The following is a 144,179-nucleotide window of genomic DNA, read 5'->3' on the forward strand; positions in this document are numbered from 1 at the left end:
CTATGCATGATCTCATCTTTGATCATCTGTCTTTACTGATTGCACTTACAATAACACAACCCAACCTCTAAACCGTATCTTGCATTTATTGTTGTCAGGTCAAAGTAGGGGGTCAGTGACCTTTTTTGTGTGAGATTGCCAAAACAAAAACAGCAGGGCGCCACTCACATTGTACTGTGCATCATAATCACTGATATTTAGTTTTCAACTACAGTCGGCTGAACATGCAAAGATTTAAAAAACGGTTGCTAACAATATCAAGTCCTGTTTAAACACAGAAAAAGGATCGCAACAAAAAATGACAAATGCCAGCCTGCAAAGTTCATTTTGCTTACCTAATGTATATAATTATTTGACCCTTTGGCAAGCTACTCAGAAATTAGCTACCTAGCTACCTTTTGGAGACCCCTGGTCCAACTCAGGGTTTGATGGCTGTATAAGAATACACGTTTAAAATACAATTGAATTAGTTGTAGTAGTAAAAAGTAAAAGTCTCTAAACAATGGTGAAATTACCTTATGGCAGAGGTAGGGAACCTATGGCTCAGGAGCCAGGTAGGGCTCTTTTGGTGACACTATCTGGCTCTCGAGCATTTCTTACCATCACAGAAATCACTGTTAAAAATAATATTAAAAATCAAAACTTTCTTATGCATTTTAATTCGTCCATCTATTTTCTACTGCAATACGGCCGACCATATCCATCTTTCCTGATGATATTTTCCAGGTCAAACACCAAAACTTGATTATTACTGGATAATGCAGTAGTCTACCTCGGTCATTGAGATGTAAACATGTAAATGTAAACTTTCCTCCTTTAGTCAAATAGCTAAAGCTGCAGAAGCAAGCCTTCTGACAAAGATGGCCAAAAGAATTAAATATACGGAGTACGGTGCAAAACCATGCAGCAGCAGAAGTTGTATTAATGGCAACAAGTATTTGATTTATTATTAGACACTGCGCTGCTCACGAAAGTGTGCTGGCCAGACCCCATTGGCGTGCGGTAGTGTGCCTGGTCTACACAATTAGAGCCCATTATATCTAAAACTGTTGGTCTTACATAAAAATGCACACATTTTATTGCATTCAATGTTTAAAAAATGTATATGGCTCTCACAGATACACATTTTAAAATATCTGGCCTTCATGGTTCTCTTCGCCAAATAGGTTCCCGACCCCTGCCTTATGGTTTCATTTTGAAAATGCATTTGGTGCATTTAGGTTGCAGCCTTCCAATACTAAATGATAGTTTGTAATGTTGCAGTGCAGTATATTATTGTAGTAATGCTTTAGTAACATATCTAGCAAAATAAAGATAAAGAAGTGAATACTTTATATCCTGGCGTTAAGGACTCCTACTCCCTAAGGCTCCTGTTTAGGTTTTCTCCCCCACCAACCTCCTGTTAATGAGCGCCCTTAGTAAAGATGGCGATCGAGCAGCATTGAATCTGTCCTCCCTCAGTGGCGCGTTATCACTTTTGCTGTCTTTTAGCGACATTTCCGCTGACCCAGGTCAAATAGTTATAGGAGCGAAATGTAGTTAGTCCGGGACAAAATTATTTTAGCCGGGAGTATAGCCACCGCAAGCCGACAGCCCCGCGTTTAAGTGCTGGTTGTGCCTCGCCGCTGTGCTAAGCTAGCTATTGTCATTGTAAAATGGCTCCAGTGCAGATTGGCGCTGACGGGCAGCTGGTGCCACTCGGGGGCCCGGTCGTGTCGGGCCCCCAGCCACCGCAACCTGGAGCCCTGGCCACACATGGTATTCGACTGAGTCTGCTGATCGACTTTCTTCTGCAGAGAACTTACCATGAAATCACCCTCCTGGCAGAGCTGTGAGTATTACTAGTAGTAGTACTGGTGGTTGTGATGATGTAGGCCTTAAATGCTAGGCTAGGCTAATTGGGACGGTAAACCCAGTGTAGGCTACTCCTCTTCCGGTCGTCAAGCGTGTCGTATTTGGGCTCACCTTTGCAGTTTTATTTTCTCATAGCAGGGGATGCATCTTCATTTTGAACTGAGGAAAAGCTATTTATGTGGAATGCGACAAATGTATTAGCCCGGTAAGGGGGCGTAGCCGGCCAGCGTCGTCATAACTACGAGACAAGTGTACTCACAGGCGTATCTAAGTAAATGAGAATATCGTGCAAAGTGTATTTTATTTCTGTTGTTCAGTTAAAACAAAGACCAATTCAAAGTTTTTTTTTTATCCCAGATCATTTTTTATTACAGGGTGAAACAGTAGTTTACAATATTAAACCTTTTTGATCGTTTTTAACATTTTAATAGATGCTAGACTTGGCATTTTGACACGATGTAAAGTACTAAAAGTGTCAAAATTATGAAGAAGTACATCCTTGAAATAGTTCTTAGTATAGGGAATCTATAGCATACAGGCATATAAGAGTTTCGCTTTTAAAAATATTGTAATACATTGTACTGCACCTGTATGCCTGGATAATGATGTACATATAAGATAACCCTGAATATAAGGCCGACCTCTCTTTTTCAGGACCAACCATGTTTGCAATATCAGTTAAATCATGATTCGGTTTATTTTATCAATTATTTCTTAGCAACCAGCCACAAATGGATTTACCTGTTTATCCTTGCTCAGAAACGCATAATATTGCACCTGGTTTGCCAGTGAATAAGAGGACTAAGCAGGAGGGGTCAGTGTTAGAAACCTGGTGATTCTGTTGCTGTATTTAGCGAGTAGTCGGACCCCTGTAGATATTTTCTTATTGTTTTAAAGGGGACCAATTATGCTCATTTTTCAACCCTTTGTATTGCGCTGTGGTCTCCTATAGAGCGGCTACACACAATAACACTCAATAACACAACACCAGTAGGGTAAAACTAACCTGTGTCACAACAGCATCTAATATGATCACATGACCACAAAACATAGCACAACATCTAGCAGGAGTGTTGATGCAACTCTTCTATTGGATCTGATGAGACTGTGGTGTGCCTAATGTTATAGCCAAAGTGTGTGGTACATTGCTACAATAAGAGAGTGGACATAATACAATGCCCATCTTCTTTTTTTAGGCTTCCAAGGAAAACAGACATGGAGAGGTTTGTATAAATATAATTGTTTTAACCCTCATATTTGGCAGTGTGTATAAACCTTTAATTCACGCTCCCATTTAAAGGAAAATCGAGATTGTTCAGTTTGCCAGTCGTACCAGGCAGCTCTTTGTGCGCCTCTTGGCCCTAGTGAAGTGGGCGAGCAATGCTGGCAAAGTGGAGAAATGTGCGGTAAGTGTGCAGCTAAATAATTAAAGCCTGTATGTCAGCGGAATTGCACTTTTTTTAACTTGTGTGATATTCATGGTGACAGATGATCTCCAGCTTTTTGGATCAGCAGACCATTTTGTTTGTGGACACGGCCGACAGGCTTGCGTCACTCGCCCGAGACGCCCTGGTGCATGCGCGGCTGCCCAGCTTCGCCATTCCCTTTGCCATTGATGTCCTCACAACAGGCTCCTATCCACGCTTGCCCACCTGTATACGAGTAAGTCTCGTTTGTTGTGGTTTATTTGTTCCATACCCAACCATTATATTTGTATCATGGTACAATTACTGTTGCAACGACACATCATCAATAGGGTACCTAACCTTTATCACGACGGACATGATATTTGTATCATGGTTGGCAGGATTCCTTATTTATAAATTAAATATTTACGTAGTTGGAGCATGGAAAACATGTTTATGACCTTCTGAATACATTTTTTTAACATTATTAGAGCGCTCTAGACATGAAATAATACCCTATAGTAATACCCAACATAGTGGACATAAGAGTAAATAAACCATTTAAGACATGAGGGTGCAATAAATAAGGAACTTGGAATGGGCCACCGCAGTATAAAATACTACATACAGTAGCAGAGGTGTGGAGTCGAGGCACGCGAGGGTTCAATTTTGTTGACTTTGGACTCGACAATATCATTACTTGCAGGTTGACTTGGACTTTGACCTCAACGACTCCCAACTTGAGTCAGACTTTAGTCTGATGGCTTGAAAATTCTTGAGATTTTGAATGAGTATGTTGAGTAAAATATGTCCCCATACCAAGTATTCAACTAACGTGATTATTATTGTCATTTCCAGCAAAACAGCAATTTTTCCGACAGAATCTAACATGACTAAATCCTGATCTTTTTTTAAATCCAGAAATCTTTTTGTGTGTCTAAATCTTGTCACACTGGTCTTACTTTGGTCTTACTAAAACAAAAAAAAAAACAAATCAAAGTGCCTTCATTTTATTTGTCAAATAGCTCCATTTTTAGGAAGCCATTTTATTTGATAAACACTTAACAGTGCTCATGATCTGTACTGACACAAGAATTTCAAGCTTGTGACTTGATTCTATTCAAAGACCTGACTTTGACTGGAGACTTGCAAAGCACCTACTTTCTCCCACTTCTGCTACATATTATATTATGGTCAATATTTGTTGTGAGCACCACTGTTATGCAGTTTTGTCACAATCCTTCAAGAAAATGCTGCACAAGATTGACAGACAGCATGAAGTGAAAGACCTTAACGGGATGAGCGCATTGCTTATATTACTATATATTTTGTAATAACATTAGCGGTTCATTTTGTCACAAAATAATGTGGACAGTAATAACGTTTATCATGAATAATATGTGGAACAATAAACATTTGCAAATATACTTGCATTGTTTTGTGTCACAGTTAAATTTAGAAAAACCTGTTTATCCAGTCATACAGTTTTTTCAATTTACTTTGGTTTCATTTTACTTTTCAACATGCATACACGTCACATTGGAATTACGTATTACAGTTCATAATTTGACTTTTCTTCGAAGTAATGTTAAAATGTCGTTCTCAAATCTTGTGTATTGTGTCACTTTGTGAGTGACAAATCACAAAACACATCATTGCGATACAAGCTGTACACTGACTACTTTATTGTCCAACAATCACGGCACTGGAATCTCATTAAATAACTGGAATTGGGTTACTTTGACCATGTCGTGTAAATGGGGCAGTAGTCGTGCATTGATGATGTGAAAAACACAAAACTCAGATGTTAACCAAACATGTTCATCCGTGAAGGACAAAATCATTCCGCCAGACCCCATCACTAAAACGGAGAAGCAGACCACCCTCAACCAGCTCAATCAAATCCTGCGGCACCGCCTTGTCACCACAGACTTGCCTCCCCAGTTAGCTAACCTCACAGTCGGTAAGTAGCCAGCCACGGTTCAAGTCGCTACATGGTGTGTTTAACTCCTCTCCCTGTCGATGATGCTCAGATTATTTTTTTTGTGTTTGCAGCTAATGGCCGTGTAAAATTTAGAGTGGAAGGAGAGTTTGAGGCCACATTGACAGTGATGGGTGATGACCCGGATATTCCCTGGAGGCTGTTGAAGTTGGAGATTCTTGTGGAGGACAATGAGACTGGCGGTAAGACTTGCACTGTTCATGCTAGGCATGCTGTTTTGCTTATGTCCCGTTCTTAAGTGGCTTTTTTCCTTTACCATAGATGGCCGAGCCTTAGTGCACAGTCTGCAGGTGAATTACATTCACGAGCTGGTGCAAGCACGCCTGTGTGCAGATGAGAAGCCTCTCCAGGACATGTACAACTGCTTGCGTATCCTTCCTATACATGTTTGCTTTTTTTGGGGAGGGGGGATTTGCATAATTAGCTATGACATACAGTATTTGCAAAAGGTGAGTAAAAAAACATGAAAAAACAAACTAATTCATTCAGAACTCCAAACGAGCTTTCTACATCTTGTTTCTTTTTTTTTTTTTTTTGGCCAATAACAAAATGGAGCGGTCCGTGAGTGGTTTGCTCGTTGAGGAAAGCAGAAAGTACAGTATGTTGTATTGTGTGTATGTCAAACAAAGATGGCGGTAATTATTTTTGACAGTTTAAATTTATTTGCGGAGGGGAAACACTGCTTACCAAAAATTTGTAAATGCATCCGCTAAACCAGAGGTAGGGAACCTATGGCTCAGGAGCCAGGTAGGGCTCTTCTGATGACTGTATCTGGCTCTCAAGCATTTCTTACCACAATAAAAATGTATTTTTGCTAACATTTTAAAGTAAACCATCACAGAAATGACTGTTAAAAATAATATTCAAAATCAACAACTTTCTTATGCCTTTTAATTTGTCCATCTATATTCTGCTGCAATACGGCCAACCATATCTATCTTTCCTGATGATATTTTCCAGGTCAAACACCAAAACTTGATTATTACTGGGTAATGCTGTAGTCTACCTCGGTCATTGAGATGTCAAAAAAACATGTAAATGTAAACTTTCCTCCTTTAGTCAAATAGCTAAAGCTGCAGAACCAAGCCTTCTGACGAAGATGGCCAAAAGAATGAAATATGTCTACGGAGTACGGTGCAAAACTATGCAGCAGCAGAAGTTGTATTAATGGCAACAAGTATTTGATTTATTATTAGACACTGCGCTGCTCACGAAAGTGTGCTGGCCACACCCCATTGGCGTGGGGTAGTGTGCCTGGTCTACGTAATTAGAGCCCATTATATCTAAAACTGTTGGTCTTACATAAAAATGCACACATTTTATTGTATTCAATATTTAAAAAAATGTATATGGCTCTCACAGATACACATTTTAAAATATCTGGCCTTCATGGCTCTCTTAGCCAAAAAGGTTCCCGACCCCTGCGCTAAACCGCAGAGAGGACAATGAATGAATTGGAAGCAGGTGATAATTGCAGAGAGGCTGTAATGATACACTTTATAATGTTTATTTAATAATGTGGAGTGGATGGGCAAACATTTTTTTAAAGTCTCTTTGACACATTGTCACATTGATACATTAAGTATATGGCACAATATAGAACCGATGTTGTAAAAGTCATAAGCGGCAAACCGCTCAGTAGCATCAATACTGCTGATGAGCTCATTGTAAACGACACACATGAGTTTCACACAAACAGCTGAGTAGCGCAACAAACATGTTCAAGTGCATGTAGATAAAGTTGCTGGATGCTGCACACCCTCATCAGCTAGCAACATCTTCTTAAATTACATCATAATTGGCTTTTTTAGACCACACATCAGGCGACTATAGGAGACGAAGGTTATTTAAATTTTCATAATTATGCATTTTTGCACAACAACTTACTTTTTTGTCTCAGACTTAAAAAAAATGTACCAAGCAACCTTAATTTCATCATCAGGTATCTAGTTTTGGCAATTGACTAAATTGTAATGGATGAGATGCATAAGAAAAAGCCTTTATTTAGTTCAAATGAGTATAAACACCATCCAGTACTAATCGGGGCTAATCAGTCTCTTCCCTGGCTTTCCTCCACCAGCACTTGCAGTGCATCCCCTCACATCAAAGAGATTAGCTGTCGGGCACAAATGCCTCCTTTTTTATTTTTATTTTTTTAAACCAATGCAGTAACGTCCATCCATCAATTTTCTATACCGCTTATCCTCACGAGGTTCACAGGAATGCTGGAGCCTATCCCAGCTGTCTTTGCCAGCCAATCACAGCAGTAATGCACATGAACGCTAATATGAGAAAGTGTGCGTGAGGTACGCCATCTTTGTCCTCCAATGCCTTTGTCATTTTCTCCTTAACTGTCTTGTATCCAGACTCCTTCTGTCTGTCACTGCAGCTCGAGGTGCTCCACTCGCAGACCCTAATGCTCATCAGAGAGCGATGGGGGGACCTGGTGCAGGAGGAGAGATACATGCCCGCAAAATACCTCACCCTCACTGTCTGGAAGTAAGCCTCCATAGCCAATAGCCTCGACATGCATTTTACTGTACACAAGGGTAACCAGGTGTCCATTTTTAAAAAATCTGTATGGTATTTGATTTCATTTTGAAAATTGCTTTAAAAATTAGTCCACCGAGTCAAGATGTGCGCTTCCACTGCACTGTGGCTTCCTTCTCTGAGTGCACTCAGTGTCAACTAGTTGATAGTGTGAAAAATACAACTCAATGCTACATTCTTTACAGCCAACAGGTGCTGGGCAGGAAAACAGGTACAGCTTCTGTGCATAAAGTCACCATTAAGATCGACGAATCGGATGGTTCAAAGCCACTGCAGATCTTCCACGATCCCCCTCTCCCTGCATGTGACTCTACATTAATGGAGAGAGCGATGAAGGTAAATTTCAGTTTTGTCTGTGGGGGGGGGGGAGTAGAATTTATCATCATTGCCTTCCTTCATTTTTAGATTGACCACCTGTCGGTGGAGAAGCTTTTGATCGACAGTGTTCACGCCCGTTCCCACCAGAAGTTACAGGAATTGAAGGCCATTCTGAAGGGAAACAATCCTAGCGACAGCTGTATGTATTCACTCTGGTGTTTTATCATAAAGACAGTAAGATATATTTGTTTTGTCTAAGGCAGGGGTGTCAAACTCAATTTACCTGGGGGCCACTGGAGCTAGGGTCTGGGCAAGGCTGGGCCGCATCAGGTTTTCCAAAAAAAAACAACGCATTTATTAAAAACAGAAAAATATACAAACTTTTTCAGTGCTTTGGTTCCGATTTTCTACAATAAAAGCTCTGACAAAACATTAATCAAACGTAATAATTTTTTCTGGGTACATGATACCATACAGCATCCATATCAAACTTGCGCGGGCCGCACTAACATTAAACTTTCATATCAAGGCGGGGGCCTCAAACTAGTGTCCTGCGGGCCACAACCGTTAATCCTGATTGGTTTCCAAAATTGGGTGTGTGAAGGGAGAGCAACAGCTGCGTCATCAGTGTCTTTCAAAATGGTTGCGTCAGGTTTGTAACAGTTGATTCTGCATTTATGCGTCTGTGCCTTTTAAACAATAGTGGAATATTGTCGCAAATGTGTGTGTGCTTTCACACAGTGAATCGAAATCCTGCGATCAAACAATTAGATACATGACATAAAATACCTGTCAGACAACCAGAGCTGCTTTGATACAGAGAACAACAAAATAGAGTAAATGTGGAGGAAATATACTTTACCGGCAACGCAATACTGTTATACACTATAACCCTGTAGGTGCATCTCCATTTATAGGACTATTCTGGTGGAAAGTGGGCAAGAAGCCCTTTGAGGCTCTTTTGTGATTAAGGGCTGTATAAATAAACTTGACTTAAGAGAAAGGAATATTTTATTTACCTTTTATATTTTACCTTTATTCACATGTGCCAAAATTCAATAGGATTTTGCTCTGCACCCAAACTCACATGGAAAATCACGAGAGGAAACATACCATTAAAAGACATACCATTAACTTTAAGAAAAGTACAATGAAAAAAAAATACAACAAACTTTATTTAACCGAGTCACAAAACAATGCAGGTAAACTGGGTTGGGTAATTATGTTTGAGGTAAGTCTGTCAGTCCGTCCGTGTTGATGGGCTTACCTTTCTCACTCGGTTTGAAGCTGAAATATTCCCACACGGGGAAAAAATATTATATCCAAACCATTATCTGGATTCTTGATGAAAATTAATGGGATCTCACTCGGCACCCACGCTACCCCTTCACAAAGTTTAACTGTTTCTAGCCCTGTCCTATTTGGTACCGCACGACCACATCTGGTAACCTTATTAAGGATGCCAAAAAGTGATTGCACAAAAAATTAGAAACTCATACATGAATGAAAAAGCGATTTATGTTGTTGACATGATGAAAGATATACTCCACTAAAGCCTCTTTCTGTATCTCAACTTCAGCATTCATCGAAACGGCTCTACCCACACTCGTCATCCCCATACTGGAGCCGTGTGGTCGCTCTGAGTGCCTACATATATTTGTCGACCTCCATTCCGGCATGCTCCAGCCTATGCTGTATGGATTAGGTGAGTGGAGACCACCTAGATGAGCTTGCATGTGTGTTTTTATGTTTCTAAAATTCCTCTCATTGTAGATCAGTCAATGCTGGACGACATCGAGAAGACTGTCAACGACGACATGAAGCGCATTGTGTCTTGGCTTCAACAACTCAAGTAAGTAACTGCTTAGTGTAGATGCTAATGAGTATAGCTGCTAAGAGAGCAGTGGCACTGCAGTGAGTATGATGTTTGTTGAAACTGACAATTCTAGGTGTCAAAGCAGCTGTTGAGACAATGTCTTACTACGAGTCCTTTCCTTATCCCCACCATGGACAGATTCTGGTTGGGCGAGCAGCGTTGCCGACAGTCGGTGAAGCACCTTCCCACCGTGTGCACAGACGTCCTCCACTTGTCCAACACGGCCATACACCCAGTGGGCAGCTTGTCCAAGCACAAACTCTTCATCAAACTCACAAGACTCCCACAGTACTACATTGTGAGTTCATTGACAAAGTCAAGGCTTGACCGCTTCACTTACGTCATCCCATCCTTTGTGACTTTAGGTAGTGGAAATGCTGGATGTGCCGAGCAACCCCACAGCGTTGCAGTACAAGTACTCCTTCCTGTTTGTGACGCAGCTGGAAGGCGATGACGGGCCCATGTGTGCGCAGCTCCTGCAGCATTTCAAGCCCAACCTGGAGCACCTTGTCCAGGACACCACGTCTCCACGAGGGCACCGGACTGTGGCTAAAAGAAAGGTCAGTCACAGCTTTTTTTTTTGTTGTTGTACAAAATACTTGGATAATTGGCTCCTTTACACTCGTATTACCCAATATAGTAGACACGAATAAATAAGCCATCCCAATGTGGGAGAAAACTGTAGTACCCAGAACCCCCCCCCCCCCCCCCCCACACACACACACACACACACACACACATGGGGAGAACATGCAAATTCCACACAGACATGCCCAAATGGAAATTTTAACCCAGGTCTTCCCGATCTTCTGACGGTGTGGCCAACATGCTGACCACTATGCATAAATAAGCCATTTAAAATGTCAATAAAACTTATGGTAAATGTGTTCCCTCGGCAACCTTGGTGCCTGTGTCCCCGAACAATTACTGACGTCTAGTCAGTAAACACCATATGCTGTATGTACGTATACTCAACTTGCACGTCTCTAGTTTATTAATCCTTTGTCATTCAACACAAGATGCATTCGGGGATACTACCAACTTGACAAAAACGGCTTTATTATGTGTGTGCGCCCATGTAAATCAACAGGAAGGTAAAGAAAAAAAATTATAATTTAATTAAATTATCACTCACTTCATAACTCTTAATTCTGATGTCCATTTTGCTGCATTGACGTATGCTGGAAAATACACCGAAAACAAGTAAATGTCCATTAAATTACACAATGTCTTTGAACGCAACCCCTTATTGCTCATAATGACATGATTTAAAGTGTGATTCAAATGTTATTACTCTATTAAAGAGACTTGTGTTAGAAAACTAAATTTGTGTCACCAAAAAGCTGAAGTGAATGCAAAACAGAGTTAGTTTTTGATACTTGTTGACATGAGAAGCATTCTTTTGCCCATTTTTTGGTCAAATTTTAATACAACTTTAGGGCCATTGTGGTCTAATAGGTTCTGCTGTCTAGTTTAGATGAGAAGAAAACAATTACAAAGAATTGTTTTTCAAACCACAGTAATTCTCTTGGGAATTGCCAACAGTCATCAGCCGCTTCATAACTAAAGCATCAAGCATCATGTTGACAAGCTACAAAATGAACCCTTTCATTGTGGTGTTTAGCTTTATTAAGTGTGGAATGATGTCTCTGTCTAGATGACTGGCGAGCAGACAGAATCTGAGCCAAAGAAGCCAAAGCGCTCAGGGGAGATGAGTGCCTTCAACAAGGAGCTGGCACACCTCGTCGCCATGTGTGACACCAACATGCCTTTTGTTGGACTGAGAACTGAGGTGAGTCAAGTCACAGTGACTTGACAGTTTTAATGCTCCTTCATTCCATTCGTGCTAGCATAAAACTCACTTATGACACTAGTCTTTGCTGACGTCTGCTGTGGTGGTTGTTGTTGTTGTTGTTGTAGCTGTCCAACATGGAGATTCCAAACCAAGGTGCTCAAGTGGAAGGAGATGGCAGCAGTCATGCCATCCGCCTGCTTAAGTAAGACAAGAAAAGTACACGTGTGTATGTATGTAAAAGTGTTTGCATGTTTCTCACACTTAGATGTTTCAGATCATCAATCAAATTTAAATATTTGTAATTGACAACACATACGTTTTTTAAATGAAAGTGAGGGAAAAAATCCATACCAACATGGCCCTGTGGGATTGATGCCCCTTAAATTGGGGAAAAATGGCATCTTCAACCATGATAAATGCCAACATGAACAGTCCTAGAACTTTTCTGACACACTTTATATTATAAAAGGCCTTGTGTGTAATCATTATGCATATACGTAATTGTCATCCTCTTGCAGGATCCCTCCCTGCAAAGGCGTCGGAGAGGAGACGAGGAGAGCTTTAGAGCGTTCCCTCCTGGACTGCACATTCCGCCTGCAGGGCAGGAACAACCGCACATGGGTGGCAGAGCTGGTGCTGGCCAATTGCCCCCTCAACAGCACCCACAGCAAGGAGCAAGGTACCCCCACTACCTCATCATTCCTCTCAGATCCCAGTATTTAGTACACGGTGCACTAACGTAATTAAAATCTGTGATAGCCTCCATGCGGCATGTGTACCTGACCTATGAGAACCCCTTGTCGGAGCCGGTGGGTGGTCGCAAAGTGGTGGAGATGTTCCTTAATGACTGGAGCGCCATCAGTCAGCTGTACCAGTGTGTGCTCCACTTCTCTCGGGCACTACCAGGTATGAATGCATCACCCTTTTGCCAATTTGAATTTCCCCGTACCCTTTGAGCCTCTGAGGTTGATGAGACACTGGTCAATGATCTCCTTGGAAGTAATACTACAAATAGAAATAATCTGTTCCAGAGTCAATCTGTTGCTGTAGTATAACCTTTATTAAAGGTGTTGTCCCTCTTTGGCCCCAAATTAATAATAATAATAATAATAATACATTTTATTTGTATAGCGCTTTTCAAAATACTCAAAGACACTTTACAGAAGAATGAAGTTGAATAAAAGCAAGTAAACAGAGTAGAAGACACACAAAATACAACATTCATTCGTGAATACACAGTTAAAACATGAGAAAAATTACACTTTTTTTTCCCCCAACCCAAAAATATAAGAACACCACCACCGACAAACAGATGTGGTGGCAAAACTTTGCCAAATCGCTGTTATTTGCTAACAATAAACATGGCTAGTGTGCCTGCATAGGTGTTGCCTGGGGCCTGCAGCGTTGGAACAAGAAGTGGGCAGAAGATACAGTTTTAGCATTTAGGTTAGCGCCCCCATGCTGTACCTGACTAACGCAGACAACACCTTTTTAAGATCTTTTTAAATCGGGGGGGAAACTGATCTTTAGTCGTACAATCATAATAGTAAAACTAATAAGGGCATCATTGTAAGTGAATTACTCTTTCAGGGCTCGACAATAACGATGTACCGATGGCCCGGGGCAAGTTAAAACAAAATTTGGGCAAGTAAATCCAATCAGCGATATTCCTGTCGGACAAGTGCACTTTGGCATGCCATACTGACAAGAGTTTTTTTTAAAGCGTATTTTTCTCTCCTTTGCTTCACAAATTATTGTTTGACCATTGAGCATTTTTTTCTGGATTAAAAACACTTTACTAGTACACAAATGTGTCTATTCAATAATGTTTCATTGTGGTGCACAACTTATAAATATCACTGCTTACTACGACTATGATGTGTAAGGTAGTATGGCATGCCATGTTAACATACGTTTCAGACATTCCTCCAAATACAATGCATCAGTACGATTATCTGATGAATTATCAGCATGTTCGGACAAGTAGTCCTCACCTTAAGGATTCCCCACAGGCAAGTAATTTTTGTTTTTAATGTAGAGCCCTGCTCTTTAAATGTGTAAAAAAGTTAATCACTGTAAATACCAAACACTTGTAACTATGATAAGGAATCACAGTGCATACAGCATCGTCTTATATCCCTGAATGGGAGTCTCAAGTTAAATACACTGTACCACCTTAGAAAATGCCATTGTTGTGTCCTCCCAGAGTTGCCATCCTACCTTGGCCTGTTCTTAGAGGTTCGCCTGTACAACTTCCGCAAGCTGGTGCTGTGCTATGGTTCAACCAAGGGCAGCTCCGTAACCATTCAGTGGAACTCCAACAGCCAGCGGTTCCACCTAGCCCTCGGTACTGTGGGGCCAAACTCGGGCTGTTCCAACTGCCACAACATCATCCTCCACCAGCTGCAGGAGATGTTCAACAAGAACCCCAATGTCGTTCAACTCCTTCAGGTTAAAACAGGACCATTTGTTCAGGCATCTTTAATCAATGACTTGATAACTCTGACAATTCAGATGCTAATAGAGAAGGGTTTGTTTTCTCCAGGTGCTTTACGACACACAGGCCCCTCTGAACGCCATCAACAAGCTACCGACTGTGCCCATGCTGGGCCTGACCCAGCGCACCAACACCGCCTACCAGTGCTTCTCCATCCTTCCCCAATCACCCACGCATATCCGTCTGGCCTTCCGCAACATGTACTGCATCGATATCTACTGCCGTAGTCGAGGCGTGGTGGCCATTCGGGATGGAGCGTACAGTCTCTTCGACAACACCAAGATCGTGGAGGGCTTTTACCCAGCTCCTGGACTCAAGGTAAACCAGACAAAGACCAGATTAAAGTGGCTTTTTTTGTAGTTACTTCGCTTATAATGCCTCATAGGATTTGTCCAGAGGATTTTTTGAAGCTGTGGTGGTAGGCTGCATGGGAGGCAGACTGCTGTGTTGTGCCGCTGCTGCAGCAATTTTTATTTTAATATTTATATTTACTGTAGGTGATAATGTCAACATTATGGTCCTTTTCGCAGGCTTGAACATTAAATGCAGTAATTAACTTTAAATACCTTAAATTTCCTTTCCTTATCTATCAAGTGCCAACAGAGCAGACAGGCAAGACCGGTGCACATATTTCAAAAATAAGCCTAGTGAAGCATTTTTGTGATTTTTTTAAAAATATTGTTGTCAATATGTAAAAAATAGGCTATACTATATGTATATAGCAGAGGGGTGCTCACACTCTTTCAACCTGTGGGCCACTGAAGGAAATCAGGAGGGGGCTTAGTGTCAGCTGCCTGATGTCATTTTACATAAAGTGACGTTTTATGATGTAGGTGACGCACAACCCACACTAATGGGCATGATATAGCATATAGCATGTCCATTCATACTCTGTACACTCATACACTTACATCACCCTTTAAACGTCAAAGTCGCAAAATTGCGACAATCATTCATTCATTTTCTACCTCACAAGTGTCGTGGGGGGGTTTGGTCAGCAACATATCAGACAATGAAAATGTTGATCAAAAATCTGACAATAATGCTACTATGCTCTATTTTTCTCTTTCCACCCCATTTAGACATTCCTCAACATGTTTGTGGACAGCAACCAGGATGCCCGCAGGCGCTCGGTCAATGAAGATGACAACCCACCATCGCCGGTGGGCGTGGACATGATGGACACGCCCATAAACCAGCTGCAGCCTCAGCCGCAGACAATGAGGGCTGCCAGTGGAGGCGTATACCCACCGCTCACCTCGCCGCCTCCAAATTACCATGCCAACGTCACTCCCTCGCCGTCCATGATGCCTACGCAATCGCCAGGTATTGACTTAATATTTCACAGTAAGCGAGTGGATAATATCCTGTGCTCTTTGATTTCATGCAAGCTTCCTCGACCGTCTGTGTATAGTCGCCGCCATGCTGACCTTGAGGAAAACTGTGCCCATTTCACTAAGAGCGAGCAACCATGTGTCCAATTTTTAATTTGGTTTTATGCACGATCTTCAAGTCCCGCCCCCTTCCATGTTGCGAACTCTCAGCCCACCAAACCTGCTGCCCAGCTTTAGCATGTGCAGCGTGAGCGTGTGTGTGTGTGAGTGTACCTGCTCAGTCTTGACGAGATGTGTGTGTATGTGCAGGGAACATCCATGCCTCTGGCTCCCCTAGCGGAGCGCTGAGGGCACCCTCTCCTTTCGGCCCTACCCCGTCTCCATCTTCTCTGGGCATAGCCATGGGTCAGACCAGCTTTGCCAGCCCCCACGGTAAGACGGGCGTACTTCTCGTCTGCTTGGCGAGGGCTCGTCGAAGCCTGAACATCCCTTGCCGAGCTGTCACTTCGGTTGCGTATCAATGTGGCGTGCGGGTACTTAGTGGTGTGTTTGTTTTGTGTTATTTTATGTGATGTGTATCTCAAGGCTCTGTCTCTTCCCCATAACAGGCGCTCTGGACCCCAGCTCTCCCTATGCCATGGTGTCTCCAAGCCACAGGGGCCAGTGGCCAGGCTCTCCTCAGGTTTCAGGTCCTTCTCCTGGAGCGAGAATCCACGGCATGTCCCCTGGTAACCCTTCGCTACACTCGCCAATTCCTGACCCTCACTCACCACGTGCTGGACCCAGTAAGTGCCTTTCGAACTAAAGAAATACTATTGGAACTTCCTATGACAGGGTTTGCTTAGGGTTTTTTGAAAGTCTGTTAGTAGGCTACATGGGGTTGCTGCTCCTGTGTTGTGCTGCTGCTCCATTTGCATTTTTCAAAATTATTATGACAACCATTTTTATGAGTTATTTATTAAGCTGATCAAAAGACCATAGCTCAAAAAAACTGACCCCCCCCCTAAAATAGTAATAAAATATTCAAAAAAGGACTCGGTAATGAGTAGCTGCACCATTCTTGTTAATCCCCTCTGAAGTTGGTTTTGGCATGCTTGATGCCAGTGTTGCTCCAGGTTGTAAAGATGGCTGGAAATTATGAATGACCATTTCTGTTCTTTTATGTAGGCTCCCAAGTCCTGCCCACCAGTATGCCTCCACCCCGCAAGCTACCTCAACGGCCCTGGGCTGCCTCCATTCCCACTATCCTCACCCATAATGCCCTGCACGTTCTTCTGCTGCCCTCGCCCACCCCCTGCCTGGTGCCAGGCCTGGCAGGAAGCTACCTCTGCTCGCCATTGGAGCGCTTCCTGGGTTCGGTCATTATGAGGCGTCACCTGCAGCGGATCATTCAGCAGGAAGCCAACGTGAGCCACTTGGGAGAAGTAGAAGAAAAAAAAAACCACTTTGTTCTGTGCTCCTGCTTACGTCTTACTTCTTGTGCAGCTTTCTATCGTGAACTCTAACGAGCCCGGGGTCATCATGTTCAAGACGGATGTGCTCAAGTGCCGTGTGGCTCTCAACCCAAAGAACTACCAGACGCTGCAGCTCAAAGTCACACCAGAGAATGCGGGCCCATGGTCCCAGGAAGAGCTTCAGGTGCTGGAGAAGTTCTTTGAAACTCGGGTATGTATCTCATAAAGCTTCTTTGAAAGACTTTAACATGAACATAGCGTAATATGCAACTCATTCAGCATCTATGAAGAAGTGGCTTTTAATGCTACATAGTACACTGTACTACACGGTATGATTTTTTTCTTGTTCTTTTTTTCAAGGTCGCTGGCCCTCCTTTCAAATACAACACACTGAATGCTTTCACTAAGCTGCTGGGAGCGCACACACACATCCTCAGGGACTGTGTGCGTATCATGAAACTGGAACTGGTTAGTTTTTGTTTATGCTTACCTGTATTCCTATGCTATTGTGATTAAATATTGCTGCTTTTTCGGTAGTTTGATATATCATAAGCTTGGTAACATTGCCACAATTGCAAAGAAAGGCCCCATCAACAACACAAGAGATTTGCAAACACCTCTAAAAAAATTGTCCATTGTAAATTTTTTTAATGCATATTTAAGCAATGTTATATATTGTTGTCCTAAATTAAGCATTTTAAAGCATAAAAATGTTCTAAATGAGCTAAAATTCAAATATGTTTCTAATTTTCCAATGTTTTGCCATAAATGGATTCCACTTGTGGCCGAGTGGTTAGAATGTAGGCCACACAGTCAGGAGATCAGGAAGACCTGGGTTCGAATCTGTCCATAGTGATTGGCTGGCAATCAGTCCAGAGTGTAGCTGGGATAGGCTCCAGCATACCCCCACAACCCTAGTGAGGATAAGTGGCATAGAAAATGAATGAATGGATTCCACTTCTATTATCAACATGTTGTCTTCCCATTTGTTGCAGTTCCCAGACCAAGCTGCACAGCTCAAATGGAACGTCCAGTTCTGCCTCACCATCCCTCCCAGCGCTCCCCCCATAGCGCCGCCTGGAACCATTGCTGTGGTGTTGAAGTCCAAGATGCTTTTCTTTGTGAGCATCCAACACGATTGCTTAACCAACATTGTTTAAAACCGCCTTATAATTGTGTTTTGGGCTCCTCCCCACAGCTACAGCTTACCCAGCGCGTCCCGGTGCCGCAGGAGCCCATGAGCATCATCGTGCCCATCGTGTATGACATGGCGTCGGGTCTTACACAGCAGGCCGACATCCCCAGGCAGCACAGCTCCTCCGGGGCAGCAGCGCTCATGGTGTCCAACATCCTGAAGAGGTTCAATGAGCTGCACCCTGCTAGACAGGGTGAGACGTTAAGATTGGTTGTTTTTTCTACAGATGATCACACAGAGCCAGCTCTACATGCTCTCATTTCTTTTACTGTTGATGTTTGACATTAGCTTATGTAAGGGAGTTAACGGAGAATGCATGTTATTTATTTTTTAAATGTGTGAATTTATTATTATTTAGTAATTGTTTCAATTTTATCTCAGTGATTTATTTATTTTTCTTATCTTGTTTACTCTATTTTCATTGCTTTTTTATTTGTATGTGTGTTTATTTTATCCTTTCACTTCTGCTCCTCCCGGGCTTCCGTAGTTGCCCCCAGTTCTGGTAGCACTTCCTCTCTTTGCCACACAACGTGGTTGGCATTGACGAGGGGGGCAGGAGTGGAGGAAAAAGAACTTTTATTTTCATTCTTTTGTCCATCAGAAACCTAACAAAGGCCGTTACACTTACACTGTGGTGGGCCTCGGCTCCAGATACAGCAGTGTCATACTCTGGTCTTAATTTTGCTATGCTCCAGTTTTCCTGATGCCCTGAGTCTCCTTTTGGATAAATAACATTGGCTTCCCCTTTAGCTGCTCTTTAGCTCTGGATGCTGCAGTCATATACCACTTAATGCAGCGCCCTCAGTCTCCACTGGATATAATTTAAAGACACATGCTAGGGATTGTGAAAAGACCAGCATGTTGTGAGCACAGGTTTCTGGACAGAGCATAGAGTACAACTATTGTCAACCAAATAGGAAGGTGTCAACCCATGGTAACAGAAACTTAAAGTTGCATCTTAAGTAAACTGGGAGCCACGCCAGTACTGGAGAATTATGGTTGAATTTACGCGTCCTTATAAGGAGTCGTGCTGTAGAATTTTGTACTAACTGTAGAATTTTAAAACTACTACTAAGACTAAGACCAGAATGGAGCACATTAGAGCAGGGGTCTCAAACTCAATTTACCTAGGGGCCACTGGAGCTAGGGTCTGGGCAAGGCTGGGCCGCATCAAGTTTTCCAAAAAAAAAAACAAAAACGCATTTATTAAAAACAGAAAAATATACAAACTTTTTCAGTGCTTTGGTTCCGATTTTCTACAATAAAAGCTCTGATAAAACATTCCACTGTTCTCAAATATCTTAATTTTTATTTTTCTGCACAAAATAAGATGAAAATAAACAAATCAAGAATAAAGAAAATCAATCAGTAATAAATAAATATAATAATAATAATAATAAAACGGCAAATAATAAAAACTTAAGAAACTACAAATAGTTGGTGGGTAGACAAATTATTAAAATTAACAAAGCATTAGTAGAGCCCTGTAGACATGACAAAACACAACTATAGTCACATTTATACTCTTTTTATTTACAACATATTGCGCAATTGCAGGGTCTTGAGACACATGCTAACTCGCAAACTATAGAGCTAGCGACCTAAATGGTAGCCTTCAAGTTATTTCCTTTTGCCAAAAACTTACCACTTCCACACGGATAGGGAGGATAACTATTAACAGTTATTTAACCTTTAACATGAACATTAATCAAACGTAATAATTTTTTCTGGGTACATGATACCATACAGCATCCATATCAAACTTGCGCGGGCCACACTAACATTAAACTTTCATATCAAACTAGTGTCACATTTGGCCCGCAGGCCGTGTGTTTGAGACCCCTGCATTAGATTTTTTTTTTTGCTGTTTGCTCACATTGCTCTGTCCCTTCTTGTCAGGTGAATGCACGATATTCGTGTCTGTCCACGAACTGATGGCCAACCTCTCCCTGCCTCCCGGCACACGTCAGTAGAAGAACCATCAACCAATGACTCCATCGCAACCCTTACAGGAAAAGGAAGAACGATGGCTGTGGTGTCTGGACGTTGCCGTTGCCATCAAGGAGCCTGGTTAAAAACATTATGTTGTTTTTTGTTACAGGCTAAAGCTGAGCAGAGGAAGTATATTTTGCATATCAATTATATTTTTTACCCCTCCTGGGTGCACTTGTAAACAGAAATATTATCTATTGAAATGAAGTTTGTTTACAAAAATATGTCAATTTTTGTATATTTCAGTGTTTCTTTTAAAATAGCCTTATATTTTGTTGTTGGTTTTCCGCTGTATTTGCATTGTATCGGGAGATATTATCCCTTACTTGTCTTCTGACTTTTGTCGAGAGCTCTGTCTTTCATTTTTACTTTCACTACGGACTACTGTGACAAACTTTATAAAGCCGGGTGTCTTTGTCAAGATAAATTTTGAAGCTCGATAGGATTTGATATGATCTGTCTGAACTTTCTGCTATTTAATAAATGAAGTAAGCAGGAGAGGGGTCTTCCACGAGCAGAGCCCAGTTTATTGCAGCAACAACAACAAAAAACAATATGGAGATTTTAAATATGTTCTGTACATCTATCTTAAACTGTTATGCATTTATTCTATGTACAAATTTCTAAGTAGGTTCATTCATTCATTTTCTACCGCTTTTTCCTCATGAGGGTCGCGGGGGTGCTGGAGTCTATCCCAGCTGTCTTTGGGCGAGAGGCGGGGTACACCCTGGACTGGTCGCCAGCCAATCACAGGGCACATATAGACAAACAACCATTCACACTCACATTCATACCTATGGACAATTTTGGAGTCGCCAATTAACCTAGCATGTTTTTGGAATGTGGGAGGAAACCGGAGTACCCGGAGAAAACCCATGCATGCGCGCTAACCACTAGACTGCCGTGCCGCCCTTAAGTAGGTTCTTCTAAATAAATGTAATTACTTTTTGAAAAGTTAATTTATTTCAGTTTAAAATAGCTCAATTTAAAAAGTGAAACTACTATACATTATTATATCTTAATTTCTTATACTATAGTTTACCGGTAATCAAATAAACAAATTCAGTATCCTAACAATTGAAACTTTCTCAAATATTGTTACATGAATGCAAAAACATTGTGAGCCTTTAATTGTTCTTAGTCTGAAATTACCTCCTAAAATCAAATACTTTTTGTACAATAGTTTCCATTTGAGTTGTGTGTTATCTGTCTACAATTGAAAACCGGCTGTCACCGATATCGCTTTCTTCAAAACATGACGTCATTGTTAGCGAGGAGGGGCGTTCACGGCCTCCGTTGACAGACTGCGGTGCGCGACTGGAGCTCCACCGGGCGTGAGGTGGAGTGGGGAGATTCTTCTACTCAACCAGACCGGCGTGTCTCACGTAGAATACCCGATTATCGCCCCCTCAAATGCCGGGAATAGACATTTTTACGAAGAATATTCATGGCGTCGCGGTGTTGAACATCACGTCCTCGAACGCACCATTCATTTGTTTGCCATACAATGATGCCGGCTTATTTTTTCTCCTGGCGATATTTGTAAATTTCTCATTTATATAGATGTGTTGTCATATTGTTTGAAAGTTTTTTTCCCGTTGAAACATGGCAGGGTGTGTTTCAGAGCCGCTTTGTCAGCCGTGCGTTTACGATGAGAAGGCTTTTAAAGGTGAGTCAACGCTTTGTTATTTGTTAGTGCTACTACAGTATATATAAATGTACATTGTTCAGCGTTTTTACTAAACGAAACGCTGCTCAGTGGAGCTGCAGGTGAAGAGACCCCTGGTGCCGCTCCACCTGAGTCCTGAACAGGTGGCTCTGGAGATGCTGTGTCTCTGTGGACAGCTGGACCTTCTCATTAGGGCGCAGATGCAGGAGGTAGGCTGCACCTTTGTTGACACACAGGAACAATATGTTAGTTATTGTAGTTGTGTGTGCATAATACTAAGATCAGTTTCTAATATTTTGGTTATTGAGTAATGAAAATGATTTGAAAACAGCTTTCAGTATGATGCAGTGTAGTACTACTGTAATGCTAAACATACAGTAGAACCTCCAACTCCAGCTTTAATCACTATAAGAGCTATAAAGCTTTCCCCCCTCATAGGAATACTTAAAAAATACAAACAATCCATCCATTAAAATGAACAAAGCATTATTAGAGCCCTGTAGACATGACAAAACACGACTATAGTCACATTTATACTCTTTATTTACAACATATTGCGCAACTGCAGGGTCTTGAGACACATGCTAACTCGCAAACTAGAGAGCTAGCGACCTAAACGGTAGCCTTCAAGTTATTTCCTTTTAACTTAAATAGCCAAAAACTTACCACTTCCACACGGATAGGGAGGATAACTATTAACAGTTATTTAACCTTTAACATGAACATTAATCAAACGTAATAATTTTTTCTGGGTACATGATACCATACAGCATCCATATCAAACTTGCGCGGGTCGCACTAACATTAAACTTTCATATCAAGGCGGGGGCCTCAAACTGGTGTCCTGCGGGCCACATTTGGCCCACGGACCGCGTGTTTGAGAGCCCTGTTGTAAAGTGTTTATTTGTGCCTTTGTTGCCAGTCCCACACTGTACTCCCCCATAGGAGCTTACTTAGTTTGGAATTTTTTCACTTTTTGTTACCTTTCCTTTCCCCTTCTTTATGGCCCAGTCATCCTGTCCTTTCAACTCCGTTGTGTCTGTATAAATGACAAGTATAGGCCATTCTGATGACGCCTTCTTATCTGTAATTCTTATCCGATACTGTTTCTTGAAGAATTTCTCTATTTGACAGTTTCAGGAGCAATTAGGACTAGACTGTAGCCCCGAGGAGTCAGACACTTTCCAGCCTCAAGGTCAGTGTTCAAGTTATTTATTGGGCTCCAGCTTCTCCTTTAAATAGTTTTAATGTATCTGCCATCATCCCACAGGATCGGACATTCTGGACCAGATGCTGCAGTGCCTTGAACATCTGCCAAAGCCTATGCCACAGCTGGAGGTATAACATCTCAAAAAGAATATTACTGTTGATGTCGGAAATAACTGCTCGATATGTCTTCCCCTTTAGGATTATTTGGACATGGTGGGTTTGTCAGCCATGTTTCCACGTGTAGAGGTGTTCCTCATTCAAGGCAGCCCTGTGGACATGCTGGAGAGGCCGCCAATGGACGGTAAGAGGGGACAAAAATAATGGCAATAATTAATGGCTTTTTTCCCCATCATTCAATCTATGTTAGCACAAGGATCAATATTGTCCTGCAGAACTTCAACATTTACATGCACAACATAAAGGCTGCTTAAAACACATTATACATTTTCCCATTGGAAAATACAGGTGGTCCTTGGTTTTAATGTGCTAACACAAAAGTAATGAAATTGACCATAAAAACAGGACCCATGTTTTTCCTGACTGTTATTCATTCATTCATTTTCCACCTCTTTTTCCTCACGAGGGTCGCGGGGGGTGCTGGAGCCTATCCCAGCTGTCTTCGGGCGAGAGGCGGGGTACACCCTGGACTGGTCGCCAGCCAATCACAGGGCACATATAGACAAACAACCATTCACACTCACATTCATACCTATGGACAATTTGGAGTCGCCAATTAACCTAGCATGTTTTTGGAATGTGGGAGGAAACCCACGCATGCACGAGGAGAACATGCAAACTCCACATAGAGATGGCAGAGGGTGGAATTGAACCCTGGTCTCCTAGCTGTGAGGTCTGCGCGCTAACCACACGACCGCCGTGCTGCCCTCCTGACTGTTAAATTCTGTTATATATTCCCTTATATACAGGAAGTGTCCTGCCTCTGTTTTGGCTCTGATACTACCTCCTGTCCATCAATTTGTACAAATCACATCAAGGACAATATAGCGGAAAATGTGTAACATGTTGCTGCAAGCCGATGGTTCTCTTGCAGACTATTTCTCCCACATTGCCAAATTGAATCAGCTCCTGGTGCTGAGTCAGCAGCTTGAGGAGGACATCCGCCACCTGGGAAGTCATAAGTACATCGCCCACCAGCTCTCTGTTCTATATGTAAGGAGACTCGCTTGCACCGTCGTGCATCACGAGCTATTAGAATATGACTTCACTGCCTTTTTTTTTTTTTTGCAGCAAGTAGTCAGCTCGTTCCGAGGAGTCCAAGTCTTCACAGAGACAAAGAAGGACATTGAGGCCAACTTCAAGCACATGAAGCAGTCTCTGGTGGTGGAGGAAGGCTCCAGGCATGAGCCTCAGCTGGCTGCTCATTACATCAACTGGTGAGTTCAAGTGTTTATGTATCACTATGGATTCATTCTCATAAAACACACAGATAGGTTATATAATATTGTTATGATTCTCTCCATGTAGGATACTAGAAGTCACTCACAACTTGACGTCGGCTGTGTTGTCGCTACCGGATGAGCTGACAGACGACATTCACCAAGCCGTGACCTTCATGTCCCAGTTTGTGTCTTGATGTTGTGGACCAAGACCCTCCCAAGGCCTACCAATGGACTCAATTTTTAATAATTATAATAAAGACAATGACACGGTGCTACGCCATTCAACAATGGGATGAGAGATGCCACTTACAATAAATTAATTTTCACTGCTTTGACCTCAGTTATGAATTATCTTTTTATGCCTCATGTGTTACAATGCATTTAAATGCAATAGATAACGTGTGTCTGTTTTTGTAGTTAATCTGAAACTGGAACGCAGAAAATAACATTTAAAAAATGGAAGCAATTATGTCAAAGTAAAAAAGTTAAATACTTTATAAGTTTCCAAGAGAAATTCTCATTACCAGCAGCTCTATAATGTTGATGGCATACGTTCAAAACAAACAAAATTATACGAAAATAAAGTGACTGCGCTTTTTCCAGCGTTACCTGAATGCAGCACAACTCAGCCACAGCCAGTCAGCGTGCGAGGGGAGGACTTAAATATGATTGACTCAAGTAAACGTCCAATCACATAATTGAATGTTAGTCTTGCACCCAATCAAGAACTGTTTGAGCGTCCGGTATACTTGACTGTGAGAGCGAAGGAAATGCAAAAGAAAACCCTCAAAACAGTTGCACTGTTTTTGGTCTTGGTGCTTGTAAATTGTAAAATAATACACGGAAGAATGTTCGCCGACGATATAGTCTTGACGGTAAGTATGAACATTTTTTTATAATGGCTGACACTTCTTACTGTAAATAATACCGGGTAACATTATGAACATTGCGTTTCATGTTTGTGTTCTTGGAGGCTGATATGTGTTAGCTAATTGGGTTCTTAGCTAGCTAGCTAACAGGTCTCTATACCATAGTTTAATTCCCTTGGGAACAATCATTCACTCTGCCCAAGTGTGCCTCAGCAAAGGGCTTCTTCCTTGTCGAACCAGTTTTTGTACTAAGATACTACACCAAGTACACTAAGATGTGTAGACATAAACTAAGTCATATACTGACAATACAATAATACTGAGTCAGCCACAGTTGAAGCACCGGCACCATTTCAAAAGCACTAATATCACATAATATGTAAATGACACCCAACTGTAATCATTTTTTTTGCCATTTGTGAGAGGTATTGGAATGCCCGTAACCCTAGGAAGTTGACAAGCTGTGCATGTTTATTTTAGACCAAAGTAGCCTTCCATATGAAGCAAGTCACCTGAATGCTGCTGTGTGAAGCGGGACATGATATCTGACCCCACGTCTGCAGCTGCACCCGGACCCTCCGAGCAGCAGAGGTTGTTTTTTTCCCCACCTTTCCTCCACTGGGTCACTTATTTATGCTGTCATACTGTATGTGTGTTTTTGTCTCTGCAGTAAGAGCTCACATAATGAGGATGAGGCCAACCCTTCTGCAGCCGTCACCAATTCAGAGGAAGAGTCTGGCAATGAGAACAGACGCAAGAGGGGGGTAATTGTGTTTTCTTCTTTCTTTTTATTGCAGGTCTAACATTAGAGTATTTTTTATTGTAATGTACATATACTACATACATCTGTTGGTTTGACCCACAGTGGCGTAGGAAGAGACCTTGCAAGGAATCAGAGAACGCCACAAAGAGCAAAATTGCCAAAAGCCGACGCAGATGCAGCAGCGTTAGAAAAGACAGGCTCTGCCAGCGTAAACGTCCTCATCTGGAGGCTGTCACCCTGTTTGATGTCATCACCATGGGCAGGAGCGCCATTCGGGTAAGATATCATACTAAACACAAACGACACTAAATTGAAGTCCTAACTGATGTGTGAGCAGGCGGTGATTGACGGCTGGATGGAGTCATATTTGGCAGACAGAGACGCGTCCCTCCTTGACCTTATCACCTTCTTCATTCAGTGCTGCGGGTGCAAAGGTGAGGAGTCAGCACACTACCTCCCTGCATGCGGTTAAAATCTTCTTTTTTTGCAGGTGTGGTCACAGCTGAAATGTGTCACACCAAAAGTGACAGTGACACCATGAACAAGATGGTGGAGGAGCTGGTTGAAGACTCGGATGAGGTAATGAGGGCCATGTTACATTGTGTTCTTGTATGACTGTTGTTTGACAAGACGTTAAGACTGTGGTGTGTTTAGGTTGCTGGTCTGCAGTACAAGAAGTTTCTGGCTTTTCCGTGGATCCTTACCGTCACCTGGCCCATGGATGCAGTCAGTATTCTTATTTTTGCAGCGCTTGTACAGTGTGCTCACTAGTAACGAGCATTCAATTGAAAAAAAAAACCTGGAAAATGACCCATTAATTGACAATTAAAACAATAAATCTGAAAATATTTTAAAAAATATTACGAATATATATACATACAACAATTATCCCCAATTCCATAGTAATAACAATGGCACAAAATAATAATACATTCTGTTTGTATAGTGTTAATTTATACTCCTACATTCATTCATTCATTTTCTACCGCTTATCCTCACAAGGGTCGCGGGGGGTGCTGGAGCCTATCCCAGCTGTCTTTGGGCATAGCGTGGACTGCTGGCCAGCCAATCACAGGGCACATATAGACAAACAACCATTCACACTCACATTCATACCTATGGACAATTTGGAGTCACCAATTAACCTAGCATGTTTTTGGAATGTGGGAGGAAACCGGAGTACCCGGAGAAAACCCACGCATGCACGGGCAGAACATGCATGCTCCACCTAGGGATGGCCGAGGGTGGAATCGAACTTGGGTCTCCTAGATATGGGACGTGTGCGCTAACCACTCGGTCCGCCGTGCAACCTGGCATAATGCAGTGCTTCTCAAATAGTAAATGGCAATATATAATTATACGTATTTATATGATTGTATTATTTTATATAATAATCCAAGTTCCCTCGGGCATCTCTGTGTGGAGTTTGCATGTTCTCCCCGTGCATGCGTGGGTTTTCTCCGGGTACTCCGGTTTCCTCCCACATTCCAAAAACATGCTAGGTTAATTGACGACTCCAAATTGTCCATAGGTATGAATGTGAGTGTGAATGGTTGTTTGTCTATATGTGAGGTGTGTACCCCGCCTCTCACGAAGACAGCTGGGATAGGCTCCAGCACCCCCGCGACCCTCGTGAGGAAAAAGCGGTAGAAAATGAATGAATGAATGAAGTTCTAAATAGCTTTGATATACAGTATTTACATTAAAGTCACTAAATAATGAGAACACATGTTATAACATAGAGAAATAAATAATATTATTTAGCATTGTACCAGACTTAGCAGACTGTTTATTTCAAATTAGTGTTACTACCACTGAACATGTATTTATACCTGTTTTTCAGTGTCCTATGCAGCTCATTAAGCTACGAAACAAGTCGGGCCTGAATGACATGTGCCCTCTACTGGGTTGATTATTAGATCCATCAACGCTTCAACAACACATCCAACTCATAAACAACAAACATGAAATCTTTCCGCACGATTGACAAAACTGTCCACAATTTTCATCAGGACAGCATGGAGTATCCTCTGATCCAGCCCGGACCGCACAGCCGGTGGTTTCACTCGGATTTGAGCGACTTTGTGTCTGTGCTGGTCTCTCAGTGTCAGCACAGCATCCTCTTCGACAACTACCTGATGACCACGGTTGTCTCGCTGCTCTCCGAGCTCTCCGACTCCCATATACGAGCTTTCAGACACACATGCACGCTAGCAGGTAACTATGACAACAGCCAGTGATGCACTGTTACAGTAGACATCATACTAGTAGAAGTCATACTTTCTGCTTTATTAGCAGTCAAACTGTTGAGCTCCTTGATTGAGGTGGCTCTGAATCTGAGCGTGGGAGTCGAAAACAGTCAGAAGCTGCAGCGGGTGCAGAGGCCCAGCAGACAGAAGAACCAGGGGCAGCAGAAAGTGACCCAGGTACAGCCAGAGCAACGATATTAAAAGCGTCTTGCAATGATGTGACTCATAACCTTGTGCTTTTTTTTCAAGCTGCAGGAGAAGAAGGTGGAGATAGAGAGCATGATGGATGTCATCTTCAAGGCCGTTTTTCTCAAGAGACATCGGTAAAATGTCTTCATTGAATTATCTTGATGTCAAATTCATTCTATGAGCGAGAATGACAAATAGTACAAGCATGGTATTATATGGAGGAAGCAAAATGATCCTGATGATCCTCAAATAGTCTGATATCATTTATTCTCAATTCATTCATTCACTATTATTTGATGGAAATCATGTTGTCTTATATCATTTGTCCTGAATACCTGAATTTATTATCAAATGAAAGCCACAATAGTGTCTGATGTCCTTTGTACTGAATTAGTTCTCATGATCGTATGTGTTTGCATGTTTCCTACGGCAGTGATGTGCTTCCAGAAATTCGTTCCATCTGCATGGAGGAGTTGGGCTTGTGGATGAGGCTCTACAGCTCTGTTTTCCTCAATGACAGTTACCTCAAATACATGGACTGGATGTCGTACGACAAGGTGACTATAGTTCAATACATATCTTGGGTTTGTTTAAAAAAAAAAAAAAAAAACCCCAACAGGATCTGCTTTTGCATTAACTTGGCTATCTTATGTCTTCTAGATACCAGATGTGCGCCTCAAGTGCGTCTTGGCCTTGCAGAGTTTATACGGAGATCCTGTGCTTTTGCCTCAACTGGACTTTTTCACCACCCGCTTTAAAGTAACCACATTTCAACTAAATTTAGTCTGAAGTGAACTCCTTAAAACTACTTTTTTGGGGGGGACAAAAAAAGTACCTGAAAGTCATTTTCAGGTTTTAGCGCTAGCCTGTTAGCAACAGGCGACCCAATCATTCATTCATTCATTCATTCATTTTCTACCGCTTTTCCTCACAAGGGTCTTGGGGGTGCTGGAGCCTATTCCAGCTGTCTTCGGGCGAGAGGCAGGGTGGCGACCCAATCCTGATACCTAAATAAAATAATATTGAGTAATGGTATAAACACATTTTAATATTTTCCTGCAACAAATAAATAATGTTAATATATTATGACACGCTGATTAAAATATTTAAAATAAAGATACACAGTATATTAATAGTTATATAACAGTATAAGGGGTTCCACGGTGGACCGAGTGGTTAGCGCGCAGGCCACACAGCTAGGAGACCCGAGTTCGATTCCACCCTCGGGCATCTCTGTGTGGAGTTTGCATGTTCTCCCCGTGCATGTGTGGGTTCTCTCCTGGTTTCCTCCCACATTCCAAAAACATGCTAGGTTAATTGGTGACTCCAAATTGTCCATAGGTATGAATGTGAGTGTGAATGGTTGTTTGTCTATATGTGCCCTGTGATTGGCTGGCGACCAGTCCAGAGTGTACCCTGCCTCTCACCCAAAGAAAATGAATGAATGAGTATATTATATGAGGCATTAATTTCAGGTTTGATAATACCATGCTGAAATAGTGAGGCTTCACTCCCGCCCATGTGTTCCAGGACCGCATGATCTCCATGACTCTGGATAAAGACAATGAAGTGGCTTTGCAGACCCTGAAACTGCTGCTACTCATCTCCAAGTTAGCCTCCACTTTTCAACATCAACAATTGTCATAAATATGATGCCTTCACTAACCATGATATCTCTACCACCTGTAGAACATCCAAAGATGTGCTGAGTCCAGATGACTACAAGCGACTTCTCCAGCTTGTTTTTTCATCTCAGCGCCCCCTAGCAGCCACTGCGGGGGAGCTGCTCTTCTTTAGGTGCATACGCTTACCTGCTTATAAGAAAATAAAGTGTTTAGTTTTTAAAAACGTACCCTGTTTCTCTCAGGCTTCTCCATGCAGCGAATAATCAGGAGGGAGTAAATCAAGAGGACGCTCACAGACAAGAAACACTTATACGACTCAAGGCTCTGCTGCAGTTCTACCAGAACTCTAAGGTTAAACTCTTTTCATGAAATGTAGTTAAATTAGAATGACATTGACTGAGTGCACCTGCAGCTTCACAACCATGTGGTCTACCTCGTGGACAGCCTGTGGGATTGTGGCGGAACCCTGTTGAAGGACTGGTCCACACTCACGTCTATACTGCTGCAAGACCCTCACAGTCCTTCACTGGGTACAGTATAGTATAAGTAAACTATTAAATGCATTATTGTGGATAGTTACAGTTACATCTTAATAATCTTATTGGTCACAGTACATCCTTTTTTGTGTTTTGCAGCCCTCACTCAGGCAGAAGAAGTGGTGCTTGTGGAGATTCTGGTGGCATCTGTGCGTCAGGCGTCAGAAGGACCAGTGCTGGCTGGGAGGAGCGGTGCAAAGAAGGTTGTTTTTTTATTTTTTTTTATAGTGCACTAGGACTATGCACTGTAAGATTATAGAATTTGCATATAAATACTATACAGTGCAGCAGAACTTTCTGTAATGTATTTATAGAGTAAATTTTAGAGGGTTTAAAATTGATCCCTGAGGCACTCATCATCATCAGTATTGGAATTTGACTTAGTTTTTAGTTAGTATCCTTTAGTATCATCAAAAAAAGAAAACAATTAAGTGAATTATATTGTGGTGACCCAGTTAAAGGTCTCCAAAGAAGGGAAATAGTAAAAATAAAAGTGTTGTTGGTTAAAAATACAAAAAATAAAATCAATAATTTAAATAGAAAAAACATATAAATACTAAATGATTGGTAACTGACAAGACAGACCAGTCTTATTTAATAGATACTGTATAATAATTATACCTAACAATACAATGCTGTATAAGTGGAGCATAGTTCCTTGTGTATTTTCCCACCAGGTAATGAGTGGCAGAGAGAAGAAAGTTCAGGTTGAAGACTGCACAAAGCTCACACAGCATTTTCTCATGGTGCTTCCAGAGTTACTGTCCAAGGTACCACTGTCTGATATGCTGATCATTCAACACTAGACATTATGTTTGAGTGATGGCTGTCATACATCGCATGTTCATGCAGTATTCAGGTCGCTGGGACATTATTGCATCCTTGATGAGGATTCCTCAGTACTTCCTGCCAGAGACCCCCCTCGCAGACAAGACACAGGTCAGCATTAAATGTTTAACAGCATTAATAGTTAAAGGTACATGTTTTGTTTACACCTGCATTGATTACACATTTAGTTTCTACTGCATCAATCATTTTCGCTCTCATTCTCCTCCTCAGTTGGTCTCTAGGTTGTTAGCAGAGATGGTAGCCAATCTAGAGGTCCACTCGGGTACCACTGTTTTGGAGGAGGGTTCCCGTACGTTCCTCAGACTATGTGGAGAGGAGACCATGTGGTGTTCCACGGCCCGATCTGCTAGGGATTCCATGGTCCAATGTTGGGTGGATCACATCAAAGAGCTGCTGAGTGAATCCCTTACGGTAGTGTTTGAAACCGTAATCCTAATTTGAAACCCCAGCCCTAATCTGGTAACCTAACCTCAGTGTGGAACCCCTAACCTTAGTATGAAACGTACTCGTTTCTAGGCAGCATCTTACCAGCAATGTTCAACCTTGAGGGACTTCTGTCCTGTTAGCAGTGCAAGAACCCTAATGATTTTGATGACACCTGATCCAAGATGCTTGATTATCCACAGGGCACCACTTTCTCTGCTGACGAGGAGAAAACTGGGGACATTTTAGCTACGCTGAAGAAACTCAGCGCTTTCCACAAGTAAGTTGCAGAAAATAAATAAAATACTTTCCTTAGTGTTACCGTTGATGTTGCTTAAAAATATCATTTGGAAGCTGCCACGATCTGTCTCGATGGAATCTGTTTGACCTGCTGTCACCTCTCCTGGCGGTGGAGAGCTTCCAGGAGGGGGCGTCACCTGAGGTACCCCCTTCTGCTACGTAGAATCCATTTAAAATAATCTTGTTTTGTTTGCACTTATCAGTACATCTCAGCTAACTTCTTTCATAGGTGCTAAAGGAAGTGTTTAAGTGTCTGAGCTACTGTGTTCTCTGGTCTCTGAGCACCAGCAGTGAAACTCTGACATGCAGGGTAAGTTACATGTATGTAATTATATTTATGTGTATATGTATTTATGTATTTATACAGGGTTACTATTTATACTATTTATTTTACAAAACTTTGGACACACTCTTTCATTCTATGTGATCGTTGTGTTTTAGGACAAGGCCGTGACCCAGAGACTCCAGTTGCGTGTCCTCAGTGAGACAAGTCATCGTTGTCTCTCCCACTCAGACCACAGCGTGAGGCAGCAGGTCAGACAGGAAGCGACGCCTTTTTTTATTGTGTTAATATCCTACTACTACTACTTTTACTTTATCCTTCCTTGTTTTTTTTTTGTACCTCTTAGGCTTTCATGGGTGTCTGCGACATTCTCACAGCCCACTCCTACCAGCAACATGTATGGAACCCCACATCCTGGGCCCCCCTACCCTACACGCCCACCCCCAAGCTGCAGATGGCGCTGTTGAGCTTTGTGTGCAAGAACGTCTTTGTAGGAAGAGACTGTGACGAGAGCAAAGGTGAATAGTTAACATTCATTCATTTTCTACCGCTTATCCTCACAAGGGTCACGGGGGGTGTTGGAGCCTATCCCAGCTGTCTTCGGGCAAGAGGCGCCAGCCAATCACAGGGCACGTATAGACAAACAACCATTCACACTCACATTCATACCTATGGACAATTTGGAGTCGCCAATTAACCTAGCATGTTTTTGGAATGTGGGAGGAAACCGGAGTAGCCGGAGAAAACCCACGCATGCACGGGGAGAACATGCAAACTCCACACAGAGATGGCTGAGGGTGGAATTGAACTCCGGTCTCCTTGCTCTGAGGTCTGGGCGCTAACCACTCGTCCAAATAGTTAACACTGAATAGTTTTTAGAGCTTAACAGCAATTTGTTCATTGCTAAAACGTTTCTAAATTCATTCATATTGGATGTAAACGCATATTGACCACCACCGTGTTTCTAGTAAAACATTAAACATAGTGGAAATTTGGTGAAAAAAAATTAAAAGTCAAATCAAAGTTTTTTTGGTGTGATGCTCAGGCTGCACAGCAGATGGCGCCCTAACTCTGTGGGTTTTATTGCAGGCACACTAGCCCATGCAATGGGAGGTGTTCATACACTGAGTGAACATCCAAATATGGTCGTTAGAACAGAGGCCAATAAGTACTCCTGTGGAAAGTTTTGAAATGTTGAAAGAGTGGATTATTCCTGCTAACACTTTGTCTTTTATGGATGCTTGTTCTTGGCCCAGAGGTCAGCCACAGGTTAATGCATCAAATCACCACAATGTCTTCTTTTTCCATGAGAAAAAAAAAATCCCTCAATTTTCGTTCACTTCTTAGAAGACACACTGTCGCTATGACATTTTTACACCTCCTAAGGAGTTGCTCATGTTGCTCACAGTGCAATTGGTCTTTGTTCTTTTCTCCACGTGGGCCCACTCAGCCTGCCAGCACTCTGAGGAGGACAGGATGGAGGACCTTCACACCAGACGAAGCACACTAGCCGCCTACTGCAAGCTCATCTTACACAGAGTGTTGGAGATCAGCATGGCTGCAGACATCTTTGCATACTATGTGAAGGTATCTCCACTTGCACTGCATTAAGTTCAATACTATATATCATAACCGGCCTGCATGGTGGGTGAGTGGTTAGCGCACAGGCCACACAGTTAGGAGACCCAAGTTCAATTCGGGGACTTTTCCGGGTACTCCGGTTTCCAAAAACATGCTAGGTTAATTGGTGACTTCAAATTGTCCATAGGTATGAATGTGAGTGTGAATGGTTGTTTGTCTATACGTATGTGCCCTGTGATTGGCTGGCCACCAGTCCAGGGTGTACCCCGCCTCTCGCCCGAAGACAGCTGGAATAGGCTCCAACACGCTCGCGACCCTTGTGAGTATAAGCAGAAAATGAATGAATGAATGAATCAGGTCCCAAGTTCACAAGTTCGATTCCACCGTCGACATGTTTGCATGTTCTCCCCGTGCATGCATGGATTTCCCCGGGTACTCCGGTTTCCTCCCACATTCCAAAAACATGCTAGGTTAATTGGCGACTCCAAATTGTCCATAGGTATGAATGTGAGTGTGAATAGTTGTTTGTCTATATGTGCCCTGTGATTGGCTGGTGACCTGTCCAGCCTGAAGACAGCTGGGATAGGCTCCAGCACCCCCTGCAAGAATAAGCTGTAGAAAATGAATGAATGAATGAATATCATAACCCTAAAGGCACTGTGATCTTTGGCATAGCAAGAATTCTACTGATTTTGACAAATACACTTGAGCCAAGAGGTATGAAGTAGCCAAGGTTAAAGGTCAAAGCAATGGTGGCTTATCAGCGCTCTCTACCAGTCCCAATACGTTCATATGAGCTTGCATCACAAAAATAACAATTGATTTAGTCGGAAGCCAAAGCTTGGATGAAAGGCTTTCCCTTGTCCCATTCTTCTCCAGTACTACAACGACTTTGGGGACATCATCAAGGAGACGATGTACAGGAGCAGACAGATGGACAAGATAGAGAGCTCTCGTACTTTAGTGCTTTCTTTGCAGCAGGTAAGCGTCACAATGATCCAAGTCAGGGTCAACAAAAGGCTGATTGTTACCTTTTTTGTCCTTTCTAGTTGTTTGTGCGTCTTCACCGGATGCAGGACGGCGAACAGACGCCACGCCTTCATCAGGGAGTTCAGACCTTCACCAGCATCAAGGAACTAGCTAGACGCTTCGCCCTCAGCTTCGGAGACCTTCTTAGGTTCCGGGAGTGTGTGGTCCTCATTCACAGGTCAGCGTGGATTTAATTTATGTTGTGACTTTTGGTGGTTAATGTGTGCTCTACTTTGTGCAGGACCGGCATCGACTTCGTGTTTCAGGACTTCGTCCAGACCCCAGAATATTCCACACCAGCGTACCTGTCCTATTTGAGCATTCTGGCCGAGTTCTCCAGCAAGCTGCTGAAACCAGACAAGAAGACAGTGTGAGTACCGCAGGGCTACACAAGTAGACATCAATGCTGACATAAAGTGGACATGTTGACGTTCGTCTGCAGCTTGTCCTACTTGCAGAAGGAAACCTCACACCACATGGTGGACCTCAGGGAAGACTGCTGGCAGCCGCTCCTCTACTATCAAGCGTCCTTATTGGCTGTTGCTGAAGTGGAGGAGGTTGCGTCCCACGGCAGCTCGGACAGGAAGCAGACGGGCCGCTCGGCGTTGACCAAGAACAAACACGGTACCACGCATGGTGGTTAACATGTAACCTGATTAAACTTCTTATAGCGCTGACGAAGCTACAATGCAAATCAGCAACACTTGTATATGTTCACGTACGGTATATTCACATCATGTGTGTACATCACATCATGTGTGTACTATACGTGAATGGACAGACAATTGTGTGTGTTTACATGTGAACGACCCGATATTTGTTTACATTGCATGTGTGGGAATGGATAAACAATGACATTTAATAGATGAAAAAAGTGTGTACGATATGTGAATGGACAGACAATTGTGTGTGTTTACATGTGAATGACCCGATATTTGTTTATCCATTCCCACACACGCAATGTAAACAAATATCGGGTCATTCACATATAAACACACACAATTGTCTGTTTGTCTGTCCATTCACGTATAGTACACACTTTTTTCATCTATTAAATGTCATTGTTTATCCATTCCCACACATGCAATGTAAACAAATATCAGGTCATTCACATGTAAACACACACAATTGTCTGTCCATTCACGTATAGTCCACACTTTTTTCATCTATTAAATGTCATTGTGTATCCATTCCCACACACGCAATGTAAACAATGACATTTAATAGATGAAAAAAGTGTGTACTATACATGAATGGACAGACAATTGTGTGTTTACATTGTGTGTGTTTACATGTGAATGACTCGATATTTGTTTACATTACGTGTGTGGGAATGGATAAACAATGACATTACATGTACGTATGTGCATGGAGTGATGCTTACACAAGGTGTGTATGTGAATGGACAAACATTTACATGGTGTATTTAGAGAAACCTTGGCACCACGGGTGTACGTGAATGGAGAGGTAAACACTACACTGCTGCTTCTAGCTTGCAGTACAGTATTAGACTGTGTTCCATCCTCCAATGTGTGTTCCAGGAAGTCAAGCTGCAGGACCTCTGAGCCCTTCTGAAGCTCACGTTGTCAAAGTCCACCGGTTGGGTCGTCCCAGGTACGGACTTTCACTTTCTATAGACTAGTCTTTCTCACAGAGTCCACTTGAAGTGTAAAGTGTGTTTGGTCCTCAGCCACAAGACCACCCACATGCTGGAAGACCTCATGAGACGACCCCAGACTCAAGAACCCGTCCTCCAGGACTCTGATCATCATCATGATGATGATGACGACAATGATGATGCTGTGGATGTTGAACATTGAGGAAGTGGAACTCAAAGGAGCAAGGTAGCACTTTGTCTTCATGCAGACTAGCAGTATACTACGCTATACTATGTGTACATTATATACTTACTTGTGTATATTTACACCTACTTGTACAACATGGGCGCTTTATGAACATACTGTAAATGCACTAAGGAGGGTTGGGGTCACACTGACAACAATTGGAGGACAAAAAAAACCCCAAAATTATGAGAAAATATTTTAATAATTTTTGGGGAAAAAAATACATTTTATTCTCGTATTATGCATTTTTTTCTTGTAATTTAAAAATGTATTATAGTTTCAGATTCATTATTTATTCTTGATTTTATTCTATATAGCTAAGTGGATCCCCTCACATTTGCCATTCAGCATTCAAAGCCCTGAAATTTGCTGATTTTTGGTCACATTTACTGCATTGTCTTAGTATTCTTCTAAGACTTTTTTTTCTTGAAAAATATTCTTAAAAGAGAATTAATAAAATTCCGGACTTTATTCTTTTATTATAAGTTTTTTGTTGTAAAATTCTGTAAATTTCCATTCATCCTCATATTATTCCAATTGTTTGTTGTTTTCTTACAACAATACAACGTAATTTTTGTAACCATCAGAAAATATTTTCATAGGTCTGACCACCCCCCTTCATTTTTGTAATATATCATCATAAAATGTCTTTTTAATAGTGTCTTTTCTGATAATATTGGTACTTTTTTCTCCTATTTGGTGTTTCTTTCCAGTGTGGCCCTGATACTCATTGGTAGTAAATAAGCTAAAGGGTGGTGCTTTAGGTGGTGCTAAAGGATGGTGCCTTGGTTTCTTTTTTTTAATGACAGTTGTCAGTTTGTTACAAATATATAGTGGTGTACCACAGGGCACAGTTCTCTGCACTTTTATTTATATAAATGTAGAATATGAATCCAATTTGTATTAGGATGCCAAATAATATTGTAATCGAGTTGAATGTTTTACCACCTCACTGAGCCCCCCCCCAAAAAAAACATGTAATTGTACGTGCAACTTTGTGTCTTGTTTTTGTACTGCACGTGTATGATGGCACTTTATTATTGGTCTTTTAAAAGAAGGGGTATTATATATGAAACTAATATTCACTAAAAATCATGTGCTCAGGCCATAACATTAGGTACATCAGATTTACTGTACCTAACAGGTGTCACGAGACACTCAACTCACGGGGTGAGACGATGCTTAAGATCGGGTCCATGAGAATGAAATGAGACTAATATTAATTTTAAGAAAAATACAGTGAAAATATGACTTGAATGTTGACTAAGCTTGAAATGTTTAGTTTCCCACAAATGGATTATTATAATCATTATAATGCTACAGTCCACTGTTTTTCTCGTCTTTGTCTATTTATGTCAGGGCTGTACTTTGATAATTACAATAAAAAACATACATATTACAGACAAATCCGTGTTTATTAATTATGTATATTTTAGATTTTTAAATTACATTATGACTTTTTGCTCTTTTTTTTCTCCACATTTACTGGATTTGTATTTTATTTCTGCAATGAGCCACTTGTAGCCCCTGGGCCACACTTTGGACACCCATGCATGCTATGCCAGGAAAGCCAGAGTGTCCAAGCTCTGCCTTCTTGGCGCTGTTACGGTTAGCCAAGGGCTGCTTTGCATTTTGTGGAGTATTTTCACAGTGTTGTTGATGGCTTGTACTTAATGCCTGAATAAATGTATTATGCAACAAACAAATACAGCGACCATGTTGTCGTTGCCATGCCATAGTTCATACTGATTGGCTTATGGCTGGCCTTGTCACATTTTCAAGAGAGCTGGCGACACCCCAGTACCTAATGAAGTGTCCAGTGTCATGCTATGAATGGTGTCTTCTAGTAGCAGTCATTAACTAGAAGGCTTTATTAAGTTGACATATAAAATGTTATTTCAAGCAATTCATTTACATCACAGCAAAAATATTTACAGTCTATAGATATATTTATAAATTAAAACAACCTCTCTCCCACACACACACACATTGTATGAAAGCAGGTGACTGTTTTTACATATTGTACAGAAGCTTCTGGTACGACCACCGGAATGTCAAGTTAGCCAAAGATGGGACAGAGGCGTAGTCTGTCAGAGTCCAATTTTCAGGCCACTTCATTGTATCAGATGGGGAAAAAAAGTGGCAAAAAGAAGAGGCAGCAGCAGCAGTAGCAGCAGTAGCATCAGGCTGCACTGAACAGAAGCGTAGCCGAGGTTACCTGGAGCTTTGTCATTCAAAGTCATCCTCATACTCGTACTTGTCCAGGTCCAAGTTGCAGTGAGGACTGGGGATCTCAAAGAGGTGTCTCTTAGTCAGAACCAGGTCAGCTGAGATGTGAGGTTCTAAGGGACTCAGCGGGTTCTCGTACCTGAAAATACACACAATAGCCAACATGGGTCACTAAAAACTTTTCTTTCTTTCCTTTATTTTTTAAACAAAACAAAAAAAATATTTTTTTTCATAAATGATGGTCGTTTTAGGGGAGACTATGGTCTTATTAGTCATAACATATTGAAATACAAGTGATATGCAGTATTCTGGTCACTAGGTGGCAGTAATGACAAAAGAGACATTACATGAACTCATTCAATCCCAGCCATTTTTCAAAAGCCCTCCCCTCTTGGTATCAGCCATTTTTGATGATTTTGACTGATTTTTCAAGGGTGTTTTGGGGCTATATAGACATGGTATAGCAAAATATCAGTTCTCAACAAAAAAAGGGACAAAAAATTGTTTTGTGAAAAGATACATACATGGAAATATTTATTTTTAAATATATAATGCCATCAACTACTTAAAATTTACACATTTCCAACTGAACTGTGTGTGCATGCGTTAAAATGTCCCTTCAATGTTTAACCTTCTCACAAGACGACAAAATGCCATTTCACTTCCTGTCTGCTGGGTAGAATGTATGTATTTCAATGGGAAAGATACAGGCCTTAAAATGCACTTCTGCCACATTATAGCTGTTTTTTTAGGGCTTAAAAGTGCACCAAACGTGCAAAAACAAGCAAAAGACGTCTATACGTAAATACGTCTTTGGTAGTGAATGAGTTCATTTAATGAATACTTTAAAGAGGTGCCCACTATCCACAATCCTTATGTGACACATGACATATCTTTCCATTTTCTGTGTGTTAACATATGAGTGCTAACAATGCACTTAAAAGGGCCACACCTACTTAGACTATTAAAAACCTCTAAGAAAACCAACAACCTTTCATGGTTTCCTATCCATGCTGTGACCATGCAGTAACAGGTACATTCACGATAACTCGTAATACTGGAAGTAAAATGTGGGTGGAGAGGCCAAAGGAGAAGCACAGGAAGGCTAAGCGGCAGTGATGCAGGAGATCAGACCATCGGAAAAACACAATATGCAAATGAGGGTGTTGTTTCTTGGTAGAGGACTGGTCCAGAAAGCAGGAAGAGGAGAACGTTTGGTTGTTTGGTACTGTGGTGGTCTCTTACCTTCTGTGGTAGGTGGTGGCCCACCTTCAGAGGTTGGTGGTGGTCCTAAAGTTCCACACAATAAACTCATCAACTATGAGCAGTCAGACTGTGATGGACTTCCATTTCTTGCAATTTCTTCCCATGAGGTGAAATATGTGTTGGTAATCATCAATCACGGTGTGTTTGATGTCATGTGATGGTGGCGCTGCACCTAGTCAGGGGTGCAGTGAGTGTGGTGTAGTAAAGACATCTTACACGTCATTGCAGTGATCGGCGGCGGCCTCCTCGGCCACCAGGATGTCGTACTCCTCTGCGGCATATCTCTCCCAGTCTGACATTTCCTGGCCGTCCGTCTCCACTTCCTGTCAAACACGGCCACAGAGGTTACATCATGCTAACAAACAGCTAAAGCAGGGGTCTCAAACACGCGGCCGCGTGCCAAGTGTGGCCCGCAGGACACTAGTTTGAGGCCCCCGCCTTGATATGAAAGTTTAATGTTAGTGCGGCCCGCGCAAGTTTGATATGGATGCTGTATGGTATCATGTACCCAGAAAAAATTATTACGTTTGATTAATGTTCATGTTAAAGGTTACTTTAATAGTTAAATAGTTAACCTCCCTATCCGTGTGGAAGTGGTAAGTTTTTGGCTAAGTTTAAAGGAAATAACTTGAAGGCTACCGTTTAGGTCGCTAGCTCTCTAGTTTGCGAGTTAGCATGTGTCTCAAGACCCTGCAGTTGCGCAATATGTTGTAAATAAAGAGTATAAATGTGACTATAGTCGTGTTTTGTCATGTCTACAGGGCTCTAATAATGCTTTGTTCATTTTAATCTGAAAAAAATAATTTGTCTACCCACCAACTATATGTGGTTTCTTCAGTTTTTATCATTTGCCGTTTTATTATTATTATTATTATATTTATTTATTTTTTACTGATTGATTTTCTTTATTCTTGATTTGTTTATTTTCCATCTTATTTTGTGTAGAAAAATAAAAAGTAAGATATTTGAGAACAGTGTAATGTTTTATCAGAGCTTTTATTGTAGAAAATTGGAACCAAAGCGAAGTTTTTAATTTTTGTTTTTTTTTTTAAAAATGCGTTTTTTTGTTTTTTTTTTGAAAACCTGATGCGGCCAAGTCTCACCCAGACCCGAGCTCCAGTGGCCCCCCAAGTAGTAAATTGAGTTTGAGACCCCTGATCTAAAGGGTGGTGTGGTGATGCTGAGCTCACCCTGATGACAGAGAAGGGGTCCCTCTGCTCGTGGTCCAGGTACTTCTCGATGTTGAAGAAGGTGTCGAAGAAGATGTGGGACAGCTTGCACCTCTTCAGGTCTCGCAGGGCGATTTGACCTGCAGCAAACATCAATCATCATGAGAGGCAACATAACAGTAGACACTCAGCACTGAGATTTACGTCATGCACTCGAAAGCCTCCTGTGAACAGCTACAGCCAGTAGTACAACCACTTTATACGTGTGTTACTTATTTTTGCGCAAATTTTATTTTATTCTCTTAATATTCTGACTGATCACTTGTTTTTTTAAATAATTTTTTAAATATTTTTTTTATTCTCAGTAGTTTCTTCCACACTCATTTTCAACTTAATTCTTGTGAAGCATCAATTATTTTCCAGTAACATCACAAATATTGTGATACACTCATTTTTTGACTTCCCATTCTAAATGGTAAATGGTCTTTCACTTGTATAGTGCTTTTTCAACTCCAAGGGCTTTGATACTGTTAGCACTTTTACCCGCTGATGACCTAGCATCAGGAGCAACTGGGGGTTTAGTATCTTGGCCAAAGATACGTCAACATAATGAGGGGAAAAAATATGAATCAAATTTCAGGTTAGGAGACGACCACTTTACATGCCCTTAATATGGATAATAAAAAAAACCTAAAACTCATGTAAATGTCCTGTTCTTGCATTGTCATCTCCTAGTAAGCCTATGGGGCTCAAGTTGATTGTGCTACAGGAATCCTGCCTAGCAACAAGTGGCTGTACTAAGAAATGACCAAGGATATTTTTTGTGTTCCTCCATATGTTATGTAGCAAAACCTGCTTGAGTTGGCATGCATTTAGAATGAGTTATGCATACCTGAGCTTTTGTAGTTGTGTAGTATTCTTGTAAGACTCTTGTAACTTTTTTTTCTTGAAAAATATTCTTAAAAGAGAACTACTTAGTAATATTCCGGACTTTATTCTTATATTCTACGTTTTTTGTTGTAAAATTCTGTAAATTTCCATTTATCCTCATATTATTCAAATTGTTTGTTGTTTTCTTACAACAATACAACTTCATTTTTGTAACCATCAGAAAATATTTTCATAGGTCTGACCACCCGCCTTCATTTTTGTAATATATCATCATAAAGTGTCTTTTTTCTGATAATATTGGTACTTTCTTGTACTCTCCGATTTGGCGTTTCTTTCCAGTGTGGCCCTAATACTCATTGGTAGTAAATAAGCTAAAGGATGGTGCCTTGGTTTCTTTTTTTTATGACAGTTGTCAGTTTGTTACAAATATATAGTGGTGTACCACAGGGCTCAGTTCTCTGCACTCTTATTTATATAAATGTAGAATATCAATCCAATTTGTATTAGGATGCCAAATAATATTGTAATTGCGTTGAATGTTTTGTTTTAGATAAAAACATAATTACATGTATACACTGTATATACATCATATCAAATATTATCATTTAAAGTTGAAAGAAATTCATGTTGAAGACCAAAAACACTTGCGTCGGGTTACTGTGTTAAATGACTCAGCACACCCCCACTGGCCGAGGGGTCACATTAGGGGCTAAGGTGAAGTTAACCAACCATATGACACCAGCAGCTGCAGACCCGTTTGTCAGTCGTTTGGCAGGTTCAACATGAGAATGTTAGAAAATGTGGAGTCGGTCTGATTTGAGAGACCAAAAAAAAACTAATGCTGACCTTTGACCTCTGGCTTGACAATGTCAAGCATTTGGCAAAGGCAGTCCTCAAAGGGCAGCGGCTCAATGGCCATGCTCTCCAGCTTCTGGCACTGCTCCTCGTAGAAGTACTCTAGCTCGTACATGCTCAGCACGCCGTCCCCATCCAGGTCCATGCAGCGGAACCAGTACTCGATACTGGGAGCAGCAGGGTCAGAGGGGACAGGTCAAGTTGTTTTCTTTTCAAGCATAATTCCATGTACATCTACATACCTGGTGTCTGTCTTCTTGTCCTCCTCTGAGATGAGGAACCAAACAAAATCGGCATAACTCAAGCGGCCCTCCTTGAAGACACGCCTGTCCCTGATGGACCAAAAAAAAAAAAAAAACACACATTCCACCACTTGTCATCTCTGTACCTTAAATTACCAAAAAAAGGAAGCAGTACTTACCTTGTTACTGTTCCTGAGAATATTCTCTCAATCATCTTTTGGGAGATGGCTGTAAGAAAAATGAGCAGATGTTAGTACTGCTACATGAATAAAGAATAGAGAAGTGTGTGCAGCACCTTGGTCGTTGTGCTGTGTCAGGTCCTTCTGGTTGATGTAAAGGTCATGGTCGGTGTCCAGCTCCCAGAATTTGCAGTAGATGACGTAGAAGTGTTCATAAGAGAAAAACTCTGTAAGCTGGTTAACGTCTTCTTCTTGCTCCAGCAGTGCCACGTTCTGACACAACATATTAAAAACATTACATACAGAATTACATTGAGGAAAAAAAGTACGGTTAGTTAGGTAGATTTTTAGTTATTCACCTGAAGAAAGTTACTTTTCCGCAGCTCTGAACACGTTATTTTGCCAGTCCAGGAGCGGTTCACGTTGTAAAATATCCTCTGGATCACCTGTGACAATGGAAGTGGTCAACAATCACAAACACACATGCAAATAAACAATAAAAGTGTGTATATGTATCAATATTTGTATTTGAAAAAATGTGACATTTGGGAGAAAAACTGGACATTATGGGGGAAAAATAGGCAACACTGCCACTGGACTGCACCCATGTCCTCGCAGATTGCCACTGCTCAAGTGTGGTCGTGGGAAAAACGGGAGCGTTGACAGGTATGAAAGTGCCTGTGGTGTGTTACTGTACCGTGGTGATGTATCTTGAGTGAAAGTCTAGTGCTTCCTTCAGGAAGGACAAGCCTGCATGAGAGTTCACCACATCCTGAAACGGAACATCCACAATAAAATAGTTTAAGAGGACAGCAACATGACTTGACCTGAAGCTTCTGATTGGATTGCGGAGTCAGGGCAAAAGTGCTGATTTTCAACGATATGTTATTCTTTTCTTCCCCCCCATGTGTTGACATAAATGCTAAGGCAGCACAGGAATTAAAAAGACCTTATTTTGGGTGCCTGTTTGACTCCTACGGTGAGAAATTAAATCACGAGAAACACATAAATCACAGAACTAGGGGAGGGGGGGGGGGTAGGCAGGGACAGTCGGCAACTACTGGACTGCAATTCCCTTACATTTATCAAAACAGTCTAAAGCTGTTCCCCCGAGCAGAAAGCCCACAAATTAAAGCCAGTGTGCCACGAGAATGAATTCAGTCACCTACAGATGTGAGTCCCACAACATTAGGTACATCTGCACAATACAGTGTGCTTTAATCCACAAAAGCTGTATCGGAATGGCATTCATTTAACTATAATAAACTAAAATATATATGTTGTAATTAGAATTTTTACGCCCCCAGGCATCAGTTTGGATACCCTGCTTTTATAGGTCTTTGTCAGACGTGAGAGAACAACGGCCAGTAAATAGTTATTGGAAGTGGAACTAAGCAATGTGTTAAATCAGTCACCATTATTGGAAATGTTGATAAAAAAAATCGCAGGACAAAGCAGTCGCAAAGGTACGCTGTATGCCCTCTGCACAAGTCGTATAGACACGGGAAATAATGTAGTACAAGCCAATCGAGCCCAGCCTTTCCAGTCTGTGTCACCGCAGCTCATGGTTAGGTTATTTTGGTGAACATCACAAGGTTAAGTTAGGAAGGAGTGAGTCTGTGTAGCGTACACACATACACACATCACTGCAACTGACGACTACAATAACAAACATATTTCTAAATGCATACAGTACCTCTCCGACAGTGTCAATCACAACTTAAGACTGTGCAAATGTGCCTAATAAAGTGGATGCTGAGCTTATAGTAACATTTGTGAATTAGTCCTCAGTGGCTCGGCCCAGCCAAGAAAAAGTGGCGAGCGTGTGGGGCTGCCCAGTACCTGCAGGAAGGGAATAAAGTCGTCTTGTTCCAGGTAATTGCAGCCAGGCTTGGCCAGGAGGTGCACAAATTTGGCCGCGTCGTCGTGGCAGGTCTGCAGCGTTCTGCAGGGAAAGGAAAAGAGAGAAGTGATGGAAGCAAGGTTACTCCTTCCTTCTTTGATGCTTTTGTCTTTAATGGGAGGAGAACAGCTCTCAACACATTTAGAAATTAGGTTTCCGAATGGTTTCTGGATAATTAGCAGTGTGACCTTGAGGTCAAAGGTTGGGCCTGTGCAGCTTTTTGGAGGCTTGCACATGAATACAAGAACATGCAATAGTACTGTATGTTGCACCAACATTAGCTTTGTTCATTGTTGTTCTGATGACCTTTTTCACACACTAATTCACGTAGCAGGATTGCAGAAATATCCACACAATTTTTAAAGAACGTTGCTGCGTCAACAAAAGAATAAGGTATTCAATTTTGTCAAGGATCTGGATGAATGTGCAACATATATATTCTACTAGGAATACATTGCCTCTTCCTGTGGGCATATCAATGTAATCTGCACAGGGCCTTCAGGGTCAGGAGTGCTAGCCCATGTCACATACTGTAAACACCATTAGCAATGGGGCCGTTTTTTATTTTAGCCAAACAGACTTCAGAAGAAATCAGGAAAGGGGCAAACACTTTTTCTAAGCAATGTATATAGTTATCATATCATTTTAAAAAACAACAAATGTAATGGTGGCCTCAAGATTTTAGCACAGTACTAGTACTGTACACACGAGTAAGCAAAAGACTTGTTTTTCTATCCTATTTTTATTCGTAACGCAAATGTTTGCAAGGCCTTGGTGACCAATAATTTGTGTTTACTGATGGCAGTCCTAACAGGGACGTGGCGAGCTTGTGCTCGAGCAGCCCAGCTGAGAAGAACAACAAAAGGGGCTGTTGTCTTACTTTCTCCACATCGCCACAAACTTGTGAACAGACACGAAGCCCGTCCTGTCGCCTCCGGCCGCGCAGAACAATGGCACCTTCCAGTAGAGGGGACACTCGCAGGCCTGAGGAGACACTTGTTGTTATTGCGGATGCGTTAAAAGTTATAATCACAGCATAATGGCGCTAGTGAACCATTGCATCACTTGATGACTTCCCTGAGGAAACACTTCAGGCTTCCCTCAAACCATGGCAAACACTTCTCAGGGAAAGCGAGTACATATTTAAAATGTATGAAAAGGAGCAAACATTGAAAATGTTAGAATAACCTCTCATGGTGGCATGTTGCAAATCACTCTCTCACCTTGGCAACCTGCCCCATGTCCTCAATGGTGGCCCTTTCATTGGGGAATTGGCAAAACGTCGCCTCAACTTTGGAAATGAGGCCGTCGATGTTGAGGTTGGCTTGCGGCCGACCCAGCGGGAAGTAGAACTTTGGAATGCTTTCGCTCAGTGGGTTGGTGACGGGTTCCTCTGTCCTCACCTGTGCCTGAACATCCAACAAAACACACAGTGGTGAGGTGTTAGCCACAGGTGCTATCATATGCTAACAGCACTCTTTGCACAGAGGTTATCCACACTTATCCAGACCATTAAATACAATATTTCCTCATATAGTGAGCATAGTCGCTTACTCAACTGCAGAGAGTATTAGGTGTTTAAGGGTGAGTCTTTGATTTCAATTAAATAGTTTATAAATATATTATTAAATAACTTAATTTTAAAAATACAATAGAATATCAACTATATTAATTATATCTATCTATATTATAAATATTACAATATCATATTGTAATAACAATACATGAATAAGTCACCATTACTATGATCTATTAGGATGTAAATATTTATAAAACATTTTTTCCTCAAATAAATGAGTAATTATGATAATTACTTTATATTTGTAAACATAAATATTACAATAACTATAATAATAAAAAAACATGTACAGTATTTTCCTTATGGCCATCATCACACACTGAAAGGTCACTTTATTTCTAATTGTTTGGCTTTACAACTTTAAACCTCAGCTTTACAGATGCCATGTCTACTGCAAACATTGTGTTTTGTAGTAAACATGTCTACTCTGACACATGATCAGTCATAGTGGTATGAAAGTGTTTTCATTTGCCTGAGGGGGAAAATATAATTTGTTTATTTGGGGAGAGGTGTTTACTTATTCAAGTGGATGATGGGCAGGGGCCACACTATACTGTATGAACACTCTTCTCCTGAAAACAACATCAGCTGTTTTGGTCTGTGCAATAATGTCTTGACCCACTCACACTTCAAGCCCTCTCTTGTTTTTGTAGAGCAAATAACTCCCACCTACTGGTGGTCTGTTTTGATGTCTTCATTGGCAGAGGGGATTGAGTAACTAACATCATCATCATCTAAGGCACAGCAACAAGGTTTCGCAACATTAAGTGACCGTGCACAATCAATTGAGCTACAGCAAAACTGTCACTGAAGCTCTCAGTATGATGGACCAATTATGTACAGAGATCTTCAATTCAACATTTGTAAAGAGAGAATACAGAAATCAACACAAAAATGGGTTGATGCATTCAAGGCTTTCATACAAGCAGCAGGACCTAACTGTAAGTAGGTCATGCTTCTTGTAATATGTAGTAGCATTCAGATTTATAAAGTACATAAACTGTCTTTTCATATGCCAAGGTTTTTTTGCAGACACAGTAGGAAAAACCACATGCCACAGTAATATATAATATGACACAGACCCTTTCTTTACAAAGTTCCAGTTGGGTTGAGGTTAGAGTTAGTTTGAGGCCTGATCAGTAGCCACACAAAGCAGCAGATGTGTTTCCACCTACATCTGATGATAGCAGTGGCTGCTAATGAAGAGACTCTGTAAATGGGACGTATTGTATACAAATATCTTGACTCTTTTGCCAAGTCATTGCCAAACTCCAATGGATGTCACTGCCACTTGTGATCACAACTGAACCACAATTGAGCATGGGTCTTGAAACTAACATGCATGACACTAGAACGTACGGCAAAGTTAAACATGGTCTCCAAAATGAATATTATTTTTTTATTTAAGGGGATGACATTGTGATGCTGTAAGGGATATGCTGTTAGGCCTGGGAGCAGCAGGGTAGCTTTCATCTTTTATACCCAAAAACTTTTAAAAAGATCCAACCCTACATATCTTTGTGTAAAAAAACTATTCTGATCCTTGCAATAACTTGCAATGAGTCTCCTACAGTGCTGTGGAGGAATTTTGGCTCACTCATCTTTGCAGAATTACTGTAATTCAACCACATTGCAGAGTTTTTCCAGCATAAACCACCTTTTTAAAGGTCATGCCACAGCATCTTAATAGGATCCATGTCAGGACTTTGATGAGGCTACTCCAAAGATATTCTCCTTCAGGTTTTTTTCCAGCAAAATTCATGATTCCATTCATCAGAGCGAGTCTTCCAGGTCCTGAAGCAGCAAAACAGTCCTAGACCATCACACCACCACCATATTTTACTATTTGCATTGATGTTCATATGATATTCTTTTTCTGAAATACTAGTAATAGGACACATTTTCCAATTAGGGATGTTCTGATCAGGGTTTTATGCTTCAGATACCGATCCCGATCCCCCATGAGTGAAATCGTCCGATACCCATAGCAATACCGATCACATACATGGATCATTTTGACTTGTAATGAGATGGATAATGTATATAAATACTGATATTTATAAATATACTAAATATATACATTCTATTTATAGTATCAGGTAGAACTTTGGGACTGTAAACCTGCTCTAAACCCTAAAATGTACCCCCCACACTAATTTGGTTTACACAATTACAGTACTGTACTTTCAAAATGTCCTTCTAGTGGAACTTACTGGGTGAATGGATTTGTGAGAGCACCCTCGGCTGGATTCATAACTGCAGCACTCTTTTTCCTGTGTAGATATCTCCATCAGAACCACTTTCTACTTATAGTAAACTACCATTAAAATATATATATTTTTCAATTCATAACTATATAAAACTGTATGTGTATATAACTGCTGTTACACGTACAATAATACTGAATTCATGGAAAGAAAAGGCAAGGAAACTATGTTTGGAAGTTAAATACTAGGCGCACATGACAGAAAATTACAATGGGATATCTAAAATGAGATACGAGTGAGTCAACAGTTTTGTGCTGTGGCAGAAGTTATGTCTGAATGCCATTCTAGTGCCATTTTAGTTCAAGTACGTTTCTGGCCTGCTAATTCATGTACCACCTGACGACATGGCCAGAACTGTAAACACTGGCGAGGGTACACACCGTGAAAATGATGAATGCGCTTGAGCCTCTGCTCTGGGTCGGTGTCAGCGATGGCTATAAAAGGACAAACCTCCGTGCAGGCTGTCCCCCCACCCCACCCCCAACCACTAGATGAGTGCCTGGAGCTTGGACTCTCTAAGCCCTATGACATTTTACACATTCCCAGTGATGTGGCCTGAAGCGAGGACAGCAGAACGGACAAGACGAATGCCGCCGAGTGAATGTGCAAAAGGCCTTGGGAACAACTGTGCTATTGGCCAACTAATAATCACAGAGTTTCCCCCACCATAACAGGTGCCCCCGCGCGTGACATAAATTATATTTTCTATATAGTGCCATAGCACAACAGAAGTCATTTAAGGATACATAACAGAGCAAAATATACTTCTTCACCTGACGACATGTCATTTCTGTCTTGTCACAGTTGTGCATTATATTATTAAAGACGTGTGGTGGGAGGAGCCATCATATTCATAACATGAGATGGCTTTATTACACCAAGAGTGCTGCAGTGTTTGACTTTCTGGTTTAGTTTGAAGTCTGATTTATCCTAGAAAAATGTACAGTATGGCGAGAAAGTGTTCCCTTCCTGATTTCTTTTTTTGCATGTTTGTCACATTTAAATGTTTCAGATCATCCAACAAATGTAAATATTAGTCAATGGCAACATAACTGAAAACAAAATGCTAGTTTTTAAATGTTTTTTAAAACTTATTAAGGAAGGAAAAAAAAAACCTACAGCGTTGGTTCCATCTCTCTAGCCACAACCAGGCTGGATTATTGCCACACCTGTTCTCAATTCAAAAAAACAAAACACTTAAATAGGACCTAGCTGACAAAGTGGAGTAGACCAAAAGATACTCAAAATTCAGGGACAAATGAGAAAGAAATTAATTGAAATCCATCAGTCATTGTTGTGTGTCATTGTCATTAAATTTGTTTGCTGATCTGAAACATTTAAGTGTGACAAACATGCAAACCAATGAGAAATCAGGAATATATTATATATTGGCGAGAGCATATTCTGAAAACAAAATTTACTTAAGATAATACACCAGTTTGCTACGTCACACAATGTACGTTAATGTATGCAAGTTGTAAATGTTAAGTTATCTGAACAAAAGATCGATAATTTCATTTTAGCAATAATCCGTTTTTTGTATGCGGCCCTTGATTGCTAAAGTTTGGATGCCCCTGCTGTAAACCTAGTGGTTACACTTATCCATATGATGATAGTAACTATAGTAAGTAAAAATTTGCAGGACTATTTCAGTGCCACTACGCTCATACTAACCCCGGCCTGTCCTTGCTGGAAGGCTTTAAGCCTCTTCTTGAAGCGTGAGGGCAGCACAAAGTCACAGCCTCGCGCCAGCAGAGCTAGTTCCTTCCTCAGGTCAGGGTCCTGGCGCAGACACAGCTCCCTCATCCTCATCCTCGCCACACACACCACCACGGGGAACACATAAACAAATCCGCAGTGGTCCAAACAAGTCAGGCTTTGCTGCTGTTTGGTAGTACAAAATTGTATGTATCCCTGCGATTGTCCTCAGTCAAGACTCAAGACAGCAGCTTAATGCAAGGGAGCAGCTGCTACTGTGACTCCCTCTCCCATTCCAGATCGGGTCGCATAGTCTCAACTCTACTACACAACACACACACACACACACACACACAGAGCAGGCACAGGTTCAAAAGGGAGTGCTCTCCTCAAAGCTGTCGGGGAGATAAGGAGTGACAGGGAGTCTCACTCCCTGTATGTATGGGGATGGGAGGGGTGTGTGCGCCCAGAAGAGCTGCCCTTTCCAGTTTGCATTCCTGCATGCTTGTGGAAGGTTACTCAAAGAGACCTCGCCACCGTGGCCAATTGAAGGATGCTCCTTCACACCATCATGACATAGTGCTTTGGTCTGGCTAGTTTACATCAATTGCTTCATCACACCTCATCCAAGGTCAATTTCAAGCACTTTCATGATTAGTTAATTCCCATCTTTCCTGCTACTTTATACAGCTTTGGCAAATCCCTCGCCATACTGCGATTCAAATGTTGCAGCTTCAATCTCATGTTTTTTCAAAAATATATTGATTAACTCATTGACTGCCAGCCATCTTCAGAAAAGAGAGCTCCATACTGTTTTGGGGCATTTTTGCAGAACCCTAACCCTTTCAAGACCAACAGAATATTGAGGTTTAGGATGACAAACATTGAAATTATGTAGAGAAACTTTAGACCACTTTCATCAGAAAAAAAATTGTTTCTTGCTTTGTTGGGGCTTTAGAAATCAGCAGGCAAGAGCCAGAATAGTTGTGGAGTTGCACTGGCTGCATTGAAGTGTGAAGTGCGTCTTGCTGCATGGTATACAATGGTGTTTTGCAGACGCCAATAAAAGCCTGTGATGTGTACGGTCATCCTGCCTCATGGTCATTTCTCTGACATTAAAATATTTTATACTCTTGACTAGAGATGCTGTGGTAATTTTGTTAAAGCTTACATACGATAAAGCTTACAAACATGCGGTAATCCTTCTTCCAGTGGCTAAAAATCTGAAACAAATGTAATAGATGTAAAATCTAGGTTAATACGTTGATGCTTATATTTTGAAGCTTATTTTGCACTGAACCGGAAGTTACTGTGTGCATGTTTTAATGTTGTGTAACTAGAGAATACCATGTTTGTTAGTGGTAATTAGGAAGTTGACAATACAATGACACATGTCAACAAACAGGCCAAGTTTTCATAGAAATAACCCACAAATCTTATGTCAAGAAAAGCAACTTAAAGGGGACCTATTACGCTAATTTTCAGCCCTTTGTATTGAGTTGTGGACTCCTATAGAGCAGCCACACACAATAACCAGCACCGAAAGCGTTGTCGTACTTCCAGAAATTCCACCTATTCAGCCATATTTCTTTGGATTTCATGCTTTGGTGAAAACAGTCTTTTTTTAATGTATTCCACCCTTGCCCTACCTCCAGGCACGCTCACTCTGCTGTGGTTGGTCACACTGCCAAAGTGCATAGAAAGAGTTGCAGTTTGTGCCGCTAACTTTATAGGAGTTGATAATTAATGCAGATTCATCTTTTTAAAATTTCCACTTGTGTTGGATCCCGAATTACCCGTGTAATGTGTTTTGGGGGGGATGATAAGTGTGTAAACAATTCGGGTAGAGCCAGTAATTGTGGAGGGAAAAGGCTATTAGATGCTGCGCTCCATGTATGCTTATTTGAGTTTCCATTTCAGAAAAGGCTACTTATAAACAAAAAATATCACAATGGCCCCTGCATCCTGTGATGTTTAAGTATGTGGCCCTTAGTGGAAAAGGTTTTGAACACCCATGCCTTATAGTGAAGTGTGCAATGTTATTAATGCAGCCGTATTATTTTCAACATTCTTGTACAAGTGTCAAGAACAAGAGACAAAAACTCTCTGCGACAGCCGAGCGATCAGAATGTAGGTTTCCCAAGGCCAAATTAGCGCACAATACGTTCAGCAGACATACATCATGCATTCATCTAACTACTATGCTTCCATATTATGCTGCTCTTTGTTTTGCCTTCCCTGTGCGAGTTCCGGCTGCCAGCAATTCCACATCTTATTATAGTTGATGGCCGACAGCGGAGGCAGGAACGAGGGGGACAGACCCATCAAATTCAAAGAATAATGTCCGAACCAGTCTACGCCTGTTACAAGCATCAGGAGAGTGTTGTTTGGGGCAGTCCAAGAAGCGTGTGTTGTCATACAAAAACATTCCCTTTGGCTCACTATTGTCCCAAAAGTGACGGCAATTACATCAATTCTTTGCAAAGTTGCTGATCTGACAAACGCTGCCTTCCAACATGCAGGGGAAAGGCCGCAAAAGGCTGCACACAATAGCCACGTAAACAAAAGCAATATTTACTTAATGACCAGCACTGTGCAATAAACTCACATTATTTTTAGATGACAGGATGACAAAGAGCATATTTTCCTCCACTGGTTTCTGCACTTCCTGTTATCCCTCACGCAGGACACTGCTAGAGCTTGATAAGCTGTTTGCATGACGGCTTTTCACGCAAGCCTTCTTTTTAATGCTAATCAATTCCAGCCATACGTGGAGAGGACGGCACGAAAAACAACACAAGCAGATCACATGAAACTGTCAACTCGTGTGTGTTTGTTTTGGCGCAAACTAAATCTGAAGCATGCACTGTAAACACAGATAGCTAGCAGACATAATGATGTTGCTTCACATTAGTGTAACAGTACTTTTACTGTTAAATGCGCCGAATACAAGGAATGAATACAATAAAAACCTCCCCAGACACTTCATTATTTAATACCCACACAATATAATGAGGTCCTGTTAATATTGAGACATAAAAACAATGTTTATGCTCAATGTTAACTTTAATGTTTGAATGAAGGCATAATTCAGTGCTTATGCATGAATCATGTTTTATGGCTTTTTTTCCTTGTCACACAAGCGTACAAATGAGATCAACTTTGTTAATATTAAAACATAAAACACTAAGCATGAACATTTTTCGCACAAGTGTGAAAAGAAGTCAACCACTGTCAATGTTAAAATGTAAAAACAATAAACAAAGGATAACGATATAAATTTGATTCTATAGCATTATTTTAAGTGTAAAAAAAAGTTGATTACTCTTAATATGACATAAGACAAAAACAATAAAGCACTCTTTGGAAACTGAAATGCCCAAATTAGGAAGGCATAATGCAGTGCTTATGCCATATAAATAACATTTTCATTCTTAGTGACACTTCTAAATGTGATTTACACCAAAACTCAATTCCAGTCATGGAATTAGAGACTTTAAAGGTAGTAGGAAATACTTGCACTTATGTTTGTTTTTTAAACCTCCACGACATGCAAAACGTGCAATGAAGACATGAGCAAAAGAGAGTATCCAATAACCCATAACCCCGCCTACAAGGGCTTCCAGAATCTGTCAATACTAGCATATGCAGCAGAGGTCTAAAACATGTTAATGAGCTTCCAAATTTAGGTCTCAACAGGGGTTTCAGGGAAGGCCGATGACAGGAACATGACGTGAGCAGGTCAGCTGCTTCGCATTGGTGTTCCCGGCAACTGTCATGTTGGCTTGGCCAAACAATGTTTGCGGTCACCAGCGGAACGACAACAGAGACGAGTTGCTACAATTATCTCAACCAGAGAAAAAACAGCTTCGGAAATGATACATTGTCAAAGACTGCCATGCAGTGAAGTACGATGGGATGAGCAACTGATTAATCGACTGATTTTTCTTGTTAAGTTGAACAATGAACAACTAGCTTGCTAAATGTTGCAGGTATTTACCAATAAATCAGAGTTCTTGCGGCAAAGATAAGCCTCAAACACAAGCACAATAACCCCCTCAGCCTATATCAAGCATCTTCAGTGGGTGAGTAACATTACTGCATTTTTGTTTTATTTAGTCTCGTCACACAGTAGCCTGGAACAAATAAATTTAGATTATATCCTATGGAAAAAGTAAAGTTTTAGTCATTCATCAAATCACTGAACAGTCTCACTCATATTTCTTACAACACCTACATCATGTGATTTCATTTATGCATTCACAAGCCACTAAAATAACAACACTTGCAGGACATCTATTAGCGCCTGAGTCTCTGGCAACCCCTGACCCCCCCCCCTTCTTAAAATAGCTTCAATAGCAGAAGCACATTGTAAGGAAATACAACATAGTAAGCTATACATGTGTCCATACACAAGCAAATGTCTTACAGCGCACTCATGTGCCAAATGTCAATCAAACATCTTCACTTAGCACCTGATGGAGCGTGTGAGCGCCCTCTACACTTCTTCCTGACAGGGAAATTCTGGGTATTTAGTGGCAACATGGGAGGGGGAGCGCGAGGCTATCTCGGGGGGTGTCCGATGTCAAAGTCACACCAGCTGTTACAGGCTGCATCACCGCGACATAAACCAAATTTTTTCCACTAATCTGCAGAAGAATGCATCAGTAGCAGGAATCCGTTTTGTTGTCTTTAAATAGAAGCGCTCCTCACTCCTCTAATAACCTCACAGCCGTTTTAATATTGAGTGACATGTAGCGGCCACCTGACATGCAGCATTAGATTAGATCGCATATATTGTCCTAGGTCTTCTCAAACTAGGAGTATGACATGCTTGGACATAAACACAGTCTGTAGCTGTTGAACTACAATGAAAAACAAAAACTTACCTGTAGAGAATAGGGTTGGGCATTGTTTGAATTTGAACAATTCCGGTTACAATTGAGCACAGACCTAAAACCTTGCTTCCTAATGCACAAGACTAGATACACACAAACTAATAAACACGTCTAAAAACCTCAGGTAGGGTTTAACAAAAAGATACTGATGTTTGGGTTGGTCACTTGTCCAGACACAGTCTCAAGTTCTTGTTTTTTAATACAATCACAGCTAGGAGACCAGGGTTCAATTCCACCCTCGGGCATCTCTGTGTGGAGTTTGCATGTTTTCCCCGTGCATGTGTGGGTTTTCTCCGGGTACTCCGGTTTCCTCCCACATTCCAAAAACATGCTAGGTTAATTGACGATTCCAAATTGTCCATAGGTATGAATGTGAGTGTGAATGGTTGTTTGTCTATATGTGCCCTGTGATCGGCTGGTGACCAGTCCAGGGTGTACCCTGCCTCTCGCCCGAAGACAGCTGGGATAGGCTCCAGCACCCCCGCGACCCTCGTGAGGAAAAAGCGGTAAAAAATGAATGAATGAATGAATGAATGAATGAAGATTAGACACATGCAATCCAGAAAATAAGTATGTCGCAAAAAAGTGGGCTAATAAATTGACACACAAAGACTGCGGATTTCAGAAAATAACAGATGAAATGATACAGCACTCTACAAGAAGCAATGAAGTCTGTAAAATTAAATAATTAAAAATAAAAAATAAAAAAATCACAAAATTTTTAACTATAATGATGAAAATGGTAATATTAATGATGATTATAATGGTGGTAATAATGTTAAAGATTATAACAATAATGCTAATGATAATAATAATAATAATAATATTACAATGATAAGGGGAAACAAGACAGTGGCATGAACATGATTATATCTTGCAAAAAGGGGTAAGCATTTATAAGCTTTTGCTTCAGCCTACTCCTTTTAGGCTTGGGATCAGATAGTTGAATACAAATGTAAATAATGGAAAGTTATATTTTGATTGATGTAAGAAATGCACTGTAATGATTCATATATTTGCCCAAATAAAGGAAAAAAAAAATTCTGATTCCTCGCTTCAATCCTGGTTCTTAACAATTCTCAATTCAGTTGCTTTTAAAATACAGGATCATAAAGGTTTGCATGGTTTAAATGGTGGTGCTAACCAGAGTTCTTTTCGAATGAAATGTCTGAACTTCTCCATGAATCGTTTAATGATGTGGACTTTTTATATTTGATACAAATTTCTTACAGGGCTATTTTCAGCCAGTATATAAATCTGAAATGATCCAACTTGAATATATGTGTTATGAAGTTTCTTTTTTTTGAGTACATTTTCACAAAAGATGTAACTTTGAAAAGTAATATACTTTGCCTGGTGCCTTAGTGTTGGTGTAAACTATATTTTTATAACACCCGTTAACACAAAAAAATAACACTTGTTAACATAAGTAAATGAGAGTGCTCTTATTTTGAAGGTGGGAAGTTTGTTGTGTGATTTGTGAAGGTCCCTTAACTGTCAGTAACTGCTGTGGACTGTGCAAATGATAAACTTGTCAGTTTGAATGTAAAATAGGTGAAACATGCATTGTTAGCTGCCAATATTTTGCTATCTGGAATGCACAAAAAAGGGAAAGAAGTGTCCTCACACAGTCGAGAGTCAGCCGTTTTATAATAACTTTAATCTGACGTGCACAACTACCTCTGTAAGGAAATTATGATGACCACTAAAGACCCATGTGATTTAATTAAAACTGAAATAAAGAGACAATTCAATGAGATGGCATACCTTTTTGGAAGTGACAGACCTCCGTAGCATCCTGCCATGGGGGCCCGTCACTCTGGTACCGCCACTGCATCCCGAGGGCAAGGTGGCGGCCGATGATGGGTGGTTCAAGGGGGTGTTGAAGGCATTGGGCTTCTTCTCCGCCACCCAGTTATTTTGGGACGTCACATTGTTGTTCTCTTTGAAGGTCAGCGTATTTTTCGTCGTGGCGGCCACATCTTTTAGATCGCACTGGTCTCCAATCTTGATGAGATCCAAGTAGTCCTTCAAGACAGCCTGGGTTTTGGTGTTGCTCAGCCAGGTGAGGAAGAGCTCATCCACCTTCATTTTGAGAACTGGCTGCAAGATCTGGCTTGATGGCATTTTGAAGGAAGGCCTCTCCTAGGTTGCACAAGTGTAAGTACTCATGGGAAAATAAACGTATTTGCAAAAATACAGTATAACGTATTCATGACTGTGGCTGTAGTTTGTGAGGGCGTAGAACTGCACTACATCTTCAAAGAAATTAGTTTTAAATCTTATAATCGCTTAAAAATATATTTTAAACAACAATAATGCAGATCCGCATATGGGCGGTATGCAAGCATTCGACCTTGTTTCTAGTAACACTAAACACACCAGTCACTAACATTATTGAATTTCAGCGGGCGTCTGTCAATGCTTTAAGCCCGTAGGCAAGAATGAGCGAAACCACATAAATATTGGCCATTTTAAACCACCGCAGTGCAACACATTATCATTTAAAACCATAACATTAACATCAACAGTCCCGTAACATTAAAAAAAAAGAGGAGGCGGTTGTGAGAGCACCTAGCAAAGTTAGCATTAGCTAATTAGCTGTATCATGCTAGCTAAGATACTAACCTTGTGTTTAAAGCACGTAGACTCCAACCACGATGTTAAGACGCTACCTTATTCCCGTCATAGGAGACGCTAGTTGACATATATTTTCGGTTTTAAGGGAAATACAACGGTAATATCTTTGTTGCTCATCCCAAAAAACAGTGCCTGCGACTCAGTTAGCTACAACTTACAGAAAATCGCGTTCCCCTGGTAACCACTCCACGGAATTTATCGCGAGACCTTGCACCGGTATAAGACGTTCAGTGTCTTTCCCCGGGCATTGGGGTGTGTTGCTTCCAAACATGTCCTCTCCAACATTAGAGGTATCCATCGATACTTAGTTTATATTATTCACGATATGGACATTATTCGATGTTAAATACACAGTCAGATTCATGGGCAGTTTTTTTTATTACACTTTTTAAAATTATATTTATTTTTATTTTTGGCCACTTTAACTGTCACATACACGAGATTATTTTCATTGTGTTTTGACTCTATGAATAAAAACACACACAACCAGATAGCAAAATTAATTTATCTATTTACAAGGCTCTTGTCAGTCAAGGACCCTTGGAATTGTATTAATGCGACCCACCGCCCACCCTCCCCCCTCTTATTGGCCCTGCATTACACCAACAGTCATCCCTGCAAACGTCCTCAGTTTAGACGCTGAGAGCAAGATCTTGAATGCATTTGCATAAATATCAATGCTACATCTGTGCCTCATTTAACTCTCTTTTCCCTTAACCTCACTTTTCAAAGCAAGGGGTCGAGCACATCCTTATATTGATTACTGTAGGAAGAGGAGGATGGAAGGGGGTCGGCCCCAGACATTGTGGCTCTCCCGTGACCTCCTCGAGAGTTTAGAAGTCACGCAACGGAAGAGAAAATGGTCTCAAATTGTTTTCAACAGGATCTTTTCCATCGCGGCATCAGAATCCATAAAAAAAAACAAAACACATTAACTATCAACATCTCCTTTGCTGCAATTAAGTAACATGTGGATTTATAAAAAATCTGCTTAATAAAGGTCAGGTAGGAGTTATTTTCACATAAACTGTATATGACAACAATCCAGTGCAGCTGCAGTGCATGTTGGATTACTATTTTCTTCTGACATGACATTTGTTTTGGAAATGGTAGAAAAAGAAAGTATTTCCAAAGGTTTTCCTGGTAGCTTTATGACGTAAAGGTACAGTACATTGGGAATTTAAGTAAATTAAGAGTCCAAATGAATGTCACATCCTATCAGTGAAGAATACAGAAAAAAACATTCTCATTAAATAATATAAAAATTAAATAAAATTATAAAATACTGTTATTTTATTATTATAAATAAAATTGCAGTATATAATTGAAAAAAAATCCAGTTCCATGGTTGTGGCCCAAAGTTCATAACCTCTAATTAAGATGTGACATGTAAAATGTGAATTATTGGCAGTATATCCCATATCAAACAAAGAAACAAACTTATGAAAGAAGACTGAAGCTTAAGCATTTGGATCGAGCGTCTCTAATCTTGATGTGTGTAGACGATGGGTATAATAAATAGTAGCAAATAAGCCAAAATCATTCTCATTAAATAATGTAAAAGCGAAATAAAATTATAAAATACTGGTATTTTATTATAATAAATACAATTGCAGTATATAATTGAAAAAAATCGAGTTCCATGGTTGTGGCCCAAAGAGTTCATAATGACCCCTAATTAAGATGTGACATGTAAAATGTGAATTATTGACAGTATATCCCACATCAAACAAAGAAACAAACCTATGAAAGAAGACTGAAGCTTAAGCATTTGGATGGAGCGTCTCCAATCTTGATGTGTGTAGACGATGGGTATAATAAATAGTAGCAAATAAGCCAAATCCCTCGCCACTGCACAATACTTTCAAGTTGTATCTGCGCTCCTTATTAGAGCAGATTGCTGTTGGCCCACTTCACAGAGCGTGCATGCAGCATTGGCTGACAGCAGCAGAACACATGAACTCCTCGCTAACACGTTGCTACGCTAAGCAGCAGTACCCCTGTGGTTTCAGACTCGGACGAACCTTTGAAATGTCCTTCAAGGCATGAAAAATAAAACAAGAAAATAAAACACATGCGCTACAGTGCTTTTGGGTAAGAAAAATCTTATTTGTACACTGTAATTAAACTTTGAAAAGTTGCAAAGTTTCAACTTTAAAGACTTTTCACTTTTTATCTTCCCATTGCTGATATCGATTAGGTTCTCGCTCACGTGTAAACCCCACCAAAAAAACAAAAACAAACAAAAAACAGCTTGAAGGAGAACAAAACACAACTTTGAATGTTTCACATGTGATTTAAGATGGAAAAAAAGTAGTCGATAATCTTCCCTTCTGTTATTTTTTTTTAGACATGTAGGCAATTTCCAGGTGAGTGGTCATAATGAGATGGCTCCCCTCGACAGTTAATGATAGCTGCCACCTTGAATAACAATCTGGGAGTTAGACCGCTTGACAGTTTGGTTGGTTTCCCTTTTTATGCCTCAGTTCCTGTATCCATGCCATTTGTAGTCACTTCCTGTGTTGTTCCAGTCAGTTTGCTCCATTCTTTACATTCTTAGTTACGTGAATTTGTCTGTAATTTTAATTTAATTTCTCATCGTGATGGAGCATTGTCTTTGGTAAGATTCCTGCCACTGCATAGCAGCCAGAATAATACAAAAAATGACTTTTGCCTGCACTTTTGGTCTCCATCTCTGCCTCCCCAGTGTCAAACAACAATGCCTGGATGTGACAAAAAGACTTGAAATAATCCACATGATTCAAATCCATGAATCGGATGCTAGCATATTGAATTTACATAAAATTATTCTGATCACTCTTCCCAGACACTAATGATAACAGGTACTGTGTGATAGAACTGAATAAAACAATTCAAAATAATCCACAATGCATGCACAAAAATATGTGAGCACACAATGTAGACATGTCCTAAAATTAATGTGATAGCTCCTCCTGACAGTTATTAATGAAAACTGCCACCTCATGTAGTAGAAACACATACACACTACGTACATTAATTCAGAACAGTCGCTCATGTGCAAGGACAAAGGTGTGCAAAAACATAGGCATGTCATATAATTAATGCAATTGACAATTATTAACATTAATTACAAAGACTTAAAATAATCCACAAAGTCAAAGCCTGTAGTATCCTAACCGCAAAGATGTGTCATCCTACCACCAGTTTAATTAAGTGCTTTGAACTTTTTTTTTTTTCCGCAGTAATGCAAAATTCTACTTTGCTAAATTCACTTATCACGTCCCTGTTTGGAACCAGTGATTACTGTATACAGTATATGGCCCGGCCACTACAGCATTACGTAATGAAATAACATAATAGTAATGCTAATGGTTTTATTTCATTTGAACATGCATCAGATTACAATTGAATGCATCACATAATCAGTTCACAGTTAGTAACAGTCAGTAACTGTTACATTTGTTCACTTCCTACCTACCTTCTAATATAATTTAAGTTTTTTTAATAGCTGAGTAATTAATGTGAGCGCAGTGTTTATTTGTAACCAGCAAAGGCAATGTTGTCTCATTCTCCATTTGTTTGATGTCAACTATGCACGTAACTACTGTTTCATTGTTAAAACTATTGTCTTCATTAAGCAGACACATACTTTTGATCTACATTTATTGTAGACAATGTATGTGGACGTTGCAGGGATACATACGTATTATTTTATGTATTTATTTTTGCGTTTGGGAAATCACAAACGTCAAATTTGAAAAGTAACTCAGAACACGTTTTTATTTAGCTGCTCTACTCAGTCTGATTTGAACATGTTGTACTCCTGCAGCAATGTGAGCCTTTATGATGGTCTTCAAATGCCCCCCCCACCCTCGTTTCTAACTGTGCACCACTTTAAAGTCATAGATTTCTACAGTACTTAGATCCGATTTCCAATAATAGCCCCACATTGTTGAAATAAGTGCTTGCTTCAAACTATTTTACAACGACGAAGACACTTTTGGCGATATTTAGGACTGGGGAGTGACTTTGATCCCCCATGTTTTGATATGAGTCGTAGTTACGATTTAGCCAACGAAAGAGTAAAGAAAGACGAGCCTTGTCTTTTCCAAGGCTACAATGCAAACACTTTTATTCCTTAAGAGAACCACAAGCACCACAATCAAACTGTCTTGAGTCAATATTTAAAGTAGTAATATGCAAAAAAAAAAAAAAATAAAAGAGGGGGCTCCTTTCATTTAAAGACTCTTCGCTGTGAGAAGACTTTAAAAGGGGAAACAATGCCTCCTCCGCTTTTTGAGGCCTTTGGAGATTTTGCTCTCTCATCATGTATTCATGAAAGCTTGGCAATGGAGAAACCTACACTGGAATAACACGATGGTAACAAAAAAAAGCCAGAAAAAGAGCCCATTTTGATATAAATACTCTCTTGGGCCACTTGCACAATGTAATGTAATGTAATGTCATGTACTTAGCTACGTGGCAGGGCCAAATATAACTATTGGATTACTGCACAATAATAAGCATATTGATCAATTAAAATTGGCTTAAAACCAGGCTGCATACCGACAAATTGAAGGATGCAGGGAACCACTTGGATAGCTTCTGTACAAGATGCTAAAATCCATCCAGTGTAGTCAACAAAATGTCCACATCTAATAACAATGAAAACACAGTTGCGGTCTCGACAATAGCTCCCAGGCCACACTTTGGACACCACCGCATTAGGTTATGCAGGTATATGTAATGAAGTGTCCTTGAAGGATTTGGCCTATATAATAAGCGTGCAAGTTCACAGTTCTCGTGAAGTAGGTCAAAGTTCAGTTCACACAGTATTGTGTAATATGAATCATTTATTTTCATTTTGAACTAGATCAAAGCTCAGTTCATTTACTTTTTTTTGTTGAAACATGACAATGAAAAACTGACCTTGTCTTTAAAAGAAAACTATGACACCCATCAAAACAGTTTACAATTATGTATTGTTCTGGTGGAATTGTAGAACAATATTGAATATAAAGTGGTTTTCTTTATTTATACTTTTTAGCCTGTGCAAGTTTATTTCTTCAGGCCCTGCAAACAAAAACCACAACAAATAATAGTGTGGTTTTATTCAAGGAAATCAATTAGTAAATGCAGAGCTACATCTGGAAGTCCTCAGGAGCAATTGGAAATGTGACCAATCATGGAGTGGTTGTACCTAGAGGAGGACCAGGGTGGAATAAATTAACAGTCTGGGTCGGAAGCAGGAAGTCTAATGAAATACTGCAGAAAGAGGTGCAGAATCTGGAAGATCTAGAAAGCTTCCTGTGTGGGTTATTGTGTGTAGCTGCTCTATAGGAGTCCACAGCTCAATACAAAGCGTCAAAAATGAGCATAATAGGTCCCCTTTAACAATTGCTGGATTGTTTTGTACGTAATGCAGTGTAAAGCAAGTGGAGTACTCGATGTCTCGCTCCGTCCGCTGGTAAAATGTGGGCAGTGACAGTCAAAAAGAAGTATATATACATATACTGCATCTTTCGTCAGGTAATAACTGGACCTAAACAGTGGTGCTGATTTTCACATAATCTGAATGAACGAGTTCACATTCAAATTCTTTATTTTGGCTTCGGTTTAATGTTTTTAGAAAAATAAACCTGTTCAATGAACACATTCAATCTAATATAAGCACTGGAAGACAAAAAAACCCAAAACAAAACATAAATATATTAAATAGTTGTCAGAAAGCTACACATAAACAACCCCCCAATTTTTTAGAAATCATGCAATATAAATAAAAGTAATAATATAATACAGATATATCCTTAACTACCCATCTTTATCTGTCTATGGCTACATAGCACATATTGTTGTCTATACCTGTAGGGGGCACCCTTGGCTAAAAAGAACATTAAAAGCTGTTGTGTTGATGATGATGTCTTACTCTGCCCTTCATGAATACACATAGGGAAGCAGTGCCACAGCTTTGTAATATCCATGGGAAGACGCCGACACTAACGCTCATAATTCATCATGCAAATCAAGCAAGGATGGATCACAGCAATTAGCAGCTGTAGCTTTATTTTTGTTTACAGTCTCATTCTATTTTGGAAGGTCACACACGACTTTTTTTTTTTTTAAAGCGTTGCATTTGCTTTCAAGATGAACAAACGTTACATCACAGGAAATTACACAGAAATTGGTCACCTTTAAGAGGATGTGCCAGAATCTGCTTTCATAAACATTTAAAGTCAAATAATGTAAAGTCAATTGATCTGTTCCAGTGTCAAATTGTTACCAGTATCAAACCTTTATCAACTGTAAGTAACATTCCTAACTGTCACTCGAGTATAAAGACGAGTTAATCACTGTACAGTCTCCCCTCCTTTATATTGGCTCATTGGTTTTAAACCTGAATGTTAAATTAATTTCTGCATCATATGGGATTCAATATGGAATAATTTCATAGTTAGAGCATAAAAAATATAATTCTAAATATGATTTTTAACATTAGAGCACTGTAGAAGTGAAATAACATCCATATAGTCACATTTACACTCCTATTATTCTTTATTTACAACACATGGCTATTCTTATGCTAGCTAGCAAGTTTACCGGTTAGCCACAAATGTATTTTTTCTGAACTCACAATGCCCAAAACTTACCACTTCCGCATGGAATGGGAGGAAAACTTTTTTCACTCTGACCTCATGACTTTATGTAGTGTTAAAGTAATGTAATGTAATGTAATGACTCAATGTTTTGTGTCATTACTGCTGCCTAGTGACCAGAATATTACATATCACTTATATTTCAGTATGTTTTGACTAATAATAGACAACAGTATACCACAAAACAGTGAGTATTATAAATTAATTAATATCTTTAAAAAAATTGACTCAATTATTACTTTGATGGAGAGGGCAAAATACAATAGTTTACCAGTAAATGCGTACAAGAGGATTGACAGTATGTGATAGCGTCTGTTGCAGTTCACACCAATTTCTGGTTCTATGGTTATCTTCACGCTTTTCAAATTTGTCACTACTGACACAAAATTTAACAGATAACATAAAAATGACAAAGAAAAGGCAAATCACATAGTTTCTTTAACTTTTATGACATTGAGTGGTCCCTTGTGAGTTCACGCAAAGTATGATTCAACATTAATAAATTAATAAAGGATAACTGCAGGGAAACAAGAGACAGCCGCCGCTAGCATAGCATGCTGCCGAGCTCACTAGTTAGCCTCTCCAATTTACTTCTTCTATACTTAAAATGTTTCAAACAGAGTTGGGAGGAAGGACAAAATAATAAGAAAAAAGTACCACTTCCACACTTTTTGCCACTCTATTATGTCACACATGCGATAGCTGACTGCATGCAGTGTGAAGGTAATGCAATATAATGCCATGTATCATCAATGTAACATTACTGATGCCTCTTGACCAGATTACTACATATGACTTCAATCCATCCATTTTCTATGCTATCCTCATTAGGGTCACGGGTATGCTGGAACCTATCCCAACTGACTTCTGGGGGTACACCCTGGACTGGTCACCAGCCATTCGCAAACAGGGCACATATAGAGAAACAATCATTCACCTAACATGTATGTTTTTGGAATGTGGGAGGAAACCGGAGTACCGGAGAACATGCAAATTCCACACAGAGATGCCCAAGCAACAAATCGAACCCAGGTCTTCCTGATCTCATGCTAAGCACTCGGTCATATTGTTTTTTTTGTTTTTTTTTAATACTAATAATAGGCTATAGTCAACCACGAAACAGCATTCATCACCAAATTAGGGGCGACAATTCAGATAATTCTGCCTTCTCCTCAGTGCAACAATGAGTTTATGGCATGAAAGTACGAAAAAGATGGAAATAAGCGAGGGTTTCATTATGCCAAGGTCGTTAGGACTGGCTTTTTATTCTACTCTGCATTTATTTGAGGGTTAGGGAACCCATCACCCAAGGCCTCACCTTTGAACACACACACGCGCACACACACACATGCACACAGGTATCTCTTTCATTTGGCCTTCTTGAATTTCATCATTCACTTTTACATCACATTAGTGCGAGGTGGGCGTGTCGGCGTGTCGCGGTCTGCTGTTACTCCAGAAAAAGACGTGAATAATGCACAGGGACCGAGGCAGGCTTCAAGTGAGGCGGAGACGCGGTGCATTGTCGGCGTAGAAACATACCCATGGAAGAAAATTCAAGGACTTATTTGCATAAATGAGTGCGGGGGGACTACATGAGATAAAGAGTGATGGCGTCATGAAAGGGACGTGAATCAGTCAGCATGTATCAAAGTACTGCAACTAGCTTCTTCAATTGGATTAACACCCTTAGCAAAAAGACATTTTATTAAGTATAGAAAGTATACTACTGACTATGTACTTTTATCCTTCATTCATTCATTAATTTTCTACCGCTTATCATCACGAGGGTTGTGGGCATGCTGGAGCCTATCCCAGCTGTCTTCGAGTACCCCCTAGACTGGTCGCCAGCCAATCACAGGGCACATATAGACAAACAACCATTCACACTCACATTCATACCTATGGACAATTTGGAGTCACCAATTAACCTAGCATGTTTTTGGAATGTGGGAGGAAACCGGAGTATCCACGCATGCACAGGAAGAACATGCAAACTCTACACAGAGATGGCCATGGGTGGAATTGAACCCAGGTCTCCTAGCTGTGAGGCCTGCGCGCTAACCACTCGGGCCACTGTGCAGCCTGTGTACTTTTAGTGTACTAGAATATACTATTCATTCATTCATTTTCTACCGCTTTTTCCTCACGAGGGTCGCAGGGGGTGCTGGAGCCTATCCCAGCTGTCTTCGGGCCAGAGGCGGGGTACACCCTGGACTGGTCGCCAGCCAATCACAGGGCACATATAGACAAACAACCATTCACACTCACATTCATACCTATGGACAATTTGGAATGGCCAATTAACCTAGCATGTTTTTGGAATGTGGGAGGAAACCGGAGTACCCGGAGAAAACCCACGCATGCACGGGGAGAACATGCAAACTCCACACAGAGATGGCCGAGGGTGGAATTGAACCCTGGTCTCCTAGCTGTGAGGTCTGCGTGCTAACCACACGACCGCCGTGCCGCCCTTGGAATATACTAATTCAATATTTTTTGTACTATACACACTGTCCACACTGGGGCTCGAACACAGGATCTTTGAGGGTATATGTATCACATGTTTGCTGACATGTCTTCCAAATCATCTTTACCGCAACCCATAGTGGGCGCCACAAATGCCCTTTTAACCCATAATTGTAAGTGTCCACTGGTACCCTACCATTGTTTTTTTCTCTGTATAATAAGGGTGTTGTCTAAGATTTAAAGCAGCAGTGACGGATAAAGATGAAGGTCCAGCACCTGACGAGGCACAATCAATGAAAAGCAATTGAAAGGACTTTGTGGTGGGCGGAGCATGAGGAGCATGGGTGCAGGACCATGTGTGGGCTGTGACCTTTAACAGAGGGCTACTAATGCACAGAGACTGATAGGATAAACTTTGGAACCGAATAGGAGGTGTTGCTTTTCGAGTCTCGTTGTGCGATTTGCACCTATTGTTGTAATGATGTGTATTTATTAATAGAGCACCTGAACATGCAGCAGATACATATTTATGTCCCCAGATATACGCACAAGATTGCACAATTTACATGCAATCTTAGCACACTGTGTGTGCAATATCGTTTTTGTCGTGTCTACAAACAACCTGCTAGCGTAGCTTGAGGAGGAAGTTAATTGTGTTGAAATGACTTCCTGTTTGCTGATGGTTTTTTTTTGTTGGCTATCGAGCATTCATTCATTCATTCATTCATTTTCTACTGCTTATCCTCATAAGGGTCACAGGCGTGCTGGAGCCTATCCCAGCTGTCTTAGGGCGAGAGGCAGGGTACCCCCTAGACTGGTCGCCAGCCAATCACAGGGCACATACAGACAAACAACCATTCACACTCACATTCATACCTATGGATAATTTGAAGTCGCCAATTCCAAAAAGTTGCTAGGTTAATTGGCGACTCCAAATTGTCCATAGGTATGAATGTGAGTGTGAATGGTTGTTTGTCTATATGTGCCCTGTGATTGGCTGGCGACCAGTCCAGGGTGTACGCTGCCTCTTGCCCGAAGACAGCTGAGATAGGCTCCAGCACGCCTGCGACCTTTGTGAGGATAAGCGGTAGAAAATGAATGGGTCCACTTAAGAACTACAACAGTACCTTAAAATTCCAAATGACACAAAGTTGGGACAAAATCGCGTCTTATTAAAAAGCACAGAAAAACATGACTTGGTTGGTTTAACTAAAAAAAGTATTGTTTTTATTGTGAAATGAAAATGACATGCGAATATGACTGTTTGTATGTCCTACTGATTTGTAATGTTAACAGCATTTTATTCCTTTAATGTAGTGTAATACTGCAGGGGTTAACTTATTCTTACACTTGCATATGTGTATAAATTAGAGCAAATGTCCGCTCTAAAACCCTAATGCAAGCTTAACATTGCCGTTCTGTTCTTTATTGATATGGAACCTTATGTAGGGTGTAGAAATAAGTACAAAAATGTAATATGCATAATTTCAATATTGTGAATTTGGATAATGCATCAATTTAAGAACAAAATTCAAGATTTTGATGTAATAATATTAACTGGCCTTGGTGGAGTCCTGCGCTGTACTGAGTGATAGTCTGTACTCGTTTTCTTGTCATATTGCTTTTCTTGTGCTCCCACTTCAATATAACCTTCCTCTATAGATGCAGTGCTCCATCTGACCACTGGATGGCAGTGTGTGCCGTGTGCACCCAGCATCAAGCAGTGCCTGCTCAGCATCATTGTATTTCCTCCTAATGCCTTCTGACATTTTGGGTTATAAAAGCACACACACACACAAACACACACAAAGCACCTCACTTCAAGTTTTGATGTTTGAATGTGGCAACCTTTAATTCTTCTTTGTTATTTATTATTATTATAAAGTCAAGAAAGAACGCATCAAATGGACTGTCAGCTCCTTGCTTGAGGTGAAAGTGCAGCGGCATTTTAAAAATACTCACTTCTAAATCTATGCAATGTCAAACGCGATATACATGCCAACACATCTGCCGGTTTGTTTAGAGGCTTCAACTCCAGTGACACATTTCAAAACAAACAGTAACACGTCAACATTCATCACAGTCATTGTGTAATTACAGCGAAGCCCCTCATTAAAGAGGCTTTTCCACTGTCCTTTCATGCATTAAAATGTGACCACAAAGAGCACTTAGAAGGACGGTCTTTTCTTCTTTAGCCCCGGGGCACTCGGTTTGTGTCGGCCTTTTATTACAATGTCAGCACTCGGCCTAAAAGAGGGTTCGATATGTGGAAGAAGAGCATCGGCTGGTGGTGGTAGTGGTGGTTTTGTAACATCAATAGAATAGTTCATTTGCTCATTGATTTATTGTGTGTGTGTGGCCAGCAGTGTCATGAAACGATGGCGTACAAACACACAAGCATGTGAAGTGTATGTTTAACTGCACTACAATGTCCCATTTCTGTCATTTGTCAGTCCATGAGACTGATCACAACTCCAAATAACACTGCAAGACAAGACACAATATCAATGCAGTGCAATATTTATAGCGTATCAATATACACTTATCAATATTTTCACTAAATATCCAGTACTTCCAAAAGGTAATGTGGAAAACTGAGTTTCAATGAATGCATCTCGTCAGCATGAAACTCTTGATGACAGATAACAAGAATTTTTCTTATCCAACAGGAGACTGGGAAAATGGGAGCGCTGCAGCAAAGTAGAGACTGTGGAGTATAATACAGTGTCCAGAACTAATTAATAACAGCATCGTAAGCCAACGTTGCCATGTGTCCCCAAAAAAACAGCTTCAGCTAACATTGACATGCATCCTCACATTCTATCCCAGAGGAGACTGAGCGCTGCAAGGAACCAGAGCGCTGCAGCAAAGTGGAGACTGTGGAGTATAATACAGTGTCCAGAACTAATTCATAGCAGCATCGTAAGCCAACGTTGCCATGTGTCCCCCAAAAAACAGCTTCAGCTAACATTGACATGCATCCTCACATTTTATCCCAGAGGAGACTGAGGGCTGCAAGGAACCAGAGCGCTGCAGCAAAGTGGAGACTATGGAGTATAATACAGTGTCCAGAACTAATTCATAGCAGCATCGTAAGCCAACGTTGCCATGTGTCCCCAAAAAACAGCTTCAACTAACATTGACATGCATCCTCACATTTTATCCCAGAGGAGACTGAGGGCTGCAAGGAACCAGAGCGCTGCAGCAAAGTGTAGACTGTGGAGTATAATACAGTGTCCAGAACTAATTCATAGCAGCATCGTAAGCCAACGTTGCCATGTGTTCCCAAAAACAGCTTCAGCTAACATTGACATGCATCCTCACATTTTATCCCAGAGGAGACTGAGGGCTGCAAGGAACCAGAGCGCTGCAGCAAAGTGGAGACTATGGAGTATGACACCGCAAAGTCGAAAACTGCAGCACAGCACGGGTGAGCGAATGCTGCCGTGTTGCTCAAATTGTATCCCAGAAGAGAATGAGGGCAGCACAAAAACAGGGATGTTGCAGCAGTGTTGAGACTATGGATACCCTACAACAACAGGGTATGCTAATGTTTGCATGTGTCCACAATTTGGATGGATGCTTAGGAAACAATGTCAAGTGAATTGCTTTCAGGGTAATAGTGCCAATAGTGTGTTAACTTTGTATGTTGTACATGTTATATGTTGTACAAGTGTAAAAAGAAGCTAACCACTGTACAACAAAAGTGCATAAAGTAACTTGCATTCTTACAGAGGTAAAATGGCAGGTCTTATATGTACTGCTGGAATCAATGCACGAGTGCATTTTTACATTATAACATCCTTGTATTGGTGGTTCTATGGTTATCATCACCATTGGTACACGTCTATGTTGTCATCACAAACAAAAATCACACAATTTCCTGATGTCACACATGCTATTCGCTTGAATTATTATTATTATTATTTTTTACATTTGAGTCACGTTTTAGATTGAATTCCAAATTTTGACCACTCTTTTTGCTGATAGGCTGGTGGAGATCACATGACTCTGCTGCCTAACAGTGAGGTGTCCGATAAGTGATATTCCTACATTTTTAACATCTCGTATCATTACATATTTTTACAATTTTAAGAATTTCTTGCTGCAGTTATTTGCCTCCCGCACTCCTCGTTGTAATGCATGCATGCATGCAAAAAAAAGGAAAAAATATGCAGATTTTCTTTATGCAAAGCAGCGTTACCTATGGTGCGCGGGCCGCCTTTGATCAGCCTCCCTGACACTCTCTAACTAGTGAGAAGAAAAGAATTTAAAAATGGTAAAGGCTCTTAATTGAATTGAACATAAAAGAAGAGACATGGTGTTAATTGGTAGACGCTAAGAATAATCCAGACCTTGGAGACTACTGTCCCTTACCGGCAAACCCCTTCCCTACATTCCCTCCTGCCAAAGTGTCAGGATTTACATCTTTAATTCAAGATTTCCCCCACTTTAATTACCATGTCTTCATTTTAAAGTATAATAAACACACAAATATTCACCCATTCACTTCACTATCTTCTTTAGTTTAACTCTTCTGCAGAAAGAGTATTTGAGGAATCGATGGGAGCACTAAATCCAAACTTATCATATTTGATTCAATAATTCAAAAAGGTGGATCAAAGCCTGGCAAAGATGATAATTAAAAAAAAAAAAAGGATCATTGTGAGGTCGTTGAAACATGCTGTGTTTTCTATTTTTACACAAAGGTGATGCAGTGTTAAACCACTCTGTGTTTGTATTCATGCAGAAGGAAGACATTTTAAGTATATAGTCTCAAGGGACAATACTATATAAAGATAGATGTACTTGTGAGTAGTCAGTGTACAGCTCATAGAGGTACGATCCAATGAAAATGAGTCAATACATAGGCGTTGCTTGTTGAAATAGCTAGCAACATGAGTGAGTTGAACAGAAGAAGGGGTCGGCTCCATCTGCGGTTCAGAAGGCAGCGGATGCGGCTGGAGGGACCCAGTAGAGACGGGCAAATTTGCTTTTCATTCAGGTTTTCAGTTGATAATGTGAGAAGACAGAAATAAATCAAATGTGAAATACAAATTTTGTTCATCCATCCATCCATTTTCTGTACCGCTTATTCTCACGAGGGTTGTGGGCATGCTGGAGCCTATTCCAGCTGTCTTCGGGTAAGAGGCAGGGTACACCCTGGACTGGTTTCCAGCCAATCACAGGGCACATACTATAGACAAACAACCATTCACACTCACATTCATACCTATGGACAATTTGGAGTCACCAATTAACCTAGCATGTTCATGTTCTGGTAAAACAAGAATATTGACTTTGGCTTGAAATAAGCTATGACAATTAATGTTAAAAAATGAGTAGCTCTTGGCCATTTTCATTTTGTAAAAGTAATTCTCACAAGAAAAAACCTTGGTGACCCCTAATATAGCCAGTAGTCCACCCTCGGCCTTCTCTGTGTGGAGTTTGCATGTTCTCCCCATGCATGCGTGGGTTTTCTCCGGGTACTCCGGTTTCCTCCCACATTCCAAAAACATGCTAGGTTAATTGGCGACTCCAAATTGTCCATAGGTATGAATGTGAGTGTGAATGGTTGTTTGTCTATATGTGCCCTGTGATTGGCTGGCGACCAGTCCAGGGTGTACCCCACCTCTTGCCGGAAGACAGCTGGGATAGGCTCCAGCACCCCTGCGACCCTCATGAGAATAAGCGGTAGAAAATGAATGAATAAATGAAATAATTATTAGGTGTTTTTGGTTGAAATCATTACACTTCAAGACAGATATATTCAATAGAAATGTGTTTATTTTTCATTTCATTTGAATTTTTCATGACTAATAATGTTTTTAGCTTATATTCTTAAGCAACCAAATGTGGTTTCTTAGAAGTTTTCTGTAGCATTAAAAGTATACAATTGCAGGTTGTTTAACCTTCACGACTTGTTGGCTTATTCCCACTGCGGGGTGGTATGTTTGGTCATCTCATGGACCTCCACACTGGTCCGGTTCTGACACACGGTCCCTGTAGTGCTAATCGTTCATTACTATTCATTAGTATGAGGCAGCGGCCTGCATGGGGGCTCATGTTGAATCACTGTTCTGACTAGGCCTCGGCCCAGTGAGGGTCAGCCAGGAGTCGCTAATTAGGCCCAGCAGTCAGGAGGCATTTCGGACAGAAAAACAACAAGAAGTGGATGAGTGAGACGAGCGGCGAGCAGCCCGTTGAGGAGGAGAAGGAAGGTCGGAGGTAGGGGTGGGGAAAGTAATCTTGGCCTCTGTTTATTGTCAGGACATTGACCGCATCGCCATCATTCAGTCATTAACAAGGCTCTATATAGCAATATTTCAATGGCCTGTGCCTTTCAGATCCCAGCACAATAGTGTGACAAAGCATCCTGCAGTCTAATGATCTGATACGTTACGACACATTCCATGAACTGGTGAACAACGACAATTGCCTCCAACACAACATAGAAGGGAGTTGCAGGTGACCAGACTTTGCACTACAGTAGATCTCCATTAGTTGGGGGTTTTCGCAATGGCGAGGGGTCTCAGAACATACCACGTCTATTGCATTATATATACACATTATTATGTTAACACTACTATGTTATGTTATGCGACACGGCAGTTGCGTGGTTAGCGCGCAGGGTTCAATTCCACCCTTGGCCACCCATGGTCTCCCCGTGCATGTGTGGGTTTTCTCCGGGCACTCCGGTTTCCTCCCACATTCCAAAAACATGCTAGGTTAATTGGTGACTCCAAATTGTCCATAGGTATGAATGTGAGTGTGAATGGTTGTTTGTCTATACAATAAAGTCTTGTTATATCGATATCGGTTATAACGAATTACTACTTATTACGATACTATTTTCATTTCCCGGCAAATTTCTAGTCTTTTATGATATAATTAGTTCCGTTAGTAAGATACCCGGTTATTATGATAATCCGGTTACTACGATGCCCTTTTCATCTCCCGCTAGCCAATTTGGTCTGCTTATATCGATACAAAAGCAGCTTAAATCAATCTTTGCTTTCCTGGTTCACAGGTCATGCTCAACCCGCCCCACATAGCTGGCCAAACACATGCCTGTATAGAATCTATACACATGAGAGAAACCACGAACGCAGTTGGTTCTTCTGTTGCAGGCATGTGTTTGGCCAGCTTTGTGGGGCGGGTTGAGCATGACCTGTGAACCAGGAAGTGCGGGAATCGGTGTGTGTGCTGTGCTCTGGTGGTGGAAGTGTGAAAAATAAAGTTGACTGGAAGCAGCCGTTCGCCGTGTTCTTTTTTGGTATTGAAATCCTTAAGCAAAGATTGATTTAAGCTGTTCTATAGTATAGAACAATGTCGAGTGCATTATTGCCCACTTTTAATGCAGTTCGGCGAAGGATCTGATATATGGATAGTCCGGTTATATCGGTATTTTTTCCAACTCCCGAGAATATCGATATAACGAGACTTTACTGTATGTGCCCTGTGATTGGCTGGCGACCAGTCCAGGGTGTACCCCGCCTCTCGCACAAAGAAAGCTGGGATAGGCTCCAGCAACCCCCGCAACCCACATGATGATAAGCAGTAGAAAATGAATAAATGAATGAATGAACAACTGCATGTTGAAAATGCTCAAGGACCAAACCTGAGCACATCCTGCTATTACTAACCGCCAGTACTGATGAGCATACAGAGTGGAAAACTTCCTTAAAAAGACATGGAGGGACAGCATCATTTGGGGGAACCAGAGGGTTTTAAATGACCAACAATCTTTGTAGGAGGACTAGACCATCTGTAGTTGTCTGATCAATAAATTTAACTACCTTATCAGTGATCCACGTTGCCTTTTTGCTTTCTTTTGGTTATGTACCTTCCATTTGAAAGTCCAGAGTTTGTTGTTCTAGCCTTTTTTTCAGTGGCATTGCTAAACGCCTTGTACTAAACGCCGGTATTAACATTGTGGTATTGAATGCAGCTTTGCCTACTGCAAAAACAAAACACTTTGAATGAGTAATCTGTAAATATGGGACCGCCTATGCTGGATTGTGAATCTGTCACGGTCCTAATTCTATATTGCAAAATTGCTGCATTGAGTACCATGCACTGTGTTGTTTATGAGACCGTAAAAAGGCTTTGTTGACAGGCTGTGTGAAAGGTAAAACCTTCTAATGTGCTTCTAATAACATAAATAATATGATGAAAGTCAATTCACAGCGTTACACCATATATTAACCTGCAGAGTGGAAGTAATAAAAAAACAGAAAGCATGAATCACCTTCTTCCCATCCTCCTGCCCCCCCCCATGTGTGTATTCACATGGGGGTGTCCTCGCTCATCGCCTGGCTGTATCCTGACATGATTCCAGATTAGACAAATTCCCCAAACTACAAGTGGATGACGTGACACCTCCCTTCCTCCACCCCCCTTCCCCCCAACCCCCTCATGTATCACATTTATGACACGCCATGTAGGAGCACTTGACAGCTCTCAGATTGGCGCTGTAAGAAGAGCCAGATCCCAAAGTGAGACGGGTTAGCTGGCTAAATCTATGAGGAGCTGGTCCTGAGGAGGAGGAGGAGGATGATGATGAAGAGGGCGGTGGTGATACTAAGGAAGAGGGGCGGGGGTGGGGGGGTGGGGAGGCCCTGCTGAGCACATAAGCCTCCATGCTGAGCGCAACCAGGCCGGGGCTGACAGTTGTGCTCAGCCTTCACTGTAATAATGAATAAAAGGAAACTCCCTGCAGATTACACATCTTCCCTGTTTTGACATTGACCTTAATACATAATTTAACCACAAAGCCTCAAGTGTGTGTAACCACATAAGAGAGGACCACAAGACAGGAGGAGGGAATAAAAAAAAAAAGAGATGATGCCCACGCTACATTAATAAAATAAAATAAAAAGCCTCAGTTGGAACGGTTCATGTGATGACGCCTTATAGAGTCCTAACATCTTTCAATTGAAAATAATGCAGGTGGTTGACTTCCCATGGGATGTACTACTGCTAAATGTTACAATATAACATTTATATAACATTTATATGTGTGTCAGATTGTCACGTTTCATCACACTTCCTTCTCAGGTGGTGGGGGCGAATGTGAGTGTGTGTGAGGCATTTTTATTGCTGAGTCAGTACTCTATGATACTCTATGATACAGTACAGAGTGCAGCTGGGGTCAAATGGTCCCTTATAAGTAAAACTAATTAGGTATACAACTTTGATAGCTCAGAAAGTTCAACCCAAAAAAATACCCCCCCCCAATAATTTGGTTTCATCCAAATCAAAATTGTTCATATCCCATATAAAACATTCATTATTTCATTCATTCATTTTTACAAGGGTCGTAGGGGTGCTGGAGCCTATCCCAGCTGTCTTTGGGCGAGAGGCGGGGTACACCCTGGACAGGTCGCCAGCCAATCACAGGGCACATATAGACAAACAACCATTCACACTAACATTCATACCTATGGACAATTTGGAGTCACCAATTAACCTAGCATGTTTTTGGAATGTGGGAGGAAACCGGAGTACCCGGAGAAAACCCACGCACGCACGGGGAGAACATGCAAACTCCACACAGAGATGGCCGAGGGTGGAATTGAACTCATGTCTCCTAGCTGTAAGGCCTGGGCGCTAACCACTCGGTGGAGCGTGCAGCCAATATTATTTATTTATCTGAAAAAAGTGAAAAATCATATTATGCAACGGAGGTCTCACTTTTAGTTCTGCTAGATTTGAGCCCTACTTTTGACCCAGTTGACCATGTGATCTTATTACAGAGGTTAGAAAACAGGTCGGGAATCTCTGGCCCTGCTTCAAGTGCTATTTGGAGGACAGGAAGTACTTTGTTGGAATTGGTAACTGTGTCCCAGACACTGACCAGTGGGGCTCCCCATGGGTCAATCCTGGGACCCCCATTGTTCAATCTGTACATGCTTCCTTTACACCAGCTAATGTATGCAGATGACAGGTCTATGTGCCCCTAAATGAATTGTTTATTTTGCTTATTTCATTTAAAAACTGTCAAAAGCATGATTGTTAGGCTCCAGCATACCCTCTGTGACCCTAATGAGGATAAGCGGCATAGAAAATGCATGGATGGATGTTGACTGTGTTCAGTAAATAACGATTAATAATCCATAATCCGGCGGCACGGCGATCTAGTGGTTAGCGCGCAGACCTCACAGCTAGGAGACCAGGGTTCAATTTCACCCTCGGCCATCTCTGTGTGGGGTTTGCATGTTCTCCCCGTGCATGCGTGGGTTTTCTCCGGGTACTCCGGTTTCCTCCCACATTCCAAAAACATGCTAGGTTAATTGGCGACTCCAAATTGTCCATTGGTATGAATGTGAGTGTGAATGGTTGTTTGTCTATATGTGCCCTGTGATTGGCTGGCGACCAGTCCAGTGTGTACCCTGCCTCACGCCCGAAGACAGCTGGGATAGGCTCCAGCACCCCCACGACCCTTGTGAGGAAAAGCGGTAGAAAATGAATGAATGAATGAATCCATAATCCATTTCATCAAAGTGTACACACATCTCAGAGCTAATGAATACATTATACACTGTTATACAGCGAGCCCCGCCCACCTGTATTGCTCACCATCATGGCGGACATTCTGCTCCATCGCGTACACACTGTTCCAATCATATACGACAGCCCTATTCATTTAGTGTCCTTGCTTACAACGCTGCTGCACGTCCAATTAAAGAGACCCTCACACCAGTTGAGGGCCTGTGATGTACGCAGGAACATATATGTCTGCATTAAATATGAATGACACACACTGTAGGCTGTGATTCAACACTCATCTCATTAGTGGATTGTATTAGAAGGGCAGGACTCCTAAGCGTGCGCAAGGGTGAGAGAGGCCGATTTTGGCACCGGGGTGGTGGGCCGAGGTCAACCTCCAACCCAGCAGGGGGCAGTCGGGAGGTACGCTGAGGAGATGGGCTACTTTGCATGGTAACAACATGGATGGAAAGATTTGGCTGATGAATGAAACATGAACTGTGCTGCATAGTGATGAGGCCTACTAGCTACTTCTGTAGAATCTAAAGGTGGGCAGATCCCCATTTATCTAGTATGTCTATGCCTTTTACACAGAACCTGGCGCTGCAGAATATTGTCACAAATGACTGTGCTTTTACACTGTCAATGACTTTCTACTAAAAGATAATTTGATTTGTGAAGATATGAATTTCCTTGTCATTTTACTGGCTTTTCATTATGTCATGAGGTGCAAATTGACCTGGCAATTTTCCACCTTCAGAGGTCATAACAAATGTGATTGCGGGATGTCCACATTCTTGGTCTGTGTTTGTAAAAGTCACAATAAAATCCAGATTGTGTGAGATTTCTGTGCGAATGGGGCTTTTGTTTTCATTTAACCTTCCTCTTGTGTTAGCTTTCTGGTATCATCTCTTATGTTACCTGGTTGGTTTTGACCCATTATTAGTATTAAGTCAGCTATCAAATACACTAAAAACAATAAGTTGCCATCAAATTTGCTTATGTCTTGGTTACCTTCTTAGGCTTCCTCATCCATGAAAATGTTGGTTTTAATACTTTTTGTGTGGGCATGAAGGCCTTTTTTTTGTCACTATACCCCTCAATTTTAATTTCCAAAAATGGTCAAATGAACCTCAAAAGAATCATATTAATAAATTGAAGGTTCTTTTGTTACCTGGCTATAGAACATATATCTTAAATCAATTAGTTTTATTTATTTTCTCATTTTAGTATTAATCACGAAAGAAACATCTATGGTGTTCGGGTGAATTTTGACCCATATATATTAATGTCAAGAAAAGGTAAAAAAAAAAAAAAGTTATTGTTTTCAGCAACAGAACTTTAGTATAAACTGAAATCAAAAAGCAGAACAGGTCCAGATCTTGGTTCACTGATTCACTGATTGCTGTGTGAAAGCGCAATCAATTCCTGGTATAATTATGCGGTGATGATTTTGAGGCTATTGCTTTTAACACAATAGGGCAGGAAATGTACTGTAGGTGTTGACACTCCTGTACTCCGAAGGTAGAATATTTTTGAGTCGACTTTGTCCTGGTATTTTTCCCATTTTCCCAGTGCTGTTATTATGTATAAACAGCATCAACATGGAAAAAAATGATGAAAAATGTTGCTTTGTTCAGGCAATGTGAAAGAGGCTATGGACACACCTGTCTGTCTGGATACTCTTAGAACTCTCCAGGAGGCATTTGCTTGGCTGGGACCAAACTGGCCCTGAAACTGGTGCAGCTGGGAGAGTGTGTGTGTGTGTGTGTGTGTGGACACGTGCCATCATGGCTGAGTTAGCACACTGGAGCACAGATATGAAATGTGGTGGCAAAAGTACTTTGGTGCTTTGCCATTAGGCCTCCCTCCAAGGGAATGTCAGTGTGTGTGTGTGTGTGTGTGTGTTTGAGTGTGTGTGTAGCAGGGCGGTGCTCTACTTCTGCAGTGGTAATCTAATGAGCCTGTAAACACACTCATTTGACATCATTAATTGGAGGCAGTCTCAGAAATATGTGTGTGTGTGTCTGTCTGTGTGTGTGTGTATAGTGAGGGTGGCGGTCTTCTCCCACATCAAACATTCCGAGTGTGAAATCCTTGATTATGCGACACATTGGAGCCTGTTTTTTCCCTGCCAAGCCGGGCTTGGTGAGCAGCAGCGTGCTTGGTCCATGCCAAACACACAGTGCACACCTCAAGTCCAGCAGATTGGATGTAAAACACGACACAATGCTGTACTCTGTTTGCTACAAGTAGTAAAAGAGCAGACAGCGGTTAGCCTGTTCAATGTAACATGTCTACTGGACTGGCTGGACACGTCATTACAGACACCTGCACAATGGAATTTCAAGAACAGGATCAGTGTGTGTGTGTATATATATATTGTATAGATATTTTTTTTATTTTATTAGATTTTTTAAAAATTACATCATTCACGTGCATCTTTCCATTAAATTTTTTATAACATTTTTGAAAATGCTAAATAAAACATTTTTTTTAAAGCAACCAAAAAAAAATGAATGCAGCCATCTTCATAAAATGCCTTATTTACACTCCACACCAACAGAGGGCAAATTCATGGCTGAGTTTCACTAAAGAGGTAATTATTAATTGTATTTAAATCAATAATGTTAAGTTTATTTTATAATCATCAAATGAAAAATATGAATTGTATTTAAAATATCATTCATTATGTAAAATGAATGAATGAATGAAAAACAATCATATGTATTATTCATTCATTTTCTACCGCTTTTCCTCACGAGGGTCGTGGGGGGTGCTGGAGCCTATCCCAGCTGTCTTCGGGCGAGAAGCGGGGTACACCCTGGACTGGTCGCCAGCCAATCACAGGGCACATATAGACAAACAACCATTCACAAACAACCATAAATTGAAGAATATATCTTTTCAAATTGCACAAATTACAATTAGTCACTATTGTTGAAAAAAAAAGTGGAAAAATAAATGTGGAGATGGACATGCCTTTCAATGGACATACTGTGCCCTATTCATACTCCACATCAACAAGGGGCAAACTTATGACTGATTGTCACCAAAAATATCAGGGTACCATACTTGGAAGAAGTGCTAACCTTGGAAAAAAATATATAAATAAATAAATAAATTTGAGGCTAACCGGTTAGCTTACTAGCTTGTTCGCTTATTAGCTTGTTAGTTAATAAAGTTTAAATCAGTATCACGGCACAACCACAGTTTTTTTAAGCTCTAGCGTGAAAATAGGTATTTCCATGACGTTTGTTGTTAGCTAGTTCATATTAACTCGTTTTCTTGTGCTAAAATGCACAGAAAAGGGAAATAAATATGTGTTCATGTTTTATATAAGGATTGGAAATGAGGAGCAAAAATCCAAAAAAGTCAAATTAAGTTTAGAAGAAATAAATTTGAGGCTGACCGGTTAGCTCGCTAACTTGTTCGCTTACTAGCTTGTTAGCTAGCTTGCTAGCAGAGTTGTATTTTGCAAACAATGAATAATAGGAAGGTAGTAGTGACTATAGGCATGTTATTTCCTATCCAGTTGGCTCTAATAAAGTTGAATCAGTATTTAGAAATTCAGAAACAGCTTTATATAATAATAAAGATATATAATGTGAACGATTGAAATGCTGCTGTAGGGTCACATTAGCTCTGTGTTGGTGCACATTTGGCTACGGCGGCTATACGGCAGCCATGCGGCACAACAGAAAGAATCTGTTTGGGGTCTAACTTTTTTTTCGGATACCGCAGACTCTCTGTTCAAGCTCTGTGGGTTTTTGCAACCAAAGCAGAGCTTGCTGCTGCGTCCACCTGTGTCATTTTGAGTGGCACTTCTTTGCAAACTGGGCTGAATCAGAACCAGAGGTACGCCGTAGTCAGCGTGAACCTGGCATAAAGGTCTGATTAAGTGTCCAGTGAGTGTACTATGTTAGATAAAAAGTTGTCTATGAGTGAGTGTAATCCATTTAGTCCGTCACACGATACAAAGGTGCTGGAGTTTGGCAATGAGTGGGCTAGAAGAACTAGAAGACTTTAATGATGTACCTGTGTGCCACCCTGCACAATGGCGTACGCATGCACAACGCTGTTCGTTTTCATTTGCACTGTGCCTCTCGCTCTCTGAAGCCTTCTCATCAGGCCCTTTGTTCCGGTTGCCCCCGTTTCATGTTTTCTTTCCTTGGCCGAGCAGGTGCCGCTGTGCACGGGACACTTCTTCTTCACTGGAGTTCTCCCGCGCTGATACATTATGAAGATTTAACTTTTCTGCCCTTTGATTGGTTGCTCTGACAGTCATCCTTCAGCCTGCCTTTAAAGTCCCACTTTGGATCCCTAATGGCTGTCATGTCGCTGCGCTCTCTGGACTTCTTACTCAAAGTGTCATTGGCATAATGGTCGGCAGCCGTTAGCCCCCTTTTGATCATCCATGCTGTATGTGTGTGTGTGTGTGATGTGTGTCTGCATGTGTGTGTGTGTACGTGCACCGCCGCTCACCTGACACTTCCCAGGCAAAAGTGCCGCGACCGGATATCTAAAATTCACTTTCAAATACTTTCCCCTCCTGTTCTGGGCGCCTAATAGCCAACGCTGGCAAGCTACTTCTACTGCTGCTCATTAATTTAAAGGGATAGCGCGCTGTTTCTACTGCATCAGCACCTCAGCCCAGTTTAGTACTCCCTCTGTTGCAGCCACAAAAAATCTATTAAAAAGGGGCCACAAGGGAAAGAGACACCAGGATGGAGCGAGAATTGTGGTATACAGTACATATGTAGGTGTTCTCCTCACATTTTTGACGTAGTAGCACTGATTTTGTTGTATTTTATAAAGTGTTCTATTGCTTTTGGTTATTCTATCGCCCTGAAGTCCTGCATACTATATGCTCAGTTTTCCTCTTTAACCCACTCGCAAATCTGTATTTTGCCCACACTCACAAGTACAGCGGGTTGGGACTTACGGATGATCACATCGTGAGCCTCAAACTCACCACACCCTGCCAAGCGTCCGGCACCAAATGCCACACCAATCTTAGCTTTTCAAAGCACCACCCCGGTGAGACAGCCGAGCTGATCGGTGGAGGGGATCGCCAAGTTTTAAAGGAAGTATCGGCTGATACACTCATAGCATACACTCATATGTGACTTTACTTAACTGTAGACACCAGTCATTATTTGCACTATGAACCATTTATCATTGCACTAAAATTAATATATCTGCAATATATCTGCTCCTGCATATGCTCCTGTGCAATACTATGTGTATATTTTGGATATCTTGTATATATCTTGTATATATCTTGTTAAATTGTCTTTTTTACTTTTTACTCTACTTTTATAAACTTTTTTTAAACTTGACTACTGCACTGAAAGGAGAAGTTCTCCAATCTCGTTGTACATCTTGTATAATGACAATAAAGGCCATTCCATTCCATTCCATGTCGATACAGTCCTTTTTCACGATATCGACCAATACCGATCTGTGGTTGATCGATAGGAGCACCCCTAATTTTTTAGGCATTTTATCTAAAAAAAAAAATCCCAGAATATTCAGGGATTAAAATCCCGGAAACTGCAAAAACCAATGAACACATCACTAATAAAGTGACAGTAGAAGAGATAGAGGATTTTATCCAAGAGGAGACTAAGGGCAGCGATGAATCAGAGTGCTTCAACAAAGTTCAACAAGAGACCTCGCAGTAAAATGTTGTAGAAACAGGGTGAGCTAACGTCAGCAAATCCTCAAAATTTGTCTCCACTGTTCTCAAATTTGAGCTGAGATGAGATTGAGGGCCAAGAGAAATCAGACTGCTGCAGCAAAGTGAAGAATGCGGAGTATAATACTGAAAAGGGTAAGCTAATGTAGCATGTGTCCTCATATATCATCTGAGAGGCGATTTAGGGCAAGCAAACAAAAAATAACAAAATCAGACTGCTGCGCTAGGAGACCAGGGTTCAATTCCACCCTCAGCCATCTCTGTGTGGAGTTTGCATGTTCTCCCTGTGCATGCGTTGGTTTTCTCCGGGTACTCCGGTTTTTCCTCCCACATTCCAAAAACATGCTAGGTTAATGCTTGGTGACTCCAAACTGTCCATAGGTATGAATGTGAGTGTGAATGGTTGTTTGTCTCTATGTGCCCTGTGATTGGCTTGCGACCAGTCCAGTGTGTACCCCACCTCTCGCCCGAAGACTGCTGGGATAGGCTCCAGCACCCCCGCGACTCCACTCATGAGGAAAAAGCGGCAGAAAATGAATGAATGAATGACAGCAGCCAGAGTTTAGGTGCAGCAACACAGTAAGCTAACATTGGCATGTGACCTCAAATGATATCAAAGAGGAGACTGAGGGCAGGTCTCACTATATATACTTTATAGCTTCAAATGTTAGTCAACAATACAACAATCAGGTCTTTCATGTTGCTGGTGAAGTTCTGTGCTCCTGAGTTAATCGATTTGAGCTATTGTATTCCCTCGCTCACATACACATGCAACCCCCCCTCCCTCCCGTCTCTCCTCCCTGATGCATCCACAGAGGGATTGGGATCAGAGCGCTGGGCCTAGCTCCACGTGATGTAAACTTGTGGAGAATAAAAGACGTCTCTTTCAATAAACATGCCTCCTGCATGTATCCAAAGATGTGTCAATTTCACTTTCACCTGGAGCAGTGGCGGGGGGAAGCGGAGAGCGCTCCAACTTCTAAAAGACAATGCCATCGCCGTCGCTCCCCACCTGAATGACTGATACATTAAACATGCACAAAGCAGCGGGAGGAGCGTTCAAAGACGCATCCAAAAACCAAAAAAAAAAAAAAACAAGGGAGAAAATATGTTGAACGCTCCAGTGCAGCTGTCAGTGCTAAAGAGTCCTAACCACTCTAGTCTCTGACATCCTGCCGCAATATTTGACATTCAAAGAGCATTCCGCAGCTTTTCTAGACTTACTGTAGAACTCAACTCCTCCTTGCCCCGAGTCTCCTCTTGGATAAAATTTGAGGCCACATGTGAACATTTGCTTCCCCCATTACTATGCATTTGCTCCACTGTCTACTCGCTGCAGCATCCCATTTTCTTGCTGCCGTCAGCCTCCCCATGTATAACATTTCAGGACACGTGCCAACTTTAGCTTATCCTGTTGCTGTACCAAACTCAACACACTGCAATATAATACTCCACAGTCTCAAATTTGTTGTAGCACTCTTCTCCCTGCCCTCAGTCTCCTAAATTTGAGGACACATGCCAATGTTAGTTTACTGTTTTTCTCCACTATTAGACTGCACTGTCTCCACTTTGCTGCAGTGCTCTGTTTTCTCACTGCCCTCAGTCTCCTCTTGGATAAAATTTGAGGCCACATGTGAACATTTGCTTCCCCCATTACTATGCATTTGCTCCACTGTCTACTCGCTGCAGCATCCCAATTTCTTGCTGCCGTCAGCCTCCCCATGTATAACATTTCAGGACACGTGCCAACTTTAGCTTATCCTGTTGCTGTACCAAACTCCACACACTGCAATATAATACTCCACAGTCTCAATTTTGTTGTAGCACTTTTGTCCCTGCCCTCAGTCTCCTAAATTTGAGGACACATGCCGCAATATTTGACATTCAAAGAGCATTCCGCAGCTTTTCTAAACTTCCTGTAGAACTATTCCTCAGAGACAGTTGTCCTCCTTGCCCCGAGTCTCCTCTTGGATAAAATTTGAGGCCACATGTGAACATTTGCTTCCCCCATTACTATGCATTTGCTCCACTCTCTACTCGCTGCAGCATCCCATTTTCTTGCTGCCGTCAGCCTCCCCATGTATAAAATTTCAGGACACGTGCCAACTTTAGCTTATCCTGTTGCTGTACCAGACCAGTCCAGGGTGTACCCCGCCTCCCGCCCGAAGACAGCTGGGATAGGCTCCAGCCCCCCACGAAAGAAAATGAATGAATGAATGAATGAATGTTGCTGTACCAAACTCCACACACTGCAATATAATACTCCACAGTCTCAATTTTGTTGTAGCACTTTTCTCCCTGCCCGTCTCCTAAATTTGAGGACACATGCCCAATGTTAGTTTACTGTTTTTCTCCACTATTAGACTGCACTGTCTCCACTTTGCTGCAGTGCTTTGTTTTCTCACTGCCCTCAGTCTCCTCTTGGATTGAATTTTGACACATATGGATGTTAGTTTACCCTGTGGCTGTGCTTTAGTTATGAATGTTTCAATATTTCAGTTGTATTTTCACCTTTGGGCTCCTCTTAGATAAAATGTAATGTTATGTGTGTGTATGTACATTTGGCATTGTTTTTATTACTTCCTGTTTGCTATGTTTCATTTGTTTTCGCTTTAAGGCCTTTGAGAATTCTCCTTTGTACGACATTTATCCTTCCATTTCTTATTTCCTCTACTATTTCAATAAATACTCTCAATTAAATCAGGGAATTTGGATTCTTTTAGAACTTGTGAAATAGCCTTGCTTGTTAATAGACACTGGTAACGTCATATTGAAATGATAATTAGCACCCCTGCATCAATTAGCCTGTAGAAGCCTAATGAGAAGCCAATTACAGCAAAATATACATAATCAATTATTTATTCCTTTTATTAATTACAACGAGTTTTACCCGTTATGGTCGGCGGTGTTTCAATTAATGACCTTCAGCTATCTTCATTCAAAATTGCAGGGGAACGGAGGAATTTATCGCAATGCTGCCACCCCTCCCGCCCCCTCCTATACACACACGCAGACACACACAATTGTAGAAAATGTAAAAGCGAGGGAGGTGAGAACGGGACTGGCATTGTCAGTCAGATGCCCTGAGCGGCGGCGGCGGTGGCGGTGGTGGCGTTACGCAGTGTCACCGTGGCGACCAAACGGCTGTCGAGGCCACCTGCCTCATTATGGCAAATGTATGCATCTGGGCCAGGCAGGCTGGCGCACTGACTGGCGCACTGGCTGAATGAGCCCCCCAGCTCGGGCAGGTAAAATGGCAACATTGGCAACTATTATTGAGCTATGTTAGCAATATGGGAAGAGGTAAATAGCAAGATGAAGCTTTGACAGCGCCGACTTTTTTTTTTAATTTTTTTTTTTTTTTTGTCCGATATTGACCAGTAGCTAACTGATCAGAGCATGGTTATTCCAACATACATAAGTGGTCAGTATGAATATTCATTCATTCATTCATTCATTTTCTACCGCTTATCCTCACGAGGGTCGCGGGGGTGCTGGAGCCTATCCCACCAATTAACCTAGCATGTTTTTGGAATGTGGGAGGAAACCGGAGTACCCGGAGAAAACCCACGCATGCATGGGGAGAACATGCAAACTCCACACAGAGATGGCCGAGGGTGGAATTGAACCCTGGTCTCCTAGCTGTCAGGTCTGCGCACTAACCACTCAACCGCCGTGCCGCCCCAGCTTTGTATTATCTTATATTTATTTTATTTCATAGTGGTTTATGTTTCTTCTTATTCATATGTTTAGTTAGTTATGCATTATATTTTGCCACTCATTGAGTCTGACATATTTAAGCTTGTTTGGCCCATAGTTATGAATGTGAGTGTGAATGGTTGTTTGTCTATATGTGCAGTGTGATTGGCTGGCGACCAGTCCTGGGTGTATTCCGCCTCTTGCCCAAAGACAGCTGGGATAGGCTCCAGCACCCCCGCGACCCTCGTGAGGAAGAGCGGTAGAAAATGAATGAATGAATGAATGAATGGCCCATAGGTATGAATGTGAGTGTGAATAGTTGTTTGTCTATATGTGCAATGTGATTGGTTGGCGACCAGTCCAGGGTGTACCCCGCCTAAGCGGATAAGCGAGATAAGAAAATGGATAAGAAAATGGATGATATAATATTAAAGTGACTTGTGCCCGCAGTTGGCTGGGGTAGGCTCCAGCCCCCCTTGTGACCTTGTACAGTGTAAACCGGTATACTTGAAGTCGGTGACATTGTCATCCCCTGCAAGAGTGATCACAACAGAAAACTTTCCCCATGTCCATCCCCACTTCCACCTTCCGGCCCCCCCACCCTTGTGGAACGCCATTAGGCCTAATGGAGGGCGGCTTTAGGGACAGGCCATCATGGCGGCGTCCCGTCAGCGACACCGACATGTATCTTGGTGCTCATTATCATCCTTGAACAGCACCAATTTACATCTGATGGTCTGACTAATTCTGCCCTGGCGTTGTCAAGAGACATAGGAAGTGGCCTGGCCGTGATGACAGCGCGCCTGTCAGGAGGCCCGTGGATGGAGGACTCCTCGGGGCATGATTTAATGTCCGTGTCAAGCTACGCTGTCAGCTTCCCTCTCTCTCGCTTTACAGCCTCGTTCTCCATCCAAACATTAGGATTCAGAGGTGATCGGCCTGCTTAGGATTCACACTCAGGGCCAGCAAATAACACATCCTTTAGCCAAGCGGCTGAAAACTACAATTACGGATAAATAAGTAAGTATTGTGTTACTATTGTTCTACATATGCACAGCCTCTGTCTCTTTTAAAAACACATGTACTGCTTAAGATAAGATAAAATATGCCTTTATTAGTTTTATTATAAGGGGAAATTCCAATATGACAGCAGCGAAAGTACAAGAGCACATAAGAGTACAGTACAAAGCACAGACAAAGAGCAAACGTAATACAAATACAAATCAAGATGTTATGTACACTCCTGTATATACAGCTGTAAGCATGCTTAAGCCTTCACAGGAATCCTAAATTAGAGTTTAAAAAAATCATCTTATTATAGCTTATTATTCATAAGTGACATTTTAATGATGCTCCAACAGTAATATGTGTCACTACAGCGTGTTTATGAGCGCCAAATGTGATAAAAAATCTTATCACATACTACAGTATTAATTGGCCCTGTACCCTAGAAACCGCCCATGAATGATACGGGAAAAGGCCGAAATGATACTGTGTCAAAGCCCAGGGCAGTGATACTGATAAAATATAGAGTTTAACCATGTCCAGTATCAGCCCCCGTAGCTGTCCACTGAGAGCGCGCTGCTCTGGTATCGTGCCCGTGAAACAACCAATCAGAGAACAGCACACGAGTGCTTAGTGCCTAGTGCTTCTCCAGCCACCAAAAAACCCAAACTTGATTAATAGAACTTTAATTGTCAGACATTGATGAGATAAGACTGTTGATAAAATATTATTGTTGAAATATTTTTGCAATTGTTGTGTTTACACTGTTTAGATATAATACATGTAATAAACTGAACATTTTCTGGAAACAAAATGGTCTTTTGATGAAATAGTACGTGATAATAAGCTCATGATTAAATAGTATGTGATAATAAGATCATCACATGGTTTGTCTGGTATCAGGCCCAGTATCATGCCCCCAAGTGTCAAGGGCTGATACTGGCACCTGGCCTGAAATAAATATCACTCACTGCCTTGCTCAACTTTGCGATTTTACATGACGTCATGAAGGACAAACCTCCACCTCAGGCTTCGCTACACATCAAATATAAAGCTCTGCCAACGATCCATCAGTCAGCTACAGAAGTGGTAGCGATAAGTTTGATCGTTTTGTTTTTCTTCAGCGAATAGGCTAACCTAGTATGATGTTGTGGTTAAAATGTGAGTGATCAGTGTAGGGACACAGTGGAAAAGTGGATACAATAAGATGGATGGTGCTTCTTGGAGCCGTACACTTGGACCTTTTAAACTATGTCAATTCCAGCATCAAGGCTAGCTTTTGGAGAACACACTTCCAATAAATCTTGAAGCTCTTGGGGCAAAATGGAGTGCACTACTTGGCTACAACCAGCAGAGGCGCTGTTGATTCATAATTTACAAGTATACTATGGGAAGTGGATCACACTCCCCAACTCCTCTAGTCTGCATTATTCTGGTCAAGACACAAAACACTGCAAAATCCATCTCCATCCATCCATCCATTTTCTATACCGCTTATCCTCATTAGGGTGGCGTCATATTCCCCCGTCCAACGCCTATTTAACCCCATCTAGAATTTAGGCGATATGTTTTGGCTTAAAACCATGGATATTTTTGCATATTTGAAAAGAGACAGACGTCGTCGACTTATCCAAAGTAATGGTCAAATTTGAGACGGTTGACCTATGCTGACCTGTGCCAAAGGTCAAAGGTGAGAAGGAGCACAGATGGCTGGTCAAGCAGAGAGTGGACGCTGGACAAAGTGACACTTTTCCAAAGTGTAGAAATAGTGCTCCTTACCAGTATTACAGCATTGGTTGTGTTGCTTTTGTATTGTGCAATGTAGAGTGGTAGTAGCATCCACCTTAATTAGCGTGTTTTTTGTAAACGTCAAAAATTTATGACACATTTTCGCCTCCTTCTCCAGTTAGTAAGAAAGCTACGTTATGCCTTTTCAACCCACTCTATACAAAATAGCACAGAATGGAAGTTGGACTACCTCAAGTTCTTAGGTTTCTTAGGACAGGTGTGCAAGTGTGCACGTCTGATGGCGCTCAGAGGTTGATGCTCAGGTTGTTTGTGTTAAAATTAGTGGGAACATTCATAAATGATGCTAACCAACGTTCCATTGTACTTCTTAGTGAATGTGTCTCAGCTTTCTCATGCACTTCAAATCATTCCTAAACATTTTTTTGGTTATATACGGTATACTAGGGCTGCACGGCAGTCGAATGGTTAGCTCACAGCTAGGAGACCTGAGTTCAATCCCACCCTCGGCCATCTCTGTGTGGCGTTTGCATGTTCTGTTCTCCGGGTACTCCGGTTTCCTCCCACATTCCAAAACATTCCAAAAACATGCTAGGTTAATTGGTGACTCCAAATTGTCTATAGGTATGAATGTGAGTGTGAATGGTTGTTTGTCTATATGTGCCCTGTGATTGGCTGGCGACCAGTCCAAGGTGTACCCCGCCTCTCGCCTGAAGACAGCTGGGATAGGCTCCAGCAAGAGGTAGAAAATGAATGAATACAGTATGCTGTAATGCCTTTTCATATGTTTCGCTCCAATTATCACCTGCCTCCAATTAAGGCTTTATGTTAATTTAATGCGGCGGCACGGCGGTCGAGTGCTTTGCGCGCAGACCTCACAGCTAGGAGACGAGGGTTCAATTCCACCCTCGGCCATCTCTGTGTGGAGTTTGCATGTTCTCCCCGTGCATGCGTGGGTTTTCTCCGGGTACTCCGGTTTCCTCCCACATTCCAAAAACATGCTAGGTTAATTGGTGACTCCAAATTGTCCATAGGTATGAATGTTAGTGTGAATGGTTGTTTGTCTATATGTGCCCTGTGATTGGCTGGCGACCGGTCCAGGGTGTACCCCGCCTCTCGCCCGAAGACAGCTGGGATAGGCTCCAGCACCTTCCGCAACCCTTGTGAGGATAAGCAGTAGAAAATGAATGAATGAATGTTAATTTAATGCTTTAGGTAACGAGTATCAGTATCAGGCTACACTCAACAGCCAATAAAATGAACAGGAGGTTGGCCATTTTGGGTTTTCTTTGCACGATTTCTGTAAGAAATCAGAGCAAATTAAATAAAGAAGTTGATTTCCGAGGGTGCAGTGCATGTTTGAACCACTGTTAACCTCTGCTGGATGCTACCATAAAAGACTCATTGATAAATTAAAACAATTCAGCATGTATTCAGACACTCGCTCACTATGGCAATTTCCTCTGCTGCCGTTCTTTGATTTCTGACACTTCAGCTCTCCGTTCGTTTGCTAAATTGTGTTTAGTGTCGTTTTTATTGCATTTTTTTTTTCCTTCCACCGCCCTCGGCCTTAAGAAGAGAAGCGATCATTAGCCCAGGACTGCTCAAGCATGCACAGAGAGGCGAGGGAGGGACAAAAAAAAATGCCATCAAAGTTGTCACAAGGAAAAAAACGTCCTTGTTCTCTAATTTATAAACAACAAAAAAAATTACAGCTTTTGCGTTTCATGTGGCTTCTTGGTAGATAATTATGACAAGATGAAAGGCGTTAAAGTCCTCCCTCTGTTCTCGTCTCTTCAGACGGTCCCCCCCATTGTCAAAAATGGAGATGAGGTTGTCAGCGTCCCTCCCTCCCCCCCCCCCCTTCCAGTCCCTCTGTGTTCTACCTCCTTCCTGTCTTGCTCTTTCCTGTCTGTCCCGCCACCCGCTTTAACTCAACTCTGATATGGGAAATCTGTAGCCTTTTCACAACTGTCAGTCAATCAGTCAGCGTCTGTCTGCAAGGTGGCTGTCCCCTAATGGGACGCAGTCATCAGCTTTCATCAGTCCTTAAAGACTTTTTTTATTATTATTATTATTACTACTATTTTCGCGGCCAATCAAAGAAGCTGGATGAATCTTCTTGTGTGCATTTGTTTGTTGATGTGAGCAGGCCCCTCCCTCATGCAGCGCTACGAGTGTGTGTGTTTGTGTGTGTGCTTGTGTGTGTGTGTGTCCTCCAGGGAGGTAATTACTAGAATAACTACAGTAGAGGCCAAAGCTGCTAATTTATGCCTGATTGTTGACAGTCAGAGTATTGTTGAACACACACACACACACGTGCACACACACATGCACAGTGATCCCCTCGTTTGTTGTGTGCACTTGACAAGCTAAAAGATGGAACATATTGTCGGAATTGTCTTTATCCACAGGTCCACTTATGACTTTGCTTAGTCATTGTGTGTCATCTGTAGGATATTCAAAGCATTAACACATCCTTCTGTTATTAATACACTGGAATAATACAGAAACTGCGCTTCTTGAACAAGCTGACTCATGTCGATACAAGCTTTTGTTGACATAACTGAAACTGAAACTGAAACAAGCCATTGCTCCCACATTTCTCACATGGGTGATCGTAGGAAGGATTTACGATTATTCATTCATTCATTTTCTATCGCTTTTCCTCACGAGGGTCGCGGGGGTGCTGGAGCCTATCCCAGCTGTCTTCGGGCGAGAGGCGGGGTACACCCTGGACTGGTCGCCAGCCAATCACAGGGCACATATAGACAAACAACCATTCACACTCACATTCATACCTATGGACAATTTGGAGTCGCCAATTAACCTAGCATGTTTTTGGAATGTGGGAGGAAACCGGAGTACCCGGAGAAAACCCACGCATGCACGGGGAGAACATGTAAACTCCACACAGAAATGGCAGAGGGTGGAATTGAACGGATTTACGATTATTTTTTATTTATTATTATTTATTATTTATAGTTTTCCATGTGTGCATATTTGTATTGTGATATATCCATCCATCCATCCTTGCATTTTCTATAGACAAACAACCATTCACACTCACATTCATACCTATGGACAATTTGGAGTCGCCAATTAACCTAGCATGTTTTTGGAATGTGGGAAGAAAACGGACTTGCACTTGGAGAAGATGCAAACTCCACACAGAGATCTTCCCAATCTCCTGACTGTGTGGCCAACATGCTAACCACTCGGCCACCGTGTGGCCTGCAGTAATGTGATATGTGTGTTAATAAGCAACAACAATGTATCATCCATAATTCAAAAATTCATAGGACATAATTCACACATTGCATTTTATTAGGCACATATTTGGGTGAATTAACTTAATTTTAATTTATTTTTTTCCGATGGAAAAAATTGCTTTGGATTTTTTGATTTGATCTTCGACGGACTCTGTGGAAAGGATTAATAATGAAAACCGAGGTGCCACTTTACTTTGAATGTAACATCTGGTATATATTCTTCTTGCCATTAGAAACTTTTTTGTGCAATTTTTGAGGCCTATTTTTTCTACAACCAATCATGACCTTGAGAGATAAAAGCCGCAGGAGAGTTTCCAAGGTCTAACATCTTCAGTGAAAAGTTATCCAAATGAGCCCATTCTGAAGTTAACTCTCAGTCCACAACTTTTTTTTTTTTTTTTAACGATAGTCAGATATTGGATATTAAGTCATTAATAATAGATCCTAATGAGCTTTGAAGAGGTTGGGCCGAGTGGGTAATGAAGCCTGTGGAAACACCTTTGAGGAGCTGGAGGTCTAGCTAAAGAAGAAGAAGAAGTCTTTGTATTAGAGCTGACTGAGCGGGCCGGCGTCCCGTCTTCGTTACCCCGATGTCCTTTTTCCCGAGGACGGAATTTGTTTAATTGAACGTAAATAATGAATTCCCCAGGAAGAGATTTGGACCGTGCTTGTAATTGCCGCAGATCAGAGGGCACAATAACGTACTTCAGTCAGGCAGTCGTAACGATGACTTCGAAGAAAAAAAAAAAAAAAAAGGATACGGACTAGCGGAGGACAAAAGAGGAGGAGACGCCTAGACAGAGAGTGGGAACTAATGAGGAACAAAGACCTAACGAGTTTTGTGAGGAAAATGTTTCCAAAGTCGTCTTTAAACTTGAGCGAGATGAAACGAGTTGTTTTTGACAGCTCGGGACGAGACGGGTCCGCTGCTCAGAGAGCGACGGGTAATTCCCTATTCCTTTATATTAACCCCCCCCACAACTCCCTCCCTCCTTGCCTCCAAAGCACTCCCTTTGCTCCTCTACATTGATTCTTGAATTAGACACTTTGACTGAATAATTAATAAGGCCTTTTCCCATGATTGATGATTTGCATGGCTGCAATATTAGCTTTTCAATGCCAGCCATCTTGTTCGGGTGTAACCATATTGAAAACACGTCAAACGCTGTTTACCCACTTTGCGCTACCATGTTTCCTTTGCGTTGGGGCACCTCGGGCCCACAATTGGTTCTCGTCGAGCGTTCGCTTATGAGGCCCTTGAGTCCTGACACTCCGGAACAGAGCGCACATGCACCGTGTCAACGCTCTCACAATAGAGTTTTATTTCCACTAAAGAGCTTGTCTAATAGCTCTGGTAGCAGTTTGAGTGGCAGTGGGGGTTGGGGGGGGTTGGGGCGGCAGTGTGGGAATAGATTGTCAGCCATATTCCACTGTCGGCGTCGTATCACAGAGTGAGCGCACATCAATGCCGGGAGAGACACATGCATTAAGATTCCCTTTTAATTTGACTGGGATTGAAGTGGAGCGCTAAATTACGCCGTCACATAACCCCCCCCCCCTTTCCATCCCTGCACTGGCAGCTTGTTTTTTTTTGTTTGTTTCACTTATTTATTTACTTATTCATTCATTCCGAGAGTCCGATTTTTTTTTTCTCTGTTGCTCGGCGCATGAAAGCGTTTTGCACTGCATTGTGTCTGCTTGTGTTTGGATGCTTCCAAACATGTGCACGCTTTAATAATTTAGCGCCCTGGCTGACTAATGACAGGCAGCGATCGTGTCGAGCCGAAGAGGCCCGAGCGACTGTGATCAGGGACGCCCCCCCCCCACCATGTTTGTGTGGATGTGGCTTTGGCTGAGTTGTCAGTGTGGGAATGGAGTGTGTTTGTGTCAGCACAACACATTACAGCTGCTTTATACAAAGTGCAAGTATCAAGGAAGCACAAAACAGTCAGACAGTCAGAACAGTTTGTGTTTTCTAGGAGGCAAGTGACCACAAACAAACATTATTCAAACTCAGTGCTAAACTCAATTCACACCCTGAATGTTATAAAATGTTATAATTTTCTTGACATTTTCTGGAAAACTATGCTCAAAATTGTTATTGTGACCAACTTTATCACAACCCTGACCCCTTTGTTAATCGGTTCCAAACCCTACCGTGATGAATAAATTTCCGCAAAGTAGTATTCCTGATTTATAAATGTAATATTTTCATAGTTAGAGCATTGAAAACCTTTTTACAATCTTCTAAATACAATTTTTAACTTTTTAAACAACCTTAAAGCCCTCTAGACATGAAATAACACCCCTATAGTCATATTTACATTTGTATTACCCAATATAGTAGACATTATAACAGGAAATAAGGCATGTTAGTAAGTTAATAAGTCATAACATACATTCACATGGTAGCATTACAAGAGTTTTCTGTAACGTGTACTTCCTAATTAATTCCTTAATTAATTACTGCCTTAGCTTAAATTGTTGTTCATCTTGCAATTTTTTTCTGCTTGAAAATTTGCTTAAATATACCACATATTATTTGAATAATAGTAGGTTGTAGTCAACCACAAAGCATTAATTTGTTCATTTTCCCTGAATTGGTCGCCAGCCAATCACAGGGCACATATAGACAAACAACCATTCACACTCACATTCATACCTATGGACAATTTGGAGTCGCCAATTAACCTAGTGTTTGTGCAATGTGGGAGGAAACCGGAGTACGCGGTACCCAGAAAGTTTGCAGAACATGCAAACTCCACACAGACATGCCCTAGCTGGGAATTGAACCCTGTTCTCCTAGCTGTGTGGCCTGCACATTAACCATGAAATTTGAACTACAAAGTGGCGAGAAATGACTGTTTTGATCACATTTGATTGAAATATATCCATAGAAAGTATTGTGCAGTTGGCTAACAATGTCTGAATATTATATGGAGCTCAAGCCAAAACTGTCTGCCTCAAAAGTCAAATAAAGCCATCGGACTTCTAAAGCTTTAAGAAACAGGATGGTCACTTCTGTCAGTGTTCCAGATGAAACAGCATGAACATTCAATAAAATGACTATTGGGATAAGCATTATTAGCAAGTGAAGGGAAGAAGACGGCAGCTCTGACCAACAGACAGCAGGCAGAGATGAAGGTGGCAGAACTAAAGATCCTTAGATTTTTATTAGGAGTGATGAGGATGAACAGAATAAGTTCCATAGAGGCCATGTGAGAAGGAGATATTTTGGCTGGTAGGATGGGTGGGTGGGCAGCCAAGGAGGACCAGAAGGGTAGCAAAGGAGGTTGTGAGATGTGGTTAGAATGGACATGCAGGTAGTAGGACTGATGGAGGACAATGTAAACAACAGTCTAAGATAGTATCCCAAAGTAAGCAGTGACCATCATTATACCATCCATGCTGGTCATACAAGAACTGGAATGTTTTCAGCTTCAAGGAATTGTTTATAGATTCTTCATGCACATAAGGTGATGGCTGTGTATGAATGGCACAACAATGGACCTCTGGACCTCATTGCGATATGACATGCATTCAAAATGCCATCAATAAGATCTATAAGTGCTGTGGATCGTTGCTTGTACAGTTAATTCAGTTTTTATGATGGCACAGTTTGACCCTGCAACTAACCTTTCCATCCATCCATTTTCTATGCCGCTTATCCACACTTGGGTCACGGGTATGCTGGAGCCTATCCCAGCTGACTTAGGGCAAAAGCAGGAGTACACCCTGGACTGGTCGCCAGCCAATCACAGGGCACATATAGACAAACAACCATTCACACTCACATTCATACCTATGGACAATTTGGAGTCACCAATTAACCTAGCATGTTTTTGGAATGTGGGAGGAAACCGGAGTACCCGGAGAAAACCCGGAGAAGAACATGCAAACTCCACACAGAGATGCCAAGTGGTGATTCCAACCCAGGTTTTACCAATCTCCTGACTGTGTGGCCAACATGCTAACCAAGCGGTCACCGTGCAGCTGAACTAAAAATGGCTAAAAATTTAGAATTTTTTTTAGAAGTAAACAAGGTGTTACAGAACACGAGGATGTTGGAATTTTGTGACATTCATAATTTTCAGTGAGAAAAGAAGCTAACAGCCATTAAAAATAATAATATGCTAAATCAGTCTTGCTTTGAATGGAAGTGTTCTTAACGACATTTTAGTAGAATTACTTTACGGTCATTAAAATGTAGTTTTTGTAAATAAATTAAACAACAAAAGAACAAACAAAAAAACAGCAAATCCTCTTTTTTAAAAAAGTTTTAACAATCAATAAAGAGAAATGTAGCCATTAGAGGGTTTCCAAGAGCGCAAGGAAAAGGTACACATTTGACCTTCTGACCTCAGCTTCTTTGACCATGGAGTGTAAGATTATCATTTAAAATCAATAGTTTTCTCAAGATGAAATGAATAGTCATCCAAGACATTTAATCAGGACATTAGCTAGCTAACCAGAGGAGCCTATATGGAATTCAACAAAAGCATGTGAGAAAAATCATTAGGCTAAATTAAAAAGCTGTTTGAGTGTAACCGTATCCTTTAATGAGGTCAGCAAGAAGACAAGAGGAGAGGGACACCATCGATTATCAATCATGGAGGTCATTACCTCGGTAACACACACATATTTACACTAATGTACATTCCTGAGTTTTTATTTACCAGACGGGTAGACTTTTTATTGTTTCTCTCATCATCTATAACCGGTCAGACGGCATCTCCAGTTTTTTTTCATTTATTTTTTTTTTTTAATGTGTGTATACGTCTTTTCAAGGCTCACCTGACAGCCGTCGGCGAGTTCCTGGGAAAAGACATCCCCTTATTTGGCACCGTCGAGTGCCTCTTGTCTATTTAATTAGCAGACGGCAAATCTTCGGCAGGCGTGCGGATGATCTAAAAATACGAGGAACAAAAAAAAAAAGAATAAAAAAAGATGTTAAAGAGACAAGATGCAGTAAAAGCTGACAATGATGTTAATATAATTCAGTTATGGGGATGGGATGTGTCTATAAACAGCAAGTGACTAGATTAGCATCTCATAACAAACAATAGTATGAATGTTAATTGGATGCCACTTTGAAGCGTTAATTCATTTAGCCTCAATCAAAAGAAGGACTCTTGTCTCGTTGACGCTGTAAAGAAAAGACATTAACATGATCAACTCATCGGATGTTGATGTTTTTGCTCTTGTTGCTCGCACTGCAACAAAGATGCCATTGCCTCTTATTTTATGATAATTAGTTTTTTTTTCGTGTCCATTTGTTTTACTTTTTAAAGATATCTGTTGTCAATTTACACCCGCAAAGACATCTGATATTTGAACCATGTGGGAATTGGACTTGGTCGTTTCCGACACCTTCCTGCACTCAACTGCTGTGTTTCAGACATTGTGGACTATTTCAAGTTGTTCTGTTTTATTTTATTATGCAAGGTGGTGGTTATCATTACTCATGGGCGAGGCTGAGGGAGGTAATCATATTAATAATCTGATACAAAAGTGCTTGTGGGAGTGAGTATACCATAGGCTTTCACTACTTACTTTGAGGCCTTCCATTTATTTCTATTATGAAAGGTGGTGAATATTATTAATAACGAATAGGAGGAGTGAATTACAGTATATTAAGTTGTGTGCCTGTCTATACTGGTGAGTAAGGTGGCGTAACGTGGGTTTTGACGTGGATATTTTTCCATCAATTAATTTCTATCATGCAAGGTGGCGGTTATTATAATAAGCGGCAGGTGATGACATTCATTTCATAATATGTTTAGATTGGAGTGAATTTGTAGCTTTTAACATGAAATTGATGCTTTCTTTGTAATGCGCCTCATCCTCAATCAATCTCCTCACATTCCCCGCAGGTCCTCGCGTTCCCCATCTGGTGGGGTTTCCCGGGCTTTGGGAGAAGGAGGGGGGAGGGGCTGTTGAGGGTCAGGACCCTGGCTGATGCTGTGGAAGATAAGTGTGTGCTTTAACCCAGGGCTACACCTGTAGGTTAGTGCGAAGGGATGCTAATCCCTCAGGCGTCCGCTAATACTGATGATCCGCATCTGAGACCCTCTCCCCTGGGAGTGCAGCGGTGTTGCATTGTGGGGGGGGCTGGCAAACCAGGCTACAGGGGGATAACCTGTATCTGTGGATGTACAGGGGGGTGGATTGCATGGATGTAAATGATGCGTCCATCATTACTGTTGATATGACTGCTACGCTGCCATGAACAGGAGGAAATGCATGAGCAGGTGGTACCACTGCTCTCTTTCCTGCATGCTGCACACAGATGTTTCTAGCTGCAAATACACCATCCCCCCCTTTTTCTTCTTCTTCTTCTTCTTGTTTCCTCCCGGGGCTCTCTTTCAATGAGTTGAGCTATTGTTGTCTCCAATAAGGAAAAGGAAAAGCACAACTGCTCTGCCTTCTGTTTGTCTGCCAAAATGCTGGGAATCAACCACAGCAGTGTTGGTTTTCTCTAAAATATCAAGCAACCCTTGTTAAACATGACTGGTAAGAGACTTCCTGGTTGTGTCACATGTGCCTATCATTAACCTTACATCATTTTTCTTGATGGGCTTGATCGAGGGCGTGTTCACACAAGGCAATCTGTGCCATAACTAGGCACACTTGACAGCTTAAGTCTGGTTTGTTGCACTAGTCTAAGTGTTCTGATCTGTGCTTGAGTGCTTGGAAGTGGTGGTCCTGGCCGCCGCATGATTATATAGAAAGCATATCATTGATGCTGTCGCTCCTCCCTCCATATACAATAACATAAAAAACAAATCTGGAAATAATCCACAAAGTCAAAAGAAAAGACAAAGAAAATTGTGTTAACACATACTTATAGGTTATCACATGGTTTGTCTGGTATCAGACCTCGACCTTCGGTCCTCGAGCTTTGGTATCAGCCCTCGACCTTCGGTCAGTATCATCCTGATACTGACACTTGGGGGCATGATACTGGGCCTGATACCAGACAAACCATGTGATGATCTTATTATCACATACTATTTAATCATGAGCTTATTATCACGTACTATTTAATCACGAGCTTATTATCACGTACTATTTAATCAAAAGACCATTTTGTTTCCAGAAAATGTTCAGTTTATTACATGTATTATATCTAAACAGTGTAAACACAACAATTGCAAAAATATTTCAACAATAATATTTTATCAACAGTCTTATCTTATCAATGTCTGACAATTAAAGTTCCAAAGTTTAATCAAGTTTGGGTTTTTTTGGTGACTGGAGAAGCACGAGGCACTAAGCACTCGTGCGCTGTTCTCTGATTGGTTGTTTCACGGGCACGATACCAGAGCAGCGCGCTCTGAGTGGACAGCTACGGGGGCTGATACTGGACATGGTTAAACTCTATATTTTATCAGTATCACTGCCCTGGGCTTTGACACAGTATCATTTCGGCCTTTTCCCGTATCATTCATGGGCGGTTTCTAGGGTACAGGGCCAATTAATACTGTAGTATGTGATAATTTACATTATAATGAGGTGATGGTACACAAAAAAGGGCCAAATGAATGAAAGCTCCTCCTTAATGTACTTTATGTGATGTGATGGAGTGTTAGTGAAGGTTTTAGAGGGGTATTAAAGTCATTAAGGGGTCTGTGAGATCGACCGTCAAGGTTTACCACTATCTACGACAACATGTGTCTTCAAAGAGGTACAAAGTGATATCACTCCGCTGGAGTGAGTGACTGGATGACAGCAGCCTGATACAAACACTGTCAAGATGGAGGCAGACAAGCAGAGGGGCCTTTGGTGCTTGCCTCTCCTGTCTTGTGTGTTGTGATAATATCATGTGAACAAGCAGTGTGAGTGTGTGTGTGTGTATGTTGTTGTCTCCCGTCGGACTCGCTGCCTCGTGTTGACACTTTACTGTTGTTTGTACACGGCAAAGTGGTCCGTTTTCCCCGCATCAAAAGTGCTTTTTACGCGAGTGTGTCAGGATGTCTTCAGCGCTTACCTTCAGCGGGCTGTCAGAGGGTAAGCAAGCGAGGGGGCCACGTTCAGGAGCAAGGCAGGGGAGGGGTTGGATGGTGGGATGTAGGGTGGGGGTTTGAGCTTTGTTAGCCCTGAGCGCTTTTTAGTGGAGGCAAGAACTAGCTCAAAGGCTGTCAGCGCACGTGCAAACATGCACATGTCAACACATACATACATATATACTCTCGGCTGCACTGCTAGCGTTTGAACTCACACACACACACACACTGTACTCATTACACACTTTGTTGCATAAAGGTGCGGGTGGTGAACGTAGTTGTAGTCCAGTTAGGATGTTTCGACACTTAAACATAACCAAAAAATGCAGATATGACCATTTGCTACATTCCAACTACTAGTCTTTCATCTTGCTGATAACTTAATAACAAACATGGAGCCACTGAATTCTGTAAATTTGTAATCAACCGACCAACTCATGTATGATGATGCAGTGACATGCAGTCAGGTGTGGCAAAGCCTTGCGCATTTGGAAATGAACCCTGAAAAAAAAGTTTGGGATGGCTCAAAACACTCAGTTTCAAAAGGTGTGGTAAAACTGCCCCTTTTGTGATGTCACAGAGGGGTGGACTTCCTTATATGGGCATGTCTGTAAGCCAGATAAACTCTCTCCTCTGCACCAAGCTCTGCTTCCCCGTGCTGCTCCTCTGTTTACTTGCTCGAAAAAGGGTGCCTCGAAAATGAAATCCACATTTGTTTACAATTCCTAAAGACGCAAACATCAGGCAAAAGTGGTTGGAGTTCCTGATTCTGTACCAGCAAAATAAATACATTTCAATCTGTCAACGGCATTTCACACTGGACTGTTTTCTGAACAGCTGGACTAGCCGACAAACTTGCTGAAGCCCGGCGCCTTTCTAACTCTTACTTGGTCGTGTGGAAGAGTCGGAAGAGCCAGCAATAAGTAACAGTTTTATCAGTGTCCTAACTGTGTTTATTTTGTGTAAGTCATGGAGCAAAACTACTTGTCTGTGTAGCATTATAGCATCCAGGAAGCGGGGTTGCTAATAGCCTTTTCCCACCACAACACACCACTGGTAGTCCCGCAAACACATTACCGATCCTGTAGAAATGCTAATGCTCAAATGCTAAAGCTACTTACCATTGAGAGAGGTCTTGAAGTAACCTCCTGTCTTGAGAAACAAACTGTCCTGATTGGATTCAGGATCCAACACATTCAGTACGGCTGTATGTTAAAAGCAGACATTTTAAAACGATAAATCGCTGTTTATTATCAACTCCTATAAAGTTAGCAGCACAAACAGTGTGACCAACCACAGCAGAGTGGGCGTGTGTAGAGGCGGGCTGTGGATGGAGTACATTAAAACAGATCGTTTTTGCTGGAATAATGAAATCCGAAGAAATACAGCTGAATGGGTACAGATTCTGGAAGAACTAGAAAGCTTTCTGTGCTGGTTATTGTGTTCCTGCTTTATAGGAGTCCACAATTCAATATAAAGAGCTCGCCCGAAGACAGCTGGGATAGGCTCCAGAACCCCCGCGACCCTTGTGAGTATAAGTGGTTGAAAATGATAGCAAGGGTAAAAACATTGATAATTCATTCATTCATTTTCTACCGCTTTTCCACAGGGCACATATAGACAAACAACCATTCACACTCACATTCATACCTATTTGGAGTCGCCAATTAACCTAGCATGTTTTTGGAATGTGGGAGGAAACCGGAGTACCCGGAGAAAACCCACGCATGCACGGGGAGAACATGCAAACTCCACACAGAGATGGCTGAGGGTGGAATTGAACCTTGGTTTCCTAGCTGTGAGGTCTGCGCGCTAACCACTTGACCACCGTGCCGCCCCTGATAATAATAAGGGTATTGATAATAATTCAGAGCTGAAAAATGAGCATAATAGGTCCGCTTTAAGCTTGCAGCACCATCTTTCTCACACAGGAACGTGCATGAACAGAACATGCATATATACACTATATGGGGAATAATTCATGCAATTGCTCAATACCACCAAGTATTAATGACAATCAACATTTTTCATATTGGAAAATAAACCACTTCAAATAAATACATGGGAAAATTTGTTTTAGAGATTGTTTGCACAGTTGAACTCAAATTACAACCGTGCTGATGTATCCTGACTTGAGGAAAATTTGCAAGGATCCAATGACCTGCAAGTCACGTACAGTTGAAGAAGACATGCTAATTTTAGGGTTGCGTCTACGCTCGACTTCAAGCGATACTGTCACCCGTGACCTTGGGGGATTATTTTTTGCTATAATGATACCATGTCTGCTAAGTTAACAAGTTGCTAAGGAATGCATGAAAGTTGTCAAACGTTAGGCGTGTAATTATGGGATGCCAAAGCCAGCAAAGTTGAGCTAAGTTAAACGTGCTGTCCAAGGTTGGCCCAAAGCGAGAGTCAGATTTGGAAAAAAAAAGGCGGATTACCTTGCGGCGGCAGGTGCTTAAATGAGCAGACATAGCCGCTTCAAAAACTTTAAAGACAACTCCGGGATGTTTATTTTTCTAACGTTAATAAGAGATCTCAGCCATTAAACAAGTAGCTACGGGCTACCGTCATCCTCTTCATCCATTACTTTAGCTTAGTAGCATTTGCTCTGTTTGTGTAATTAGGCATCTCAAGCATTTCTCCAGCAAATGACAGCAGTGTACCTCTGGTGTGTTGTTGCAGGCTGCCAAGTGCTAAGCGGTCCTGGCATCCTGCAGACAGGCCAGACTTGTGGTTGCTGTTTTGCTCGCTCCTGCTCAGTCTTTGGCTGCAGGCTATACGCGCAAGCACAGACAGCTAGCCTGTTCCCACAACGCTCGCTCGCTCGCTCAACACCTAGAACTCCAGCACGGGTACGCTTGTCAGGAAAATGGGTTTATAGTGCGGGGGAACTTTAGGTTAATTACTCTCGGAATCATTGAATCAAAAGTTGATTAAAAGAAAAAGAGAAATTGAAAAGTTGAGTATACAAATAAAAAACACTTTAGCTGCAATGTTCCACTAAATTATCTGACCACAGTATTCCTTTAGTTGGAATTATATCGTTATAGTTCTTGAATTAGCGGCACGGCGGTTAAGTGGTTAGCGGCAGACCTCACAGCTAGGAGACCAGGGTTCAATTCCCACCCTCGGCCTTCTCTGTTTTCTCCGGGTACTCCGGTTTCCTCCCACATTCCAAAAACATGCTAGGTTAATTGGCGACTCCAAATTGTCCATAGGTATGAATGTGAGTGTGAATGGTTGTTTGTCTATATGTGCCCTGTGATTGGCTGGCGACCAGTCCGGGGTGTACCCCGCCTCTCGCCCGAAGACAGCTGGGATAGGCTCCAGCACCCCCCGCGACCCTCGTGAGGAAAAGCGGTAGAAAATGAATGAATGAATGAGTTCTTGAATTAGAATTCAGAGATTGTTGTTAAATCATTCCCACTTGGCTAGCATTCCTTTTTTCCCACCAAACATGGTTTAAAAAGGGGACCGGACAAAAAGGATTGAAAGAAATAAGAGTTTGGTCATATTATCATTCATTGAAATAGGAGCCTGGATAGGGGACAATGCTGAGGGGGGGTGGGGGTGGTGTGGTTAGTGAGAGAATGGCACAGACTGCAGCAACAGATAGTGACAACATCCACTTCATCGCCTATTTGTGCTGTGCTCAGTGGGCCAGATAAGCATCGGGTGCAGGAATAGCAGGGATCAAGTTGTGGGATGTGATTGGAGAACCTGGGGATGAGCAAAGGGGGGAAAGGAGAGAGAGATACAGCAACAGGCGTCAACTTCATTTCCTGTTTGTCCAGTGCTGATTTGTCCGGACAGACATCCAGTGCAGGAATAACTTCTATATGATTATAGAGCCTGGTTGGAGAACTTGGGGATGGTTGGGGATGGACAAGCCACTGAGAGAGAAGAGGGCGAAACAAACAGGCAGACATGGCAATAGCTATAGCAATACCATTGTCCATAATAATAGTAATAATAAAAATGATAGTAGCTGCACGTGGTTAGTGTGCAGACCCCACAGCAAGGAGACCCGGGTTCAATTCCACCCTCGAGTTTGCATGTTCTCCCTGTGCATGCGTGGGTTTTCTCCGGGTACTTTGGTTTCCTCCCACATTCCAAAAACATGCTAGGTTAATTGGTGACTCCAAATTGTCCATAGGTATGAATGTGAGTGTGAATGGTTGTTGGTCCATATATGCCCTGTGATTGGCTGGCGACCAGTCACCTCTCGCCGGAAGACAGCTGGGATAGGCTCCAGCACCCCCGCAACCCTTGTGAGTATAAGTGGTAGAAAATGATAGCAAGGGTAAAAACATTATATTAAATATCGGGCGGCACAGTGGTCGAGTGGTTAGCGCACAGACCTCACAGATAGGAGACCAGAGTTCAATTCCACCCTCGGCCATCTCTGTGTGGAGTTTGCATGTTCTCCCCGTGCATGCGTGGGTTTTCTCCGGCTACTCCGGTTTCCTCCCACATTCCAAAAACATGCTAGGTTAATTGGTGACTCCAAATTGTCCATAGGCATGAATGTGAGTGTGAATGGTTGTTGGTCCATATATGCCCTGTGATTGGCTGGTGACCAGTCCAGAGTGTACCCCGCCTCTCAGACAGCTGGGATAAGCTCCAGCACCCCCCGCGACCCTCGTGACGATAAGCGGTAGAAAATGAATGAATATTAAGTATCAAATTACAGCTGCTGAAAACAGTTCATGATGTTTGCGAGTGTGGTAAAATTTGTCACCTGGGGTGCAACACGAACCCTAAAGTCCAACCCAGACCGCCCGTCCAACAACCCCCGGGGTCCCACAGACACAGGAAACCCGTGGAAACCTGGTTCTCACCTGGTATCCTGCCCCCATCCCACCAAGGGACTCTCAGAGAGACACAAGAGCGCCCCCTCACCAAAGGACAGCCCCCGAGAATACAAAGATGGGGGCAGAGGGAGGATAGTATTCCTAAAAGACCAGAATCCACAAGTCATACCAGTTCAGATTTGTAGCCTTTTTATTGTCATGAGTGCCAGACTCTAGCGTAATAATAATAATACGGTGATTCTTACATATGTCTTAAGTACAGAAATAGACCCTGTAATTGACACTGTGCCTTATAATCCAAAAATACGGTACCTGGAGTCCAGTTACTAGACACCTTACTGTATGATGTACCTTGAGGAGGTCTCATTGCACACATATCTCATTTCTATCCTAATTAAGCCTTGTTTGTCCTGAACCGTCTGTGGCTTTGCGTCCTTGTATGCCCCTCTTTGGTCTTTCAGACAGGAAGTCTTCTTTGGCCCAGTCCTGCTCATGTATGCAACTTTAATTGATTGATAATGAAGAGAGCTTGTCTGAGATGAGGTTAACAGGAGTGTATTAATTTGAATAGGTCCCTTCTGGATTATTTCTCCCTCCCGCCACTGTGCCGCTGTCCACATGGGGAAGGGGGGGCTCTGCACTCTGGAGGCAGTCTTAACATAAGGGTCATTAGCATGAGAGTCAGACTTTCTAATAATCTTTGGTGTCATGTGACTTGGGGTGAGAGCTGAGGGAGCCAGGATAGAAATCTCAGTCCTTCAGTGTCGCAGTTGTAGATTGTTATCTTTCTTCCTGTTCTGTCGCTCGTCGTTTCTTTTACCGTACTCCACCATTGTTGTCATGAAATAATACAGTTGCTCAAGCACAGCGTTTGAATCCTAAGGACCTCTGGGAGCAGATTTGTCTCCACCAAGCCCCTTCTAATGGGGATTAAGAGGATTAAAAAGCATAAAATGACCCCAACTCTGAGTCCCCAGAGCAAGGGCCAGCTTGCCTCAGACTCGCCCAGGCCCAGGGAGCGCCGGCCGGCCGGGCCGCAGGCCTTCTTCTAAGCAGCAATGGTGGTGGTGGCCCCTTAAAGCTTCCCCCCCGTTAGCATGACAAAAGACGGGAGCCGTCCGAGGAGGCATCTCAATGGAGTGGCAGCTCGTTTTCATGGAGACAAACAGCATTACACTTGGCAGTGACATTGTTCTAAACTCTGAGACAGAACCCCCCCCCCCCTCCTCGCCCGCTCCCCACCATCACCAGTTCTCCGTGGAGCTCAAGGTGTCATATTAATTATTTAAATCTGATGTGGATTTCCAGCGAGGGATCCCTCCAAGGCCTTACTTCCAGCCAGAAGGTCTGGGATCTGCATTCATTTGGTTAATTAGACCTGAAACCCAGCTTTGATCTCCACCAAAATCGGAAAAAAGGGGAAACTTCCAAGATAGATTATTTTGGGTCTAACCTATTTTTCCATTGTAAGACTTTTCCCAACTCCTTTATGTTGGCGTGAACTCTTAAGGTTCATGCTGCACTGCGTTGGACTAAATTAGGGATGCTTAATGTCTAGGTTAAGGAATTTGCAGTTAACCAGCTTGAGAAGGTCAATGATGAAGGTAATCATCGGACACTTTAATCCAATCAGGAGAACTGACAGAAACATTTACTCGTTGCTGAACCCAAAAGAAGGCGACACCGGCAGGTTTTATTGGCAAATATTCAACATTCCGAGCTTGAAGTAAGCTTAGCTATGTCTTCAGAGTGGATGTCCATGTCCCTCCATGTCTTTCAATAGGAACAGTTGTTACTAATATCCTCATTAGTAACTGAGGCTCGTAGAAGCAAAAAGATAACTTGAATCTAAAATATTACAACAGTCTCTTTGGAAAGTTTTTAATCCAGTGAGAGAATTGACATTAATGTGACTTCCTTTCTGACATTATTATGACAACATTCTTGTAAAATTATGTAATTATTAATTATTAGTAATTATTATGACTTTAATTTAAACTACAACTTTATTCTCACCACATTATACACATATTCCATTGTACTATAACTACCACGACCAGAAAAATTATTTCTAAATAATTATTTCTAAATAATTTTTTAACTTATTACAATTATTACAACTTATTACAACTTAATTCCTGCAAAATAATTCTCATTTACTTGAAGTATAATAACTTTGTTCTTGTATAATGTATTTTTTCTAGGAATGTCAATTGATTAAATTATTTAATCGCGATGAATTGCATTTTGTCCATATTTAACTAATTGCAGTTAGAAATAAGTTTTTATCTATAATAAGTGTACCTTTGAAAGATAATTGTAATGTTTTTTAATACACCTGTCAACATGGGACTGGATAATATGTTTGCTTAATGGGGAAAAAAATAACAAAAGAAACAAACTATGTACCAGTAGTCATTGGTAAGGTAAACATTCCATTGTCTGCAGTTAGCAGCTGTGCCTCTGACAAAGTGTGTCCGACAATGAGTGGTCCACCTCGGGCAGGCAAGGTTGGAGGAGCACCAGTGTTGCCTACTCTGTGAGTTCATACACGGTAAATCAGTGGTCTCCAGCCTGTAGATCCTGAGCTGCCAGTAGCTCCTAAACACTTTTCAATTAGCTCTCCAAATACTTTATTAATTTATTATTAACTGCCATTAGAAAGTGTTGTTTGCAGTAGTAAGGAGGTATTTTTGGGTGTGTGACCAATCATAGCAGAGTGGGCTTGTCAACCCATCTTACTTAAGAGTCTGACTCGCTGTGTCATCTTAGATATAGTAGGCTAAAATCATCACACAACAACTTAACACCCCAAAACAGGCTGGGAAATATACATTAATTTTCCCAAAATATGCAATTATATCACAAATATCCAATATTAACCAAGCTACAGCAACATTGTTATTATTAATATTATCACGCTGATCAAACAACTTTACTGGCGCATTGGCTAGCAACTAGCTTCATCACACAGTTATTATAATAGCTCTACTGCCTTACTTTTTACAGTGTAGTCTTGTGATGCTAACTGTTTTGTAGCTACCATCTACTCATATGAGCATAACTGCAAGGTGACTCACTGTGTCATCTTAGATATAGTAGGATAAAATCATCACACAACAACTTAACACCCAAAAACAGGCTGGGAAATATACATTAATATCCCAAAATATGCAATTATATCACAAATATCCAATATTAACCAAGCTACAGCAACATTGTTATTATTAACATTATCACGCTGATCAAACAACTTTACTGGCGCATTGGCTAGCAATTAGCTTCATCAGTTATTATAATAGCTCCACTGCCTTACTTTTTACAGTGTAGTCTTGTGATGCTAACTGTTTTGTAGCTACCATCTACTCATATGAGCATAACTGCAAGGTGGCCAATTTAAGCTTTCTCTTTCTCACATCAACCCCCCCCCCCCACCCACCCCCAACAACCGCCTCCTCCCCCCGTCTAATCTCCTATTTATGTACACAGGATCACCCGAGCATGTGGGGACACGCCCCCCCGCAAAGCACACTCCTTGTTAACGACGGCGAGGGAGCTAATCACTTAGCCCGCCTGTAGCACCATGGACTTGAAGTTGACCCCCTGCCCTCCTACGACACGCACCACTAGCAGGGGTCCGAGTCCCCCCCCCCACTCTCCCGTTACGCGCAGGCCCTCAATGAATACAAAGGATTGCGGAGGATTAGCTGGGCATTTGGCGGCCCATTGTTGTGACCCCTCGCTAAATGAAGGCTCGGCCGGTGGCAGCAGGGACGGGGGCCCAGGTCCCGCGTCGAGGAAGAGTGATAATTACCTCTTCCTGGGAGAGATGACAGCTTTGGCCAAATCTCGGACATTAGCAAGTGAATGGAGAGCTTTCATACTGTATATCATTTTAATCTTTCATGTCCACGTCGGACAGATGGCTTATTATTGGTGTGGCTCAGGAGACAAATGGCTGGTGTCTCTTTTTAAAAGGAGGGACAGTGGGGAAATGGCATTCATGTAGGGCACGAGCAGCGGGTAATTGTGTGTGTGGCTGTTTTCCCTGCCAGCCTATAAATCATCAAACTATTCATCTTAGACAAATCCCACTCAGGGAGAGCTTGACGGAGGTTCAAGGGAGCTGGGAAAAATGAGATCGGCTGGAAATATGACGGATTCGTACGCGTCGAGCGCGTCTTTGGGCCATGCATTTGAATTTGCATTGCAAACTGATGAATCCCATGACCTTAAGTGACCTCAAGATTACAATAATACCACTACTAACCTTCATTCCAAAGTACAATATTCCCTTTCAATGCATCAGTTGCAGAAGTAATTGTAATTAAAGTTGAGACCTTGGGGTTCACACAAGACAGATCTTGAGTTTTGACAGAAATCACGGCATCTCGAGCAGAATTTACACATGCCACCCATATTTTTGGCATAACCCGAAATCCTTTGTTGTCTAGTTTCATTCATTCATTCATTTTCTACCGCTTTTTCCTCACAAGAGTTGCGGGGGTTGCTGGAGCCTATCCCAGCTGTCTTCGGGCGACAGGTGGGGTACACCCTGGACTGGTCACCAGCCAATCACAGGGCACATATAGTATAGTATATAATAATGTTCAATAATGTTCAATGTGTTCAACCATAAAACAAAATTATTTATTAATTGTTATGTAGCAATGCATTTTGGCTATTCCGAGGGTAAAGTCAGAATTTAAAAGGAAGAATATATAATAACAAGAAACCAATACAACTTACTATATTATTATTATCATTATTATTAGGATTTGAAGTTGTATTATATTATTATTATATTATATATTATATTGTATTATATTAATATAGGAAAATTATGTCACAATATCATGAGAATGAAATCGTAATGTAATGAGTAATTCATTCATTCATTTTCTACCGCTTTTTCCTCACGAGGGTTGCGGGGGTGCTGGAGCCTATCCCAGCTGTCTCCGGGCGAGAGGCAGGGTACACCCTGGACTGGTTTGCCAATCACAGGGCACATATAGACAAACAACCATTCACACTCACATTCATACCAATCAGTCACCAATTAGCCTAGCATGTTTTTGGAATGTGGGAGAAAACCCACGCATGCACGGGGAGAACATGCAAACTCCACACAGAGATGGCCGAGGGTGGAATTGAACCCTGGTCTCCTAGCTGTGAGGTCTGCGCGCTAACCACTAGACCGCCGTGCCGCCCTTGTAGTTTCAATCATTCTAAATCGGGCTTAGAAGTTTGTTTGCCATGATATGTCCAGCACGTTTTGTTGAAATTGGTGAACATTTTTCGCTAACTTGTTTTTTTGCACTGAACTATTAAATGAACAAATAACAATTAAACCCGATTACAAAAAACGTATTGAGAGGAGGAGGATCCTTATGGAGCTCTGAAGGGAAATTGCGTACATTGGCGGTTTAACACAGCAGCATTGCTGGTTTTGGGAAGGCAAATGTGAGCATGCTGTGAGTCTTTTGATTTTTTTTTTTTATGTAACAATGGCACAACACATAAAAACCACATAAAAACCACAGGTGAGCAAAGCTTGGTCTCCTTATCTTCTTGTTGAGACGCGGTGCTCTTTTTGGAAAAAAAAACAATTTGAATGTTCAAAGTTGTCGCTCTACTGCGCTTGGGAGTTCAAAACACTTATCCTCTCTTTCAATTGGCAGCTGTGAGACGAGAGAGCAAATATTTTTTTGGCTCATAATACAATGCCCCTATCATCTTATTGTCAGAGAATTGCAGTGCATCTTTTCATTTCAATTTTTTCATAAAATATAATAAATTTAGGCCTGCACGGTGATGAAGGGGTTAGCGCGCAGGGCACACAGCAAGGAGACCCGAGTTCATTTCCACCCTTGCCCATCTCTGTGTGGACTTTGCATGTTCTCCCCGTGCATGCGTGGGTTTCCTCCCACATTCCAAAAACATGCTAGGTTAATTGGCGACTCCAAATTGTACATACGTAGGTATGAATGTGAGTGTGAATGGTTGTTTGACAGCTGGGATAGACTCCAGCACCCCCACGACCCTTGTGAGGAAAAGCGGTAGAAAATGAATGAATGAATAATAACTTTACTTTAGAATAACTTTCAACCAGTCAGCTGATACAGGCTCATCAGTGAACCTAATGAGGCCAAGCGCCATAGAAAAAGGACGGCTGTATAATTACTTTATTCTCCTATTGATGTTGATTGTCTTCCTACCCCACATTGTGCAATTGAAGCGAGTGATTTGATGAATTATTGGTCAGTAAAGGTCTTTTGTTTGAACATTATCAATTCTTTATTGACATAAATTAGGCTGATCAAAGGCGGATTAGACAAACTGTACCTGTAGATTTGGCCTAACCAAATATGACATCACTACTGTTAAAAGTAAGAAAAGTAAGAAAATGTATAACAATTGTTCATTCATTTTCTACCGCTTATTCTCACGAGGGGTGTGGGGGTGCTGGAGCCTATCCCAGTTGTCTTCGGGCGAGAGGCGGTTAGACTGGTTGCCAGCCAATCACAGGGCACATATAGACAAACAACCATTCACACTCACATTCATACCTATGGACAATTTGGAGTCGCTAATTAACCTAGCATGTTTTTGGAATGTGGGAGGAAACCGGAGTACCCGGAGAAAACCCACGTATGCACGGGTAGAACATGCAAACTCCACACAGAGATAGCCCAGGGTGGAATCGAACTCGGGTCTCCTAGCTGTGCGGCCTGCGCTAACCACTCAACCACCGTGCAGCGGGGTACACCCTGGACTGGTCGTCAGCCAATCACAGGGCACATATGAGTGCAAATAAATAATGGAACCAATGGAAAACTGTTTTTTAATGATTTACTTGATGGTGTCCATCACATTTAAGTTAAAATGTATTTTAGTATTATTTCTGACTGAGTGATTGGTTTTGATGTTACCCATCCATCCCTTTTCTGGACCACTTATCCTCAGGAGGGTCGCATGCATGCTGGAGCCTATTCCAGCTGTCTTCGGGCGGTAGGCAGGGTAGACCCTAGACTGGTCACCAGCCAATCACAGGGCACATATAGACAAACAACCATTCACACTCACATTCATACCTATGGACAATTTGGAGTCGCCAATTAACCTAGCATGTTTTTGGAATGTGGGAGGAAACCGGAGTACCTGGAGAAATGTTGGCAAACATGCATCTGATAAATAGTGGTGGCTCGGAAGTACAAACCGTGGCTTATGTGGTTTATGAATGGACAAAAAATAGTATCGTCAACTATGGTTGTCCAGACATTATATGCTTATTGGGATACATCATGGTAAAGTGGATATCGTACCCTTGTACCCCATGTTTGGAGTTTGCTTTTAACCAAATGTACAACAAACCTTTTCATTTAGAAATAAGATGTTTATCTCCTGAGTTGGGCGTGTGTTAACAGACGTCACCTTCTTGTCATTCTACAGGTAAAGTCAAGTTTAAAAATCAGAAACAATACGATTGTGATAATAACTCATGAGTATTTTGGTCTTAGAATTTGTGTTAGCCAGGTGGCGGCCTAATGACTCCACTCCAGCCCTTGGTGGCGCGTCAATGAGGCGACACATGCAGCTATCAAACTTTAACTTCCCGTCTGAATGATTAGGCTAACAAATCAGTGATCACAGAGGCTAGTTATTCACATGGCACGGAGTGGAGGTGGCCTCCTCCGATGCAGCTTTCCTGACATCTAAGACACAAGAAAGCCGACAGCTCGACCACACTTGCAGGCGGAGCTCCCCCCCCACCCCCCGACTATAGAGTCATTAGAGGACTGCAGCAGCAGGAACAGTAGGGCGTCTGGTCTGTGGGGCCATGTGGGAAAAAAAATAACTGCAATTGAGCACAGGATAGTGGAAGTGGACGGATGGCGAAGACGACACGGAAGGGGGGGGGGTGAAGCGTGAGTATGCCTCATTAGCACTGCCACAAAAAGGTGAGCGCCCTGCTGGCCTCTGATGTCATCAATTCATAGTTGGCGAATGAATTGTCACAGCTGGAGCTGCGATTTCAGCCGGTGACCCTCTAATCATAAAGCGGCGGGCCGACTACCTAAAGGTCACAGAGGAGTCCTTGATCACACTCCAAAGAAGCCAAAAGACGGATGGTAAACTTGCACGGACGCGTTTAAAGTATGCGGGTCTCGGGGCCACACGACACCTCCCACGATCCCCTAATCATGCGCTGTGCACCTTGCTCTCAGCTGCCAACGCCCGCAGATGAGGAACAATGCAGGACGAAATTCAAAGGTCGGGGAGGATGGACGAGACGCTTGTAAACTATGTGAGACATTTCCTTAATTGGAGCAAAGTCAACATGGCTCACAAGCGTTATGCGCGAGGCGTTCGAGTCCGCTGTGTTTAAACGACACTGTGCTCTTCAAAGTGCTCCTGATTGGCTGCCAAAAAGACATAACATAAGATATTAAACTTTACATGAAGCGGGGGAAGAAACGTGCTGTAATGGTCATGGTGACAGCGATAATGGTTCACTGATGTTCCGCCTTTGACACACAAAAAAATAGCGGCCTTTATAACCTCTCAGCTGCTGTGTCTTTTATTTACTTTAACAACACTAGGTATATACTGTATATATCAAAAAATAAAATGCAAACATTTATATACGTATGTAAGCATTATAATTATTTCTATCCTCATCAACAGGTTGATTATATTTTGAGCTATCGTACCGTTGACTATAGTGACTGGTTGACTCCACAACTGACACCATTTAGTGTCAAACACAAGGTTCTTGCTTGTATAGTCATAAATAATACCTGTCCATCAATTCAAAGCCTATTATTCGTTTTGGCACATTGGCAAGCTAACCAGTTAGCTTTCACTGTATTTCTTTTCAAATTAGAAAACAAAAACGTACCACTTCCACACAGAATAGGAGGAAAGCACCATAGGAACCTCTACCCACGAGTCTTATAACGGCAAATTGGTTCCAGATGCCATCCAATGATTTTCCGCGATTTAGGTTTCAATATTAATAAATGAAATATTTTCATATTTAGAGCATAAAAAAACATTTGTGTCCCGTAGACACGGATAGTCACCTTTACACTTCTATTATTCTTCATTTTGGGACATTGACAAGCTAACCAGTTAGCTTCAAATGTATTTCCTCTCAAGTTAGAAACCAAAAACGTACCACTTCCACACAGAATAGGAGGAAAGCACCATAGGAACCTTTACCCACTAGTCTTATAACGGCAAATTGGTTCCAGAAGCCATCCAATGATTTTCCGCGATATAGGTTTCAATATTAATAAATGAAATATTTTCACATTTAGAGCATAAAAAACCCATTTGTGTCCTGTAGACACGGATAGTCACCTTTACACTTCTATTATTCTTCATTTTGGCACATTGGCAAGCTAACCAGTTAGCTTCAACTGTATTTGTTCTCAAGTTAGAAAACAAAAATGTACCACTTCCACACAAAATAGGAGGAGAGTTTTTTTCTTTTTTTTTACAAAACCGTTATCATTCATTCATTAATTTCTAAAAAATCATGATATAGCTAGGGAACAATAATCCAACCACAACATTGGACTGCATTAGGTTTTAAAAAAATCCTATTTGTCAAACAGGAATAATTCCCAAAAGTTTGAAGAATTTGAATTGAAGTTTGAATTATTGCAGTGGCAAGAAACATGCAACAATTTGACATTTGGCCAAAGCTAACTTGACTCTATTCTATCAAGTTTTCCCTGCAAAAATCAACAGCGTTCTTGAATTTGCATTGAAAAAGCAATTCCTGAGTTTTTTTTTTTTTTAAAACACGTGGTTGCTACAGTACGAAAAACCAATCCCGGAAGTACTGTAAGAATATATGACAGTTATGAATGTGAAACAAGCATATACGCAGTTTGGCCCATCCATATTGCATCTGCACTTCTTAAAAGTTTTTTTTTTACCTCAGCCTGCCTCGGGTATTTTAAAAGAAAAATCAATAGGATGCTTGCTGTGTGAGAGAAGAAGAGAATCTAAATTCACTTGAGATCGGGCTTGAGATTGAGGTCGGATTTATTGGAAAAAAATCAGGATTCTTGCTTTGATGTTCTACCATCTAAATTTGAACACAAAATATTTTTTGTGTTCTTATTTTGACAGAAGAATAACTGTTGATAGGATAGAAAAATAAGACTCATGATGACATCTGGTTGAGGCAGACAGCCGCCCCACACATCCATTCTAATTTCTGGGAGGTTTTTCCTTGCCTCTGTCGCCCCAATGCTGCGATAATCTGTGCTGTGAACCAACTCTACAGGAGTAAAAGTGACTTGACAACAATGATTAGCCCCACCCACAGGGATGTATCACTCCATGCTAACACACACATCACACTCCCGCTCATCACGAAACATTCATAAGTGATAAATGATGCTCCATCCTTCAAGAAAAAAAGGACTTCATGAGTGTCGACTGTTGTCATTGGTGAAGAAGTTGAAAGCGGAAGCACATGCACGAAAAAAAAAAAAGCAAAAGCAAAAAGCGCACTCGCCAATCTTTATGGCAGAAGAATAAACATTTTCCTTTATAGCCCGAGGAGCCACTTTTCATCTGTCAAGCATCTTTTAATAATTCATCTGTTTAATACACACGCAGCATCTGCTGGCTAACAACCAGCACAGCTGCCACTGCTCCTCCGCAATACCGCTTTTTTTTTTTTTTTTTTTAAATTTGTGTGTGTTTACATGTACACATTTCAGGGCCTGCTTTTCCTACATGTTCCTTGGGTGGACAGGCCAAATGGAGATTGTGTAAATTAAATACATTTCTTTTAGCTGGCAGCAGAAAGGAATGATGCCAGATTAAGCCTATGAATATATACATGGGGCAGCGCTGACCTGTCTCCAGACGCCTGATTTCCCCTGGGGGGGAGGGGGTGGGGGGGCGCTGACACAGTGTAGGTGTACGTAGTATGTGTGTGTGTGTGAGCGAGAAAGAGAGGCGCCATACACCTTTAGACACAAAAGGTGAGGAGATCTCTTGAACAGGTCTAAATTGATCTTAATCTCATTCCTCATTGTGCAGGAACAGGAACGAAATTGCTCTATTGCACTTTAATCGATGAGCGGACAGCCTCTTAAACCCTACCCTACCCCCTCCTCCGTATATTCCGTACACGGGCCAGTGAGCGTGATTGTCCGCTATACAGCCTCTATTTACCCGCCGCCTTCTGTTCCTGTTCCAGTGGAAGCGTCCAATAATATGTGCTCAAGCAATCAGGAGGTTAATGTGGTCAGGATAAGGGCAATCATAAACCGTTAAATTCTGTCCGGATGCACCGCTTTGCTCTCGTCCCCGCGGCTAATCCCGGGAGATTGCGGGAGGATTCGCCCATCCCATCGCAGTGGAGCGCGTCGCCAGGAAGGACTCGCTTACGGGGTTGATTACTATTATTACGTTGTGCCCCCTAACACAGGTGCTTCTGATTATCCACAAGGTAGGAAAATCTTTGGTCAGCTAAGCATTAGCTAAAGGAAGCGCGTCCAGGAAGATGGTAAAAAGTCACCCGTGCAAACGCGAGAGACGTCACTAGAAAAAAAAAAACAAAACGACAAACAAACCGCAGTTTCCAGTAGAATCTATTTTGGTTGGAGTGAGTAGAACATCCTGGGTTGCTAAACCAGAATCATAAGCATCTGAGTCAGAAGCCACAAAGAAACACTCACACAATTTTTTTTTTTTTACATTAACTGCCAAAACTGTAACAATTTCGCAGAGACAGTTTGGAAAAAGTCAGAAAAAACACTGAACTTTTGGCTTCGGCCTCTGTCATTAGTTCGATATTCTTAAAAGATTAGGAGGATCCTCGCATTGACCTGTCAGGACACATTTAACAACGGAACAAAGCACACCTGAACCATTAGGTCTTTAACGTCGGCCATCTTGAGTCACATTTTCAAACAAATCCATAAAATTCCTCTTGCATTTGCAGACAAGGTTTTAACTTTTTTCATTGAACTTACTTGTACATTTTGGATATTTAAGTACTTTTTTAGGGCGGCACGGTGTATGAGTGGTTAGCGTGCAGACCTCACAGCTAGGAGACCAGGGTTCAATTCCACCCTCGGCCATCTCTGTGTGGAGTTTGCAAATTGTCCATAGGTATGAATGTGAGTGTGAATGGTTTGTCTACATGTGCCCTGTGATTGGCTGGTGACCAGTCCAGGGTGTACCCCGCCTCTCGCCCAAAGACAGCTGGGATAGGCTCCAGCACCCCCCCCCCCTCAAACCTCGTGAGGAAAAGCGGTAGAAAATGAATGAATGAAAGAATTAATTAAGTACTTCTTTACCTTTGCTAAGGAGGAAAGGCTCCACTCCCAAAAATGAAACCTACTGGCACCTATAGACCAAATGAAATGGTCTGTGATTGACACCTAATTTGATGAAAATCGAAGACAGACCTACATTTTTTTGGCCTGTATCAAGATCTCTAGTACTGTTATTAACACACAACATTTGAATGCAATCCAAGTAAATCTTTGACCTATGTTCCCCTGTTCTTGTTTACAACTACTGTGAGAACCGTGTACTGGATTTACTTTAAAATTGCACGGCGGTTGAGTGGTTATTATGCAGGCTACACAGCTAGGAGAACCGAGTTCAATTCCACCCTCGGCCATCTCTGTGTGGAGTTTGCATGTTCTCCCTGTGCATTTGTGGGTTTTCTCCGGGTACTCCGGTTTCCTCCCACATTCCAAAAACATGCTAGGTTAATTGGTGACTCCAAATTGTCCATAGGTATGAATGTGAGTGTGAATGGTTGTTTGTCTATATGTGCCCTGTGATTGGCTGGCGACCAGTCCAGGGTGTACCCCGCCTCTCGCCCGAGGACAACTGGGATAAGCTTGTGAGGATAAGCGGTAGAAAATGAATGAATGAAATCTCTAATAATAGTAATAATAAGACAATGCTTTTATACTGTACTACATTTTGTGGAAAAGCATGTAGTTTTACATTATCCATCATTGAAACTGAAGTCAGCTGAAACATTTGACAAAATATTTATGTACTTTCTACAGAGTACAGAAATCCTTTATCAGGGTTACTTGGTTCCAGACTCTACCTTGATAAAGTGAGTAACCGCAAAGTAGTATTCCTTCTTTATAAAGGAAATATTTATATTTTAGAGCATAAAAAAGCTGTTTACAACCTGTTTATTGTTTATTTAAATAACATAAAAGCATCTGCATCGTCGAGTCATAATAGGAACGATGTGGTGAACTGGCAACAATGATGGTGTATAGGACTGACCAAATATGGTCAGCTGGAGTCCAACTGACTGTAAACACAGATTTTTTTTAAAAAAAGGGATGTTAAAGAAACCCCACAAAACACAGTTTTCAATTATGCAGCAATGTGCACAAACACACACACACACACACACGGACACACTATCAAACGTAAGACATCGTTAAACAGCAGCAAGCCAGCTCAGCAAATTGCAGATATGTTCTTCGCAAATATTGTAATTTGCTTCACTGCTCCCCACACACACACACACACACACACTAACACACACACTGGGTTGTTGTGGTTTGCGGGTAATGATTCCGACATGTCAAAATAAAATGAGAGGAAATCACGGCAAGGGAAAAGTGGCAAGCATGTGCGTTGTACATAAAAAAAAAAAAATGAAGGTACTCCAGCCACGCAATGTGTGTTGATTTGTCGCACAAGGTGTCGGAACAAAACAACGCAAAACAAAAGGTTCCTGAGACGCTGTGTGTGTGTGTGTGTGTGTGTGTGTGCATACAGCAAGGATGTAGTCATTATGGCCTATAATGAAGGGCCCACATTTTGCACTGTGCATCTACTCTGCAACACTGACGACCCACCCACACACATACACACACACACACACACACACATGCATACACACATGCTGCCTGGCTGTCAAGTCCAAAAATAATTAGGCATCAAAATGAATTTCCCTGTTTTTTTTTTCTCCCCTTCCTTCCTGCTCGCCTTGTTGGTTTTATTCATGTGCTGGAACTCAGGAGACTGACTAATGCACTTAACATGCTCTCATCATGAATTTTCATGTACAACACCAGGCCACTATGCAGGAATGCACACACACACACACACACGCACAATACTGTATACCACAGCAAACTGCTCTGGTGTATGTATGTGATACATGTGTGTTTCGTTTGATGGTGCCGTTTCGTACGTATAATGTTTTTTTTAACACACGCTTGCCTCATCCTCAACTTGCTTACATGTTACAAGTGTTCATGACGTATACGCACTCACACCGCTCTACATCTATTAGACAACATTATTATACTACTGTAAAACTCGACAGGTTTAATTCAGATTTTTAAATATATTTCAATTACAAAAAGTGGCCGTTATCATTAATAACTGGTAGGAAGACCATTCTAATGAATTATGTGACACATATATGTTGTATTCATGTGTTGCATGTGTGTTTGAATACATTTGACTGTGTGGAGTCTTTCTATTTATTTTTATTACGCATGGTGGTAGTTATCAGTATTAAATGGTGAGAAGACAAGCCATGGGCTTTGAGATTGTGTATTATTTCTATCCTTGTTTTTCTAGTATACAAGAACTTGCTGTATCATTAGAACGACCGTATGTGACTATACGTAATGTGTAATGCGAGCAATTGCTTTGTGGATTGTTTGAAATCTTTTCATTTATTTCCATTACGAAAGGAGGTGGTTAAAGGTAGGAGCGTTCTAATGAATGATGTGACATGTCTATGTTGTATTGGTGTTGCATACACCATCAATCACAATGTGTGCTTTGACTCTGTGGAGTCTTTCTATTTATTTTTATTACGCATGGTGGTAGTTATCAGTAGTAACTGGAGAGAAGACAAGCCATGGGCTTTGAGATTGTGTATTATTTTTATCCTTGTTTTTCTAATATACACGAATTTACTGTATGTGACCATATTTAATATGTAATGCGAGCAATTGCTTTGTGGATTGTTTGAAATCTTTTCATTTATTTTCATTATGAAAGGAGGTGGTTAAAGGTAGGAGCGTTCTAATGAATGATGTGACATGTCTATGTTGTATTGGTGTTGCATACACCATTAATCACAATGTGCGCTTTGACTCTGTGGAGTCTTTCTATTTATTTTTATTACGCATGGTGGTAGTTATCAGTATTAACTGGAGAGAAGACAAGCCATGGGCTTTGAGATTGTGTATTATTTGTATCCTTGTTTTTCTAGTATACACAAATTCACTGTATGTGACCATATGTAATATGTAACGCGAGCAATTGCTTTGTGGATTGTTTGAAATCTTTTCATTTATTTCCATTACAAAAGGAGGTGGTTAAAAGTAAGAGCGTTCTAATGAATGATGTGACATGTCTATGTTGTACCATGTGCTCATATACACCAGAAAGGACAATGTGGAATCCTTTTATATAGTTCCATTATGTATATTGGTAGTTATCATCATCTCTTGTGTCCTAATAAAAACTCTAATAATAGTAAAACAAACATTTAGGAAGTCCGAAATACTATCAAAATGTTCATTTTTTTTAAATCTTTGAATCGTATTTCTCAGGGTCTGGATTATTTCTAGTTTCTGGATTATTTCTTATCACCTGCATAGGTTGTATAAAAATACACTTGTAGTGTTAACTTTTTTCAAAACATCGTCTCAAAATGAGCCTTTCACCTTCTAGGCTTAAATGGACGTCTACGTGTTGTGTACTGTAGCTGCTAATGTAAATATAGTGTAGCTAAATTGTTTTGTATTGATGGATGGAAGCCCCCAGTGTGTGTTTGTTAGCGTGTCAACAAATGTGCTGTGGTGAATGGGGATATGAAATCAATACAGAAATGGAGATAAATATAATATAAATATATAATGCAGTTTTCTCCCCCTTTTAGCAGCTTCCTGTACGTGCTAATGATGATGTTAAGTGAATGTCTGCTCAAGTGTGACTAAAATAACAGTTTTATTCCCTGCAGTCGCCGGAATCAAGGGGTGCTTGATTTACACACCACTCAAGCTGGGTGAACTGTCTTATCAGGATGTTGTTATTAGGCGACACGTGTCGCCGTCGCGCCGCAATGATAAGGAATGTCCTTAATGACCTGCAGGAGTCGTCTCTTGGCGGCGTGTGCAACATGTTCACGGGTTGTTACCTCAAAGGGCAGTGCATGTGTCAGTGAAAACTGTGTGTGTGTGTTTGTGTTAAATGGTTTCTCTATTGCTGATGTTCTCATGCTCAATTACCCACAGTTCCCCCGGGGGCCGAGGCCAAGGTAAACACACATCAGCTGGGCCTGATTTATTCCATCAACACGCTGTTGCCTCCCTAACACACACATGCACATCATAAATTGGATGTTATGCATCAGCTTTATTAAGATGCACATTATTCCCCATAGGAGTTCATGGAAATAGGAATAATCTGTGTATCCAGGGATACACTGCGGCCATCAGAGTGTACAGGCAATGTTTTAAACCACATTTGAACACAAAGTAGGTGCTTTAGTACATGAATTACATTGTACTCCAATGCACTGTTCATATACTGTAGTTGTTCAGAAGTAGTCAGTAAGTCACACACACACTAACTGGCTCCTTTGTTGCCATGCCAAGACCCTACATTGCCTTAAGACTAAATCATCTAACACCTTTCCTCCTTCCTTCTTTCCTTCCTGCCTTCATATGAACTTGCCAAAATATACCTACTGTTCCATGAATACCATCAAAACCGAGCATTATTTTTCTTTGTGAGGGGAAAATTAGTCATACGGTTCTTATACAGGTGCCCATTCTGCATCCAAGTTAAGAAGAATCAACATTACAAGTGGAAATGCAGTAAGCATTTAGCTCATTAGCCATTAAAATGTGATTTTAAATGTTTCTGTGTTTTGTATTATCATCATTTCCTGTTTCACGATGGAACAACTTCACTGTCACTGATTGTTTCCCTCATCTGTTTGCCATTAAGCCTCATCAGCTCATCCTTCTCTGTGCTTCTGCTCTGCCATCACCGTATCCTCTTCCTGAGAAGAAGAATATATGCAGGAAGGTCCGAAAAGTAATACAAGCAGTTGATGTTTGCTAAATACAAGGATGAAGAGTCTTGAACCAGTCATGATGTGCTATATATATCACTATATTGACACTTACTATGGTACCCATTATGTCATTGTATGGTCATATCACCTCGTACTTCGGTACGAGGTGCATTATTTATTAAAAAAAAAAAAAAACTTAAACTGTATTATGGAAAGCAGGAAGTGAACAAATGTAACATTTACTGATTGTAAAAGTACCGGATGGAGGGGTAGGATTTAATAAGCTTTGCTTCTTCCTACTCCTTTTGGACATGTGGAACTGTGAACTGATTATGTGATGCATTCAATTGTAATCTGATGCATGTTCAAATGAAATAAAACCATTACCATTACCATTACCAAAATGGTATTTCTTGTTAATTGTCAGTTTATAAAGGTTTGTTGATGGCCACGTCCTTCCCTATCATTTCCTATAAGTGGGTATCAAGAATTGTTCTGTTATGACACCCAAAATATAGGATCAGGCTTCATTTCATATTCCCCTTCTGGGCTCTGTCGTCTTTTGGCTGCTGATTTTTGTGCCACACTATCTGTCAGGCGGACCAGCAACATGAACACCACTGTGTCTGTGGTGAAAGTGTGCAACGACAATGTCTGCCATGTCTGCCTCTGATCTCTCCATCAGTGACAATAAAAGGCAGCCGAGACACGACGTCTGCTGTCACTCCTCAAACGACGCGCCTTGTTATCTCCATGCATGGACACTTCCAAATGGAAATGTACTTCATGTATGTACATATGCTTATTAGAACATGTACATACATGAATGTATGGATGTAATACAGCACTGGACGCAGTGGTAGGTACAACTGCACCATCTCATTAGATCCAATACACTTAGTGAAGCTTTGTTTTCATTGACACTGTCTGAAAGGAATTCATTTAACAATATAACTATTATTGCAGTGATATGCAGTATATACATATATATACATATATTCATTCATTTTCTACCGCTTTTCCCTCACAAGGGTCGCAGGGGGTGCTGAAGCCTATCCAAGCTGTCTTCGGGTGAGAGGCGGGGTACACTCTAGACTGGTCGCCAGCCAGTCACAGGGCACATATAGACAAACAACCATTCACACTCACATTCATACCTATGGACAATTTGGAGTCGTCAATTAACCTAGCATGTTTTTGGAATGTGGGAGGAAACCGGAGTACCCGGAGAAATCCCACACTTGCATGGGGAGAACATGCAAACGCCACACAGAGGGTGGAATTGAACCTTGGTCTCCTAGCTGTGAGGTCTGCGCGCTAACCACTCAACCACCGTGCCGCTATATATATATATATATATATATGTATATACATACATATATATATGTTGTGTTGTAAGAAAACGTGTTGCAACGTCATGTGAATTAAGACGGACCTGAGATGTTTGGGCGGAGGGCACGCTCGCCCCACAGTTTGGGTTCTGGAACCAGACTCATCAAGAGTAGCTGGACCTTGTTCTACTCTGGAGTTGCTGCAGGGGAGAGACGGGCTTTGGGTCTCGTCTGACAGAACAAGATCACGGATCCAAGTGCTGTCAGGATCCCCTGTCGGGTGGCTGGACTCCCCCTAAGAGGTAGGGTGAAGAGCTCAGTCATCCAGGAGGGGCTCAGAGTAGAGTCACTGCTCCATTACATCGAGAGGAGCCAGCTGAGGTGGATTGGGGATCTAGGTGTTCCCGGGCATGCCAACCCAGTAGAAAGCCACGGGGCAGACCTAAAACATGCTGGAGGGATTATGTCACACAGCTGGCCTGGGACCGCCTTCTCCTGGTGGAACTGGAAGTCCATATCTAGTGCTGTTAGACCGAGCAAGCTAATGGAGCTAACATCACACGTCCTTAAATCCGCAGTGAAGCATCTTCAGTGAATGTAGGAGTGTCACGATCACACCGTAGTTTGCTGGAAAACTATTAACCCAAAAATAGCGGTGGTGGTTTACTCGCCGACAAAAGACGGTATCTTCAATGATACTAGTATAAAATACTACAAAAAAGTCATAGATGACAAGAACATTTAGGGGTATAAAGTGGTCAAATTAACATGATTTTTTTTAAAGAATAAAGTCATAATATTAGGAGCATAGGTACCATAAGGTACCTCAGTTTTTGTTCTTAATTTGTTCCAAAAGGTCAGATGAAAACTGAAACAAAAAAATCCAATACATTTTTCCTGTAGGAAATAATGTAAATCCGATTAATCTGTTCCAGACACCATTTTCCAGAGAATAATTATAGTTTCACGTCAAAAACCGAATCATATAAAACTGTGGCATTCGAAAATAAGGTTTTACTTTTGCCGGCATTAGCTAGTGTTCGATAACCAATACATCAATATGTTACATTCCCATTTGTATGGGGTTTTGGACATTTCCTTGTTTAAATTCATGGTATTTTTGTCATAATTGTACTTCAGGGACCCTAATACAGCTTGTATGCCGGTGTGCCTAATGTCGTATGATTGACTAGCACAAGGTCTCAATTAAAGTGAAAAGTGCATTGCATAACATTTCATTTGATGCGATCCAAATGAAGTATCATGGTCTAAAAATAAAGCTTAATTGTTCATTTCCAGCTTTTCATCTGGTGTTCATAATGTGGCTGTTGTTGTTCATAGGTCACGCTGTAAAATGGAGTAGAATACGTGAGTGACAAGGCCAAAAAGCTCTCTATTAAGTGTTGACCTCGCAGCGCACGTTGGCTTTGTGCGTTTGATCCCTACATCTAGTGTGTCACATCAAAGCACCTCATTATCTCCTCCTCTCTCTTATCAACCTCTCTACTGTTAGTCCACTCATTGAGCTATTATTGTGTCGTAACGCCACTACACTGACAGCTATGTCATGCTCTTTCTACGACTTGCCAAATATATGCCTGGACATACTGTACTTTTTTCCTTCTTTCATTGAAGTACGGTAGGTTTCTTTCACCACTTTCATAGTTTTAGGATTCATGTTAGTATGTTCCAAGATTTAATGTGAGAAAACAAAGAGAAAAAAATCTGTAATTTTACACAAAAAGTGGTGATGTTAAGAAGAAATTTGGAATATAACTCAAATTTGGTCATCATCATTTAAAGAATACATTTATAATTACCATAATTTTGAGAGAAAAACAGATTTATACATAAATAAACTGAACAGGGCTACAAGCTGTACGTGTCCGTGTCATAAAATGGCAAATTGTGGCGTACACGTGTCATTGAGTACCAGGTAGCTCTTTATTTGACAGAAGACAACTTAAAAAACAGACAAAGGACGCTAAACTCATCACACAGCAACTTAACACTCAAAAGGTACCCAAGAAATATGTATTATGAGTTTAAAATAAACAAAAACAAGTATTTTTCTGCGATATTAGATTCAATGTTAATAGAATGATAGAATATTTTCATAGTTTGGGCATGGAAAACCTGTTTATGACTTTCTCAATATGGTTTATAACATTATTGGAGCCCTGTAGCCCGAAATAACACCTTTATAGCCACCTTTACACTCCTTCTATTCGTTGTTTACAGGCCCCAAGCTTGCAAGCTAACCAGTTATCCTGAAATTAATTTCTTTTAAACTCAAGAAGCCAAAAATGTACCACTTCCACACAGGATGGGAGGAAATCTTTTTTTTTTTTTAACTCTATCATGTTGGACATGCCATTGCTGACTTGACAACTTCATGGTGACCATAGTCTACATGAAACAGTAATCATTAATAATAATTAATTTCTGAAAAGCCGCAAATCGACCCACGATATTGCAATTGAGTGTTGTACTCTTCCATGGATTAAGTATGGTGCTTGTGTGTCTCACCAAACATTACAGCAACATTAAGCAGTATAGAATACTACATGTCATGTCTTTCATTTGCATTTTCTACTGTATTTGCTGTATTTGTATTTGTGCGCCTGAAAATGCTTAATTAAGGCAACAATATACATGAAATCTGCTTAAATATGCATTTTTCTTTTTTAAATAATAATAAGCTGTGTTCAACCATGAAACAAAATGATTTATTGTTATGTAGCAATGCATTTTGGCTATTATGAGGTTAAAGTCAGAATTGAAAAGGAAGAATATATAATAACAAGAAACCAATAGTATATTATTATTATCATTATTATTGGGATTTAAAGTTGTATTATATTAATATAAATACTAATTAATACTCCTTGTTAGGAAAATTAAGTTACAATATCATGAGAATAAAATCGTAATGAGAAATAACAAAAACAAACATTCATTCATTCATTCATTCATTCATTTTCTACCGCTTTTTCCTCACGAGGGTTGCGGGGGTGCTGGAGCCTATCCCAGCTGTCTTTGGGTGAGAGGCAGGGTACACCCTGGACTGGTCGCCAGCCAATCACAGAGCACATATAGACAAACAACCATTCACACTCACATTCATACCAATTGGAGTCACCAATTAACCTAGCATGTTTTTGGAATGTGGGAGGAAACCGGAGTACCCGGAGAAAACCCACACATGCACGGGGAGAACATGCAAACTCCACACAGAGATGTCCGAGGGTGGCAAAAACAAATTTAGAAAATAATATTATATACCGAAAACCAAGAAAAATAACATTTTCCTCTCTGATGTGCAACTTGGTGTTTTCAACACAACATGATTGACAGCATCAAGTCCACCATTTTTCCATCGGTTCTGTTGGAAGTTTGATTCAGCTCTGCGTTCAAGTTGTGAAAAGTAGAGCATGGTTTGACTTCGCCATCGATCTTGACGCTCATCTGCCGACACAATCCAGATGGGTCGCCAGATGCGTCGCTGCCAGACGTTTTGACAGGGGCGCACACCCCACCTGCATACAAAATCATCACAACTCCCGCTGCTACAGAAAAATCCAAACCCCCCTTGAATGCCTCGCTCTCACACCGGCTTGCATGGAAAGAGAGTTTGAGGACTAATAATGGCGTCGTAATGGACTTGTGAGCAAAGTGGCCGCAGAGAACTCTAATCATGTAAAACAAGACTAGTTTGAACCAGGGCTCATGTTAATCAATAAACCGGTTACCTGGCGCTGCTCGACTGAGGATTCTCTTTCCCGCCCTTGCCTGATACAGACAGGAAGCGACGGTGGAGGGAAGGGAAGATGGAGGTGGAGAGTGCTTGATTATAATTACAGATTTGGGTCCGACTGTGCCTTTGCATAACCTGCTCATTACATCCAATGTGTGTGTGTGTGAGGCGCTCCCCAGCTAGTCCTCCTGGCCAAGAACAGCCGACTCAAGTGGGCCCATTTAGAATATAAACACACAAAAACCTGTTATTTCAATTGACCTCCGTCACATCAGGCTGTCAATGATCTCATGCTCTGTTCCTCTCCGCCGTCTCTCGCCTCATTCCTCGAGCAGGGTGCTATGCTAATGAACATTTTTTTGTATGGGGGGGGCGAATGGGAGACAAATTAGAAGCAGGGGTGTTTAGCCAAGGAGGTGGAGGTGAGACAGCCGGCAGCGTTTATGGAAATGGACAGAGCTGAGGGAGAGGAAGCTGAAGCCAAAAAAAAAAAAAACTGTCACAGCAGTAGAACTTTTGTATGAGGTTGTTAAAAGAGAAGCAGAAAGTCGACTGTTGTGTTCTCGCTCACTGGTGTTGTATTGCCTTATTTGTCCTTCATTAGATTTGTCAGCATTATGCTACAGGCATTCCCCGGCCAGACTCTTGTGGCTCCTGATTAGGAGATAAGAGGTGTTGGTGATGGACTCACTGTACACATTCATTAGCATGACTCCACCAGTGGCGTCATTATGAAGAAGAAATGTGTCGCTACGCAATTCCATCATCATTTAATCGCAGGCGTTCAGCTTTTTTGGACTTGAAATACCTTCCTGTCATTGTAGGTTTTTTTTTTTTTTTCTTTTTAGCAGCCCGCCACAATCGCTTGAGCCCGCAAGCGTCAATGTTTGGAGGGTTGTTTACGCCTGTCGGCGCGTATTTTCCTATCAACCTGTCAATGTTTGCACATTTCCAGCTGGAATGTTCAAGAACAAAGTTATTGTGAGAATAAAGTCACAATTATATGAAGAAAAGGTTGTAATGTTACGGGAATGCAGTTGCCATTAGGACAAGAATATTTAAATATATGATATAAGAATTACGCTCTGTGAAAAAAAGTCACATTTTACGAGAAAAATTTGAGAAATTAAAGCAATAAAAATACATACATCACGTGAAAAAACTAATGTAATGATGTTTGTGTCAATGTTTGTGACTAAATGAGAATAAAGTTTGAATGACAAAACAAACAATATTATAATAATGTTTAAATTTAAGAAAAAAGTCAAACTTTGTTGAAAATATGGGAACTAAATACATTTAAATGACCGGGTGAAAGTTGCAAATGAGAATCTGTTATCAATTGCCTTACCTGGATAAATAAAGGTCAAATAAAAATAGATACATTTGAGAATAAAATAGATTTTTTTTTTAATTACAACAATTATTTATGAAAATGAAGTCATGAGTTCACCCCCCCCCAAAAAAAAGTTGGTATGTTACAGAGATCTGGTCGTCATTAGTTTAAACCTAGAATACGAGAATGAGGTTGAAATTTTATCTAACAATCATCACAATATTACAAGAATATAGACAAAAAATTCAATAGAGAAAATGCATACTCACGTGAAAAATTATCATAATATGACAAAAAAATAAAAAATAAAAAAGTAATATATAAGTAAAATATTATGAGGAAAAAAGTTAAAATATTAAAAAGTTGGAAAAAGTTCTAATGTTGATGAGGGAAAAACAACTTTTGAACAAAGTCCAAATTTTACAGAAGAATTCATAACAAGGAAAGTTATAATATCAAAACCGGGCTGCATAGTAGACGAGTGGTTAGCGCCAAAGGCAGCTAGGAGACGCGGGTTCAATTTCTAGCATGTGCATCTCTGTGTGTAGTTTGCATGTTCTCCCTGTGTGTGCGTGGGTTTTCTCCTCCCACATTCCAAAAACATGCTAGGTTAATTGGTGACTCCGAATTGTCCATAGGTATGAATGTGAGTGTGAATGGTTGTTTGTCTATATGTGCCCTGTGATTGGCTGGCGACCAGTCCAGGGTGTACCCCGCCCGAAGACAGCTGGGATAGGCTCCAGCATGGCCGCCACCCTCGTGAGGATAAGCGGTCCAGAAAAGGGATGGATGGATGACATCAAAACCAATCAGTCAGTCAGAAATAATACTAAAATACATTTTAACGTAAACGTGATGGACACCATCAAGTAAATCATTAAAAAACAGTTTTCCATTGGTTCCATTATTTATTTGCACTCAGATGTCGACGTTCAGCTTTTTTTTCACTTGAAATACTTTCCTGTCATTGTTGTTGGATTTTTTTTTAGCAGCCATCACAATCGCTTGCACCCGTGAGCGTTGATGTTGGGAGAGTTGTTTACTCCTGTCAGCGGGTGAATAAAAGCCAAGGTAAACGGAGGTAATGGAGGACGTACACCTGCATATAAGCACACTTTGAGCTTTTTTAAACTCATTCCCAACCCATTAGTCTTCCCTGCTAACCGTTGGGCTGTTTGCGCAAACCAGCATAAACGAGCGCGACAGCCTGCTTAGCTGTTTTTAAACGTTGGCATAAAGCTGCATTATTTCCCCCCCAAGCGGCAGGAACTGCGCCGCCTGCTCGAGTCAAATAAATTAGCAAAAAAAAAAAAAAAAAGTGCATTGGACTCCATAGGAATGATGAGTGGATTGCTGCAGACGGCTTTGCCGGCTACAACACTTCACAGCGCTCATGCATCAATGAAATTTAACGCTCGGGAACACTTTAGTGAATAAAACCGCACCCAACGGCATGCTCAAAACGGCCTACGATCGGGTTGATTCCCCCCCTGAGAATTCGCACCTTATTTAGAACCGTTATTTTGGAGTCTTTTGCAGTATTTATTTTGGCTTTTTAGCTTCCAGCAGAAGCCTTTAAACCTGCATGGGAAGCACTTTGAAGATGGTGTTAGCTGAGGAACCTGGCTAAGGTAGCAGAGCCGCAGGAAATGCTGCTACTTTACTTTACAAATACAGCATTGTTGATAGAAATAGGTGTACAGTACATTTATGTCAATGCTACAATTATGTCCCTCAGGGTCCCTGGAGTCTGCACAAACTACCCTTTTCCAATGCAAAGTACCAACTGTATTCAAACTAGTACTGCAAAAACCACTCCACACTGAATGCACCAGTGTGAACGAGACAAACAACAATAATGGAGAACAACGCTCTCCTGTATTTACCAGAAATATAGTGGCCAGAAATATTTCAGTATTGAACAAAGCAAAATTTGTTCTCAATCAGAAACCACTCCACACTCTTTATTGCTCTCTGGTTCTACCATATCTTACTTATTGTGTGGAAATATGCGGTAATAACTATAAAAGCAATCTTCACTCACTAAATTTACTGCAAAAAAGGTAAGTAAGGATAATTCATAATGCCGCCTACAGAGAACATAACTCCTTATTTCTAAAATCACAAATACTTAAAATTGCTGATATAGTTAATTTTTAAACAGCTAAAATAATGCATGAGGCTAAAAATAACCAATTACCTAAAAATGTCATCCAATACTTCTCTACAAGAGAGGAGAAATATGATCTCAGGGAAGAACTACATTTGAAACACTTCTATGCTAGGACTACGTTAAAAAGCCATAGCATTTCAGTATGTGGAATCAAACTATGGAATGGATTGAGTAAGGACCTCAAACAATGCACAACGATGAGCCAATTCAAGAAACAATACAAGCAGTTGATGTTTGCTAAATACAAGGATGAAGAGTCTTGAACCAGTCATGATGTGCTATACATATCACTATATTGACACTTACTATGGTACACATTATGTCATTGGATATATCACCTCGTACTTCGGTACAAGGTATATTATTAAAAAAAAATAACTTAAACTGTATTATGGAAAGCAGGAAGTGAACAAATGTAACAGTTACTGATTGAAAAAGTACCAGATGGAGGGGTAGAATTTTTTTGCTTCTTCCTACTCCTTTTGGACATGTGGAACTGTGAACTGATTATGTGATGCATTCAATTGTAATCTGATGCATGTTCAAATGAAATAAAACCATTACCATTACCATTACTGTACTTATTAAGGCAAATTCTATCCAACAGCAGACAGAGGGCAGCGAGAATATGGGAGCACTGCCGCAAAGGGCAAATATATTGTGCTAAGGCACAGCAATGGCTAACTTTAAATTCTATCCGAGAGGAGACTGTGGGTGGTGAGAAAATAGGAGTGCTGCAGTAAAGTGGAGACTATGGAGTATTATACTACAGTGTCCTAAGCATGCGCTCTCATATTTTATCCAAGAGGAGACTGGGGTCAGAGTAATATGATGCTCTTTACATTCATTGCAGAACAGACTGCTTTAGTAAAATGTGGGCACTGCGAGGACATCTGGACACAAGACGGGGAGCATCCATACAAGCAAAGTGCAGGGGGAGCCATGCCAGCCAAAAAGGACCCCTCTTGATCTTGAGTTATGTTAATTAGATTTGTTAATTCAGTGACCCTGTTCAGGGGAAAAATCTGCCACCGACACCTGCTTGCCTTTGCTTGCCTGCCTGCCGTCATAGCTTCCCAACACAAGGACGCAGATCCGCCGTGACACTGCCTTCATTAAATAAAGCAGAGCGAGGCCCTAACAGCATTTGGTGGAAGGCGCCATCCATTCTGATTCATTTAGATCATGTCTATTGGAGGCGACGGCGAGGGCCGCGCGACCTGCTGTTTCCCCCGCTGTCGACTGCGGCCTTTTTGTGTGTTTTTATTCCATCTCACAGTTTCTCCGCCTGGAAAAATACAGCAACTTGATGTATTTTTCAGGACAAAAGAGGCTCTCGTGGCTTTTCTGATGCATCATGTAATTTTCATGAGAGCGGTAGGAGAAAAAAAAAAAAAAGGCTTCATAAAATGTCTGTTTGCCTTTTGGTGTGATGGGCTGTCGTTGCGCTTGTCTGTCTCACTTCCTCTGCACTTAGCCTCGTCTCTGTGGATCAAGGCCGGTCAGGGAGAGCGTGGCACCGCGGGGCCGGAAGGCATGGGATGCCAGCATAAGGGTAGTGGAAAACCTACAATGTCAAAAATGGAAGTATGTGCCCCTGTAAGAATCAGCATCTTCTCCTCAGCTGCAGTTCTGGCAGCTCCTGGTGGTCAACCGACCGTGTGCTGTCCTGGTGATTGAATTGGCCCAGTGAGCATATGCTCTCCTCCGCATCATAAACTTCAATTAGATGTCTTCTAATGCAATTTGATAGCGCTGCAAGCACATGTGTGCACGTTCAACACAGAGAGTGCGCTTTGGAGTTAAATCCTTCAGTGTCTTCAAATTGGTCCTTTTTTTCCGAGAGCTTCAAACACCAAACTGTGTGATAATCATGGCAATTTGGAGCCTGATTTACAATTACATGACCTTCATTCAAATCTTCAATGCTTTCAAAGTCACGTGCGTTAGCATTAATTCGGATAATTCTCTGATGTTTATGCAAACAAGCACATCAGCAACACTGAAAACTAAATTATTGTTGATGTTTCTGAAAATGGGCTACACGTCGGTCGAGTGGTTAGCGCGTAGACCTCACAGCTAGGAGACCAGGGTTCAATTCCACCCTCCGCCATCTCTGTGTGGAGTTTACATGTTCTCCCCGTGCATGCGTGGGTTTTCTCCGGGGACTCCGGTTTTCCTCCCACATTCCAAAAACGTGCTAGGTTAATTGGCGACTCCAAATTGTCCATAGGTATGAATGTGAGTGTGAATGGTTGTTTGTCTATATGTGCCCTGTGATTGGCTGGCAACCAGTCCAGGGTGTACCCCGCCTCTCGCCCGAAGACAGCTGGGATAGGCTCCCGCACCCCCTTCAACCCTCGTGACGATAAACGGATAAGATGGCCTTCATCACATTTGTTATGTTGTCTTGCCTCAAATAGTGAATTGCATACATTTGCAAACCTTCAGATTTGGACTTATGTAAAGCTCTTGTTGGGTCAGTTAATGTTCTGGAGATGTAGAGACAACAGCTGCTCAGGGGGGGCCCAAGGTGATCTTTTTTTCATGGGGCCCAAAATTCCTGGCGGCACCCCTGATGTATTTTGACGCTTTCTGCCTTCTACTCTCTTCCAAATGAGTCTTCTCCTGGTGGTGGCGTCGGCCTGACAAACACAAACAATATGTTGGCTGCAGCCAAGGACTGTGTGAGCGTCTTGTTGCAAATACCAAAGAGAAATGGATCCAAATTTTAATTCCTTGTTGTCAGAACAATCGCGAGGGGAAGACTTGGATCTTTGCAAAGTGCGTGTGTGTTTGTAATCAGAGTTAATACAGCTGTCAAGCAAGCAAACGCCGCCTCCAAATGCAATTTTTGCCAAAAGATGCTCCCTCTGAGACTGCAGCCAAGCTAGCTCGCTAAGTTCTCGAGATTCTGCGGCCAAGGCTTCTGATCTGCAACCATGCCAAACATTTATTCCCAGGTGTGCAAAAAAAAAAAAAGAGGGCTGGGTGTCGTAGTTTGATGAACGGCGCTCCAGATGTCCATCAATATTTAGCAGTCAACAGCGCCACCAGGGAGGGGCGGCAATGAGACAGCTGACAACGCGAGGTGGTGCTCATCTGAACTGTTGACTCGCAGTTTAGCTGCAGCAGTAAAGTAGGCCATGAAGACACTGAACAAGCAGACGATTTCATTATGTCATGGGACTCACAAAGATTGGAAACTGGAGTTAGCATTTTGCCACGTAGGCTAACAACCATACAATCGTGATCACTCACGTTTTTTTTGTGCAATTCATGATTTTAGTCCGATGTTGTACATTATCACATACTACAGTATTAATTGGCCCTGTACCCTAGAAACCGCCCATGAATGATACGGGAAAAGGCCGAAATGATACTGTGTCAAAGCCCAGGGCAGTGATACTGATAAAATATAGAGTTTAACCATGTCCAGTATGTGATAATAAGCTCATAATTAAATAGTATGTGATAATAAGATCATCACATGGTTTGTCTGGTATCAGGCCAGGTATCATGTCCCTAAGTGCCAGTATCAGCCCTAGACCTATAAGAACAAAACAGAAAGGAAATGACTGTGAAAAAATAGTATAACCAATGGATGTCTTTGCATGCATCCCTCTGTTTACATTCAAAAATAGCTGATCCATATCCAATTTTTATGCACAAACAGATTCATGCATTTTTTTTATTCACGAATAAACCCCTAATTCACGAATATTGTGAAGTAAGAAATTCTAAGTAATCAAGGACAAAAATTCCAAAAAAGTTAAAAAAATATATATCACTACCTGCGACAACGTATATTGTGACTTCACATCAGAAACAACATGGATGCCCTCAGTACTGTGTTGGTTGTAGCTATTTTTCAAGCGCTTTTTGCTTGCTTGTATTTGCACGGCCAAATATTGCTTCACTTTAAAGAGAAGACGTTATGTGGACACCATTTTTTAAACGGACAAAAATATGCGGTTTTAAAAATACTCATGTGGACAAGGCCTTAGGCTAAGCTCTGGTTGGGACTAGGTTACTTCCAGGCTTTCATCTTAAAATGGGCTATACTGTTTCCTTGTGTAACTAATTCAGGGATGGTGTCACCATTTATTGAGAACCTCGTAGGTGTTATGTAGATGATGTAGATGATATCCATCTATAAGCAGGTACAACCTGGACTGGTGGCCAGCCAATCACAGGGCACATATAGACAAACAACCATTCACACTCACATTCATACCTATGGACAATTTGTAGTCACCAATTAACCTAGCATGTTTTTGGAATGTGGGAGGAAAGCGGAGTACCCGGATAAAACCAACGCATGCACTTGGGAGAACATGCAAACTCCACACAGAGATGGTAAATAATCCGAATAACCAACACGAGCAGGCTGCAGCCATGCCTTTTATTTCCTGGAAGCGTCCCCCCAGGTGCGATAGAGCAGACAAATTAGCCAATGGGTGAGCTCAATGGAAATAGAGAGCGTACACAGCTTTAGGAATGTGACGCACCTGAGAACCCCAGGAACCTCAGCGGAGCCGTCACACCGTTCCACCAGTGGAAAAGTGCAGCACGCTGACACATGCCATATTAAATCTAACACATTTGCAGTAAAATATCTCATCTTTTAATTACATCTGCCCTCTCATTCCTGTCCACCCCCCCCACTCGTGTGGATTGAGGCGGTGCAGGCGTGGTCACGTGACTTGAATGTGTAATCAGCAGGTATAAGTCCTTGGATGCGTCCCTTCTTGAAATGAAAGAGCCTGCAGCCAAGCTCCTCTCCAAAGTTGTTTTCCCGGCGAAATTAAGCGATGGACTAATGGCGTAAACGCTGTTAATTAGCGGCAGCAGTTGGCCAAACAGTCGTCTCTGCCTGTGACTAATAAGAAATCAATTAGCAAATGAATCGGTCATTAAGTGAAGAGCTCATCTTGGCCGGGGTATTTTTTAATGATTACTCTTTTTTTTTTTTTTAATGCGTGTGATCCCGACTAATTGCGTCTGTCATATGGCGCTCGAAGCTTTCAGCATGCCTAATGAAGCTTCATTAGATCATCACTGGCACTCTTGGAAGATTCGCAGGCAAAAACCTGCCTGCCAATTATTTTTAATTGCCAGACAGCGCACAAACAAGTGCCCGCCGCACCTTGACGAACATGGCTGCTGTTCTCCGTTTTCGTTTTGAGAACGATTAGAGCGAACGCCGGGGCCTTTTTTTTTTTTTAAGGACCCATCAGCTTCCTGCTTTGCTTTGATGTAAAGACAACATGGCTGACATGTCTCGCTACTGCCCACGTGTACGTGTTTTGTTCTTGAGTTGTGTGCAGGTGCAAAGCCATTGTATGCATACCTTGAACACAACACTCTAGTATGTCCAATTAGCGTTCCTGCTTTCACCAAAAAAAAAAAGAAACCAGAAATTCAGCCCATGAAATAGTCATAAATGTGTGTTGCATACATATTTTATATTAGGGGTGTCAAATTAAAATATTAATTGAAATTAATTAATATTTAGTGAGTGTGAATGGTTGTTTGTCTATATGTGCCCTGTGATTGGCTGGCGACCAGTCCAGGGTGTACCCCGCCTCTCGGCCGAAGACAACTGGGATAGGCTCCAGCACTCCCGCGACCCTCGTGAGGAAAAAGCGGTAGAAAATGAATGAATGAATGAATTTATTGCATACATATTTTATATTAGGGGTGTCAAATTAAAATATTAATTGCAATTAATTAATATTTAGTGAGTGTGAATGGTTGTTTGTCTATATGTGCCCTGTGATTGGCTGGCGACCAGTCGAAGGTGTATCCCGCCTCTCGCCTGAAGACAGCTGGGATAGGCTCCAGCACCCCCGCGACCCTCATAAGGATAAGCAGTAGAAAATGAATGAATAATATTTAGTGAGTTTTTTTTTTTATTGCGTTAATTCATTTCTTCTCAAATTGTGTGTGTGCACTTGTTAAACATGGTGGAAAACCATGCTTATGGATCCAATGACCTGTCATTCAAGACACCGTGCAGGACAACAGTGAGGCCCAAAATCATCAAAATGTACGACGATGAAAAGAATATATACAAAATATATATATACGTAATATATATTACTCTGGGTATGGACGCCAATCACCAAACACATAATCAGATTTTTTTCCAAATATACACTTTAGCCGTAGGTTTTGAATACTTCATTTTTAGTACCATATATCATGTGCTGATCATATAAAATCATATAAAAATAACTCACAAGTTACCATGGCTGCTTTAACAGAGAGCTAGCTTTGCTGAACACGCAAGTCCACTACTTTCCACTCAACATCGCTCGCTAACCCACTAAACTCCCTTCACCGAATACCCAACATGTGTAACAGATATTACAGCTAATGCAGCAGAAATATCCTTAAATTGGAACTAAAATTGAATTGTCTCTTCTTGCCGAATTCCAAGTATGGTAACATCAACTTGTGTTATTGTAAACATTCAAGACAATTTCATCTCTTTGATTACTCTAATGTACTGTTTTTTTTAAGTAAAACAATGACAATTGAGTTTTTATGGCCATAAAGTATGTGGTAAAAATTAGATTTAGTGTTTTTTGAGACACACTTCTGCTTGGTATTTAATGACTAATGTAAATGTTTTTATAAACATCAAGGACAGGCGATATGTGATATAACGGCTTTGTTTTTATTAATAGTTTGAATTAGCACTAACTTGTGCAACGTTGGGCAAACGAGCCAAAAAAAACATTTCTTGAGGTGTCAGGTATATATTGTACTTTTTTACATTAAATTGTACTCTGGTTATAACTGATTACAATGAAGAAAGATACACACTTTTTCACAATATGTTTTAAGCTGGTTTTGTGGCTGCAGACCATTTTTCTTTTGATAGATTAATCTTGCGGTTGAAACACTGTAATAAAACCTAATGAATGTAGTTTAGACGTAATCCAACAAACACAAATATCTTTTCCTTTTTGACAGAGGTAACAACACAGTCAATTACCGTAGATGCCTCATAAAGCTCCCAGTTTGTTTACAGTGCATGTGTAATACGAGTAGCACAGTTGGTCAAATGAGCGTCTGTTTACGTGGCGCTGGTACACAGCTCATTATCAGTGCCTATTACAAGCTGTTTATGGGCCACCAGGTCTAAAACTACAACCTGGTGGTCCTGCCGACAGGGTTCTTATAGAAGACTGCTATGTTCTCTGAGGTCAGCGAAAGCAAATTTCCTCAAAGATTCCAGGACAATTTCTCGGAATTATGAAGACATCTTAATCCTTAAAAAGGGTTGAAAAAAAATGACTTGATGCATGAAGTCATGGGTAAGATGAGTTACTCAGCCAGCTTGAAGGCATCACATGAGACAGGAAATAAACATTTATCATTCTATGTCCATGACTCACTTCTGCCTGAGACACATTTGTATCTTTTACTTCTTTGTCAGTGACAAATTTAAACTTTACCTGCTTATGCTTTCTAATTAATATCGATAAAACCTCAAATGATAGGAGATAACCACTATTTTTTTTGGAATGATAAAAATAAACCCTTTATTTGTGAAAACAAGTTTGGATCTTCGATGCCACTAATTTAACATAGAAGACAAAGTCAAAACAAGTCAAAACTATCCATAATGTATGGTAGTAAATGCATTGGTTGCCTAAATTAAGCATTGACAAGCATAAAAAATGGCTAAATGAACTGAAATACAAGTATATGGCATTCAGAACACGTGTTCAAAGACGTGATAATATGTATAGTATATGTATATGTATAGTATTCAACACTGGTCACTTGGTGTCAGTAATGTTACTGTAACATTCGATGTGACACAGAAGCACCAGACTTGGTCACTGAAACCAAAGGCCCAATAATCCCTGATTAAAAACATGGGTTAATGTTAAAAAAATATATTTATAAGGTCGTAAACAAGTTTTCTATGTTTGAACTACAAATACTACTTTGTTTGGCTCCATTTTGGATTATTGAGTTGAGACACTATTGAGTTTAAGAAATAACTCATGGCAAAACAGGAAGGTGGTGTCTGTTTTGTCTTTGGGAACAAGTCAAGAATCACGTCTTCAATGAAGACAAAAGTGATGTTAAATGTTCATTTATCCCTTTCATTCATTTATATGTATTATAGTCATCCCTCGTTTATTGTGGTTAATTGCGATGAGTGAATTAGTGCTAAGTAGGGATAAATATTAATAAATTGAATATGTTTGAGCTATAGCATGGAAAACCTCTCTATGAACTTTTGAAATACGTTTCAAGCCATTATTAGAGATGGCACCAAGATAAGCATTTTACTAAATACTGAAGACTATTGCAAAGATCAAAGAAAATCAGTCTACAATAGTGCGGAGGAGTGTAGCGTGCAAAAGGTTACAGATTGTAGGGACATTTTAACACATGCACACACGTGCACAAACAGTTTAGTTCCAAATGAAAAAATTGTAAATAGTTCACGGTGTTATATTTGCATATAAATCAAACAATCAGTTTCTGTATTATTTATGTTGTGGTACAGTTGTTTATGTATTGCTGTCAAAAACGCAAACCATTTGTGACATTTGTGTGAATATTTATGCTTTAAATGTATCTTTTCACAAAAAGCATTTTTCCTCACTTTTTTTGTTGGGAGCTGATATTTTCCTGAAACTTACCTATGTTCTACAACTGATTACTAAAGAACAGAAAAAGGTAGGAACAAACTTTTTTTTGATGATGAAAGACTAGAGTCTAATCTTTCTTTTGGTAGGTTCCATGTTTATATAGCCGTAGAACACAATATTCTGTGTGCCTTGAAAAATCAGTCAAAATTGTCTAAAATAATAGAAATAAATACAACTCACAATAATGCAAAAGTCATACTCACTGACCCATAACTACATTTGTGTGTGTACTAAAAATGTGTCATTTTATTAATGCTATCACTACTCTCCAGTTCTTATTTAACAATAAAAATAAATCTAAAGGACAAACAACGCAAACTCTCATCAGACAGCCCAAAATGAGAAACAAATGAGCCATCTTGGAATGTCTGGGAATCATTCCACGGTCGCACCACTCACTCCTTTTTTCCTAATTCATCCTAATGACGTTGTGTCAAGAACACAACATGGAGGAGCCTCTGTTCTTACCATTCTCAGTGGAACAGCCATTAAATTGTGTGATTGAGACAGTGTAGCATCACTCCATTAAACAGCCTCCATTGGCCAACACCAGAGGGACATCCACCCTCCCCCTTATTGCCAACACACGCACCCGCACACACACAGAAATCGAGACCTTTATTGTAAACGAGCCTCATAGCTCTCTGAAGACGTTAACACGTCTGTAAAGATGGCTCCCCCTGCCAAGAGGAGACCCCACTGCTAAATTAATTTCTATTACAAGCTGCTACTCACTGTCCAAATTGGGCTTTCTTTGCGCAGTGACCGTCATGGCCGTGTCTCCCAAGGGGTGTGTGGGGGGGTAAAGGGGTGCTCATGCAAACCTGATGCAACAAAATGCACTCAAGCGTGTCTAAATAATGTATACATGTGGTTCAGCTGTCTGGGCGCGACCCCCCCTCTCTCAAAGAAAAAATGATCAATGTCCGTCTATTATTATTTAGCACACTCCCAAGGCCCCCTGTGCACCCCCCCCCCCCCTGACTCTGAGAGTCTTTCATGTTGCCCTCTGGGAGCCAAACAAAACAGGGATTTCTACTGCAAATAAGGAGCTAAAGCACCATGTGATCAGCCATGAATTATTTCCACACTATTGATTTGTATAAATTGTTGCTTTCCCCCCGTGGAGTATTTGACCATAACTACATGGTAAGAAAATACATGAGAGGAAGTGATTCCCATACCTAATTAACAAGGCAATGTCACCTGAAGAGCATCTTCCATGACTTTACTTGGCCCAAATTTAAACGCTACAGACAATGCACAGTGATTGGACGCAGAGTAACAAGAAAACATCTGAGTTGCGTACTTACATGTTTTTTTTCTCCTTTTTGCTCTCTAAGCTTTGTTTAAACATCTGGCTTTAGTCTCAATGGAGGTGTGTGGGGGAGTGGAGGGGGGGGGGACAGGTGGCCCAACTACAACACAAGGCTGAGGACTCCCAAATAACATTAAAGCTCCTCAATTATGAAATCTGTCAACTGCAGCAACATAATGTTAACTGCACATTGCATTAACACACAATCTGCATTGGGAATGAAGGATTTTTACAGATTTTTACAAATATGCATTTAACATACTTGTGTGTGTATATATATATATATATATATATATAACGTTCTGGCAGGCGTTTGCAATATTTGACCACCTTAGATAGATAAATAAAGTACCTAATATATTGCCAGGACAATCAAAATCCAATACAACGGCTGCATCAAAAAACAGGCCTTTTTTAAAAATATAAATCCTTGAACATTTTCTGGTGGAAATATCAGAATTTCACCCCATTTTCTAGAAAACTTTCTTTACAAATATAACATTTATAAATACATATGTTTACAGGTATGTCTTATACAAAAGCAAAAAAAAGTAACCAAAATATTAGAAGTCGCCCATATTTGATATAACACAAAACGGCATTAAACAACATCCCTTTTTAGAAAGATCCTTCAACTTGACAGTGTAAGAAAGGTATTCATTTTACAATATGTTTAGTACTGTGATTGTCTTGACCCCCTCCCTGTAGCTAAATAAGGCAACTAAAACGTTAGACACACCTTTGATTTGCAAAGGTGCAATCTAATGTGATCCCATTCAAGATCTGCATTAAAAAATCAAGCCTTTTTAGAAAAATCATTCTGACTGACAATGTTTGAGAGGTGTGCATTTACCAATATATTAATTATTGTGATTGTAGTAGTGCACCGTTTCATTCTGGGGGGATGTTTCCATTATTTTGATGCTTGTGTGTGTTTGTGGCTCAATAAAGCAACCAAAACATTACAAACATCACTTTTAATGAGATCCAATACAAAACTACATCATAAATTAGGCCGTTTTAGAAAGAACCTTCTGATTTAAATTATCATAGGGCGATTTGTTTAACAATATGTTCCTAAGTGAACTTGGAGGAGTGCACCGCTTCATACTGGGTGGGATATTTTACAAATATAAAATGATGTAAGGCTTCAATGCTCATTTAAAGTCTTGAAACGGAGCTTGTGCTGCATGAATGAGTGATGGCAACACAATGCTAATCCAGTGCACACGCTGCAGGCTTTGTTTACAGTATCTCCACTCCTAGCTACTACCTCCCTCCTCCTTTTCCTCCTTCTCCCCTCCATGCAAACTCATTTAAGAGTGCTGACGTCTTGATAACGTTGCGTTAGCCTTTCACAAACAGGTAGAGGAGGGATTCCTCAGCTCCTCTAATGAGGAGTAAATGGAGGAGATGAGGAGATGAGTGGCTTCACGACAAGACAAACATTTGTCACCTCCTCAGTGGGACAAAACGGGTCAAGTTATGGACTATATAGAGTCTATATAGTCCATAACTTGACCCGTTTTGTATATTATAGATATATATAGATATATTATAGATATATTATAGACAATGGGAACCTCAAGCTACAGTGTGTCTATTGGAATTATTATTCATTGTATTTGTATTTATGAAATCATAATACAGTATAATCAAATGAAATTCATCCACCTTATTATTAACACTATGTATTTTCCCCAATAACAATGCAACAATATGCAAATATGTAGTATAATACTAATGTGACACTATTATTTT

General features: G+C 41.2%; 4 protein-coding genes and 1 long non-coding RNA gene across 9 annotated transcripts in view; 3 read left to right on the forward strand and 2 right to left on the reverse strand.

Moving 5' to 3' along the window:
* The first annotated feature begins 1,372 nt into the window (after positions 1–1,372).
* On the forward strand, positions 1,373–20,802 carry med14 (mediator complex subunit 14). Of its 2 annotated transcripts, XM_058081232.2 has the most exons (29): positions 1,373–1,831; positions 3,051–3,077; positions 3,155–3,260; positions 3,343–3,516; positions 5,094–5,223; positions 5,316–5,444; positions 5,524–5,631; positions 7,629–7,761; positions 7,998–8,148; positions 8,218–8,329; positions 9,710–9,835; positions 9,904–9,982; positions 10,145–10,304; positions 10,372–10,566; positions 11,664–11,798; positions 11,927–12,003; positions 12,320–12,480; positions 12,561–12,707; positions 14,008–14,252; positions 14,347–14,616; positions 15,381–15,624; positions 15,942–16,064; positions 16,241–16,417; positions 16,800–17,038; positions 17,118–17,297; positions 17,447–17,554; positions 18,082–18,207; positions 18,285–18,474; positions 20,181–20,802. In XM_058081232.2, exons 1-29 carry the CDS (start codon positions 1,656–1,658, stop codon positions 20,252–20,254), a joined length of 4,302 nt encoding a protein of 1,433 aa, XP_057937215.2. In that variant the 5' UTR covers positions 1,373–1,655; the 3' UTR covers positions 20,255–20,802. The 2 variants fall into 2 exon arrangements, with proteins under 2 accessions (XP_057937215.2, XP_057937216.2); XM_058081233.2 differs by lacking the exon at positions 15,942–16,064 and having other exon boundaries at positions 1,374–1,831; positions 20,181–20,801.
* Positions 20,803–21,556: 754 nt separating this feature from the next.
* On the forward strand, positions 21,557–25,126 carry LOC131135808 (uncharacterized). Its single transcript, XM_058082103.2, has 8 exons — positions 21,557–21,942; positions 22,033–22,151; positions 23,077–23,137; positions 23,213–23,280; positions 23,350–23,452; positions 24,203–24,321; positions 24,400–24,545; positions 24,637–25,126. The coding sequence occupies exons 1-8, from the start codon at positions 21,879–21,881 to the stop codon at positions 24,743–24,745; spliced, it is 789 nt and encodes a 262-aa protein (XP_057938086.2). The 5' UTR covers positions 21,557–21,878; the 3' UTR covers positions 24,746–25,126.
* Positions 25,127–25,169: 43 nt separating this feature from the next.
* LOC131135805 (cohesin subunit SA-2) lies at positions 25,170–37,513 on the forward strand. 2 transcript variants are annotated; one of them, XM_058082099.2, is made up of 32 exons: positions 25,170–25,426; positions 25,901–26,011; positions 26,091–26,184; positions 26,286–26,459; positions 26,521–26,617; positions 26,674–26,762; positions 26,838–26,909; positions 28,196–28,400; positions 28,479–28,609; positions 28,682–28,755; positions 29,055–29,178; positions 29,282–29,380; positions 30,152–30,231; positions 30,311–30,418; positions 30,489–30,597; positions 30,659–30,776; positions 30,882–30,985; positions 31,460–31,552; positions 31,635–31,721; positions 31,842–32,042; positions 32,258–32,334; positions 32,409–32,496; positions 32,584–32,664; positions 32,796–32,888; positions 32,984–33,155; positions 34,088–34,224; positions 35,098–35,199; positions 35,268–35,425; positions 35,489–35,617; positions 35,690–35,871; positions 36,789–36,861; positions 36,938–37,513. In XM_058082099.2, exons 2-32 carry the CDS (start codon positions 25,959–25,961, stop codon positions 37,065–37,067), a joined length of 3,534 nt encoding a protein of 1,177 aa, XP_057938082.2. In that variant the 5' UTR covers positions 25,170–25,426; positions 25,901–25,958; the 3' UTR covers positions 37,068–37,513. The 2 variants fall into 2 exon arrangements, with proteins under 2 accessions (XP_057938082.2, XP_057938083.2); XM_058082100.2 differs by lacking the exons at positions 25,170–25,426; positions 25,901–26,011; positions 26,091–26,184; positions 26,286–26,459 and having other exon boundaries at positions 26,483–26,617; positions 28,688–28,755.
* Positions 37,514–38,749: 1,236 nt separating this feature from the next.
* ppp2r3b (protein phosphatase 2, regulatory subunit B'', beta) lies at positions 38,750–59,090 on the reverse strand. 3 transcript variants are annotated; one of them, XM_078795205.1, is made up of 15 exons: positions 58,896–59,090; positions 58,035–58,412; positions 47,049–47,234; positions 46,706–46,809; positions 45,765–45,867; positions 44,620–44,694; positions 44,282–44,368; positions 44,039–44,195; positions 43,923–43,971; positions 43,744–43,833; positions 43,493–43,668; positions 41,777–41,895; positions 40,803–40,909; positions 40,566–40,610; positions 39,317–39,459 (listed from the first exon to the last, which is right to left on the reverse strand). In XM_078795205.1, exons 2-14 carry the CDS (start codon positions 58,392–58,394, stop codon positions 40,592–40,594), a joined length of 1,632 nt encoding a protein of 543 aa, XP_078651331.1. In that variant the 5' UTR covers positions 58,395–58,412; positions 58,896–59,090; the 3' UTR covers positions 39,317–39,459; positions 40,566–40,591. The 3 variants fall into 3 exon arrangements, with proteins under 3 accessions (XP_057938085.2, XP_057938084.2, XP_078651331.1); XM_058082101.2 differs by lacking the exon at positions 40,566–40,610 and having other exon boundaries at positions 38,754–39,459; positions 58,896–59,089; XM_058082102.2 differs by lacking the exons at positions 40,566–40,610; positions 58,035–58,412; positions 58,896–59,090 and adding an exon at positions 51,346–51,703 and having other exon boundaries at positions 38,750–39,459.
* Positions 59,091–98,680: 39,590 nt separating this feature from the next.
* The window catches only part of LOC131135366 (uncharacterized), a 163,779-nt gene continuing 118,280 nt past the window's right edge, over positions 98,681–144,179 (reverse strand). Inside the window, exon 5 of the long non-coding RNA XR_013629589.1 lies at positions 98,681–98,832. This is a non-coding gene — a long non-coding RNA (uncharacterized LOC131135366). The remainder of the gene's footprint in view (positions 98,833–144,179) is intronic.

The sequence above is a fragment of the Doryrhamphus excisus genome, linkage group LG12, assembly GCF_037039965.1.
Source record: "Doryrhamphus excisus strain RoL-2023G ecotype Guam linkage group LG12, RoL_Dexc_Guam_v1.1, whole genome shotgun sequence".
In the NCBI taxonomy this organism is placed as follows: Eukaryota; Metazoa; Chordata; class Actinopteri; order Syngnathiformes; family Syngnathidae; genus Doryrhamphus; species Doryrhamphus excisus.

Coding starts and splice junctions, on each gene's coding strand:
- med14 (XM_058081232.2), top strand. CDS start 1,656: ATGGCTCCAGTGCAGATTGGCGCTGACGGGCAGCTGGTGCCACTCGGG. Junction 11,799..11,926: donor TTGTTGGACTGAGAACTGAG/GTGAGTCAAGTC, acceptor TTGTTGTTGTAG/CTGTCCAACATGGAGATTCC. Junction 17,039..17,117: donor TCATTCAGCAGGAAGCCAAC/GTGAGCCACTTG, acceptor CTTCTTGTGCAG/CTTTCTATCGTGAACTCTAA.
- LOC131135808 (XM_058082103.2), top strand. CDS start 21,879: ATGGCAGGGTGTGTTTCAGAGCCGCTTTGTCAGCCGTGCGTTTACGAT. Junction 21,943..22,032: donor CGATGAGAAGGCTTTTAAAG/GTGAGTCAACGC, acceptor AACGCTGCTCAG/TGGAGCTGCAGGTGAAGAGA. Junction 23,138..23,212: donor AGACACTTTCCAGCCTCAAG/GTCAGTGTTCAA, acceptor ATCATCCCACAG/GATCGGACATTCTGGACCAG.
- LOC131135805 (XM_058082099.2), top strand. CDS start 25,959: ATGATATCTGACCCCACGTCTGCAGCTGCACCCGGACCCTCCGAGCAG. Junction 26,618..26,673: donor TCAGTGCTGCGGGTGCAAAG/GTGAGGAGTCAG, acceptor CTTTTTTTGCAG/GTGTGGTCACAGCTGAAATG. Junction 35,618..35,689: donor AAACCAGACAAGAAGACAGT/GTGAGTACCGCA, acceptor GTTCGTCTGCAG/CTTGTCCTACTTGCAGAAGG.
- ppp2r3b (XM_058082101.2), bottom strand. CDS start 58,394: ATGCCATCAAGCCAGATCTTGCAGCCAGTTCTCAAAATGAAGGTGGAT. Junction 44,695..45,764: donor ACTTTATTCCCTTCCTGCAG/GTACTGGGCAGC, acceptor GTTCCGTTTCAG/GATGTGGTGAACTCTCATGC. Junction 43,972..44,038: donor GACACAGCACAACGACCAAG/GTGCTGCACACA, acceptor TTTTTCTTACAG/CCATCTCCCAAAAGATGATT.